The sequence below is a fragment of the Acomys russatus genome, chromosome 14 (genome assembly GCF_903995435.1).
Source record: "Acomys russatus chromosome 14, mAcoRus1.1, whole genome shotgun sequence".
Taxonomy (NCBI): domain Eukaryota; kingdom Metazoa; phylum Chordata; class Mammalia; order Rodentia; family Muridae; genus Acomys; species Acomys russatus.
In genome coordinates this window covers 32448767-32570662 of record NC_067150.1, presented here as the reverse complement: position 1 = coordinate 32570662, position 121896 = coordinate 32448767, and the positions used below count along the sequence as shown (strand labels likewise).

Here is a 121896-nt window from a genome sequence, read left to right as displayed (position 1 = left end):
ATACCTGATCTTCCTCCCCTCCCTAAAGTGCTTAGCTTGTCAGCATGCATGAACATGCCTTGTTTATTGAACATTTTTTAAAGCAATCATTATTACACTGTTTTTGTTTAATACTAAGCTGAGATTGATCTCCATATAACGGCCACCAAATTACACATGCATTTCTAGCAGCATCCTGGATAGTAAAAGCCTTTTCTAAATGATGGAGCCAGTTGACAGTGGTCTAGGAATGAAACAGTCTGTGTATTACAGTTCCCCTTGAGGAAATGATGCTTCCCTCTCCCTTACTTTCTAAATGGTAAACCCTGAACCAGTTTGAGTAAGTCTGTGGTTGCTACACACACACACACACACACACACACACACACACTTGCCCTGGGCATTTGAAATAAAGCCACCAAAAGCACTGCTCACAATTAGCCATTTGGCTTTGTTCCGGCTTGTTTGTAAGAAGCCCTTGGAAGCTGGAAACGGAATCCGCTTTCAAGCAGCCATTTGATTTCCTCAATAAAACCTCATTCAATTACTCAGGCTGCTTATGAGCCCTAAATCAGATGTGTTTCTGCAGAGAGGAAAAACAATCATTTTTCCAATAGGCCTTCCTTGCTTGTACACTCAAAAGGCTGCATTCAGAAGCCTGCAGATAATATAACAAGGTTCTCTTGCTCGTTGACATTTTTGATAGACATCGCCATTATGATTTCAGTAGCCACAGAGTAACATAAATATAATTTTTAAGCAATGCTTTTGAGAGCCACAATTATAAATATCAACTAACTGCTCCTGCTAACAAGAGCCTTCCTGCTCCATGTTTCTATTTTTCAGGATGAGTACATATAAACCGGTCCCCAAGCTCTCCAGTCACTCTCCTGTCTATCACACCATCTTGAGGACCCAGGCTGCAAGCAGACCCTTTAAGAAGGAAGAATTAAACCTGATTTCGAGGGATTCCTTAGAATCAGATTCAGAAAGCCTTCCTCAAGAGAATCGGTTTCAGTCCGAAACTGAGGACCGAATCCAGCACAAAGACATGGAGCCTGACAGCTTAGGAGAGGACAGCCCTGACAGCCTCGGAGGGACAGAGGAGGTGGTGAACAGAAAAGCAGCCCACAGCGCCAACAAGGAAAACCTGGCATCCCAAAGTGGCGCTGGGAATCACAGGTAAGGAACTGGCCCATGAAAGGCAGTAGTGTTCAGTAGTTTCCGGTACCTTACTAGGTAAGAAAGGATATGTTGTCCTAATGAAGAGTGTGCAAGGCAGGTCTTCTCTGAGCGACTAGAGACAGTGTAGCTCCTTGATTTCACCACATTCTCCACTCTTCCTCCTCTCCTCTTCTTCCTCCTCCTCTTCTCTCCTCTTCCCCTCCCCCCTTACCCTCCCCTTCACCTTCTCCTCCTCCTCCATTTTGCTTTTGGGTTTTTCAAAATAGAGTTTCTCTGTGTAGCCCTGGATGTCCTGGACTCATTTTGTGACCAGGCTAGCCTCAAACTCACAGAGATCTGCCTGCCTCTGTCTCTGCCTCCCAAGTGCCAGGATTAAAGGTGTGTGCCACCATGCCTGGCCACCTCCTCTTCTTTAATTAAGCAATGCAGTCATTACTGACCAGGTAAAGGGGCCTCACGAACATGCCTTAAGAGCCAGGAGACACTCCGGAAGGTCATCGGGTATAAGCACCTGTCTTAGTAACTCTTTTTGTTGCTGTAACAAAGTACCTGAGAGAGGAGAAAAAATGATTTATTCCCCTGGTTCGGAGGGAGCATTCTGTAGTATGCAGAGGCTACAGGAGCTGAGGCATCTTGGTCTGTGCTGGAGGAAGCTCACAGCAGCAGCAGCAGGAAGCAGAGGCCAGGGGACCCTGAACCGGCCCAGCTTGTAAAGACCTGCTTCTCCTAGCTAGGCCACATTTGCCAAGGTTCTACAACCTCCCAGAATAGGGCCACTGGCTGTGGACCACAGGCCTATGGGGAGGGGGGTGGGGCACATTTCACACCTCAAAGAACTTGTCCAAGGAGTACAGTGAGGTCTCTGAGAGCCAACATTAGCATCCGGTCCTGAGTCTTTTCCTCCTTTCTCTCCTTCATTTCCCTGGAGATACAAGTTTAAAAAAAAACAAACAAAATCCAGTAAAAATTATCAATGCTGTCACTGAGAGGCTGGAGGCAGAAGAGGGTTTAGGATGGCTTTAACTAAAGAGACTGGTTGAGTCAACATGGGGTGGGGGGTTGTGGGGGGGCGAAATCATGATGAAGCAGTATTTCTGGAAGCTGGTGCCTTTATATCAGAGAGCGAATATTCCAAATTATGGACAATGAAGCAGCAAGCTAGCAATGATTATTACAACAATATCAACACTTTTTATTTATTTATTTATTTATTTGGTTTTTCGAGGCAGGGTTTCTCTATGTAGCCTTGCCAGTCCTAGACTCACTTTGTAGACCAGGCTGGCCTAGAATTCACAGTGATCCACCTGCCTCTGCCTCCTGAGTACTGGCATTAAAGGCGTGCGCCATCACGCCCGGCGAATACTGTAGTTTTTCAAAGGCTCTTTTCTTTTTTTTTTTTTTCCTTTTCTCAGTTCTTCACTATAATTCTGTAGAGAACGTGTTGTGGTTCCTATATTAAAGTTGGGGGAAATGAGGCTGACAGAGAAGAAATTCTTTGTCTGAGGCCACAGTGGTTTGAAGGCATGCTTTTCTTTTGTTATTACTGTCATGTTTCATGGTTTTTTGTTTTTGTTTGCTTGGTTGGTTTTTGGTATTATGGATCAAAGTCAGAGCCTTGGGCATCCTAGGCAAACACTCTACCACTGAGCCAGACATGGGCCTATAGCTTTTTAAACTATGAAAGATGTCTTTCCTATTAAAAAAAAAAACAAAAAACAAAAAAACCCAGAAGGGAGAGATGACATAACCCTTAATGCCATATTTATATTAGATTATTTTAAAGTTGCAGTCATAAATATCATCTAAGCATTTCCTTGTTGGGGCTAGAGAGGTGGCTCAACCGAGTCTGTATTGCTCATTCAGAGGACCCAAGTTCGGTTGCTGGCAACCACAACAGACGCTCAAGGGTGCCTGTAACTCATGCGCCAGGGGATCTGACACCTCTGGCCTCTGCAGGTACTTGCACTCAACTGTACATACCTATCCACAGATACACAGAGATAAACATGTTTAAAAGAAAAGAAAATTAGTTTCCTTGTGCCTTCTTCATATATGTCCCCATTTTCCTACTCAGAAGTGACTGAAACATATGGATGTGGTTGTGCGTCCTTTTTAATACCCTTTCCCTTGTTCATTTCTTTCACGGGTGCCTATAATTCGTGATTATATATGCATATATACATATATGCGCACAATACCTCCATTTTGGTTCCGTCAGCGTTACATTTTTTGCTTATCTTATCGGTAAGTTATATAGCGTGGAAGGACAGACAGCTTACCGACTTCCTACTAAGTTAATTCTCTCATTGCTGTGATCAGGCACATGACAAGAAGCACCTTAAAGAAGGAAGGGTTTACTTTTGGCTCACAGTTTCAAGGATACAGTCCCTCGCGGCAGGAAGGTCATGGCAGCAGGTGCATGAACCGCTGGTCTCATGGCAGGGAGGGGTGAGCCTACTGCGCAGCACAGTCTCCTTGTCTCTCCAGCGTCAGGGTCTCCTCACCTCACAGGTGTGCCCAGAGGCGTGCCTCCTACTTGATTCTAGTTCCCATCAACCATCATATCTACTGATGACTATATTTAGGTTGTTCCAACTCTTACTTCACACTTGTCTGTGTGTACCCTTCTGTGGCTTGTTGGGTATGTGAGTTCCTTTAGGATATGTAATGCACAGAAGTACAGAGTGTTAGGAGAAGGGACCTGGGCCCACAGTGCCTGTGGCTTCCCAGACTGCCCAATGGCCTAGACGTTTTAAACTTCTGCACTCTGAGAGGTTATAATGTCCTACTTTTTTGTAGATTTCAATTGCTTGTCCCTCATGACTTGTATGTTTTTAGCCAAAGGAAGTCAATTCAGACATACTCTCCAATGACTAGATGATTTCATTTAACAAAATACACTTTTTGTACTTGTAATTATGGACTTGCCTCATGCTACACAGTATGCCAGTGTCTACAGATGTTATGGTATGGTTATCTAACACCCTGGGCGCCCTGGTTGACTTATTTTTTTAAACAATGTTTTAACTGAAATACATACATACATATATGTATATATATATACACACACACAATCATATATACATATATATATGAAAGAATAGACAGAGTTTGGTGACAGATTAGCTACTGAGGTTGAGGGACAAAGGAAGCCACTAATGAAGTGTTTTGTTTTGGTTTTTTGTTGTTGTTTTGTTTTGTTTTTTGTTTTTGTTTGTTTGTTTTTTGGTTTGGTTTGGTTTGGTTTTTGGTTTTTTGAGACAGGGTCTCTCTGTGTAGCCTTGGCTGTCCTAGTCTTGTTTTGCAGACCAGGCTAGCCTTGAACTCACAGTGATCCACCTGCCTCTGCCTCTGGAGTGCTGGGATTAAAGGCGTGCGCCACCACGCCCGGTTCCACTAATGAAGTGTAATAAGTTACCATGTATAGAACTTCTCTCATGAACCTGCCATTGTACTACATACGTTATATATGTTACCTGCTTAATCCTATAGCAGCCATAGTAAGTGGACACTATAGTCAGCCCATCTTGATGGGTGCCATTTGTTTCTAGTGAGTCCTGGAGCAGAATGTTCATGCAGTCTGACTTGATGCTCTGATGTGGGAGATCTGTACCCTTCAAGATAGTAAATCGTAATAGTTTTACTTATAGAAATGAGGACATCGTTAAAAAAAAATAGTCTCTTTATTTTTTTTCATTAATCAATTTGTTTATTTACTTAACATCCTTCTAGGAAGTTCCCCTCCCCCCTTCACCCCCTCCTCCAGTCCCTCCCTCTCCCCTCCCCCCATGCCCCTCCCTTTCTTCTCAGAGAAGGGGAGAGAAGGAAGTCTTTTTTGTTTTGTTTTGTTTTTTTCATTTTCTTTGTCGGTGTGAGTGTTTTGCCTGTGTGTATGTATATACGCCCAAAGTGTGCCGCACCTACAGAGACTAGAAGAGGATATCAGATCCCCTGGAACTGGTGTTACAGATGGTTGTGAACTGCTATTATGTGCTGGTGCAACAGCAGCCAGTGCTTTTGACCACCGAGTCATTTCTCCAGCCCCCAAAAGTCTTCTGCATTGTACTGCTGTTGTTGTTGTTGTTGTTGTTTTGTTTTGTTTTTGTCTGACTTTTAAGATAAGGACACCAAGACAAGACTCCACCTCATTATCCCAGTGGTTCACTGTTTCCTCTTTGGGTACCATGCTTAGCAGGTACCAGACTTTAGCCTTGTTCGGACTGTCAAGAGATCATTAGATTACTATGCACTACGTCCCAAAATAAAGGATTGTTCTTCCAAAAGTCAAAGTTATCGCTAGGTTCTTCACCTTCTGGTTCAGAAGCCCTTAAATAACCCTGTGTCCCCCTGGTTGCCCTGCCGTGGTGACGTTTCATGCTAGACTGTAAACTGCAGGGCAGGGTTAGAATAGATGGCAACCTTAGTGCCCGGAGAGAAGGCAGCGTCCCCTTCACTGGGTGCGAAAAGGCCAGTTTCCGCACTACAGAGAAAAAACAAACTGAAGGATTTGTCCAAATAATGTCTCCAAAATGCGATTCAAGTATGGTTGGGTATCGATCTTTTCTCTGCCTCTGTGTATTAGTTACACAGTCTTTTCCTAGATGTGCTGCCGCTCAAAATCTAAGTGGTTATGAGCCACGCTCCAGGTACATTGATCCCAGGCTCTCCACATTAAATTGAAGCAGCCTTTCAGTTTTACAAGGTAGATGGCATTCTGGGGATTGTAGTTCAAAGAAAGAAAGAGAAATTAGTCCACACCTGGCCTTAAACCAAGACAAACCTTTCTTCTTGCTTTCATAAGCAATAGTTTTAAAAGCAGCCTGGCAAATCACTTAGCCCCACACTCGCGTTTTGATGTTACTAGAGCCTCCAGAAGTCAAAGCTACAGTTCGGTGTCTGTGGCTTAGAGAAAAACCCTTTACTTAATGGAAATTGCAGGAGCATTGACAGTGGTGAAGGAATCAAGAGTGGAGAGAGGGTCACCCCATGCGACAATCCTTAAGCCTCGTGACACCCGGCACTCAGGAAGACGCAGATCAATGCAAGGCCCAGAGCATCAGAAACAACGTCTTTGGTGCTGAAGCCTTCTGAAGAAGAGGAAAATCAGAAGGCAGCCATCCCGTACCTAGCACGTGTGCTAAATAAGGTCTTGTTTATAGGGATATTTCTGTAATTCTTTTTTATTTGTAGAGCCATTTGCTTCATATGTTATTTCCTTTATCTTAGTTGGAGCCTCCAGATAAGGTTAATCTAATTTAAAAAAAAAAAAAACTAGTTCTTATTATAGTGCTAGGAAGTGAGCTCAGGGTTTCACACATGCAGCGCCCACTCGTGTGAACCCTGCCCTGAGGCATTACCATTATTTTGCCAGTAAGAAACTGAGGCTTTAGGACGTATAAGAGCCCAGAGGTTGCTAGATGACCCAGCCCAAAGCTCTAACTGTGAACATCTGAATATGGAATCATGGGTCTAAAATGGCTTACCAGCAAGCCTGATGATGACCCGAGTTTGCTCTCCAAGACCCATATAGGAGAAGGAAAGAACTGACTCACACAAGCCATTCTCTGACCTCCACATGTGCACTGGGGTGTGCACCCATGCACACATAAAATGAATAAAGGAATGTCATGAAATGGAATGTGCAATTGTGAACTGGTCTGAAAGGACTCCACTTTACTAACTAGTGAAGAGTTGAAGATAGGGCTGTTGAGGTGGCTCAGCAGGTACAAGCACCTGCTACCAAGCCTGAGGGTCTGAGTTTGATTCCTCTGGACCCATGTGGTGGAAGGAAAGAACCAACTCCCGCACGTTGTCCTCTGACCTCATCACCTGCACTGACTATATGTGCTCACTCACACACACAAAAATAATAATAATAAAGAGAAATGCAAAGACTCAAGTAGAACAATCTCAGGGTAAAACTACCCTGAAGCCAGAGTAAACGTGTGTGTGGAAGTACACATCTTTATAAAGTAGTGCAGTTTTCCGAAGGATGCCGAGTCTTCAGAATAAGCAGAGAGTTGCTGTATTTCCCCTTGCTTGGTGAGGTCAAGGGACACAGTAGCCTTTATTCTTGAACATGTCTCCTGGGATACAGCCATGTTTCCACTAGAGTGCTCTGCGGCAGATTCTTCTCACATCCACCTGGAAACCACAGTACCAGTATGCGAAGGGGTTGGATCCCGTCTAAGGGTGCTCCATGAGCTAGGAATTAATGGGAGGCAAGCAGCATGGGGACGCATTACCAGTTCAGTCAAGCGCTCAAAAACTATTGGAAAGGGGTGGGCGACTGACTTAATAATAAGCACCTTTGTGTAAACAAGCACGGTGGGTAAAGAAAGCCTTTCCCCCAAATTTCCTCTTCCCCTAAATTTCTCCAGCTGTTTTCAAGAACACTTGGAAAATATTTAAGCTAAGGCTACACTAGCCTCCCTTATGAGTGAGGGTTGTGGATTTTCTTTTCAGCAGTAGGGAAAATAAGAAAAACATCCAAAAAACAAAAAAACAAAAAAATAAATAAATAAATAAAAACATCCAAGACTTTTTCTCATGTTCTAGGACTGTGAAGACCATTCCAGAAGGTTCTGGGCCTTAACTTTCATTCTTACTTATTTCTAATGGTACGCATCTACGTTGATTACTATTGTCTGTTAATAAGGAAACTTTCAATTTAAGGTCATTGATTGGCCAGCTTTTTTAAATACATTATCCTGTATATCATGGGCTTTAGGAGTCCTAAGCGATGTAGGAAATAGTAGAAAAAATCTTCTTTGTGGGAATGGTTATATCAAAGCAGTGCTTTTTGCTGTAGGTACTAACTGTCTCCACTTTACACTCAGTCACTTGCTCACTAACTATGTCTTAATTAAAGCCTGGTGTGCTCCTCAGAGCAGGCGTGGTACCGTCATGGCCCGTGGACTGTCATGGAGGAAGCAAGGAGTGTGTGTGAGCATGTGTGTCTATCAAAGGCCAGGCTCCTGCCAGAAATGCTAAAGCCATGAAGGCTCATGGGGGCTCTCTACTGTAGCCCCAGGAACTGCTAGTTCCTTCCTCTTTTACTCTAAAACTAGGGTATGTTTTTTGTGTTCAAGTAAGTACAGAGTCAGTTTTTTAAAACCTTAGAAAGTACAATTACTTACCCACAATCCTGTGAGTTTATCAAGAAGATTGTAACAAGTTACTGAAGAAATAATTTAATTTATGCCCTGTGCTTCATCTTTTTCACTTCCTGGCAAGTTGGAAGACATAGAAAACTTGGATAACTATATTTTTTTCAACATCCTTTCTTTTTAAAAAAAATTGACGAATTTGTGTGTGGGATCACAAATGTCAGGTGAAGTCATGGAAATCACAGGACAGCTTTTGGGAATTGGTTCTCTCCTTTTACGATGTGGATCAGGAGGAGCGAATGCCTTTATTTGTGGAGCCGTCTGGTCATTTGAGGCACGGTCTCACTGTTTAGCTTAGGCTGGTTTTGAATTCATGGAAGTCCTTCCTAAGTGTTGAGATTCCCACTGTGAGTCATCAAGCCCAGTTTAATACTTTTTTTAGTTTCAGTATTACAATCTTCTTAGTATAATTTTTTAGTGTATTGCATTTAAATTAGGTGATTTCCCAATAGTTACTAATATTGAGAAGTTTTACATAGTAAAAGCCCACCCTAACTCATAAAGGTCAGCCAGTTTTCCTGTCATACAAAAGAGAAATGAAGAGACTTGCTCAGGCTTACCCCATTGATCAGAGCCTGGTGGCAGAACCTGGTGTCTTAGTTACTTTCCTATTGCTGTGAAGAGACACTGTGACCAATGGACCTTATAACAGAAATCGTTTAATTGGCAACTTCCTTATAGTTTCAGAGGCTGAGTCCATGATCATCATGGCAGGAAGCATAGTAGCAGGGAAGCATGGCACTAGAGCAGTGGGGAGAGGAGGGAGGGAGAGGAAGGAAGAAGGAGAGAGAGGGAGGGAGGGAGAGGAGGAGAGAAAGAGAGGGAAAGAGAGGGAGAGAAAGAGAGAGAGGGAGAGAGAGAGGGAAGGAGAGAGAGAAGGGGAGAAGGGGAGAGAGAGAGGGAGGGAAAGGGAGAGAGGGAAAGGGAGGGAGGGAAAGGGAGGGAGGGAGGGAGAGGAGAGAAAGGGAGGGAAAGAGAGGCAGAGAAAGAGAGAGAGGGAGAGAGGTAGGGAGGGAGGGAGAGAGAGAAGGGGAGAGAGGGGGGAGGGAGAGAGAGAGGGAGAGAAGGAGAGAGAGGAGAGAGAGACTGGGTCTAGCATGAGATTTCGAAACCTCCCATCCCCAGTGATATGCCTCCTCCAACAAGGCTACATATTTGCTAACCCTTCCCAAAAGAGTTCCACAAACTAGGGACCAAGCATACAAATATATGAGCATACAGTAGCCATGCTTACTAAAACCACCACACAGGGGTAAGACCTGTCCATTGTTTTTCCCCACGATGTCTAATATAAATTCTAATACTATTACTCTCACATTTAAAATGTAAAATGTACACTGTCTAAAGGAGGTATAAGCACTCGAACATCTAAAAGTTGAGGTCTTAGGCTAGGAATGTGGCTCAGTCAGTAGAATGCTTGCCCAGCATACTCAAAGGCCTGGGTTCAATCCCAGCACTGCATAAACTGGGCATAGTGGTGTATACCTGTAATCCCAGCACTAAGCAGCGTGAGTTGGGAGGATCCAGAGTTCATTCTTAGCTGCATAAGAAGTTCAAGACAAAGCAAAGTCTCTACTCTTGACAATTCTTTTGGCGAATAGAAGGAACACCCAAACCTTCCGTAGAAAATGTCTGCAAGTCATGTCATAAAGTCTCACTGAGTGAGAGCAACTGTGGCTCCAGGTGCTACCTCATAATTACTAGAAATCTGGGGGAGCCCCACTTACTAATTAATATGAAGAGAGGGCCTGGAGAGATGGCTCAGTGATTAAGAACACTTGCTGCTCTTGCAGAGGACCTGGAATTTGAGTGCTAGGGTAGACATGGCATCTCATAATCCTCTGTAATGCCAGCTCCAGGGCCTTACGTCTGATGCTCTCTTCTGGCCTCCTCAGGCACTGCATGCAAGTGGTGGGTACATACACACACACATACAGGCAAAAGACCCATACACATAAAATAAAAATAAATAAATAAACAAAAATTATTTAAAACTTCCCTTTTGCATTAAGCGTAGAGGCTCAGAGAGCAGCTATAGGGCAAGAGAGCTTCAGAGAGAAAGGAAGAAACCCAAAGTACCAGAGAAAAAGTACTTACCCTTTGGCTAATATGTGAAAGAAAGAGATGAGGGGGTGGCATGGGGCAGGGTTGGGAATTACACCTTTCTGAGTCAGGGTTCAGAAATGTGGACAGACTTAATAAAGCCTCACGGCAGGCCTATAGTTACTGCACAGATTTCTAGGAAGGAAAGGTACATTATCTCACTAAGGTAATAATTGGATTTTTTTTTATCATGGCATTAGGGAATCCACCTTCTGAGGGGTGGTTCCTTAGCCAGATAACTGACAGACCCAATTGGATTGACTCTTATGTTTGGAGTAGCTTAAGGTTATACCCAGACCAGCAGTAGACGCCATTCTCCTGACCAGAAGGAGAAGGCCTTTCCTCAGTCAGAACCTTAATCAGAATACTGTAACAATACAATTCTTGTGACATTGTAGCCTTCGTTCTGGGTAACTGTCACCTCAGTAGAAGTGAGATGCTAAAATTTTACCTTGTGATCCTTAGAGAATTTACTTCTCTTTACTCACAGGTTGTCCTTGAATTGCAATTGGTCCTAGCAATAACTTGGGACAAATACCTGACTATAACAGTAACAAATCTGTTGTTGAAGCCCAGCGTAGTGACACACCCCTTTAATCCCAGCGCTTGGGAGGCAGAGGCAGGTGGCTCTCTATGAGTTCAAGGCCAGCCTGGTCTACATAATGAGTACCAGGACCAAAGCTACGGCTATGTGGAGAGATCCTGTCTCAAAAAGAAAACCAAAAATACAAACAAACAAGCCCAACAACAACAGAACACAAATCTGTTGTTGAAAAAAAAGAAGAAGAAAAAAGTGAGTTGAGTCGAAAGTGTCCAAATGATGTAATTGCTATAAACAGAGTTCACTAAATAACAATTAGCCCCCTTCATTTTAATGTTCTCTAGACAGGTTTTACCTTCAGTTCATTAAGACATTGTTTTTCTATTAAAATGTTTAATTATTTAAGTAAAATAAATGCCTCCATTAAATGAAAATTTATGGGTTACAAATAACCACCACAAAGAATGTCTGGAAGTGGAAACATTTTATTTCCTACCTCCAGAAGTGAACTTTTAATCTTTTGGATTTCTTGCATTTATTTCCTTAAAAGCCATTGATAAGAAGAGCAAGATGAGATAGGACTTAGGAGCCCTCAAAAACGATTGTCAGTTTTGAGGCTCCTTTAAAGAGCATCACAAACTCTACACTTAAACAGAAATTGAATTTGCTGCTCGTGTGCATAAAAGATTTAATGGCATATAAATTGGGAATAATTATTCTGTTTCAAAGGATTAAATGAAACCTAAATCAGTAATAATATGTGCAGTTTCAATCTAACTGCCTGCTTAACATAAAGTGGCAAATAAATAACAGCTAACTCACAGTGGGCTTTGCTTTTACTCCCCTCCTCAACTGGCAAAATGGCCAGTTATTGAATATTTTATTGTGAGTGCAGAGGATGTTAATTGAACTAGAAGCATGCTCTAATTTTAGTAATTTTTTGATTGAATACAAACTGAGTATGAGGCTCTTCATTAAATGGAGATTTGATTTTATTTGTTTGAAGTTATCACAGCACGGACTCAAACATGGTCCATTAAAGGCAGCAAATACCCCACTATACGCATGTGAGACACCCCCCCCCCACACACACACACACACACTCCCTCTCCTCTCTGCATCCATTTCTAACCCAGGCCGTTGAAGAGGAGCCCCGACATCTGTTGTCTGACAGGTAACAAAGGAGTTGTATTCTCATTGTCTGTGTGACCTTCCGATCGGATGAGGAGGAGAAGAGGTGCACGGTCTGTGTGCAGATGATTGCCCGTGAAAGAGCACTTCACACTCATTTTGTCCCCGTGTGTTGACCCAGACTGCAAAACACAATTGCGCTTCTTAGCACACGAGCTCGGTACAATGGGGTCCTTTAGTGTCATGTTCTGTTTCAACGACTCGATTCATTTCTCGGAAGCATTACAATTTTCCATGCACATGATTTTGGAAAGAAAAAAAAAAGCCTCCCATTAGCTTCAACATGTCTTCCATTTGGAATGGTGAAGGGAATATTTGGAGAGAGCCATTGCCAGAATAGATGGCACAGCATCCTTAAAGCGTTCATGGGCACCGTGGTTGCTTCGGGATGCTTTGTGTACAATACACCTTCCTTGGTGCTTCCCCTCTGACCACTGCTTCAGAAGCCTGTTTCTCGGCAGCTTATGATGATCTTCCAAGCTGCCATTTCTTTTTCTCTTTTTCCCTGGCTGTCCTGTAACTTACTCTGTAGACCAGGCTGGCCTCGAACTCAGAGCCCCATCTGCCTCTGCCTCCAAGTACTGGGATTAAAGGCATACACCATCACTGACCAACAAACTGCCATTTCTTAAAGAAATGGAATACGTTAGGGCCTTGACAGTACGCGTTTTCTGGAAGGTACAAAATAATTTAATTCACTTACTTGTATCTCCCTTATCCCTATTTAGTGGTTGTTAAACACATTGTGTCATGTGTATTCACTGATATTTCTTAATCCCATTTCCTAAATTATGCCTTAGACATTTCCCACAGAATCTAAGTCATGTGTAAAAACCAGATTTTGTTCCCCCCTTCTAATGAGTGTTATATCTTTCAGGCCACTAGGGTACCACTTAGAGCCTCATGCCCTAGAAATACCTTAACCCCTGGGGGGTGGGGGTGGGGAGAAGCATCTCTTGAGCTTCATCAGCAGGAAGCATAGTACACAACAACTGTGTTACGTCCTAGAGACTGAGTAAAGTAGGCAGTGAGCAAATCCTGGCAATAGAGCTACTGACACGCTCTCCTGGCTAGTGTTCACGCCATCCTTACTCTGTGCCAGGTGCAGACATTAAATAATCTGCCCATCACTCACAGAGTGATCGGTAGCACCAGAAATTAAGGGCAGGCAATTCTATTCTAGAGCTGTTGTCTCTGCACACTCAGCTGTAGCATCTGCCAGAACCAGCAAATGGATGCCTATTGGCCGTCACTGTTTGAGGCTAGTTAAATGCAGTGTGACCAGTCAGGGAGCTTTTTCTAATGTAACAGCACGGGGTAAGAATAGGTGAATGCATTCCCTTCAAATATCGACTGCCTCTTTCCATGACTGTGATGAAATGCTTGAAATAAACACCTTTAAAAGGAGGAAGAATCTCTCTGGGCTCACACTTCCGTGGGCACTTGATCCTGTTTATTCAGGCTTGTGGCAATATCAAGGCAGGAACGTCTGTGAGAGGAGGCCTGTTCACCCCATGGCAGCCCAGAAACACAGAGAGAGCAAAGCTCCAGTGGCCCAAAGGGCATGGCTTCCATCTATGAGGCCACATCTCTCACACATTCTACCACCTCTCGGTATTGTTACATGCTGGGGACCAAACCTACAACACATGGGCCTTCTGGGGCATTTAAAACCCAAACTATAGCAATTATCTATTTTTCTTAAATACCAGATGTTACTCAGACACACCAGTAACTGAGTTATCTCAGGCTAACAGGATGACAGGGTGGATTTTGAGATATTATTGAACAATTAAATGTAGATGGCTCTGGAACTGGAGTTACAGGCGGTTATGAACAGCCATGCAGATCTTATGAACCAAACCCCAGGTCCTCTGTAGGAGCAGCAAGTGCTCTTAACCACTGAGTCATCCCTCCAGCCCAGTGATGCCCAGTTGGGTCACCAAGAAGACTGTTCTAAATGTCTTCAAAAGGTCGCTCTGAAGCTTATTCCTTCAGCTGCTCTTAGTTGGTGCCCAGTCCTCTCTCCGAAATTAAGTGCTCATATAATCTAGCTAACTCCAAACGCTTGCACAGTTTATGAGGTCCTGGCATATCTGACCTCTGGTTAACCTTGAGCTCTGAGCCTCAGTTTTCCTCTTCCCAGTCTCCCTTATCTGCAGAGCATTTGTTCTTCGGAAGCAAAGCTGCTCTGTCCCCTCCACTCCTCTTTCCTGCTGTCCTCTCAGCCTGATGCATGTTTCCTTGGCCTTAGGTCATGGCCATGACTTCCTGTAACCACAACCAAGGTTGCTCCTGAATCCAGGTGGCCCTCTGGTCCCTGCCCAGAACAGGCATCACTACTCCATGGTGTTGATTGTTGCTTTTCTTTGTTTCCCTTCCAAGCTGAGACTCCAACTCTGTGCTTCTTAACCCTGTATCTCCCAGCTCAGTAAGTGCTCAGGAAACGCTTGTCCAAACAACTCTGAGCTACCAAGTAAACGAATAAAGTTATTCCTTCCAGTAAACTGTGGATATGGGAATACAGCCTTTGTTTGTTTGTTTTTAAAAGTTGTATCTACTTGAAGATAATAGCTGAGTTTTCTTCTCCATATAAACAACTGCAGCTAAACCTTAGGTCACTCAGTATAAGATAAACCCTAAAAGCATTCACTAATCTGCCCCAGGGCAAGAAGCATCTTCATATTAAGATTTTAATTATGTTGCTACTTTTTTAAAATAAATACCATCTGCTGTATTTATGTTGGAGTATTTATGGAGATCCAGTTATTTATTCTAGATGCATTTAACTTGTCTGCCCTTAAAGCGCTGCCCTATACTAAAACAGAGATTAGGGAAGGGAGGTGTACCGCAGCCCTTGCTGTCCATGACCTTAGTTAGGTTAGAAGACCACCATGGTGGAAAGTTAGCCAGCGCATGCGCAGAGCACTTTAAGATACATGGCTTTTTGCCAGTCTTTAGTCAGCCTCGAGAAATGGAGGAAATACAACATCTCCATTTGAGACAAACTGCCTCGAAGGTGAAAGGTGAAAGGCCCAGTGTCCAAATACCGAAGTTAGTAGGACAGACAGCCCACAGGAGAAACCTGCCCATCATGGCCCTGGAGACAGGCCATCTTGTGGTGTCTGTGTGGGAGACACAGTGATGGCCCATTTACTGACAGACAGACAGACCAATCTCTCTCCAGAGTTTTGTTGGGGAAAACCCCATCCAGGAAAGGGAAGAGCTGCCTCCACCCGAAAGTTTCCCACCCTCTTACGAGGGCTGAAAATTCACAATGACAATTTAGGAAAGCATATGAGGTTTTTGTTTTTGTTTTTTGTTTTTTGTTTGTTTGGTTTTTTTCTTTACAGTGAATCAAAGATATCTAGGTTCACGTTAAGAACGGTAAATTGGCGTCATAGGGACCATTAGTTTGTTTACCCAGCATAAAATTATGTCCTCTGTAAGCGGGAATATCAAATAGCATAAAAAGCTGGGTGATTTACATTTTCTTTTTGATTAGGAGATTGCATCCACTGTCCTCAGCACGGGGAAAATCTGTCCCATTTAGCTTTTGAAGATCAAAGAGGCCATTAAATATGCTGTATCGCCAGCTTTTTCCCTTTTCTTTTTTGGTTAAGACTGGGGCTACTTTATAAACTGAGGCTGTCGTGGCAGACCAAAGGACCTTATTTGGGGTCCAAGTTACTTCCATCAGGCAAGGCCATGTCCCTAACCTTAATTTAGTGAGACTGTTTTAGGACTTGAGGCCCACAGTGACCTATCTACTGAGGTTCCTGTGCATTGGCTGTGACAGCCAGGACTCGGAGCCACAGTCTGCTTCTAAGTCTTGCAGATTTTTCTGTAGAACATTTGATAAATATCCATAGATAAGAGGACTGGAACCCAAAATTCCTGGGGAAAAAATAAAAAATAAAAAAGGAAAAAGAGCCTCTCTGTGTAGATATTCAATTTGAAATAAAACCTGACTTTTCTCTCAAGAAGGAAAATTCAAGGTGACATTATATGCTTCTCTTCCTGGAGATGAATATTCAGATATGCATAGAACCAGCTGAGGTGTAAATTGTTAAGCTTTTCCTTTCTTTCTTTTCCTTCCCCGTCCCTCTCTCTTCCTCCTTCTCCTCTTCCTCCTCTTCTTCCTCCTCCTCTTCCTTCTTCTTTTAAGACAGTTTCATATAGTCCAGGCTGATCTCCATGCACCTGTCCTCAAGGATGACCTTACACGTCTGATCCTCCAGCCACACCCACCTCCCTGGTGCATCACCATGCCTAACTCTGGGGGATAACATACAGGGTCTCGTTCGTGTTCTTGCTTTTAGAATTTAGTTGGCAACCATTTTTACTACAGATTTCAGTGAGCTTGGGTAATTAGATCTTTTCTGTGGTTCTAATTTGAATCTTAGATGCACCCTCACCATCTATCAAGTGAAAGGGAAATTGGAGGCCCAGTCTGAGATCGAATTTGAATAAAATGGTGAAGTGAATTGAATGAGTGAGTTTGTGTGTGTGTGTGTGTGTGTGTGTGTGTGTGTGTGTAGTTTTTGGTCTGTCACAGTTGGAGACTGTCACTTTAGGGCAAACCCTATGGGAATTTACTTTTATTAAGGATTTCTCATTTCTTTTCTTTTCTTTTTTTTTTTTTTTTTTTTTGCTTTGGACAGCCAGCTTCAGATAGAAGACAAGTATTCAGACCTCCGATATGACCCCAATTGGAAGAATAAGAAAGATGAGGGGCAGCTATTGACTGTTGAGGCATTGCCAGGGTCTGCTGCTAGCTCTTCAGAAACCCTGCCTTTTGCTCCACTCTACCCTTCCAGGGAGCCATCCATGGGGCTCTCAAGGGGGGAAGGAAAAGAGAAGAGGAGTACTCAAAGCGAAGCTTCCTTACTTGGAAGCGAATTTCTAAGCCCAAGGTATGAGAATGGCATCCATCAAAACGACTCCTTTTCAGAACTAAGCGACAGTGACCAGGAGGAGAAATCCAGCGACCTGTCTCAATACCTAAAGAGTTCAAGCTCACACAACGAAGTTTTCCTGCCGGGATCACGTGGCCCTCGCAGAAGGAAGTCCAAGCAATATTTTGTGGAAAAAAACAAGCTGACTTTGGGATTACCTACCCCTAAGACAGATTCTTACCTTCAACTTCACAATAGAAAGAGAGGAGAGACTCGCCTCGAACAGGTGCGTAGTGGTTGTTTGCACTTCTCTCTCTGAAGCTGCCCTGGGGTTTGTGCGTGTTTGAAATGGCTGGACGTCTCTTCTTCCTGGACGAGGATGCTATGGTAGCCACTTGCCTGAGTAAAGCTTCTCCTCTTTCTTCACCTTCTTTTTCTTCCACCTTCTTTCATTTTATTTAGTCTGGGGTTGATGGGTGGGTGGGGGGTATGTGATTGTGTGTGAGGTCAGCTTGCAAGAGTCACTTCTTTTCTCCTACCTGTGGATCCTGAGGCTCAGGTCACCAGCCTTGGTGGTAAGTGCCTTCGCCTGCTGCGCCGCCTTGCTAGCACAGCTGCTTCTTGTAGGGTGAAGATTATAACTCCCTTAAGTTCTTAAGAGGAAAACAAAACCCACCTGTGGTTCACAGTGCTGTAACTGCTACGATTCAATTACTGTACCTAAAATGTCTCCACTCAAAGACCCATGAAGTTTTTTTTTTTTAATATTTACTTTATGTGCATGAGTGTTTTGCCTGCACGTATGTCTGTACACCACGTGTGTGCCTTGGAGTTTATTCCCGCTGTGTGTTCCAGTAGGTGAAACGCAGGCCTGAGCATTTGGTTCCCTGTGTGTCGGCTGTCTTTGTTCTCGCCTCACCATTGGTTGCAACCTCACTAAGTGGAGATAACACGGCACGTTCACCCCTAGAGCCACAGCTTGCCTTGAGAGTGATTCTGCACCCAGATTCTGTCCTGGGTGCTGGGTGCTGAGCTGGGGTGGCGTGAAGTGGTGTTGTGAGGCAGAGCACAACATGGAAGATTTTTCTTTTTAATTCTTCAAATGACTCCATAGCTCACCGGTTCCCATTGCACTGCCCCTCACTGTCCCATATAAGCAGTGTGAAGTGACTTCAGCTTAGACTCTCCGCTATGTAAAATTGGAAAATAGTAAATGCCCTTTTTTCCCCATCTGATCATTCTGAGGATAACTTATTTCCCAAATGATGGGCCTGTTGGAGACCAGGCCCAGCGGGACACACTTGTAGCCTCATCACTTGAGACACCAAGGCTGGAGGATGACAAACATGAAGCTAATCTGGACTATGGAACAGGAACACACAAACACATTCCCACACATACGTTACACACACACACACACACACACACACACTTCACACACACACATATATATACACACACATTCACATATACAAAACAACAGTGAGAAGAAATGCTATTATAACAAGTAAATCTAGCTTTATTTTATGGACAGAAATAAGAAGAACCCTCTCAGCTCTCTTCATGGTGAATATGCCATATATACAATGGACTCAAGTAAAAAGCTTGCCTGACTGGCAGTTCCATACCCCTACTGAAGAACACCTTGGAATTCACCACCTACAAGAGTGGAGTCCCTTTCAAGGATCCAGGAATATGTGACATTTGCAGCTAACAATAAAACACAGGAATGGGTACAGAATATTTAACTAATTACCAAGACAGCTAAATTTCATTAGTTCTCAACATTTTCTACTGTTTTAAATATAAACATATTTGTTGTTGTTGTTTCATAAAACTTATATGAAATTTCAGCGAGGCAGTGGTGGCACACGCTTTTAACGTCAGCACTCACGTGGCAGAGACAGACAAATCTCTGACTTTGAGGCCAGCCTGGTCTATAACGTGAGTTACAGGATATCCAGGGCTACACAGAAAAACCCTGTCTCAAAACAACATAAACAAACAAACCTTACATGAAATTTCAAATATCACTTGATTGTTCACTTAAATTCTAAATGAACTCAAGAGTGACAGTGTTTGTTGCTGGTCATCTCTCCCAGCCTAGGATAATACTTTCCATTACTGTTTCATTTCCTGTTTTGAGTAAGTGTCTTACTTTGTAGCTCATGCTGCCCCAGGCTAGCCTCAAACTCACAGCAATCATCCTGCCTCAGCCCCTTGAGTGCTGGGATTATATTCAGCTCTTGTCACTACTTTCAAAAGTGTTCCCAAAACACACTGCTCATGAAGAAGAGGAAATAGTGAGGCCAAAAGAAGGCATTATTTTTCCAGTATAAGAGGAAAAGGGTTCACCATGAACTTTGTTGCTGACCCCTTAACTGTTCATTTGCATAATAGTTACAAGTTACCTTGGCAAACAATCCTGGAGTGCTTTGGTTGTAGTGTTCTCACAGTCACAGGGGAAACTAAATTCACATTAGATATTCTGTCTTTGAGCTCTTGACTTACTGTTTGAAGGAGATGTTGACAGTGCTCACCCTCGCTCTGAGTTTAAATGTCTTAATGCTGGTTGCTTATAGCATCTGAAACTATTTCTTCACTGTTTCTCCAAGATGGATTTTTTTTCTTACTATTCTTATTCTTTTTTTAAAGGGTAGAAATGTGTTTGACTAACAGAGTGCCATAATGGTATGTGCCATTTGTTTTATTGAACACAGTAATACAAAAAAGTGAGTTCTTCCTAAATTGTTACATATAAACATGTGACAGCTCTCCCCCTTGAAGTCTGGTTTTTGTTTACTTGTTTATCTGTTTTTATCTTGTTTTGGGTTTTGAGACAGTTTCATGTAAGCCAGGCTGCCCTGAACTCTATATATAACTGAAGATAGCTTTGAACTTCTGATCCTATTTGTTTGGTTATATTTGTAATAAAAGTTAAAAAGCTGGTTCTTAAGTTCATAATAAGCAAGCATAATAAAGAAAGTTGTGGAAATTAAGAGTAAAGCTAGGTCTGGGAAGAGGGTGATGGCTCCGTGGGTAAAACCACTTGCTTCGCAAGCTTGAGGACCTGAGCTCCAATCCCAAGGACCCACATAAAAAGCCAGGCACACGTATGTGTTTCTGTGACCCCAGCATGTGAAGCAGTAAGAACAGACAGAACCCAAGAGCTCACAGCAGGCTATCCAGTCCAGACAAGACAACAAGTTCAAAGAGAGACCCTGTCTGAAGGCAATAAGGAAGGGAATAATATAGAAAAACCCCTCTAAGTCATGTCTTGACCTCTGCATGTGCCTACATTGGTACTCACACCCACAGACGACACAGCACACATGTGAGCAAGGAATGATGGAGTCTTACTGGATGCTGTATTACAAGGCTCCAAATCATTGGGTAACATTTAATTCATATATAGACAGAAAATATGAATGTGATAGGATGAGAAGTCTACAAATAGAGCCTAACTGTACATGATGTACTGTGTGGTCCAATAAGAAATGCTGCACTTTTCAAAAATCAGCCTGGACAACCCAAGAAAAATGGCAAACTGAATTCAGATGCTCATCATACAAAACAAATTCCAAATAGGTCAGATGTTAAATTATTAAACTCCAACCATCAAAACACTAGAAAAAACGTAGGAAGGTTCTCTTCAAACCCTGACATATTTAAAAGTCTAGAATCCCAAGAGATTACTAATTTGGTTTGTGTATATCAAAAACATCTACCAGAGAAAGCTGTAAACAATGTAAGATATGAGAAACAAACTAGGAAAAACATTTTTCCTAATTTATACCACCGGTAGAGCTCTATCTCTAATGCATAGAGATATCCATGTCAATAAGAGGGAGACTGAAGTCACCATAGAAACATACAGAGAAGCTCAGATAGAGTCACAGAGAAGTTAAAACAGGTGGCTACTGAGCGCTTTGTGAACACACTCAGCGTATCACTTTAAGAGAAGAGCCCGTTAATCCTACAGTGAAATTCACTTCTACCTATGATTAGTAAGCACTGGAACTGTTGATGAAAATGTTCAGTAATGCCAGGAACTGAAGAAATCAGTATAACCAGAATAAGGGATGATTTATGTCTACGTAACATACAATTGCACTCCCAGAGAAACTCGCACATAGTGTCTAAAAGCAGCCCCGTTGCTTGACTCCGCCCTGCGCTCGCTTCATGACCTTGTGCAAGCTCTTAAACCTCTCTGTGGCCCAGCTTTCTCATCTATAAAGGAGATAATAATAGTATTTTCCTCATAGGGTAGTTAAGAATATCCAATGAGTAGGCTGGCCTACAGAGAGGGCTTACATTAGAGGCTGACTCACAGTAAGGGCTGCAAATGAGTTTGTAATTAGCATTTTTATTTGGCCCAACATACTCCACTCCTAAGTATTTATCCTAAATAGATAAACGTGTTCAGTGTTTTAAAAAAAAATACCTATACAAAATCATTCATTTCTGCCTTGTTTGTGGTATCAAAAGATCAGAAGCCACCCAAATAGCCATCATTTTGGCGGGAGAAGTTAAGGAAGTTAGGGTATTATGCTATGACAGAGCATAATACTATGGCTGTTTAAGAAATGAAGACCCGCTCTAAAATGCTTTGGTCAATTTAACAGGATTTATCAGTAAGAGAAATTCAAGGAGTGAAACAGGCAGATATAAGAAGCAAAAACAAAACAAAACAGAAGGAATAAAAATACGTGTCAAGTTGGTGTGTCTCACACACACCTGTAATCTCTGCACATGGGGAAGATGAGGCAGGAAGATGACAGATTTTAGGTCTAGACTAGACTATGTAGTGAGACACTTTGGAACACTGCATAGGCGATTAATAGAAAGGAGTGGGAGGGAATTGGCATAGCTTTCCGTCTTGTGCCTTTTTATGCCTGTGGATTTCTCTTTTTCTTTCTCTTGCTATTTGTTTTGAGGCAGAGTCTCACAAGACAGCCTCGCTGTCCTGGAACTCACGTAGATCTGCCTGTCTCTGCCTTTGCAGTGCTGGAATTAAAAGTCACGCCCCACCACACCCTCTCTGTGTATTGTTTTTGAACCATATCTATATACTATAGTTATTGCTTTTTTAAAAACTAAACTGCAAAATAGCAACAAGTGAGAGTCAGTGTGGGCTGAGGGCTATCGATCCGTTGGTAAAGTTCCTGCCAGGCATCCACAAAATCCTGGGTTTGATCTGTGGCACCATATTGACCAGACATGGTAGCACACAATTGACATTGTAGCACAGAGATGACGGGGGCAAGAGTATCAGAAGTTCATGGTCTTTGTAAGCTGCATAGCAGCTGGAGGCCAGCCTGAGATACATTAAGATCCTATCTCAGAAAAGGGGCAGGGGTTGGGGAAGTGTAAGGCAAGAGTCACTTACAATATCTATTGTGGAATAACCCTGATTAAGTTCTCACCCTTTGGCCACAAACAGTCACCTAAGTTTATCACCCCCACACCCCTACACCCCCATCTCCCTACCCCTGCCCCCAGCCTGAATATGGTTCAAAATGCAATCTCTGGCCTAAACTTCAGTTTTCCCATCGTCTTTCCTGATGGTTTTTTTGTTTGTTTGTTTGTTTTTCATAGAACTATTGGTACACATGACCATATACTTTTTCATTTGTTTGGAGACAAGGTTTCTCTATTATGCAGTCCTGGCTGTCCCGGAACTTGTTCTATAGAGCAGGCTGGCCTTGAACTCAGAGCTCCTCTGACTCTGCCTCCCGAGCGCTGGGATTAAAGGCATGTGCCACTGCCGCCCAGGACACACACACATTTTCAATAAGGACTTAAGCACATGATGTGTGTGTGGTGCCAGGAAGGGATGTGAAAAGCAACACACACTAGAGGGCACCTGAGCATCATATTCAAGAGTCTGGAGTATTTGAAACTCATTAGCGTCTGAGTCAAATTTATGACCTACCATTAACAGAAATTGTGTTCTGAAACGAACTGCCCTTCTATCCTTGATTTCAATAGACTTTGGAGATGAAGGTGAAGCCTAGCCTGAGTTCAGAAGAGCTCTAAGTGCCTTGTCTGTGCGATTTGGCCCTTTCCTACTAATATCATGAAAAGAAATTACAGATATTTTACAATTGTAAATGCAGAAAGGTTATCGATTGTCTGTAGTCCTCAGCACCATGTAAAAATCATAAACCAGAAGCCGCTGTCCAGATCTGTGGACCAGCAGCAGCAGGCCAGCCAGTCAGCGAGTGTTTACTGAGCACTGACTATGCCCTAGGGTTCTCTTCTCTGTACCGAGGATGCAGCAGAAAATAAGGTATACAGAGCACCCATCATCCACGGCCTGCCTCCCATCCATGGGACAGACAGGACATAGGTAACATCTCACAGGAAACCAAACAAGCTGTATGTACTGAAGTAGCCTCTCCCATAGGAGCATCATTTGAGCTGAGCCCCGAAGGGATGAATCCAAAAAATAAACACATTAAAGATCTGCAAAGAGTGTTGACTAGCTCTGTGTCGGTAGCAGCACCCTTGCATGAGGAATAAGAAAATATGGAGCTGGGTGTGGAGGTGGAGGCAGACAGTGTTTGCTACGTTGTGGGTTCCTTTTTCTCTCTTCCATTCTATTCTACCCGTATTAATCCCTAACACTAGATAGGAGAGAAGAGGAAAAGAGGTGAAGTTATCATTAGACTGGGGGTGTAGAGTTCCCTGGGGCAAATTTGATCTTCACAGTCGATACCTGATTTCTTCTTGTTGTTTCTTTGCACATGACTACTTGACAACAACTGACAACATCCAACCACCAACCAGCCAGCAACAGCAACAACCCCACCTCTTGGGGACCTAGCATCTATATACCCTCTGAAAAGTTCCCAGGATTCCAAATGTCACACACTCAGAAACAATTGGCAGCTGGCAAAATCACACACCCCTGCTAGAGCATGAGGCAAATCATAGTCACCTGTTGTGAGGCAGCCTCTTATCCCCACACAAACAAAAACATATTCCCAAAGCAATTCCATGTTTTTTAAAGAAACTAAAATTACAAGATTCTCATTACAGGGTAGGGGAGATAAAACTGAAATAAAACCTTGCTTGGGATGTCAGAGGATCGAGGGCTGTATCCTGGCTCTCAGCAGAGGACTTGCCAAGTGTTTGAGCAAGCAACTCCTTGAAATCTTATCTTGCTTATCTATGAGGTCAACTTCTGTATTGGAATACTATCTGAATATTTTATACAAAGCTCCTAATATATGGCAGATCTGCAGTATAGGGAAAATAATAGGACTGGGGAGTTAGCTCAATCAGCAAGCACGAGGGCCTGAGTTTGATCCCCAGAACTCCTGGGAGGGTGGGGAGGCTTGTTAAAAGTAGTGTGTGCTGAGAAGGGGAAGATAGGCGGGCCCCTGGAGCTCACTGGCCAGCCAGCTTAGTCTAACTGGTGACCTTCAAGGCCAGTGAGAGACCCTGTCTTAAAAAAAAAAAAAAAAAGAAAAGAAAAGGAAAGAAAGCAGCTGGGCAGTAGTGGCATACACCTTTAACCCCTAACCCCAGCAAGATTATGGAGGCAGAGACAGGCAGATCTCTGAGTTCAAGGCCAGCCTGGTCTACAGAGCGAGTTCCAGGATAGCCAGGGCTACACAGAGAAACCCTGTCTCAAAACAAAAACAAAACAAACAAACAAAAAGCAAAAAGCAAAAAGAAGGGGATGGAGAAGAGGATGCCTGAGAAAGTACACATCCAAGGTTATCCTCTGGCCTCCACATTCAGACCTGCACAAACACATGCACAAATATATATATATATATATGTGTGTGTGTGTGTGTGTGTGTGTGTGTGTCTACATATATATGTGTGTATATATATATGTATGCATGTATATATATGTATATATGTATGTATACATGTATGTGTGGACATGTGTACACAGTCTTTTCACTATATTCACTATAGGAAAAGAAAGGAAAGCATTAAGGGATTGGCTCTCCTCCTAAATGGTCCTTTCTTATCTCGTGGCAGTGCCCAGAAGTAGAGATAGGATCTCAGGTGACATAAGGACACAACACAGTAGGACCTACCTGGTGTGCTTGAGTATGACATGAGGTCTACTGTATATAATGTGCCATCTGTGGTGTGGCTACTCAAAGCCTATCTACAAAAGGAATCCCTTTTAGTCAGAAGTTGTGCCATTGGTGGTGGTGGTGGTGTGACAAAACACTTGAGAGAAAACAGCTTGGAAGAAGAAAGGTTTATAGGAAACCAAAGTTTCTGTCCATTACAGTGAAGAGGGTGTGGCAGAGCAGAGAAGCTCTCTTTACACTGGCCGGGAAGTGGGGTCTGTCATCTCCCCCACTTATCCCATCTAGACCGCCAACCCATGGGACCCAGACACACACACTCAAGGCAAGTCTGGCACCCTCCATTGATCCTCTCTGGAAATGCTGTCTCCTGAACATGCCCAGTCAAATTCTGCCCGCGGATGACAGAACCCTCCCATTTTTACGGTTACTTATTAATTCACTTATTTATTTATTTATTTATTTATTTATTTATTTATTTGTGCACGCCACTGCATCATGTGGAGGTCAGAGGTCAACTTGCGGCACGTGATTCTCTCCTTTCACCATATGGTTCCCTGGAATCAAACTCAAGTTGTTGGGCGTGGCCACAAGCACCTCTACCACAAAGTCATCTTACTAGCCTTTGAATGCTGCAATCTTATATCCACCCAGTTGGCACTTTTCTTTAGTAATTGCTTTGAACCACTGGCCTTTGGATTTAAGATAAGGAACTTATGAATAGCTTTGGGTTGTGTACACAGTATTTATTGCTTTGATTTTATATTATAATTTTATATCATAATCCTTTCAACGTTTCTCCTCCTCAAATGTGACCTCCCTAGAGGCCTGCCTGGCTACAGCTCTGACTATCTTCCTGTTATCTTTCTGTTGACTTGTGTATTTGTTTGAGGTCTCGCTGGCTGGCCTTGAGTTTGTAGAACTCCACCTGCCTCTGCCTCCTAGTGCTGGGATGTTAAGGTGTTTATCGCCACTACTGGCTACTATTATTTTGCAGATAAAATGCAAACTCTGAGGGTATGAAAAGCCCTTGCCAACCGGGCCCCTCCCGCCCTTTGGTCTCTTTGTTTACCTCCTCCCTACTTGCAGCTAGTACTCCAGCTATCATCTGGGCTCACAGTTCCCAAACCAACATGTGTTCTGGACCCCTACTTGTCCCCTGTTCACAGACTGCTCTTTCCTGGCTTCTATTCCTTTATGGTCTCATCTCAGAGGTCTCTGCCCTGTCAAGACACCTAAACATCCTCCCTCCATCTTCCTTCCTCACACCTGAACAACTGTCACAGAGCCCAGAGTGCATCTCTCTATCTCTCTCTCTCTCTCTCTCTCTCTCTCTCTCTCTCTCTCTCTCTCTCTCTCTCCCTCCCTCCCTCCCTCCCTCCCTCTCCCGGTGTGTGTGTGTGTGTGTGTGTGTGTGTGTGTGTGTGTGTGTGTGTTTTCATAACTGTGAGAGCTCCTCAAGGGCATGGACCAATCAGCCCTGACACACATAACTAAATAGTACCAAAGAAATTAATTTTAAAATACTCTTTCTTTGTCCAAAATTTGGGAGAAATGTGGGGAGGGAAGGAGAGAATGTAGGTAATTATTGAGTTTAGCCATGTGATTTGAAGTCAAAAAAAGTGTGGCTTGGGGTCTTTTATTTCTGCCACATGTTTTTCTGTTCTGTGTGGTTTTGTGTATGGGTAGAGGTACATGTGTGTCATGGAGCATATATACGCAGAGGTCAAAGGACAACTTTTGAGAGTCAATTCTCTCTTCCGGGGATAGAACACAGGTCATGTGGCTTAGTGGTAAGTACCTCTGCCTGTTGAGCTACCCTGCTGGCCTGGACCCTTTTACTTTTAGAGCCATTATTTGCCTTCGGCAAACACAGAAGCATGCGGAGCCTCATTTTCCTGGCTAAAGTGAGGTTACAAAGGTCTGTTTTCTAGGACTGGGGAGGTAGCTCAGTTATCAGTGTGCTCACTAGAATGTACATCACCCTGGTTCTGATTTCCCAAGGCTGCATAAACCCAGCGCGGTGGTACACACTGTCATTTGGGAAGCTGAAGTTCAAGGCCATCCTCTGACACCCTGAGCTCTCATGTCCAGCCTGGGCTACATGAGACTCTGTCTCAATGAAACAAATGTTTACTTTCTACAGCGGAGTCAGGATTGTTGGGATGTTCAAATGGCATTCTTTCTATATGTGGAAGCTTTTAATGTCACATAAGCCCGATATGACGTATTTATTATTAATGCTTAGATGAATTTACACTTTCCTATTGATAAGACCGTTATCTAGGTACTAAATTGCTCTCCTTTTCTGTGGCTTTGAATTAAGAAAAGCTTTGAGTTGTCTGTTAGCTTTAGCTTTATCTTATTTAAATTATGATCATCTTTTTATACCTTTATTTAGTTAAAAACATAGACTCCTCTCTCATAGACTGTTTCAGTTCAATGCTGCTTTTGATATCCGGCTCCACAGCACTTACAGAAATTCTTCTTCTTCCCAGCAGGGACTCCAGGGCTGTTCATTGATTGATAGATTTTCTTATTTTGTCCTATACCAACACAAGAGCACTTACTTATGACTACGTAATTCCAATTGAACTTTATAGTTTTTTTTCAATATGAGACATTTCTGAGGCATCCTTCTGGTGGGCACTGCTCAGCACTGTAGAGTGACACTTCATTAAACCCACGTGACTGAAGAGCGATCCACACAGAAGAAAACTTCACACATAGCTTTCGTGTGCCTGTCTGAAAACTGGAAATTTAACACAATTAATCATTTTCAAGGATGAGTCACTTCTAAGTTCTCAAAGACGTACTTTAGATAATTCTGTGATGTCTTACCTGGGGCATATTGCATTAATTTGAATCAAAGTCAGAAGCAATGTGAATGACACTTTTGTCACTTGTATTATATGACCCAGGCTGCTGTGAACCTGTGGTCATGTCATGCTACTATTTGCATGCCTCCTCCTGAGATCTCATGGAGGACAGGGAAGGAGACATGTCAACAAACCAGAGCTTACTAGAAACTGCTCTACAGACCAAGAGTCTCTAATCTCGAACCCCAAACCTAAAATGCTTCCAAATCCAAAACTCTTGAGCCACCAGAAAATTCTACACCTGGTCTCTTATGGTAAGAAGAGGAAACAAAGAAAAAAGAAAAGAAGTGTGGGGTGGTTGGATACTGAGACCTATTGAGTATGTAGGTAAGGTGGGCAATAGACATAACACATTAGCAATAAGGAAGAGATGACGCAGAACAGATATGGAAAGCTTTGCCAAGAGGCTAAGGAAATCACAATTTAAACTAGGTTGCATGGCAATATCTCTCTGAAGATAGGGGGGCCATGAGAAAACATGCCACACAAATATTTGGGGGAAGATCGTTCATGGGGAGGGGATAACAATGAGAAGTTGAGGGGCTGAAGGCCCAATGGATCTGGGGCCCAGTAAGCAAGAGTGGGATGGAAGAGGAAGCCCTACTTCCCAAACCATTTTGTTGGCAGTTGACTGCCTGGATTTAATATAAACCACAAACCTGCCTGGTTAATTAAGTAGATTTAACTGTCCCTCAATATCCATGGGGGTGCCTTTCTCAGACACTAGAACCTGATGAGTTCAAGTCCCTCTATTAAATGGTGTGGTATTTGTGTGAACATCCTTGTGTGTACTGACTGACAGCTCTTGCTTATGTCAATTCACAACTTAAAAAAATTTAATGGCTATTATGCTATATTATTCTGGGAGTGATGGGGTTGGGGATTGAGTCTGCACATGCTCAGTACTGGTGTGTGTGTGTGTGTGTGTGTGTGTGTGTGTGTGTGTGTGTGTGTGTGTTTAACAAAACAAAACAAAAACAAAAAAACGTGGTCAGTTGGGTATCTGTTTGGTTTTGTTTGTTGTTTGGTCTTGGTTTTGTTTTGTTTTGTTTTTCCCCTTGGTGGTACTGGGGATTGAACTCAGTGCCTCATGCATGCTAGAGAGGTACTCTATAACCCAGGCCCTGGCTGAACCCATGGATATGGAACCTGTGTAAACAGAGAACTAATTAAATCCATTCTGATGAAGATAGGAGAGCTCAGGGGACAACATGGGTCAAACTCATCATCTAGTTGTATTTGTTGGCCATCTGTATGCCAGGCAAATTCAGAGCCACTAGGAAATACAAATGCACAGTGTCCTGATCTGTACAACATGGAAGGCCAGCCCCAGGCCCTCTGTTCTGCCATCATGGAACTTCAGTAAAGAAAGGTGTGATGACAAGATATGTCAGGTTGACACAAACTGGAGTCATCTGAAAGGAGGTAATCTCAATTGAGAAAAAAAAATTGCCTCCAGAAGATCCAGCTGTAAGGCATTTTCTTAATGATACATGGGGGAGGGCCCAGCCCATTGTGGGTGGGGCCACCAGTCCTGTGTTCTATAAGGAAACAGGCTGAGCAAGCCAGTAAGCAACACCCCTCGATGGCCTCACTTCCTTCAATGGTGTGGAAGTGTAAGCTGAACAATGGTGTGGAAGTGTAAGCTGAATAAACCCTTTCCTCCCCAAGTTGTTTTTGGTCATGGTGCTTTCTCACAGCAATGATAACCCCAACTAAAGCAGAGGAGAAAGAAACACAAGCCACAGGGTACTGCTTGTTAGGAAAGAGAAAATACAAAGTGTGTCTATGGTTGCTTCATTTGGCAATCAAGGAAGACTTCATGGAGGAAGTTACATTTGCACCAAGGCCGATGCTGTGAATAGGAGGCCTGTAATCCCAGCTACTGCAGAAGCTGAGGCAGAGGATGGTGAGTTAGGAGCCAGCCTGGGTAACTTCATGAGATGATGTCTTAGAAGAAAAAAAAAAAAACTAGAGGGTAAGAATCTAGCTTGCCTAGCATTAACAAATCCCTAGGTGTTCTCCTCATTAAAATAAATATAGACAACAAAGTGAAGGGTAGTGTGCAAGCAAAGAATAGCCTTCACACAGACCCAGAGATGATGGTCCACATGACCACCAGTGGGACTGCAAAGAGTCAGGAAAGGAGCAGGGATTCAAGCCGGAAGAAGTGGCTGGGAACCCAAGATACAGGCCTTGCACATTTGTAAATATCGAGGGCAATGGAAAAGTAAGAAAGTGTTTTCAAGTAGGAGACAATGATCACTTTGGGGGTCTTAACAGCTCCAGAACCTGCTATTGAAAAGGAACATTACAAAATATACATATGAATATATACATACATACATACATACATACATACATACATACATACATACATACATACACACATACATACATACTGCGGTGTTGGTTGCCAGACAGAGGCAGGTTAGAGATCAGCCTGGTCTACATAGTGAGTTCCTCGACAGCCAGCCTGGTCTACTGAGCAAGTTCCAGAAAAGCCAGGGCCACACAGAGAAACCCTGTAGCGTTCTATAGGGATGGAGACAGGCTGGCAACAGAGTCCAAATATTGCACACGCTTTGTCTCTAAGCAGCTGAAAAACACAAAACCCCTTGATAATTTAAGCAGCAGCGCTAAGTGTCAGCGAAGCCACTGCACAGTAGCAGAATCTGAATCCGTCTCTTTTGCTAACCATGGAAACGTGAGCAGGTGTAAAAACAAACCAGGGCAAATATATGAGGAATATGACAGGCGTAAGTGCTTCTGAGCACTCCTTAGCCAGACAATAAAGAAACCCTCACTGGAGACAGTGATTATGCCCAAAGGGGGAGTGTAAGTAGCTGACATATCACAATCAGGGTGACATTCAAAGAACAAAACACCTGACTCTGGCCTGGCAAGATGGCTCAGCAGGTAAAGGTGACTGCAGCCAAGCCTGACCACCTGAGTTTGGTGCCCAGGGCCTATGTGATGAAAGGAAAGAACAAAGTCCTCAAGTTGTTCTCTGACCTCCGCATGTGAACCATGGTGGCATGCACATGCCAATGTGTATGCATACACACACATAAACATGCAACAGATACAATGGTTCTTTAATCTGACACTTTGGCTTACTTAATTCGGGCCTGTAGCTAGTTGCCAGCACATCACCACTAGGGACCAGCCCATCAAAGCCCTTTCAACTAATTCCCCACAGCAGATAACACACAGACAGTAGAGAAGGCACCATATAAAGGCAAACATGGGCAACAGCCCATGGTGATCACAGGCTGGTATTAGTGTGTTTATGAAGCACATGTCAGCATGTGTCATGCAGATCTCCTGTATCCCACAGCTCGGCTCTGGGCGAAGCCTCGGCTGTACTCCCTGCATCGCAGGCTGATTCTCTACAAACCTGGTGCGTTTCCTTTGAGAGAGAAATCGCGGCCCAGTCTAGCTCAGCTGTCCTCAATCTGAGTTGCTTTCCTCCCCACAAACCCTCACTTCAAAGCAAGGAACATAATGTACAATTTTTTAATGGCTCTAGACCCAAGCACTCAGACTCTCTGCTCTGCGCCTTACCTCAGTGTAAACACCTAATCAAGATTGCCTGCGTTTCAACAATAGCAGCCAAATGCAATTTGAGAACCACAAGCCTTTGAAGTTCTCCCTGCAAAGGCCGGTTTTCTAGTCTGGGATAATGACATGCCATGATTGCTGTCTTTGTTGTATCTTTTCAGAACAGAAGCAATTATAGGCCCCAATTTAACAGAATAGACATTACACAGCTTACGATGCTCAAAATGCAATTTCATTTGATCATTTTCTCGATTTGATTGGTATTAATAGAATGGTTCACAAAAAAAAAAAAAAAAAAAAAAGGAAAGAAAGAAAGAAAGAGGAAAAAAAAATAAGCTGGCAGAGGTTGTGTCCCATTCCACTTTCAAAGAGCTAATGTAGAAGTATGTTTTACCTGCCCAGCAAGCTCACTGGGGTGATGCGGGCAAGATTCACCAGAACAGTGTGCACAGAAACTGTGTCCTTCGCTCCCTGGCAAAGGAAGCAGCCAACTCTCTATTAGCAATATGTGAAGTTTTTGACAGAACTATGTAAGCATGGTTGTCGATGGGAAATTAATGTCACCAATGATAAACCCCATTACCCAAAGCACTGCCTATATTTCTCTTTGCATTTGCAAAAGCTGAAGAATCTACACCCCGCTGGTCAACTCTCCCCTGTCCCCTCCAGAGGACATTTTAAGCCTCCTTGAGATTAAAAGAGTATCCTGGCCTCACTCAGTCACCTAGTTAGAATTTTTTCCTCCCTTGGCCTTTGTTTCTCATCCCCGACAGACTTGATTTTTCTTTTAAACAAGTCGTGTTTCTGTCTAACATCATGGTAATAAGAGATAGAAGGTAGCCAGGCATGGGCACCCGTGCCTGGAATCCCGGAGCTCGGGAGCTTGAGGCAGCAGGATGAAGGCCGGTCTGGACTGCTACATAGCAACATCTTGTCTCAAAAATTAAAACAACAACAACAACGGGAACCTTTGCGTTATGCCACTGCTGTGAAAGCTATTATTTTGTGATTCAGGGTGCTTCTGGGAGCAGTTGTGTGAGGGGGAGCCCTGATGTAAAGTTGGGGAGTAGTTCTTGGCCTTCGTTGAGCATTCTAAACTTTGGACTATTTCATGATGTGAGGTCTTCCACTTGCCAAGGTTATTCATTCAAAAGCAGATGATCCTTTTCATTTAGAAATCAGCCAGCCATTATTTAATAGCACATTTTTCCCTCCCCTATTTTAGGAAAAAAAAAATCAAGCAATTGTTTTTTAGCTTTCTTTTCACTTTCAGATCAACTTTTAAAATTGTTGTTGTTGTTGTTGTTGTTGTTGTTGTACATGTGTGTGATGAGTGAGTATGGTCACATGCATACAACAGCACACATGTGGAGACCAAAAGAGAACTTTGCAAGGTCAGTGCTCACCTAGAACCTTTACGTATAAGGCTGCTAGGTGTTCACAGCAAGCACTTTATCCTCTCAGCCAGCGTTCTCACCCTGTGGGCTGGGATCCCCTTTGGCAATCCTCTATCTCCAAAAATATTTACACTACAATTCATAACAGTAGTAAAAGTATAGTTACAAAGTAGCAACAAAATAATTTTATGGTTGGGGTCACCACAATATGAGGAACTGTATTAAAGGGTCACAGGATTAGGAAAGTTGAGGACCATTGCCTCTAAGCCATCTCACTAGCCCCAGTTCAACGTTTTAAAAATAAATTTATTTATTCACTTTACATTCCAGTTGTAGCCACCTCCCTCCTCTCCTAGTTCCACCCTCCCTCTCCTATTCCTCAGAAAAAGGGGAGCCCCCCAACCCACCAACCCCAGCTCATCAAGTCACATCAGGACTGAATTCATCCTCTTCCCCTGTGGCCTGGTAAGGCAGGCCCTTCAGGGGGAAGTGATCAAAAAGCAGGCAACAGAGTCCATGTCAGAGACAGCTCCCACTATCCTTACTAGGGGACCCACGTGAGGCCTGAGCTGCCCATCAGCTACATCTATGTAGAAGACCTAGATCCAGCCCATGAATGGTCCTTCGTTGGTGCTTCAGTCTCTGCAAGCCTGTCTGGGGCCTGGTTAGTTGGCTCTGTTGGTCTTCTCAAGGATCTCTTGTCACCTCTGGGTCCTTTTATCCTTCCTCCCACTTTTCCACAAGACGCCTTATGCTTCACTCAATATTTGGTTCTGAGTCTCAGCACCAAGGTCAACTTTCAATCATTTAAACTTGTGTGTGTGTGTGTGTGTGTGTGTGTGTGTGTTTAGTAACTGTGCTCCTTATTTCATGGAGTTACTAGGGATAGATGAGGTTACACTCAAAGTAAAGGAAACACAATGTTATCTTTTTGGAGCTATGGATGCCATACTGGGTTGAGTTGTCTTCACTGTCAAATATCTACTTAGCACATAATAGTCAACAAATACACTTCCCGGTCATTACTGACTGAACAATAGACTCCACTGGTAAACACCAGCAGAGAGAGACCCTTGAACTCAAGCCAGTCAGATCCAGCCCCCATGACCCCGCATTCTTGCACCTGGCCACCGCACAGGCCACAATCCACCATAGGAAATTTAACAAGATAAGTGCAAAGCCCTAGAGCTACATTTAAAAAATGAATTGCATCCATTCAGGAGGGAAGAGACTTGGCATTTCATAGGTAGAAAAGCAGACCTTAGCCACCAGAGCCCAACTGGAGCAGTGTGTCACAGTGGGAACGGATGAGGAATCTTGAGACAGAAACGTTAAGAATGTGTAAGAGAGACTTCTAAGTCGGTTGGCGCCAGATCTGCTGTCTGAGAAGCAGGGTCACCTGGTCTGTGTTACACCAAAGAGCAGAGGGACAGACAATACAAAAAAAAGAGAGATTTCTGACTTCAGGACTACTCAGTGCTAGATTCCCTGCTCATCAGGCGGGAAGGATTCCCTTTTGTCCTTAACCTTCAAACGTAGCCTCTTACTGACAAGTGGACACCGCCTGCCAGGAGACGCAGGCAGACTACATGATGTCTGTTAGAGTCGATGTGGGTGTCCTACGGTTTGAAATGTCTTGTTTCTAGGCTCTCTTCCTGCCATGAGATGTGAGAGCTCTAAGTTTGCTTTCTGCCAGATGTTCTACTGGGTTCTGTGTAACTTAGACACATGGGTATTTTTTCTTTTTTCTTTTCTTTTCTTTTGGGGGGTTTGTTTTTTGTTTTTGTTTTTGTTTTTTGAGACAGGGTTTCTCTGTGTAGCCTCCTTTGAAATTGTTTGTCTTGTATTTTGTTTTATCACAGTAATAAAAGGTTGACTGACATAAGTGCCTGAGAACTGAATCGAAGAACCCTTGCGATAAAGCAAACATAAAGCCTCTCTTTGCAGGGCCTCTCTCTAGAGGACACAGACTGGAGCCCCCTGACTATAGGGCTGAAACAAACCACTTAGGATTCAGCATACGCCACTTACTGCCCTATGTGTTTTACGCTCTTAGGTTTCCGGCCCCATCAGAGCCACCGGCAACACGGCTATCGAGAATGACAAAGAAGTCGAACACACTTCTATGGATCCTGAGGACAAATGGCATCAGAGAGCAGAGCAGCTCAAGGTCACCTACTAGATTGTGTGTTAAGTGTGCTTCAAGTGGTACTGCTGGGTAGAAGTAATGTTTGTCACCGAGTTCTTGTCATTTAAGGATGATTTTATGCCTAGGATACTTACCTATGCTGAAGACTGCCTTCTGCCCAGGAGAGCCAAGGCTTGCCTGCCCGCTCCCCCAGCAACCCTAACTGCTTTTGAAACGTCCCCTGTCCCAGAACGCCATCATTCTACATGCCAAATAAAACAGACAGACAAAACCTCTCACAGAAGGAAGGGATGGGGCATGCACAGAGGAAAAATAAGATTTCCTTTAGGAGTCAATAGCTGCCCGGTAGACTCAGGTGGCACTGTCCCTGAAGCTGGATGGGATCCCTCAGAGCCACACCACGCCTTGTTTGCAAAATGTGCAAGCTTACCAACTGGTATCCTAGCACGATGGCATCCTTCTTGTCCCTGGGCACTCATAAGTGTAGTTGGGGGATGGGTAAATTGTCCCGCTATTTCTAGAAGAAATAAAAGAATCAGTAGTAGCTGATCTTTCCTTCAGTCAGTGCATGGAATTATATGGAGTCATTCTTGGAACAGGCTCCATCCCTGTTTAAGAAAGAACGAGCATAGTGACATGCCTGTAATCCCAGCACTCCAGCACTCAGAGGCAGAAGGATCTCTGAGTCTGAGGTCAACCTGGCATACATAGCAAATTCCAGGCCAGCCAATGCTACACAGTGAAGCCTTGTTTCAAAGCCAGTGGGGTGGTAAGCCTTTTGAAATCACCAAGCCCAAGGAGGCTGTTTGACACCACCAATTGAAGTCATATACGAAGCAACTGTAAAGTTGAAAACATTAAAGTCCCTCCAAGCATTGGAGAACTCAGAAAATCAGACACCCTAAACTCTCTCTTGTCTTCAGCAGGTCTCCAGGCTGCTGATAGAACTGAAGTAACTGAATAAATCAATAGTCACTCACCCAGAGCTTCCTGAAAGCTGATGTCAGGAGACCACACAAAGAGTTGAAAATATGGAGACTGAAGTGTCTCCAGGCAGTGGGGTATGGAGTTCAGGATCCACTAAGTCAATCTAATAGAGAGCCCTGCTCCATCGTTTTTGTGTCTGATTCTTGTGCCTACTTAAGATCTTTACTTCCTGCTTAGGCCTTCTTCATGGACCTTACCTCAGACTGTATTGTCCTGCTGCATGATCTGTGCTCTCCTATGGGTACTCACAGGTTTTGGAGGTCCCATTTCATTGATATGCCCAAACTGAAGGCACCAGTTGCACAGAGGCCATGCAGAACACTTTCAGGTATTCTAAGGGTGAAGTAAGATCTCCCCAGACTCAAAACAAAAGCAGCAGTGATAGTAGCATCAAACGGCACATGGGGCCCTTCACTAATCACCATCAAGTCTCTGTGACCATCCCCTTTCCCCATCTTTCCAAAGAGCCGGCCGTGCCTTTGGTCTGCTCAACACCAGCAGTAGACCTGTATTGTTTCTGTTTATCTGACCTGAGGTCTTCCTCGTTGACAATGAGGGACTTCATTAATAATTCATGCTGGATGTTTCTCTTTTCTTAAGATTTATTTATTTATTTTATGTATATGAGTGTTCTGTCTGCATGTATACCTGCATACCAGAAGGGGGCATTATAGATGGCTATGAGCCACCATGTGGTTGCTGAGAATCGAACTCAGGACCTCTGGAAGAGCAACCAGTGCTCTTAACTGCTGACCATCTCTCCAGCCTGTTTGTTTGTTTGTTTGTCTGTTTGTTTGTTTGTTTCAAGATGGTTTCTCTGTGTAGCTTTGTATCTCCTGGAACTCACTCTGTAGACCAGGCTGGCTTCGAACTCAGAGATCTGCCTGCCTCTGCCTCTTGAATGCTGGGATTAAAGGTATGTGCCACTGCATGTTTCATATTAATATTGGAGAAAAAGAAGAAAAAATAAATAATACTATTAGATAGGAGCTGGAGAGACTGCTCAGTGGTTAAGAGCCCTGGCTGCTCTTTCAGAGGACCTGGGTTCAATTCCCAGCACCCACATGGTAGCTCACAACCATCTGTAATTCCAGTCCCAGGGATCCAACATCCTCTTCTGGCCTCCAGACAGCAGATACACACACACACACACACACACACACACACACACACACACACACACACACACACACTACACAGACATAAATGTAGACAAAACTCACATATGCATAAAATAATATTAGACAAAATTGTTGGGGTTCTCCCTGGCCCCTGGGAATCATAGCTATTGGTCCCCAGAGGACAAAGGGAGCAGAGGCATGGGATGGGAGTAGGGGTGGATGACTCTGAGGGCCAGCAGTGAACTTCTGCTGCAATCAACTTTATTCCAGGGGTGAAGGGAGTATATAGAACTTTGAGGGAGAGGTGAGGAAATCCAGGGTGGCCAAAGGTCATTGGCTGAGAGGCGAGGGTACTGAGATGCCTCATTTTCACTGGGTGGCATTCAAGGAATCCTAGGTGTTTACTGAACAGATTCTACAGGCAGGACAGGAAGGGAGTAACTTCCCTGTCTATATGACATTCCTCAAGTAGAGGGTGTGGTGTCTGGGATCCCCTCCAGGAATAGAAGAGGGCAAAGGGACTCTGTCATTTTGCACCAAGCTCAAGGCTTCCTGGTAATGTCAGACTTCAACCTTAGCAGCAAGGTTTCCAAAAAAAATGGAACCTAAGCTCACCAGAAAGTTCTCTGGACCAAAGATCATCTTAAAGCCCAGGAAAGAGCTCTCAGGACCCCAGGGCCCAGTCAGGGCAGCTAAGAGCACCAGTGGCCTTTATGTTAGAAGAGATGAGGGTAAGAGTATGCATTCTGCTCTCTGCTTCTAACACGCGAGCAGGAGAGCCACAAGAAGGAAGCAGCCAGCCAGGGCCTTCCACAGGGCTAGAGTGATGGCACAGTATGGCTGGACACTGATGACTAAAGATGGGTCTCCCTAAAACCCTCTCGTCTGAGCCTTAGGCATCGAGATTTCCCAGCGCTGACACTCCACATGTAACACAAAAACCTACTGCCATTAAGCCGTTAGTCTTAGTGCATGAAGGGTATACCAATTGCCAGCGTGGGTAACAAAAGAATCCTAGTGAGAACGGAATGAAATCGCGGATTTCCGCGCTGATGGAGATTAAATAGCCTGAGAATGGCTTTGTATATTAACTTCAGGGAGCTCAGGTCTCACCACCTAAAGCGTGGCACCTGATGCCTCAATTGTAGGGTAATAAATCTCCAGCCAGCCACAGATCTCAAGTAGGCTACTTGGAAGGTGAGAGAAATCATATCAAGTCGGTAAATGTCTTCCTTTCTGCGTACTGAAATGCCATCTCTAGGCACTTATGTCTATGTGAATAGAGGGTTTAACACTCGAGACAATTCAAGTTTGGTAAAAGGATGAGTCTTTGGCCTTTGTTGACAAAGCACCCAATGAGGAGGGCTGCTGTGATCTGAATCGTCAGGAACAAAGGTGACAACATGGCTAGAACCAAGCTGTAACCAGGTCTTCAGATTTTTTTTGGGGGGGGGGGGAGGATGTTGGTTTGGAATAAAGAGAGAAAACTGGGGAAACATGAGTCAGGTAACAGCAGAAAGTCTCTAGTTAGTCCTTTATTCCCCCCCCCCCCCAGAGAGTGAAAGGCTAAACACATGCTGAAAAGGATGCCGTGATTGGTCAGTATGAATTAGAGGTTATAGACCATAGCAAACAGAGGCTTGTTTGACCTTTACTAACATGATGACAGCGTGCAAAGAGCCACCACTTTTCAGAAACACACCTGTCAGATTATAAAATAATGTCTGGGCCAACAAGATGGCTCAGCAAGCAAAGGCGTTTTCCATCCAAGCCTGACCGCATGAGCTCTATCCCTGTGACCCACATGATGGAAGGTAAAAACCAATGCCTGCACATACACACAAATAAATAAATGTAATTTTAAAAATGGAGGTAACAAAGTTGGGGCCACTATAATAAAGAATCTCTTTGAGGCCACATATTGGTAGAGTCTTTTTACCCACGCTTTCCCATGCAACTTGATAAGCATTGTTCTTACCTGGATGCATAAGAGAGGGGTTTATTTGCTTTTTTTGTCAGTATTTTTTAAGGTGGGAGAACACTTCAGGTGAAAACCAAAAGTTTTTAAGAGCCAGTGAGAGCCTGGCCAATCCTCAAATGGCGCAAACTCCAAAGAAAACATGCTACACTTAAAATAGAAGTCATTCTTTACAAATACATACTTACATATCTAATATTACAAATGATACTGTATATTACTGGTGTTAACTTAACACTCTTGTCCTTAGCATCCTAATGTGGCTTTATTAGAAGTGGGGAACATGACTATTATTTGGGAACATGCAGAGGCTCATGTTGTCAGCCTTGCAGAGTGTATCAGGGAAGTGAAATAAAACCTAAAACTGCATCCTCATGCTGTGATCTTTCTTCCCAAGCGACTAAAACAAATCTGAACAAGAAAAAGCATGCCTTGCCCAGTTTGAGTGTTGGCCTCCAATGAGCTACCTAATGGCTGCATTTTTTTTTTTTTTCAATTAACCTTGCATAGATGTGGGTCATGACGGGCTCCTTTTTACATGGGAGTCCTGAAAGGGACAAAAATGTTACAGTTATATAACACGTCGATGCACGTGGCCATCTTACTGTTTCAATAAGCAGTTAATCATTTCTTGCCAAGGCCTCCTCACCCCGCTCATTATCCACAAAGTAATGAGTGCTCTACTCTCGGCAAATACTCTTAAATGGCTGCACAGCACAATATAGTTACACAGGGTATCTATTGTACCAGGAGCACGTTTTGTTGCTAGCAGACTTGGAAAAGCATGAAGAACGTTCTGAGATTGAGGTCCCTTCCCCCAGATGTTTGATTGCCTAAGTGCAGGCTATATTAAGCAACAGAAAGCAAACCAACTGTTGTGGCTTCACGGACATCCTATCACAGCTCTGGCTCTCTCACAGTCCTCTGAATAAGATCTAATTTGTTTCACCTGGTGGAGAGGTCATTTCTATCAGCTGACCTGTGTGAGTACACAGAGCTGATGGTCAGAACTGGGTCTTATATTGAACTTGTACCTGGTTGGCACAGGCAAGCCTCGGGTGACTTCTGGGTGGGATTTTGGAAATACTCATTTAGTTAACATAGGCCTGCGCCTATTGGCGCAGATGTATAGTCTTTCTGTGCATCTCTTTGGAGGAAAAGCTCCTCCCCATCCAATTCTCCATTAGATGACACTGCCCATATAGCTTGCCAGTCAGAGAGTTAACACAGGGGCTGTTTTAAGCTCTCAAGATCTCTCTTGTCTCACAATCTAACATTTCTTCAGCTCCTCACCTTCCAATCACCTGCAATTAGGGGAGAACTTTCTGTACTCTCCTCTCCATAGTCTCATTTCTATAAGTTTTAGTACCCACCCCCTGTTTTAAACAAGAATTAATTGCAAATTTATGAAAAGTACTCATCTTTTGACTTTTGCCTTAACTATAATATCTTTTTTAGAATTACCAAGAACATTTGTCACAGCATGAAGACACAAAGTCAGGCAACGTCCCAAGAGGTCAGTCCTCCAATGCAGCCAACGGCCAGCAAACTTCCAGAAAAGCAGCCAAAGCCAGAGCTCGGAAACACAGGAGACACCAAAGTGGCCTGAAGTCTCATGGGACCAAAGAGCTTGCTGTTAGTCAAAAAAATCAGAATAACCCTTTTCAACAACCTCAAAACCAAAGGCAGCCTAGGGATGCCTCGGCAAAGTATGAGCTGCCTGCTCATATGAACGTTTCCAACACCAATTTACAGGACTCCAGAGCACTCACCCACAATCCCAAAGCCACCTCTGACACATTCATTCTACCCAAGCATGCTTTTGACAGAGCATTGTATAAAAACCCTGTCTCAGGAATGAACACTAATAAAAAAAGAGGACACAGACATAAAGACGAGAAAATATTTTTCTATCAGCAGCAACCCATTTACATGCTTTCTGATATGGATCTGCGTGACTTTAATGAACTTTCTTACAGACACATGTCCCTGAGCCAGAAAGGCTCTCAGTCTAATTATGACACAAATAAACACAGGTCAATGAAGACCAAGAAGCAATCCAAACAGCCGCAGGTGGAGACAAAATACAAGAACATAGAGATGCTCTGGTGAGAACGCTCTCTAAATTTTTCAAAATTTTTATTAATGTGCATGTGGTAGTATGTATATATATGCAAGTGAATACACAGAGAGAGAGAGAGAGAGAGAGAGAGAGAGAGAGAGAGAGAGAGAGAGAGACAGAGACAGAGACAGAGACAGAGACAGAGACACAGAGAGAGAGAGAGACAGAGAGAGCGCATTGTGGAGCATGTGTGGAGGTCAGAGGACAGGGTGAGGAATCTGGGGTTGTCTAAGGGTTATTAGGGCTTGCATAAGTGCTTTTACCACAGAGCTATCACACCTCCCTGGAATTTCCTTGTCTTGAGTGGTTTTCTGGAGGAGAAACAAGAGGCTTGTAGAGAAAGGGGACAGGGGACTCGATGGGTGGGTGACACTAGAAGAAAAGGCTAAGTAACCCCTCCCCTGCCTCCGATTCCTGCCTGACTTTTCCTGTCTTCCCTCTCTTCCTGGGTCTCCTCCACTGTGTCCATGCTAGGGAGACTCAAAGTTGGAGGAAGAGGAGGGCAGAGGGACCCAGCCAAAGTTAATCACGATGCTTAGAAAGATTTGAGTAATGACTGGAGAAAAGGTTATCTCCAGCCTGGAGTGGCATTCCCTAGAGAGCCATGTGGGCACAGAAATACCATCACTTACAAAAATGACCTGAAAATTCAGTGATTAAAAAATGTTTAGGGAGATTGTGATATTTAGTCCCCTGTGACCATTAACAGATATGCCTCCGAGGAAATGCTCCTGTAATGGGGCACAGGGTTACACCCAAGAGCTGTGAACTCTACAGTCCTAAAGTGCACATGGAAAGAAAGTCCACCTACATAGTAAGATCCTGCCATAAATGAATGGATGGATGGAGTAATTAATTAGCCAATTAATTAAAACCTAAATTTTAAAAAATATTAAAAGAAATCGTAAAAAAAAAAAAAAAAGAAAAAAGAAATCGTGGCTATCTCAGGCCAGAGAAATCAAGGTTGTTTTTTATTCCTTCTTTAGAGTTAGAATTGTTCAGTTCCCCTACAGTGTAGATCCATCACTTCTATAAACAATAAAAAGAAAGTTGTTTTTAAGTCATTTCAGGAGACCATTCCTAATGCTAGCATGTTTTCCTAACACTTGACCTATGTATAGTTGTGTGTGCCCCTGTCATCTCACTCACAGGAGGCTGATGATGGAAGATAATGAGTTCAAGGACAGCCTAGGCTGCAAAGTGATAACCTGACTGAAAACCACAAGCATGTCACGCAAGCCTAGTGACTAGAGTTCGATCCCTAACCATTATCCTCTGACCTCCACATGTGCCTTGTAACCTGTGTATGAATGTCATCATTCACATGAACATATATTCACACAACATGCACACACACGTGTAGGCACACACGCATGGACACACAACCACATGCATATACACAATAATAAACATAAACACTTTTTAGTTTTTACTAGAAAGATATAGAAAATTCTTCCTGCTACTATTTTCCTTTACAAAGAGCTTTCATTATAAATGAGCTTGTCACTGAAGTATGTTTCATCAATCCTATAATGTAATGAAATATATTCTCAGGATTTTTACTGTGATGCCATCCTTCAGTGCCTAAGATCAACCCAACTTGTCACATTGGTCTTTTGTTTGTTGTTTCATGATGCCGTTGACGGAACCAAGAGCCTTGCACATTTTAGGCAGGGACTCTACCACATGCTGTATCCTCCAGCCCATCATACTGGATTTTTAATAGATTGCTCGATTTATTTGCTTAGAATTTAATGACATTCATATGCATGAAGGAAGATAAGGCTTTCCTGTTGCCTACTGGCCTTGTCCAGATGTGTTGTCAATATGCTCTCAAACTAGGTGTAGTGACACAGGTCTGCAGTCCTAGCACAGACAGAAGAATGAGCAGTTCAGTTACATTTGAGCTCCTGGTCAGACCGGGTGGTATGAGGAGGGGCACCCTGTGAGTGAATACGTTCAAGACTGGGCTCTTGTTCACTCTTTTATATCCCCAGAGATATATGTGTTGTAAGCACACATTCATGAAAGTTCGTTGAATTTTTCCCATGAAACTGTGCAGATCAAAGTTGTTTTGTCTTTTCTGCTATTACTTTTTCTCCCTTTGGGTGGTTACGGGCACAGAGTTGCTATGCAGCTGCAGCTAGAGCCAAATAGTCAGTGTGTTTCCCAGGCTGTCCCCAAACTCATGGCAATCCTCCTGGCTCAGCTTCCCAAGTGGTGGGATTGCAGACACTCACCGGCCATACGTGGCTAACATGTCTTAACAATTTTCTCATGTCAGGAAAGACCTGCTGCACATCTGGCCTGAGAACACTGTGGTTTCTCTCTAGACTGGATTTCCTTTTTTGAAATCTCACATTTTCCTTATTTTGTTGAACTCATCCTCTTGTGCTTTTCTTTAAATGAGACATGTAGTGCTATGGCGCAGGGCAGGCTTCTCTCAGCCTGTGGTGTCTTACATGCACCTTCTCCATGACAAGTCTCATCCTACCAGAAGGATGCCCCTTAGCTCCATTATGTAGCTTCCCTGTGCCTTTCCCTGCCCGCCCCCCCCTTCTCTTCTGCTCTTTGCACTCTCACTCTAGTACATTCTGTCCACTGCCTGGAAGCCAAGCGTTCTGAGACCTGGCACCACTGGTAGACTTTCATTCTGCCCCTGTCTCTGAATGACAGCTGGCAAAATATCACAGAATTCTAGGTTAACCATTTACCCTCAGAATCATCTTCTTGTTTGCACTGTGAGGGTTGTAAACCATGAAGCCACCTCATTCCAGATCCATCTCACAGGGCTGTTGATTTTTTTTTCTCCAGAAGCTGTAAGATCACTGTTTTTATAGATTTGTGCCAGTTCCTTTGAAGCTGGAGACTTGCCTCTTCCCATTCTGGGAAAAACATATGAGAGTCTCATGGGTCACCTCTTCCCGTCACCTCCATCTTCTCTGTCTGTGCTCTCTAGTAGAGTGCCTTATTTATTGAGACATATCCTTCTAGGATTGTTCTTAGATTCTCTGGGTGCTGTGTCAGCTGACTTCTACCCTTCCCACCGCTCTCGTGCTTTTGAGGTGCACCTTGCCTCTCTGGCTGTCTTCTGATACATCTCTTACGGGGAAGCAGCATCATTCCTTCTTTACATCCTACGTTGTCAGTGAAGGAAATGGCAAATTTTTGAAAATTTTGAACATAGTAAATTTTCTTTGTTTCTCTTTCCTCCTGGTTTTCGTTGGTTCTAGTGGGGGGGAGGGGTTGGGAATTTTTGTTTGTTCTCTCTCTCTCTCTCTACCTATCTATCTCTATATCTATATCTATCTATCTATCTATCTATCTATCTATCTATCTCTGCATCTGTTTTGCATCTGCATTAAGGCTGGTCTCACATTTGACAATCTGAAAATTTGTATTGGGAGCTAGCTGAGTGACAGAGCTATTGATATTGAATTTCTGTGAGGTGGTCAGTCTGGGCCATTTGATGGAAGGGTTCTCCTGCCAGTCCTGAGTCTTTTTCTTAGGTAGCCCAAATAATTTTTGTCCCTGATACTTTACAAGTATGACAGTATTTTTCTGTCTTCAGAAATGCACACCTCAAAGATATGGAGCTCCAGAAAGGACAGTTGCCTCCCAATATGGAGAAGAAAATCCCAAGATTTGCTTCCTGGCTTTTTGGGCTGGGCATGTAGTCCACCACCAAGTGAGCCACATTCCCAGCCTGCCTGTATTAAAAGTCAAATTCTTTACCAAAAAGCCTGAAAGAGAGAGAGGGAAAGAGGGGGGGGGCAGGCCATATCTCCAGCTGATCCCTCCATTTTGTTTTCATCCCTGGAGAGTCCCAGGGATGTATTTAAAGAACACATATTTAATTTAATACATTTAATTTAACACATTTCTAGCTGTTGTATAATGGGAAGGTCTTTGGTTTCCAAAATGGTGTTTTGGCTTCTGTTGCTGGTTTTTTGTTTTGTTTTGTTTTGTTTTGTTTTGTTTTGGGGGGGGGGTTGGTTTGGTTGTTTGCTTATTATCCTATGCTTCCTGCATTAACTGAAGGTCCTTAGCTTTCCTGTTAGGGGCTGGAGAGATGGCTCAGCAGGTAAGAGTAGAATACTGTTTCAGAGAACCTGAGTTCGCTTCCTAGCATTCATGTAAGATGCCTGTAACTCCAGGTGTAGGGACACCCTCTTGGGGACTCCAAGGGCACCTGCACACACGTATACACACATAGACACATAAACAAATGAAATATTTTTGAAAAAGAGTTAGAATGCCCCAAAGAAAAAGAGGGGGATTTGAAGACAAGAAATCGATGTAGTCATGACAAGACAAATGGTTCCTAAAGACTTCTACACAGAAAGCGGGGTGATGGGTTCAAGTAAAAACAAAATAAAACGCCTGTGTTTTCTCCAAAGGAAATTCCACTCTTCCTCAGACATAAAGCCCGTTAGTGCCTCTCCAGATTCCCGGCTCGCCCAGATCATGGAGCAGCACCAGCAAGCCTTGGTGCAGCTAGCAGAGGTGCAGCCCAGCGAGGGCTCCTTGTCCAGCGTTACACTCCCGCCTATCCTGTCCAGCGTAGAGAGTGAATCTCAGCTCAACTCAGAGAGAAGCTACAGCCGGCAGATGAAGATGACCCGTAGTAATTCAGAAGGCTACCTGCTTCAGCTGGAAAGAGGAAAGCAACCCAGGAAACGAAGTGGCACGAAGGTGATAAAAGCATGGTGGTCCAGCCAAGTCGGTTTTTTTGTTGTTGTTTGTTTGTGCTGTTTTGTTTTGTTTTGATGACATGGATGGGCCTGGAAGAGGGCTTGTCATCACTTAGCCTCTTGCACAGTAAGGTGATCTAGGAACCAAGAACCGATTGTCCCTTCTAGCCCTTGCTACTTCCTGATTTTTCCCTCCCTGCCTTTCCAGAAGTTTCTGTAGCCAACGATGCCTACGCCCACTTTCTTTTCAGGTCATCTCAGGGAAGAGTTGGTCCTGCAGACAAGTAATAATGATCTTGCTTTTATCATCATTTTACTCATCCCTTTTCCTCATCCCAACCCCCGTCCTAAGCTGAGTCTCACATATCTGAAAAGAGAGAGTCAGGCTGAGTGAGTGAAAGCCATGTTGACAGAGGTTCTATAAGAAGGCAGGCTGAGTAAGCTGTGAGAAGCAAGCCTGTGAGCAGCACCTCCAGACTCCCAGTCATGCTAGCAGATGGGCTGGACCAAGGACCCACTTCCTCCCAAGCCTGCAGCTGGGAACCCAGTTGACAAGCTGCTGTTTTCAGCAACAGGAATGTTCTCTTCCGAGAGGCTCTGTGTGTCTAGTCTCTCGCTATCTACCACTATTCCTCAGCACCTACAATTCCTCTTGGAGCACATCTCATTTCAGCATCCATTAAAAAAAAAAAAAGAAATCCAGGCCAGTCTGTTGACTTAGCTGCTCTCCAGAATGGCAACTAGTTTTTTTGTCGCTGTTGCTATTTTAAAGATTTATTTATTATATTATGTATACGGTGTTCTGCCTTCATGTAACACCTACAGGTCAGAAGAGGGCACCAGATCTCACAATAGATGATTGTGAGCCATCAGGTGGTTGCTGGAAATTGAATTCCTGACCTTGGAAAGAGCAGGCAGTGCTCTTAACCTCTGAGCCATCTCTCCAGCCCCTGGCAGCTGTTTTTGTTTGTTTGTTTGTTTGTTTTGTTTTGTTTTTTAATGAATTCTTTTTTGTTTTGTTTTGTTTTTCAAGACAGAGTTTCTCTATGTAGCCTTGGCTGTCCTGGACTCACTTTGTAGACCAGGCTGGCCTTGAACTCACAGAGATCCTCCTGCCTCTGCCTCCCAAGTGCTGGGATTAAGGGCATGCGCCACCACCGCCCAGCTTTTAATGAATTCTTTATCTAGAGTTTGGGTCAAAAAGTGATGAGCACTTTTGTGCAATTCAATCTCTTCATTTGTGTTAAAAGCAACTTTTTTAAATTCTCAGAAAGATCACTTTCTTCTAGGGTGAAATAATGTATTTTTGTTTTTCATTGCTATAATAAAGTACCTGAGGCAGGTTATTTTATGAAGACATTTGCTTAGCTCATGGTTCTGAGGTGTGGAAAGTACGCCTATTAGCTTGACACTGGAAAACCCACTTTCTCTGTAAATAAGGAGACTTGAGATTCAGGAATCACAGGTTGCTTCTTTTCCCAGAGAGGCATCATTACATGGCTGTTGGGTTCTAAAGTACTGCTTGTACCACTTTCAAGTGTTTCTCAAATAAATCAAGATTTATAGACCAGACTGGGAGGCGGGCATCATACGTATTATTTCCATGAAGACATTTGTGCCATCAGCCTTTGCAACCAACACTTTCTGACAGCATGGAGACTGCCTGCTCACTCCAGAGCTTATAGATCACCAAGGCCTAAGAATTAAACAAACACAGCCTCTTGGAAAAGAACATTCCTGTTGTTGAAAACAACAGCTTTTGAACTGGGTTGGGAGTAAGTGGGCAGATTCAGACACCCAAAGTCCTTGGTCCATCCCATCTCTTAGCGCCTCTGTGATTCTGGAGGAGTGTTGCTCACTGGCTTGCTCCTCACAGCTTGCTCAGCTGCTTTGTTATAGAACCCAGGACCACCTGCCTAGGATTGGTCTCACTCACAATGGTCTGAGCCCTTTCTCATCAATCACTAATTAAGAAAACTCCCTACAGTCTTGCCTACAGCCCCATCTTAATAGAGGCATTTTCTCAATTGAGGAGTTACTGACTTCCCAGTTCCTGATTCCTCATAGGGAACAATCAGAATTATTGTGGTGTGGTCTGATAGTTAATGAAATAATATGCTAAACCCTCAGCTTCTTCCCTATCAAAGATTATACAAAATTAATTGTCATTTCCCTTTCCTTCCTCTTTGCAAATTGAATTCATGTTGTGCTGAGAAGCGATAGAGAAAAATGCCCTGGTAAAAGTGTGTCTCACTGGGACTCTAAGGCCATGGAAAGATGGGAAGAGCAGAGACAATTTCCTGCTCCTGGTCATGCCTCCCCGATTTCTGTGAGGGTGGCTGCAACCCACACACACATCCATTTGCTCAGCCCAGTCCCTTCAGTCTGCATGTGGCAAGCACACAGGAGCCCTCTTTGTCCTCTAAGCCCTTCCAGAAGCTGAAGTGACTTAGAACTGAGTGATTTGTATAGGACAGCAGGTAGCCCAGGCACCAGACAGAGGGAGTCATTATCCACGTCACGCCCATTTGCTGGCCATGTCAAATCTCTTGGTTTCCAAGGGAATCATCCTGATCACAGTCAAAAGGGGGCCTGGAGCCCCCTTCTTCTTCTGGCAGTGCTGTTGGGAACAATTTCAAAATACTGGGCATTGTCCTTGTAATTAAATCCAGGCTCAAGACTAACAAATTAACACAGAACAAGGGATTCCAAACTATCAAAATAGACTTCTGCTGTCTCCAGCCACCACTAAATAGGTCCTCGGTGAAGAGTTCCCTAGCAGATGAGGGTTGAAGCTCTGTAATTAACTGGTGTTTGTTGTCATAGGCAATCTGGGGCTTGCTGCTTGGCTGCCCCTAAGAAGAGCTTTATTTGGATTAAGTTTAGTGACCACAGAGCACACATCCTTTGCTCAATGCTGCCCGGCATCCATTGTTTTTATCTTGTTTTCAGTAACTTTCAGTCTTTTCTGGAGAACAGGTCTGCCGCGAGCGCCCCACCCCCAGCAGGATGTACAATTGAGACCTGAAGCAAGTCCTCACAGAGCAGTCAAGGTCATTTTAATGCAGGCGTTCCCTTGGAGTACACAGGGACAGTCACACACCTTACTTGACAGGATCATGAGTGATTACTACAAACCTCAGCCTCAAGAAAGTCCCACGCAGCCACTGCTTGAGGGGCCGAGGCCAACAGACGTCAGCGAGTATGTGGCTTGTCTTGTTTGTTTGTTTTCAGCTGTTTTTGTTTGTTTGATTGGTTGATTTGTGAACTTTTTTTTTTTTTCTGAGACAGGGTTTCTCTGTGTAGCCTTGGCTGTCCTGGACTTGCTTTGTAGATCAGGCTGGCCTCCAACTCACAGACTCACAGAGATCTGCCTGCCTCTGCCTCCCAGAGTGCTGGGATTAAAGGTGTGTGCCACCACACCTGGTAGTTTGGGAAAAATTTTAAAGACAGGTTCTCATTCACTTTCTAACCCAAGTTGACCTCTAACTCATGGTAGTCCTCCTGTGTCAACCTAGCATGTGCTAGCAGGTGGAAGCCACCAAGCCAGAGTTCATGTGAACTTTACACAAAGACAAGGGGTGAATGTGTTTACAGATTTGTCTAGAATAGGCCTCTTTTTTAAAATTTATTTATTAATTCATTCAGATTACATCTCAATTGTTATCCCCTCCCTTCTATTATCCCATTCCTCTCTCCCTCCCACTTTCATTCTAGTCCCCTCCCTTATGACTGTGACTGAGGAGGACCTCCTCCCCCTGTATATGATCATAGGGTATAAAGTCTCTTCTTGGTAGCCTGCTATCCTTCCCCTGAGAGCCACTGGGCCTCCCCATCAAGAGGCATCAGAGTTCCTGTGAAAGTTAGTCAGCACTCTTCACTCATCTGTAGAGAATGTCCTATTCCTTGGCTAGATCTGGGTAGGGCTTCAATGTTTACCGCACGTATTGTCCTTGGTTGGTGCCACAGTTTGTGCAGAACCCCTGGGCCCAGATCTGCCCATCATTGTGTAGAACAAGCCTCTTTAGTCTAATGCTAATCCCTGTATTCACAGACTTAACAGAACTGTTGGTGTTGAGTTCTTATAATGATCAGTGTCATCAGCACCATCATTATCACCATTGTCACCACATCATTATTTTGGCAAGAAGAAGTAACTGAAAGTAACACCTGTGAATTGCTTGGCTGCAAAAGAATAGTGAAGAAACAGAGAGTAGCTTAGCTGCCTGGAACTAAAGGTGTGGGGACTAGGTGAGGCAAGTGAGGGTTAATGGGTACTAGAGGTTTTGTTGTTGTAGTTGTTTGTTTTCAGAATGATGAAAACATTGTACAATCAGACCGGGCAATGCTTACACCATTCGGTGATGATCCTAAAAACCACTGAGTGGAACAGCTTTAAATGAGTGAATTTTGTGCTATAAGAATTACATCTCAGCAATGCTGTTAAGACTTTAGATGGAGAGAGATCAAACAGAGTTACAGCGTGGAGCTCTTCCTGATTACTTGCGCCAAACTTAAGCAGATCCAAGATTCTCATCACCAGTCACCCGGAACAAACTCCCCTAGAAGCCAACCTCATCCCCTGAGAAATGCCTCTGTGCGGTGGGCAGCTCATGCTGTAAAGGGATCAGCAGCCATGGGGATGGCCCATTTGGGCCACATGCTTTCCCTTCGTGTCTATATGGAATGCTAGGCCCTTGGGCCTTCTTTTTTTTTTTTTTTAAACACTAACCTTGATGCTTACTGAAGTTGCTATGGAGAAGCAATGGCTGAAGATGAACACACAATTATCCACGTTTTCTGGCGCGTCCTTTGTGAGTTGGTAGCATGATTAAAAGTTAAGCTGCGCCAGGGTAAGGATGAGATTTCTGCCCGCTGATCATTTCTTTCTCATCATCTTTGGACAAATTGGATTTATGGCCTGAATATGAGTGGTGATTTGTGGTTTGTTTTTTTTTTAATCTTTTTTGTCATCTTTTACTTTGGCAAATAGATCATAATTTAGTGATTTTGAAACAGTGACACAGATGGTACATGTGAGAAGACTGACTTTGTAGTCATAAGCATAGGTTATCTGAGTTGACTCAACTATTAAAAATAACTGAAGTTTGGTTTTGGGGTTTTTTTTGGGTTTTGTTGTTGTTGTTGTTTTGTTTCTTGGGGTTTTTTTTGTTTTGTTTTGTTTTGTTTTGTTTTGTTTTGTTTTTGAGGCGGGGTTTCCCTAAGTAGCTTGGCTGTCCTGGACTTGATTTGTAGACTAGGCTGGCCTTGAACTTACAGTGAGCTGCCTGCCTCTGAGTCCTCGAGTGCTGGTATTACAGGCATGTACCACCATGCCTGCCTGGAAATAACTGAAGTTTTTAAAGTGTGATAATAATTTACCTTGTAACCAAGGTTTGAAAGAAAGAACTATTTTAATCATCACAGTAGTAGCAGAAATGCTAGTTGGTGGCCTTAAATGTTCATTAGATCTTTTTTTGTTGTTTGTTTTTTGAGACAGGGTTTCTCTGTGTGGCCCTGGCTGTACTGGAAGTGACTCTGTACACCAGGTTGGTCTTGAACTCACAGAGATCCACCTGCCTCTGCCTCCCAAGTGCTGGCATTAAAGGCGTATGCCACCACTGCTGAGCATTCTTTAGATCTTGATAGTCATACTCCCATCAATTTATTTCAAAGAAATGGGATGGAGAGATGGCTCAGAGGTTAAGAGCACTGTCTGCTCTTCCAGAGGTCCTGAGTTCAATTCCCAGCAACCATGTGGTGGCTCACAACCATTTATAAAGAGATCTGTGCCCTCTTCTGGTGTTCAGGTATACAGGCAGGCCAACACTGTATATGTAATATATAAATAAGTAAATAAATAAGTAAATAAATAAATAAAAAGAAAGAAAGAAAGTAACATAAAATGTTTACCTCAGCATACCTCCAATGATCAACATTTATAGAAATGCTTAAATTATTTAATAATACTAAATGATAGAATATTTGCCTAAAATTCACTTTTTGAAATCCACTTGGTGTCAGGTAAGTAACGCGTAATACCAAAATGGTTAGTGAAAAAATTAAAATAATGTGTAGTGATGAATACTTTTATAAAAATGTATGAAGAAGGGCCAGCAAGGTGGCTCAGTAGGTAAAGGGGTTTGTCCCACAGGCGTAATGATATGAATGTGTGTATGTGCCTGTGCACATACACAAGCACACATAAATTAATGCTGTTAACTAAAAAAACAAACTTTCATATTAAAAACAACAAGTGTATACACAAGCCAAAGATATCAGCATGTGCTTGTAATCCCAGCACTTGGGCTGAAAAACTGCTAGTTCAAGAGTAGCTGGAGTTACAGAGCCAGACCCAGCGCCCCACACCCCCTCAAAAGAAAAAGAAAGAAAGATATGAATGAACATATAACGGACAGGAAGCAGACATGAACAGACGTGGTGCTTTTATGTTGGTAATGACTGTTTTTCTAAAGATTTATAATTTTGGAACGTCCTTCAATATGCAGTAACTCCCCCTGTCTATTTTAATGTTAGTTTTAATAACTTTAGACCAAAGCTTCCTTAAAATAGAATCTTACCCTCCCTTTGCTTTTTGGACTTAGAGGCACTGAGGGAGTTTTGATCATAAACGGTTAACACTGTAATGGGGCCAGTTCTGTTTACAGAGCCTTTAATCCTTGGAGTGCAGAAGTGTCACACATTATTTTGGTCCTCTGAATAGTGACACTGAAGCCCTGGTGTATTGGAAATATTGCCTTCCACAGCAATTTCAAAACCATAGCTTCATTCTTCCTTCATACAGTTAACCCAGAGGTAGGCAGTTGCCAGCACTAGGGTCTCCACAGCTCCAAACATTAGAACCAAGACTTGTGTGAATCTCCTGTTTCCCCCTTGTCTGAAGAAGTGCTGTTCCAGCTCCAGGAATCCCACCGACTTGGGGGGTGGAGAGGAGAAAAGAAATAAAAACAAAAGGGGAGGGGCTTGCCAACCTGAATAAAAGCCTTCAAAAATATGAGTGCTGCCCAGAAAACTCAATTATAGCTCACGGGCCAGAGTTCCGAGCTGGGGATATTGGGGGAAAGAGTGGGTTCATATCCATGGGTTCAGGAAACAGAAATAGAAACCGTGTCAGGATGGTTGGTACAATGTGTGCAGTTCATTCTTAGAATCCTATAAGAAGCAGTCCTAACTGATTTGATAAAAATGTGTCCATTCATCTGATAATCATGGCCAAGCTGTATATCAGAAACGCAGCCCATCAGGATGGCGTGGTGGCTCAGTGGTTAAGAGCACTTGCTACTCTTACAGAGGACCCAGGTTTGGTTCTCAACACCCACACGGTAGCTCACCATCTTACGTAGCTCCAGCTCCGGGAGATCCAACTCCCTTTTTCTGACTTCTTCTAGGTGCCCTTCAAATTTTCCAAAAATGCACTAACAGAACAAAGCGAACTTCTCAGTGGGTCTTGTCAAGACTTAAATGCTTCCTTTTGAGTATGGGTCAAAGTTGATCTTTACCCTTAAAATAATCTGTTGTTCCAACAAGGAACTGTAAAATTTTCTAGTTGCAGTTTCATTGTTTGTCCTCTGAGGTGTCTCTGAAAGACAATGTTCACCTTACCAGACAGGAACTTTCGGAAGCAGTGTATTGACTACTATTTGATTTTGCGAACTGCTCGAGACTAGACATCACAGTAACAGCTGCAGAGGGAGAGCTGTATTGTATACACTTTGCTTGAAAATGTTAACCACCCCATGCTCATTTAATAAATTCCTCTACAACATAATAAAAAATGTTAACCAAAGGGGCTGGAGAGATGGCTCAGTGGTTAAAAGCACTGGCTGTTCTTCCAGAGGTCCTGACTTCAATTCCCAGCACCCACATGGTGGCTCAGAACCATCAGTAATGGAATCGGATTCCCTCTTCTGATGTACATGAAAACAGAACACCCATACACATAAAGTAAATAAATCTTTTTTTAAAATGTTAACCAAGGAGCAAATTATTACCTTGAAATTGCTTATTATTTCAGAATTTCAGTTTCATTTCTCTCAGAAGTGATAAAGTCAAAACACACTAGCTAACCAACTACAAACACCAAATAGACTATGACCAGTAACTACCATGAAAACAGCACCATTACCAAGAAGTGAGCTCATCCTCCCTCCTTCACCGGGGCTTCTGGGCTTCATCGTCCCTCCTTCCTATACCCCATGACTTCCTGGAAGGGACACTGGTCCCTCAAAGGAACCGTTTTTGTGCTTGTATTTTCAGAGTTCCAAGCTGAAAGGTTATCAGAAAAGAGACGTGAAGCTTGGAGGCCTGGGACCTGACTTTGAGTCCGTCAGAGACAAAGTAAGTGACATGTCGCATTTTCAGCCTTGGCTATGTCTATCCATCCTTAGCAATGTGGGGTAAAGATGCCCCCAGCACCAAATGCCAGTGCAAACCCCAGAGGACAGCCCTCAAAATCAGCCGTGCTGACATAATAGAGTCCCAGATACTCCTGCTGCAAAATAAAGAACCGTTCTTAGCCTGTGTTATTTTATGCACTGCCCTTCAGTTAGATTTGAAAGCCTCCCCCGAGAGGAGTGGGGCACATGAGTGTGGAAAGGGATGCACGTGCTGTGTGGTCGTTGGTCTCCCTGATAGAGTTGTCTTGATAACTTTGAAGTGGCTACAGAGAAGACACTTAGGATCCGAGTTCCCCAACCCCTAGGAAGTGCATCCACTTTATTCTCTTTCCTCGAGTGAAAGGAGATCTTCATTTAATGTGTTTGAACTGCAGTTGCACTCAGGCATAAAAAGAGTATAGTTCAAAGTTGGAAGCAAAAATGAAAATAAATTGCGTAAATGCAACAAAGAAGCGGCTGAATAGGATTTAGCCACTGCTAAGAGGACACTGGGAGTCGCCACGGCTGCACTCACACTGGACTCTCCTGGGGAAACATTAACCAGTTCGCTGCTGCCACGTCACCCAGCTCACCCTCCTGAGCTGCCCACCTCCAGACAACCAATGTCACTGCAAGAACTAGTGGTGGTTAGCTCACTATGCTCCATTTCTTTGAGCAGATGCAAAAGCTAATGCAGCAAAAAGAATATGCAAAGCAAGTCAAGGAATACAACATGAAGACTCTCGCCCTGTCCAAACCGCAGACAGCAAAATCTGAAACTAAGTCAGTGATTTCTCGGCAGAAGGTAAGGCGATCTCACCAGGGCATTTATTGCTTCAGTCAGAATTAAAGGGACAAATTTGGTCACCTCCTCACCACAAGAGATATGTTTGGAACATAGGAGACATGTTTAGCAACAGCCATTCCTGCATTTACATGTTATCCACAAATACTAGTATAAACACACTCACACACGCATAGGTCAGTAGGTTGTCTTAATTTTGTCACGCATAGAAATAACATGGTGGCTTCTCAGCAGGAACTTGCAGTCCATCCTAACTGTAGGTTTTATTCTCGATCATTAAATAATCTTCAAGGGAACTAACATCCTTTTGCTGTTCAGGTGAAATAAACAAACAAACCATAAATCAGTCCCTCATAATTTAAGTTCATTTCCCTATGCTTTTCCTCTGGTGAAAGGAAAAAAAGATTTTAAAAACATTCAGAATCACCGTCCTCTCGGATGCTATCTAGCAAAGAGTCAGACTGAATGAAATACGTACTGCCTTGATTGATTTGTTTTGTCCTACACAGCCTTAGGAATTCCTCACAGGAGGAACATGTGACCCTTTGGTGCCTTAGGAACAAGTACTGCGCGTTCTCTTTCACCAACCATCATATTAATTCTTCCTCAGATTGACGACTTCATCTTCCTCACTGAATGCCCATGGCATCATTTCTTTCTTTTACCAACCAATTACATTTTCATGAAGAAGTTTATGATGACAAATCTACTGAAAATTCCCATAGCTTTCTCTTACATATGTTCAGAATGGGAACATTTTTATGTTTTGGATTTTGTTTCCCCTTTCTGATACTTTGAAAATACTATTCACTCTCATTTCCTCTGTCAATAAATTCTTACTAAAATACAAAGTTTAAGCTGAGTGGTGGTGGCGCACACCTTTAATCCCAGCACTCAGGAGGCAGAGGCAGGCAGATGTTTGTGAGTTCAAGACCAGCTTGGTCTACATAGCAAGTTCCAGGCCAGCCAGAGCTACACAGAGAAACCCCCATCTCAAAACAAAACAAAACAAAAACAGATAAAACTCAGGGCTAGAGAGGTGGCTCATGATTAAAAGCATTCACTGTATTTACAGAGGACCCTGGTTTAGTCCCCAGCACCCATGTGATGGCTTTCAACCCTCTGTAACTTCAGTTGTGGAGGATCCAGTGCCCTCTTCTGACATCTGAGAGCACCAGGCATGTATATGGTACCCAGACACACTTGCAAGCAAAGAGCTCATACATTATAAATAAATCTAACCAAAAGAGCTTAAAAATGCAAAGCCAGTTTAATGCCCTCTCCCCTTGCTCCTCCCCATCTCTTTGCCCACCCTAACCAAACCCAGATTAATGTGCATCTAAGGCAAAGGCTCTATCATTAACCACATCCTGGTCTCGTTTTGCCATAACTTAACCTTTAAAGCTTGGCGTAAAATTTTTAAAAGCATACATTTTTCTTAGTATCTGCTTTCTATAGATGCAGTTAAAATTTACCCAGATTTTCTTTCAAAGGATAAGGGGATGTAATGAACAAAGTTCTGTTTTCATCAGCTACACATGATGCCTTCAGTCCCTGGTGGCAAGTCCTATCTGGGCTTGTTTAATTCTATTAGAAATTTGGTTTTAACAAGACTCTCAGAAAGCTGTCAGATTAAACACATGCGAAATCTGTTTCTGAACACTTAGAAGGATCTTTGTCACAGTAAAAATCATTCGAATAACACAGCAGCTGTCCACATCCCTCTCCACCTCCTTTTTGCTCCATAGCATGTTGTTTTAGTGACTTATTTCCTTTAAACTACCCATTCTAATGTGCTGTCTGCATTCTCTATTCGATGGCCATTTCTGCCCATGTTATAGCAACTGTGTCCATCTATATCATAACCCTCCCCTAAGACTAACTTGCCACTTCAAATGATGTGGTTTTTTTTCTTTTTATGCCCTTAGGCTTTGGAATATGCTAAGACCATCCCCAAACCCAAACCACCAAATCTGACTGACGAAGCCACAAAGAAAAGTAAAAATGTGAGGAACAGTGAAAAAGAAGGAAGCTTGCCAGACATCTCCCTGCTGGAGATCCTGCAGAGCAGACACGAGAGGGAGAAGCAGGCCGTGGCCGCTTTCAAAGTCCTTCATATTGTCTAGACAGCGGTTAGTGGGGATCAAAAATGCCATGAAAGGGACCCAGAGAAACAACTAAACAGTTCCATCTACACTGAGTGGTGACCTGGCACTGTTGCCTACCTGCCTGCCTGCCTGCCTGCCTGCTGCCCTTAATGTAGGGCCCAGTCAGCACTGGTGACATGTTTAACCTTCTGGAGAGAAAAATACATAGAATTATTTATTTTTCAAATCTGTTAGAATTTGGGCTGGTACAAAGCTAGAAAAATAAAGCCTTTGATTTTATATTGGATCTTCTGATTTGTTAAACCTCCTCTGCCCTTCTTCCACATAATGAAAATTTACAAGTATCTCCAAATAAATTTGTCTGCGTGTGTTTCTCTAACCCCCTGAGAGAGTGTGTGCATTCCTCAGTTTTCCTAAAATGAGTTTGGCTGACCCAGTCATGGAGGCGACATGTTCAAAATAACACTCTTCAAGTTTCAAAAGAGTCTCACATAAAAGTTATTATATGTAAAGTTGAAAATTTGAAGCTGCATCTAGTTGTGCATACTGAAATAGGAAAAAAAAAAAACCAAACCAAAAACCTAATTTCACTCTAACAGAGCACTAAAACTCAGGCATTCGTCACACAATCCACATGCCTAGGGAAACCCACCTCAGATCACTCTGTGGTCAAAACCACTGACTCCACATCTGTAAATTTACTGAGCATCTCCAAATATTATCGACTGTGTGCACTTCAGAGTTTACTATGAGGACAAATATTCATACTGACTTTTAGTTTTCTCTTTTGAAACATTACCAAGATTCTCAGTCTTGAAATTACTTCAGAGCCAAGAATGGTCATGTAAGTTTGTAATTTCAGCTCTTGGGTAGTTGAGGCGGAGGAGGGGCATTTCCAAGGTCAAGGCTAGCCAGATGTGTAGTGATAAATAGTAATAGTCTGCCTCAAAACAACAACAACAATTTTGCTAAAGGATTTGCATTTTACCTCCTTGCTGGACATGGCATCCTTTGATGAGTATGTCCAGAAATGGGTCATTTTAACAACCTAGAGCAAATGTGTGCATGTGGCATAAGGATTAGCTTTAGATATTCCCTTTTGTGCCAGACACTGGTGGTGCACACTTTTAATCCCAGCACTTGGGAGGCAGAGGCATGCTGATCTCTTAGATCTAAGACAGCCAAGCCTACACAAAGAAACTCTGTCTCAACAGCCTAAAATGAACACACACACAAAAAAAAAAAGAAATTCACTTTCAAGCCGTGTGTGCTACGTGAGTCATGATAGGTACAAAAGCTCCCTGCTTGAACCGTCCTCTTAGAGCTGGAATCAGAGCTGATGGTCAAGAAATCCATTTGCTTGTGGACAGGGGGTGCTGTTATGAATGTGAAACCCTCCCATCCCCTCCACGTTCACCTTCAGGAGCCAATGCTCAGCTGCAGCAGGTGAAGTGAGTTGGCCGACTGGAAACATCATTTCACAGGGTCCTCCAGAGCCAGGCTTTACCATCCAGCACATAAGACTCTAGGACGTTGGTTTCAAGCTGTGGTCATGACCTTCTAGGGTTTCATATCAGATCTCCTGCCTATCACATATTTACATTATGAGTCACAACAGCAGCAAAATTACAGTTATGAAGGAGAACCAAAATAATTTTATGGCTGGGGGTCACCACACCGTGAGGAGCTGTATTAAAGGGTCCAAGCCATAGGAAGGTTGAAAACCACTGCCCTACGACTTCAGAATTCCTTATTCAGAGCCAAATGGCATCTAAAATACTTCAGCTAAAGAAATGAAATAGTTTCTCAAGGTTTGGGCCTGAAGTCAAAGAATGAATCCAATGGGTCTTCCTGTGGTCTCACACCACCTCACAGTGCTGACGTTCAGTGGAACATCATTAAGCTACCGTGGTCCAGACACAGAGAGGAGGAGTCAGTACAGCAAAGGACAAACGCTCTGTATCTCCTTCTTTACATTGCACAATATTGACTTCACAAACTTGAGTGATTAATTTTATATCATTTGTCTCAGAAACAACCAAAGGGGGGGAAAAAAAAGCCTGCCTGTTGGGAGGCAGCCATGTGCACTACCATATCAACATGGCATCAAAATCTTGTATTAGAACACATGGAGGGCTCGCGAGAGGCTGGGTGAGTAAAAGTACCTGACACACAAGTCTGGCAGCCTGAAGTCAAGCAACCCCTGGAGCCCACAGCGGAAGGAGAGAGAACTGATTCCTGAATGTTGTCCTCGACCACATGCATATTGTCACACACACACACACACACACACACACACACACACGCACACGCACACGCACACGCACACTAAACAGACAGACTGAAAATACCACAACCTAGGAAACCCTTCAGTTTTCACAAAATTGGTTACTAGAATGAAAAAACAGAAACAATCAAAGAAGCAAAGAAGCCAGGAAGAAAGGAAGGAGGGAGGGAAGGAAGGAAGCAAGCAAGGTCAAGGAAGAAGTTCAGAATTGAGTGATACGAGGAATGTGGCAGGGGGGATGGGGAGGAGGGTGCATTTGACCAGATGTTATATGAGCCATTGAAAGGCATAGGATAATTCTGCCTGGTCTCTGTGGGCGGGTCCAGATAAAGGCCCTTTAAGCCATAATTGTCCTTATTACAGCCTTCCTTTTACAGTGCTTTTTCCATCTTAAGTTTCAACAAGAGCATCCTCTTACAGGGAGCCTGTTTTTTTTTTTTTTTTTTTTTTTTAATACAAGTAGCTGAATTTAATGACAGCTGTCTTCTTGATATTGTTTTGTGTAGTAAGGAGTCTCTTGGGACTTATCCAGAAACCAAGTCAAGAAAAGGCAATATTGAGGAACAAAATGAAAGGTAAGCCTAGCAAAGGCAATGATGCCTAATGGGTCCAATTGGGGCTTATTATTGGTTAATGAATCATTGTCAAAACATCACAGCAAGCACGAGCGAGCACAGTCCCATCTTCAGTGAGAAAATGACTCTTCATCCCAACAGTTATTAACTGGGAGTTGTTTGAAAACACGTCCAGTAATTATAACAACACTGGAGCTAATTGAGAACTTTGAGTTGACAGCAAACAGCCTACAATAGCAGACTCGGTCAACTCAGACGGGGTTTCTTTTCTAATTACTTATTGAAAAATAGCAGGGAAGGAAATTGAATTTGGGTGTTAGTCTGCAGATACCAAGTTTGGCTAATTCTCCCTAAGTTGTTATTGGTATACACATACATAATCATGACGTTTATATCATGGGATGTATTATTGTGGCATTAGAAGTAGCCTTTGAAAATGAGAATTTCTTAAGCAAAAAAATTACAACTGCCGTTCTTATTATGGTCTCTTTAGTATTACTACTACCTATTGTAGTGACCCATAAATAACATGCATTTCAGCCAACTCTCAGGTATTCACGGCCACAAGAACTCTCATCCCTAAGGCTCAGTATGGTTTCATAGTTTCTGTTCCCAGTGGGTGGAAACAGACAGAGGTATACAAATGCTCCATATACCTCTCATTATTTTCCCAGGAAGGGAAGGATTGAAAACTGTAGCAACAAAGTGAATTCTCTGCTTTAGGACAGATTTTGTTGTTCCATGTTGCTCACTCTACACCAGTGATTGTAAGAAATGGTCTATGATGTCAAAGAAAACAATACTATTTCTATACTATAAAGGGAAAATTAAGGTGAAACATGCACTCTTTAAAAGTTACATTTAGAGAAAAAAGTTACATTTAAGGGCAGGGGAGATGGCTCAGTCCTAACGTGAGGGTCTGAGCTTGGATCCCCAGTACCCACACATCTGTAACCTTAGCACTGTTGGGTGGCAGAGCCCAGGAGTTCTATGGACAGCCAGTCCAGCAGAGTCAACAAGCTCATGGCCAATGAGAAACCAGAGAACTGAGGAAGAGACCCAACTTCTACCCTTGACCTACACACACACACACACCACACACACACACACACACACACATGCAAGCAAGTTATGTTTATCTTATATGATTTTTTTAAGTAACAAGAACCCATTCAACATGATTGAAAGCCAGCAATATTCAGACCTGTCCCCGTACCCACCACTTCTACACTAAGGTCCATTTCTACTCAGTGGCTTCCTTAAGCAACAGCCTACATTCTCCTCATAAAGGGACCAAGAAAACATAAATACCAATTTCTCAAGCAAATGGCTTTTAATGGAAGATTTTTTCATCTATTCATCTCACTCCCTAAATCACACCACAGTTTGAAACATCACAAATTTCACTGTTGATGACTTAATTTTGTTCAGTTAAATAACTGGAAAGCCGGGACTTCCCAAAATATTATTTTAAAAATACGTTATAAGACTCAGTAAGATGTAAGATAAATTGGCTTTCTTTTCAGCTCTCTAACTAGCAACACAGTGCTCTCTATAAAATATGAAGAGAGGAAAAGAAAAATTTGGTGGACAGGTTTATGTCTCTTGTTGCCTCTCCATTACCTTTTTATTTCCCCCTTGGAAACCTGGGTCACAAAAGTAATTAATTTTCAATAAGCTGGATAAGTGATCTTTGCTGTTACATCGCTCTAACAGGTTGAGAGGATGACAGCAATGGGAGAATTCTAGGCAAATTATTTAGTAAGGTGATGGCCTGCCTCCTAAGACATCACACACACTCTTTTACTGACATGCCAGTTCATGAGACCCACCCCATGGAAGAGAGCCAAAACAAGAAAAAAGAAAGAAAAGAAATGTCAGTCAGTAGAGGCCCACTTTCATCTCGGGACTGCTAACCTGCCTTTCAGTTGATGCTTTGTTGTTGCAGCCCCCAGCTCCATGTGAATTTGTGTATCTACATCCACACTCACATGCAAGAGAACAAGATACTAGGTGTGCTTTTCAGTTGGTTTTTTCACCTTATTGCCTTGAGACAGGGTCTCTCACTGAACCAGAAACTAAACTGCTTAGCTGGCGAGATCTCAAGAGCTGCCTGTTTCCACTCCCTAATGCTGAGGTCACAGGCATAGATAGCCATGCCTGGCTTCTTCTTCTTCTTTTTTTTTTTTTTTAATGTGGGTATGGGGGATTTGAACTCAGGCCTTCATGGCTGCAGAGCAAGAGCTCTTGTCTGCTTTGCCATCTCCCCAGCCCTGGGCCCCAAGTTTGCACCAACACTGTGAATGTGATGGGTACAAAAATAAAAATAAAAGAAAAAGAAAAAAAAAAGAAAGAAAACCCTGTCAAAAAAAATTAATCTTTTGAAAAAATGTCTACATAGAGAAAATCAGAGAACACTCTGAACAAACTCAGTGAAGAGTTCAGCAATGAATAATTTGGGCTCCAATTTTTCCCCTCATGGCAAATTCTCTCCCCATTTAATATTTCACTATAGTCTTTCACATCCGAGCGGTGGTCAAAATTAGTTTTGTGAAGCCTGGCTGGCCCTGCCTCCTACTCCCATTCTGTCACCTGCGGTGAGGTCCACTCCTGTTTTCCCTGCACCCACACAATGGTGACACTTTGAAGTGGTGCAGATGAGGTCCCTAAATTTGTTGTCCCTACTTAAAATTGATAATCTCCTATGTTACAAACCTCAAGCACCTATTTTTAATGAAAGCTTTAGATGAATATCAAAGAACTATTTAGCCGTGTCTAATATTTTAATTAGATTATAGTCTCAATTTAACCCATTAAATCTCCTTTGATGATCCCCATATTTAGTGTTTAGCCTCAGATGCACGAGCTAATGAATACTGGACCTTTTGATTTAATGAGAATTTCGGTTCCTCCAGCCTGCACCTCTTTTTGTGTGTGTGTGTGTGTACCTTTTATTTTGCTGGCTATAGAATTCAGTTAATTGAAGGGGGTCTCTCACCATCACACATTAAGGAGTATAAATTAGCATCCCCATTCTGCCTGAAAAATGCAGGCGGACAGTTCTGCTTTGATCTGGGGAATGAGCTGAAGAAGCCATCGGCCCCCTGAAAATGAGCTGATGGCCTTGTTATCAGAGCCCGATACAGATGCGTCCGTGTGTCACAAAACACTTAATGTCTTAATTGGTCACCTTCCAGTTCTGCCTACCTCATTCATCTCCTTCTCCTGAGAGCCTGCATATGTGCAAGTCGGTCTGTCAGTCAGTCAGTCTGTCTGTCTGTGTCTCTGTCTGTTTTTCTCGTTCCCCCACCGCCAACTAGGCTACATACCTACATTTTAAATTAACCCCAATTCTAGGAAAAGGCAATCCAGCCACTCCTCAGAATCCAAGGGGAATCTGACCCAAGACTCCCCACAGATACGAAAACTCTGACTGTTGAAGCTCCTTGATTGAAATGGCATGGTGTTTGTGTGTAACTTCTGCGTCTCTTCCCTGGTACTTCAAATGAGGTTATTTGTGACAGCTAGCATAGCACAATGCACACGCTATGGAGGTGGCTGTCAGGCTGCATTGTTTAGGGAATGGTGACAAGAGAACAGAGGCTGCACGTGTTCCAGCAGAAAACAAATCTTTTCAGTAGCTGGTTGGATCCACAGCTGCAGACTTCACCATCTAAATGCAGAGAACCAACTTCAGTGAAATCCCTCCCTTGAAGGGTTTTTTTTTTTTCCTTTAAGCCACATCTACTTATTTTGTGTGTACATATGTGTACGAGCCTGTTCTTTCCTTTTGCCATGTGAGTCCTGGGTTTGGAACTTAGTTTATCAGGATTGGTCACAAGAGCCCTTGCCCACTGAGTTATGTCACTGGCCCACTCCTTGTGATTTCTACAAACATCTGGAGCTATTCAGATCCTTCCACAGACATAATTTTTAGGCTCTGTGCTCCCAACCTCACAACTCCCATGGGTGCATATCTCTTACTCTGGCTCCAGAAGGGCTAGTCTGTGTTTCCTTCCTCTTACACAAAAGAGGCAATAGGCTGGATAAAATTATGGGCTAAAATACTTTGGTGCCTGTATATACTTGTCCTTGATGACAAATTTATCCCTCATCTTAATTTTGTCCTTTATCTTGGCCATCTAGCAGACTGTCAAAAATCACCTTGGTGTGCCTAGCTAGCCTGTCCCCACCCTGTTATCTGGCTGTGAAGTCTTTCCCCACATCCCCAGCTCTAAATCTATTCTAGTGATAAAGCAATTCCCCATATCTCAACAAATTCATTTCATTCCCAAGAGATAAAGATAAAGGATCAATTCAATTCCAACAGTGGGACAAACAAAGACCAAAAAAATAATATCAATCAACTTTTGGGTAAGTATGGTAGACTGAAAACACACACACAATCCACCTGGTTTGTGGGTGTCCTTTCCCAGCAACACAGTTGGTCTGATCCTTTTCCAGGTAGCTCAGCTGGTCTTCCTTTCTTATGGGCAGCTCGTCTGATTCTCTTCTCTTTGCTTCCTCCAGGCTGCTCAGGCTGAGCCTCGTCAAAACACAGCTTGTCCGAGAGTCATTCTTAGCTGTCTTTACAATCTATATACATGTTTGGAAAGGAAGGAGTTTAGAGACTCTGGTCAGTTTCAGGGACTTCCTGAAGCTGGCTTCCAGAAAGGATACAGGGAAACAGCATAGCCACAGTCGAGAATGAAGGTAGGTTTGGATTAACAGCAATTGGCAGCTGAACCAGTGGCGTTTGCATTCTGAACTACTCAGAAGTAGTCATGAATTATTTCTCCTTAGAAACACTAATTAACAACCGGGCGGTAGTGGCCCACGCCTTTAATCCCAGCACTCGGGAGGCAGAAGCAGGCGGACCGCTGTGAGTTCTACGAAGTGAATCCAGAACAGCCAAGGCTACAGAGAGAAACCCTGTCTCAGAAAACCAAAGAAAGAAAAAAAGAAACACTAGTGACGATGAGATTGGAATAAAGATTTGCTTTAGACAGGGATGATTTCAATACTTCTACCCATCAGGCACCAGTTCTTAGAAAACAAAACAAATTTCTTTCCCAAAGCAAGGGGTGTAGCTCCATGGTAGAGCTCTTAACTGATGTTTGGTCCTTAGTTCCAGGCACAGAACAAAACCCAAACAAGAGAATGTACACAAGAAAGAAGATAGTATGAGAAAGAACAGAATGAAATGAAAGGAATTCCCAGAGTGACAGAGAAGAGACGACGGAGTCTGAAAACAGAGCAGACGCCATCAGAAGGGTCTGTGAGAGAGATTTTTCAGGGAAATGAATGTTAGAAGTATGTGAGTATCTCAAGAGTAGGAGACAGATAGAAGAGTTTAGAAGTGAGTCGCAAGTACGTTGAGAGTTTTTAGCACAATGAGATAATTCCGTCAAAGGAAAATAAGCCCTACAGGAAAGTCACTGGCTAGCTGGCATAGCTGGATATCGCATATGTACATCATCAAAAGGATGTAACTCACATCACATTACTGAGAAGAGAAATGGAGAGAGTACACATGTGCGACAGAAGCAGGGAAGAAAAAAACTATTTCCATCTTTTCAGGCATAAAGCTCTAGGAAGCTCTTAAACCAGAAATACTAAAAACCAACAATTTAGTGAAATCTCCTAGAATCACTCAGACATGCCAAAATCATTGGCCCAAGATGGAAGAGTGTAAGTTGTCTCTGTAGTTTAAAAAAAAAAAAAAAGGGAAGGGGTTGGTCAGTGGTGAGATGGCTCAGTGGGGTAAAGATGCCTGCTTATGACCTGTGTTCAACCCTGAGAACCCACATGACAGAAAGAAAAGGACAACCCTCACAAGTTATCCTTTCACATCCACACACATGCTATGGTACACACACATACTCTCTCTCTCTCTCTCTCTCTCTCTCTCTCTCTCTCTCTCTCTCTCTCTCATGTTCATGCACACAAATATGTTCGTTTGTTTTTGATCTTAGTTTATAAATTCCCATTTGAAGTCCCAAGCCAAGCACCAAAGTGGCAAAGTAGAGGGGTAGCTGAGTAGCCAGGGATGTATCTCAGTTAGTGGAAAGCATGCCTAGTGTGCACGAAGCCTCTGGCTCAGTCTCCAGGACTACATAAACTGGGTGTGGCGGTGCCTACCGGAAACCCCAGCACTGCATAAACTGGGTGTGGAGGTAGAGGTAGGAAGATCACAAGTTTATCCTCAGCTGTGCAACAAGTTTATGATCAGCCTGAGCTACATAAAACCCTATCTCCAAGAAAAATACTATGGGACTGGAGAGACTACTCAGTGGCTAAGAGTGCATACTGCTCTTACAGAGGACCTGAGTTGTTTCCCAGCATCATGTTGGATGGGTCATAATCACCTGTAATTCTAGCTCCAGAAGATCTCACATCCTCTTCTGGACTCTGCAGACACCTGCACTTATACATGCACATAACCACTCATATGCACACCACTTTAAAATAACAAAAACAAATCAAAGAAGATAAAATATTAGCAGGCTAACCTTTGGCTTGCACTAGAGTAAATTATTAGTAAGGACGCTACATTATCTTATGGATGATAATGTGGACTCTACAGAGACAATGAATAATGGAAATTTAGTTGTTCCTCCGAGGAATATACTAATCAATATTTTAACTAATTTTAAAACTAATTCTTCTTTTAAAATTCACAATGTGTGTGTGTTTGTGTTCTTTTCATTTAAAATGTACTATTTTTATATATGGGAGGGTAGCTCAAGCCATGGCAGATATATGGAGGACAGAGGCTAACTTTGTGGAATTGTTTCCCCTCCTCCCACCTTTACGTGGTTTCTCGGGATGGAACTCAGGTCTTCAGGCTGGCATGGTGCACACTTTACATGCAGAGATATCTCAGTAGGCCCAACAAACTGCTCTTGTCATTTCCTCCATCCATCCACATTTTTTTTTTCCAGACAGAGTTTCATGTCTCCCAGTCTGGGCCCTTCCTCACTACATCAAACCAAAGATGAACTTAAATTTCTTTCTGATCTTTGCCTTCACCTCCTGACTGATAGGATCACAGATAGGGACCATTTACACCCACTTTTCTTTCTACTTTTGGAAGGAGTTGTTTTTGTTTTTGGGTTTTTTTTTTTTTTTTTTTGTTTTTTTTTTTTTTTTTTTTTTTTTTTTTTGGTTTTTTTGTGTTCCTAGGAGACAGCTTAAAGACTCAGCTAGAAACCTAGATGCTGGCTTTCCCTTGGTAGGTTGGAGACTGGAGGCAATTCTTTTGTCACTTAAGGTCCTTATGAATTTGAACCTCCCTCTCCATATGCCCTATGGTCTTCAGGCTTGCGTGGTACACGCCTTAGCAAACCAGACAGAAAAAGTCCAGGGGCAGAATGGGGAAGGGATAGGTAGAAGAGAAAGGGTATGATGTCAACAAACCATTCATAGTGAAGCCTTCTGAGCCATGTCTCTCTCTCGGGGAATACAAATCCTCTCTGCGAACAAAAAGGAGCCCCACCCACAGCTCCTATGAGACATGTGAAGCCCTTTGCAATGAAGTGGTGAAGTTTAGATGTCTGCTTAAGCCTGTAAAGCATATGACTGAGTGAAATCCTATGTAGTCGATGTCAGGGACTTCCTAACTGATAAGTTCTGAGCCATGTTGTCGTCTGTTATGTCCTCCTAGCTGAGACCTCACAGTAGATCCTTTCAAAGCTCTTCTCTCTCTCTGTTCACCATTCTTGACTCATTTATGGGCCACATCCAGCCAATGCCTATGTTGCCAACTCCAACTGTAACTCTCCAAGACCACCAAGAAAGCACAAGACAAAGAGAGACGGGTACCTACAAATGAGGCCATGGAGGCTATGTTATCTTGTGCACCCTCTAGAAACTCTGAGAGGTAGGAGGGAAGGGAAAACAACCCAAGACACAAGTGCCCCCAGGCATGGGATACAAGCTTGTAATCCTAGCACTTGAGAGGCTGACATAGGAAGAACATGAGCTCAAGGCCAGCCTGAGCTACATAGTGAGACTTGAACAACAAATAATATACACTGGAGAGAAATCTGAGAGCCATTTTGACTTTTTCTCTCACTCATAAACAGCTACTAGAATTTTCTCTGACCAACTAGACTATCAACTTTACTCTTCTTTCAAGCTGTATGACCCCGAGCATGTCTCCCTCTCTGTCTGGGATGGCTGACTTGTCTGTCTTAGCTGAGATGTTCAGAAGAGAAAGGTGTAAATGCGAGGCCTCTTGAGGAGGATCTATCTCATCCTATTAGATGCAGGAGATTTTCTGAAACACCTCAGTAAGCAGTTGCCCCACCTTGCCTTGAATGAAAAGACTGTAAAGGAATCAGGACCTCCAAGGAAAATTTATTCCAGGTTCAGATTGCTCTTGGCCAGAAAAGTTGCTAAAATTTGACCTATGTTTTTTGTTTGTTTGTGTTTAGGGTTTTATTATTTTATTTTTACTTTTACATATACTTTTGTATTATTACACATATATACAATAACCTAAATGTAGCAAGAATGGTATACACAATTATATAAATGTAACATTCATAGTGTTTTGCCTATTTCCATTTGGTAGCCTTGAAGAAAACATCTTTCCTATCTTGGTTAGTTTACAATTGTAAAGGTAAATCAGTATCTATATTATCTCGTTTCTATTCATTTAAAACATCTATCTAGACATAAAAACAACTAAACCCCTAAACAACTAAGCTTAATTGTAAAATTAAACTATTTGGTCTTCAACCCCAACAGAGACTTGAGAAGGAATAAAATTAATTATCTGAGTAAACCGGAAGTGCAATATAGGCGCTTCCAAAATGAGAAAATGACAGAGACAGTTCAGTGCCTGAACAGTCACCCAAAACTCTCTGTAACATTGGAACATTCTCTTCAGCCTTCTAACCCAATATATCTGGCAGATATATTGGTGAAGCAGGAACTATTGAAGACTTGCTTACCCCAGGCTCATAACCAAAAATGTAAAAGTTTGTTTGTTTTTTCGAGCCAGAGTTTCTCTGTGTAGCCTTAGCAACCTAAGATGTTAATAGACAATTGCCAGATACAACTTCTTTTTCATTCTTACATACAAATTTGCTACAAAAATTCTCTCCTCGGCCAGGTATGGTGGCACACACCTGTAATCCTAGCACTTAGAGAGGCAGAGGCAGATGGATTGCTGTGAGTTTGAAGCCAGCCTGGTCTACAAAGTGAGTCCAGGATAGCCAAAACTACACAGAGAAACTCCGTCTCAAATTACCAGAAAACAAAAAACTCTCTTCAACGTGCAACAATGCTCATAGATCTGCTGTCACTTATAACAACTTGACTGTCCTGTGGCATATTACTGAAACCAGTTTCTAATCTTAATCCTGCCCCCTTCATCTTTGTGGTCATCTGAGAATTTACCTCTTTCAGTATTAAGGGCTTAGAACTTACTAGATGTGTCTTCTAATACTGGCAACTTCTCCCTGAGAGTAACATTGTTCTTCACTTAGTAAAATACCACTTTATTTTCATTTACTTTCTAGGATGAAATATTGGAACTTAATGAATTAAAATATGTACTTGCCTCCTCTTCTGTTTTTCTTAAGTACTCTAATTGCTGTGGATCTATTTATTTAAATTAGGATGCACAAACTGAAGTCTTCAGGAAATGGCAGACCATATAAATAATGTGAAGCCCGTAATTCCCTTCCTGCAGAGAGAAGATATGATGTCAGAGCTTAGTGATTAAGTACCACAGAAGGGCTGGAGAGATGGCTCAGAGGTTAAGAGCACTGGCTGTTCTTCTGAAGGTCCTGAGTTCAATTCCCAGGAACCACGTGGTGGCTCACAACCATCTAGAATGAGATCTGGTGCCCTCTTCTGGTTTGCTGGCTCACATGCAGACAGAATACTGTATAAATAATAAGTAGAATCTGAAGGAGGAGGAGGAGGAGGAGGAGGAGGAGGAGGAGGAGGAGGAGGAAGAAGAAGAAGAAGAAGAAGAAGAAGAAGAAGAAGAAGAAGAAGAAGAAGAAGAAGAAGAAGAAGAAGAAGGAGGAGGAGGAGGAGGAGGAGGAGGAGAACCACATAAATGCTGGAGAAGGAGTTCAGTGGTGGTACACTGCCTAAAATGCATGAGGCTCTGGGTTCAATTCCCAGGAGGAGGTATCTAGCCCAACTTTGCATAGATAGAGAAGTCTAGGAGGCTGGAGAGATGGCTTAGCAAGCAAGAGCACTGACTACTCTCCAGAGGACCCATATGGCAGCTCACAACTGTTTGAACTTTTGTTCCAGAGGATTCTACACCCTCACATAGACATACATGCAGTCAAGTCACCAATGTACATAAAACACAAATAAGTTAATTAATAAAGAGAGAGATAAGCCCACACCAAAAGTGCTCTGGACTTGCCTTGTAACCTCTGCTCAAGTCGTTCCTAATGAGAACGTGCTTAGTGGCTTGTGGACTTACTCTAGTGTTGCAAAATTTTTCGTTCCTAAAGTCAGCTTCATTTTTAGCTTGGCAGAGTAGATCTGCCCTATCAGTGCAGTTACTACAGCTAGCCTCCCTCTCCCTTCCTCCCCAAAGCTCTCCTCTGACAAGCGAAATGGCTAACAGTCCTGTATTTGTGTTCCTCATAGCAATAAGCATCCAGGCTTCTGCATGTTTAGTACATTTCAGCTTGTCAGTATTCTCTTTGAACTGTGATGGCAAGGACACATAAAATAAACATATAAGTGTCTCAATTAATTCATCATTTTGTAGATTGAGCCAAATTCAGGAAGGCCCTGGGAGTCACGGATTCAACTGAATGTGTTTATTGCATGATTCCCTGGGCTCCAGGAAGCCCTGCTTCGTGTGCTTCTCCATATTGCTACCCGTCAGAAAGCAAATCCTCTTTAAGTGGTGTCATACATTCGAGTTAAGCATCTCTTAGTGTGACAAAATATTACCAGAAGTCTTATCAGAAGCTCTGAAACCAAGTCCTTCAAAAGCAGCCTTGGGGTGGGGGGGGGGGGGGATGGGGGAAGAGGGTCCCATGTGGGATGAGATAAGAAATGATTTGCCTTCCTTGGCTACTCAAAGATGTTTGTTTCTTCAAAATCAGGTGTATGTGTCTTTCTATAATATAATGAACATAGTTTTGTAGGATCTTTACTAACAAGTGGAACTGAGTTGAGACAAAAGCCTAGAGCATTCCGAGAAAATGCGTTTTCAGCCTATTGAGGATCTGATCAATTTCAAAGGTCAAAAGCAAAAATTGCTGCCACGTTACATTCAATTGAGACTAAATTGTGTCTGTCTTTTAATATCATCACTGACCTGGAAGAAAGGGAGAATAGGGAGGAGGGGAGGAGAGGTTAGAACTTTGCTAGCATTTTATTTACCACAATTCCGGGACTGGGGAGGGGTTGGGAAGAGAACTGTGCCTCAGTCATATTCTTGGCTCTGCATTCAGAGTTTCCCCTTCCCAGCTTTTCCAGTGAAGACCAGGGTGAGTGGGAGGAACACCTTCCCTAGCAAACACAGTTCCTAAGTCAGACACCAGTTCCTGGGGCTTCAGACTCACTGGGCCCCAGTCAGGAAGACCTATTCTTAAGCCAGAAGCTTCTGTTTCTTCAAGGCAAAAGCTCCTGAAATGCCCCCACTCCACTCTCCCTAGCATCTTCTGAAAGGAGAAGAGGTTTTTTTTGTTTTTGTTTTTGTTTTGTTTTGTTTTTTGTTTTAATGCCCAGTGCTTTTAACTTTGTGTTCATCCTCTAATTTTAAAAAACTCTTACGACACCGCATTTCCCTTAAGGGGGGTCAGGTAGGGTTTTGGTTGCTTTCTTGGGCTACAGATGTTTATTTGCATAGGGAGTTGGTTATAAGTTATTATTGGTCTTATTCAGAGAGAAAACGAGGTTGGACTCAGGGATGTCTCTCTTTTCCTTTATCTTTCTTTCTTAGGTATGGAGATAGGGTTTGAAAAGAAAGAAGGAGGAATATAGAAATATATAGGGATGATAGCACAAAAAAGTAGATTATGGACTCTACTCCTCAACTTAAGGCCTTAATTGTTACTCACAAGGTTATTTTGAATTCATTGGTATAGAATTTTGTATATTGATGCAAAATAAGTTTAACTTTGATATATTGAAATGCAATTCAAATTTAAGATTATCCTTCACATTACACACACATACACACGTGTGTGTATGTGTGTGTGTGTTATATAGTGAGGTATTGTACTGATACAACTCAACCTTAATATAAGGTTTACTTCTAATACATTGAAAGTATTATTGCAAGCTGGGATAATTAAGTAACACAAGTTAATTGTTAGTGGATCAAATCATGATCATGTCAATTACTAGCTATTTTTATCACAAGAATATACATCCTAGGTTTAACAGACTGGCATGATTCTATAGAAAGATAAGGTAAAATAGATATGGTCTTCAAAAACCTCAGGGACCTACAGAATATGGCATTTAAGGGTGTTTTTATTATTTTAAAGATTCTTTGACAATAAGTCAGGTTAACTCCTGGCAACACCCAGCCTACCTCAAAGAAGATGATGAGCATCAAAGAACCTCCTTATGGAGATGGCTTCAAATGTGACAAACCAGCCAGTGGGGAAAATGTCCTCATTTCTGTCACAGACAGAATTCTGCCTAAAAATTGGCAAGCTTGGATGCAGGCAGAGTCGGTGGCCAAACTCTGCCAAGACAGGGTAAGCAAGTCCTCAATAGTACCTGCCTCACAAATATGTCTCTCAGATATACTGGGTCAGAAGGCTGAAGATGATGCTCCATTGTTATAGAAAATTTGGGTAACTGTTCAGGCAGCAAACTGTCTCTGTCATTTTTTCATTTTGGAAGCTGCTAACTTGCACTTCCTGTTTATTCAGGTAATTATTTTTTTATTCCATCTCAAGTCTCTGATGGAGTTGAAGAACAGATAGTTTAGTTTCACAATCCAGCTTAGTAGTTTAGGGATTAAGATGCTTTTAGGTCTAGATTGATGTTTTAAGCTGAATGAGATGAGGTATGATAGATATTGATTAACATTCAGAATTTTAGACTCACCAAGATAGGAAAGATGTGTTCTCCAAGGTTATCAAATAGCCAAAACACTATAAATGCAGCATTTATATAATTCCTGGCTGTTTCCTGGTTCTTCTTGTTTTATCTAGTTTATTGTATATATGTGTAATAATGTAAATGTATATATAAAAAATTATCTTCCTCTCCCTCTATTTTTACTCACTTAAAGAGTCTCTCCAAACCTGTTGGCAGTTATCTGTAGGACTAGAACAATTTGAGCTTTTTCCCTTAACTTTTGGCTCCATCCTCTTATGTGAGAGTATCTTTCTCTTATTAGTAAGTCACACCCTTTTAAACCAAGTGTGTGTTGTTGTTGTTGTTGTTGTTGTAAACATTTTCTGTAAACTAGTTCCTTTAAAAGGCTTTGTGAGGCTGGAGGTATGGTTTGAAAGTAGAGGGCTCACCTGGAGAGACTCTGGGTTTGAAAACCCACTGTCATTATCTGAACAGAAGAGGAGAAATCTGAGCCTGGGTTTACATCATTAGCCACACCTACACAAACTAAAGAAATAAGGGTAGTGTTCTTACAAAGTCAGTAAACAAACAAAGAGAAGGAGACAGAGTCAAAAGAGGTCCATCTGTATCCACCTTTGGCTGTTAGCTAGCCCAGATGTTATGGATGCATTAATCAGCTTTATCAAGCCTCAATCTCCTGATCTGTGGCTCACAGCTCCCGTAACTATTACAGAGCAGACACTCAAAGTCTGCTCTGTTTTTTAAAAGTACACAATACTTCTGTTTTTAACTTGGCGGTCTTGCCTGAATGATGCAAACTGGACGGCTCTCCTCTGGCCACCGCTTGCTTTAAGCATCTCTACATTTGCTACGTTCTTAGACTTCAGAACTTTAACCTTGAGGAACCTTGAGAATTCATGCCCTCGTTGGGGGGGGGGGAGAAAGAAAAGATTAAATGCAACCTAAACTCACACCATTGCAGTCTTTGTAATTATTTATCTCTGCTCCTGGGGCGGGGGGGGGGGCGGGGGGGCGGGGGGGGGGCAGGGGGAGGGCGGGGAGGGGAGGGGAGAATGCATCCACTTAATTCACCCAGGCTTCCCCAGCTCGCTCGTCTAAAAACAACTAGTAGTCAGATCGGAAGCCGAAGTCTCCTCCCCCACCACTGTTAAGTCCTCTAAGTGTCCCCCACATAGTTCATTAGTATAGTTTTACATTCCAGGGGCTGGAGAGATGGCTTACCACAGGCCCCGGTCCCTTCAGCATGACAAAACACCGTTTGCGCTGACATGCTTCAGGTGCATGAGATTCATTAATCTCCATTAATCAAACGATTGAAAACAGAAAAATTAAGGTCAGGGAGACGGAATCTGTTAAGGTCATTAGCCAAGTTCATTGGAATAAGAAACTGTCCGGGACTAGGGAGATGGTGTGCTAAAAGCGGGACAACAAACGCGACAACAAACGATTCCCGGAAACCCACGCTCCTTCCCATTTTTTTGCCCCACAAGTCCTTTATTATCTAAAGAGACTGCAGATCTAGTAAGAGAATAGAAGACCTTCCACGGGCTAAGGAGAGGAGTGGCGCGGCGAGTGACAGCTTCGAAGGTCCCCAACAGGCGCCCGCAACCCGCAACCCCGTTAGCCTTAACTCGGAAGGTGGTGAGTGAGTTCGTTGCGAGCCTAAACCTTGCTGAAACACTGCACGAAGTGAGCGCGTCCACAAACAACCCGAGAACAGTCACTTAGAAAATCTCTGTAGCCGTTGGAACATGAAAGGGTTGCGGGACAAGAGTGCAACAAGTTCAGGAAGCAGAAATTTGCTGTGTATTTTCTCTGCCCCCGGTTCTGTGGGGAGGGGGGTTGTGGGAGCACCCCCAAGCCACCAACGCTGCAAGCGCAGGGAACAACGAGCGCACCGTTGACCACTGGGACACCAGAGGATGGAAGCGCAGTCCGTAGAAGGGGTTCACCTAAGGATTTGAGTTAAAGGTGTGGGGTCCGGGTAGGTGTGTGAGCAGACGCAGCGAACACCCAAAACGACTCTGTCAGGATATCGGATGTTTAAAGAAGCCGGTGTGACTGTGCCTGGATCTGTCATGGCCCCAGACACCTGGTCCCTTTATCTGTGGTCAACTAAACTGCTTAAGGGAGAGCGACCGTCAGAGTGGAGAAGCCGCGGGTACAGAGTGTCAGAGCTGGCGGACAAGGGAATGAGAAACGAGGACGGAGGGGTTCTGCATTGACAGGGCGCGGGGGAATGGGGGGTGGCGCTCCGTCGAATTGTACAGCCGCGAGTCCCGGTGCCAGTTTGGGTAGAGACACAGAGCAGGCCCCGGGCGCCGAAGACGCGGGGCGCGGGACCCAGCAAGCACACTAGAGATTCCCGACAGGGACCCGATGGGGACCGGGAGGTGGCATGAGGGTGAGTCACCAGCGGCTGCCGGTTGATAAATGAACTGTCAGTGTGTCTGTCTTTTCCTCCAGCTCGGCCGCTGGAACAGAGTCTATAGTCTCCACAAGTCTTTCCTCCCGGGAAGGACCGCATCTGGCTCCGCGGCCTCCTCGCCGGGGGGTCTCCCTTCTCAGGCTGGCCACTCAGAGCACGTGCGGCCCTGAGCTGAGCTCGCCTTCGTCCCCTATGTCCACCTCGTCCTCGGGCTCTGTAAGTACGAAGGCGCCGGCCGGCAGGCTCAACCGAGCTTCGGCCGCAGCCTCCGGGGCACGGGGGCTGCCCTCGGGGCTCTCAGGTCCATCTGCGGCTTTGGGTTCGTCTTGACTTTTCCTCAGCTGCTTTTTATGTTTCATCCGCCGGTTCTGGAACCACGTTTTCACCTGATTCCGGGGAGACAAACAAAATCATGTCATTCCCTAGACAAATGGTGACTGAAGTAAGATCTGGGCGATTGGTTGAAGATTTGGGGTGGGGGGGTTACGGGGGGGGGGAGAACCTCCTGTCTGCTGAATTGAATTCGGTCCTAAGACCGTGGTCGGCCTCGTGCTTTGGGTAAGTCACAAATTATCCTTTTAGGATGAATTCTAAGAAAGATTTCCCCCAGAATAGTGATGAAAAGCGATGGTTTGGAGAGTAAGTAATGAGTATTACACTGTTTAGGATCTTGTGATGGATGGATTGGAAAACAAGAATAGAATAAAGTGAGTGGTTTTCTTTGGAGAGAATATTAGTCTCCGCCCTGAATGGCTAATGATTTCGCAGCAAGCGCTTGAGAAGAAATAAAGGAAAGGGTTGAGGCAGGAAGTGGATGAATAGGACAAAAGACAAAAAAAGAGAGAGAGAGAGAGAGAGAGAGAGAGAGGTTTACACTATGGTGTGTGCGAGCCCTGGGGTACCTATGAAGACTTGCTGATGTGAGTGATACTGATTGAAATAAGTACATGGGGTAGGTAGGGGGCCAGTAAGGAGGGGTAAAAGGAGCACAGAGTGTAAACTGGCTATCTACACCAGGAGGCTGCGGAGGAAGAATATTCTGGGCCAACCTGGGTTACACGGTGAAGCTCTCTTCAAAACAAAACAAACTGTTAAAGCTTCTCCACAAACAAGAGCCCCCTCTAACTCAGCTTGTCAGACCCTTGGATAAAAGGGCAGAGGAGGGATAGAAAGAATCATTAACTTGGAGGAGACAGCGCAGTCTTTCAAAGTGATTCCCACCCACCCACCCACCCAACCCCCCCAGTAGAACCCGATAAATAAATCTAAAGTGAAAATTGGGTATAAATTCTGTCGGATCTTGGGGAAAGCCTGGAAGGCGAGGAGAAAGGGTCATTTTTACTTGGTGGTTCTGGAACTGTTTGGAGCTGAGGGATGAAGAGCAGGACGCAGAATCCGGGGCCTCCTCCCGACTCCTGCCCACCTGAGTCTCCGAGAGGCTGAGGGCAGTGGCCAGCTCCACACGCTCTGGCGTCGACAGGTAGCGCTGGATTTCAAACCTTTTCTCCAGGCCGGAGAGCTGCGAGTCAGAAAACACCGTGCGAGCTTTGCGGCGGCGGCAGTGCTTCCCTGGCAGCTCTGCGTGCTGTGGGTGCGGGAACAGCGCTGGGACAGGCACCCCTACAGAGACAAGAGCAGTCTGATGGACAGAACCCGCATCCGCAGGAAACAACTGGAGGTTGTTCAACTACCTGTTCCACTCCACTCCGGTGCCCAGCGTTCCCAAACACCTGTCTCCTACTTGCCCCAAACCTCCTGGAGCCCACTTCCCCAATAACTCTAGGACAGCGGGGAGGGAGACCGCAAAATAGTGCTTGGAGGTCTTTTCCTAGAAGGCAGAAATACAAATAATAAACAGCAGCAAATGAAACAAAAAAGAAATAGAGCAAAGATCCAAAGGGCTTTTCCCCCCTAAAATCATCTTCCTAGGGAGGCTTCCGCAGAGACTAAGCTCGTGTAGCTATCTGTTGGGCCTTGCAAAGTTTTCTTGCAAATCCGAAGATACTGGAGCTGTCCATCTGCATCCCTCCGAGGTCCTACCAACACCGAGTGCTGTCGCCTTTCCCTTCTGAACTCTGAAAACTACCTTTCTCGGGTCGCCCTCACCCTTTCAGCAACCAACAAAATAACGCAAAAAAAAAAAAAAAAAAAACCAACAACAACAACAACAAGACGCTTATCCCAAGAAACTGTGGCTCAAGCCTCTGACATTTCCTTGTCAGTAGCTGGGTTGTCCGGGAGACCCAGCTCCCTCCCTAGTCCGGTCCTAAATCCTTTTCCTCCAACTCCAAGGCCTACGGATGATTCAGGCGGATCAGGCGAGCCAAAGCTCCTTTTTCTGGAGCTCAGGAGAAGGTGCTTCCATTTGGCCACTCTCTCAGCCTTACTCAGTGTTTTAGGCGCCCCAAGTATACAGGCCTCAGACACCAGTATCTGCCAATCCCCAGGAAAGAAAAATGAAAATCCGAGCTGTTTCAGCACTGCCAATTTTAGCCAACACCAGTCCTGGGAGAAAAGTTCGTCCTTCGCTGTAAGGCGAAGCCATGAAGCAATGCTAACCTCAAAGGGAGCCTTAAAATCTCCTATCCTAAACGACTTAGAGTGTATTTTACTGCTATACACTTTCAGTATTTTTTTTCCAGTTCCTATGTTTCACACATCACTGCCTTGCCTCAGCTCCCACCAGAACCAGTTTACTACCGTGCTCAGCATCTGGACTAGAAGAATTTTTCTATATGGCTGGAATTAAAATGCTCAGGAAGAAAGTATGCATGTAGCCTGAGAGAATCACAAACAAGCCAACAAAACCCAGATATTTCGCAGCATTTCTAGGCCCAGTCTTACTTTACCAATCCCTGCTCCTCGCCAAACAGTAAATTTGAAATACTTCAGCACCCGGTTCCAGAGACTCCAGCAACTGGACCAGAAGAAGGAAGCCAAGAAGATGGACTATAAATTAAACAATGACCATTGGAAAGGAAGATGGTTTAAGAACCGCAGCTCTTTTCGGTCTGTCTACATCTTCCTGCCAGTCTTTCCCCCACCCCCCAGACTACTTCCAAGCCCTCCCTCACTTCTATGTCTCCTGCAGAGTCGGCAAATATTCCTGACCCAGCCTAGCCTAAGAGAGCTGGCCAGGTGAATGAAGCCTTTTCATTTTCTGCACTGAAAAGTTCAGTGATATTTCCCTGGGACAAGATGATTGAGACCCTCCTTCTGAGATGGAGGAAGTTAAAAAGTGGGGTTTAGAGAAGAACCAAAGTCGCCTGGAAAAGCAGGAGTAAGCCGAAGCTCTGCCCACCAGGAACACCATCACACCCATCCACGCCAGCTGCTCTGCCCCAACGCAATTCCTATTCTGTTTTTTAAAAGTGCGAAGTGACCACAAATTGTTCTCCTCCGTTGGTGTGCCTCCAGGGAGCTCTCAGGCAGGTCCCTATCCTACTCCTACAGACGGAGGGAGGCCACCAGGTGTGGTCTCCAAAGCTCTAGGGGCTGTGAAAACAAACAAACAAACAAAACCACTCTCTTTCCCTACTTTTAGAGGCCTCTGTCACTTACCTGAGGTGGTCAGGAAATAAGGATGGTGGTGATCCCCTTTATGCAGAGGGTGATGGGCGTGAGGGGTGAGGAGGGTGGGTGTGGGCATAAGGGGGTAGCCGTAGTCTAGCAAAGGCACCCTTGAGGCCAGAGAGCTGGCAAAGTGGTCAGGGGCCACCTCCCTCAGCGGCTTGGGCTTGTGTAGCAGAATGTCCTCGATGAAAAACGACGTGGGCCTCTGAGAAGACGCCGGGTGGAGAGGAGAGGTGAAGTTGAGATTCATCTTGCGGAGCGCCTGACACAGGGCGAGAGCCTGGACAAAGTGTAGGAAGCAGAAAGCTTCGCGGCAAGGCCTAGTGAAGAGGCTGCACCTGCTTCTGTTCGCCCCAGGCGCGGATCTCCGCTGCTCCACGGACCTGAGCTATCCCCCCAGCGTTTGTCTTCCTGCCTCTCCAGCGCTTGGGTAGGTTGGTTCTGTGGGTTGGAGAATTGGCAGCTTGGAGAGGGGAGCCAGGAGAACCAATGGCAAAGCTGCGGAGGCTGAGGGGAGGGTGGGGTGGGCTCGGGGCGGGGCGGGGATCTGTCCGTGGTGCTGAATGCTCCTGTCCAAACAGGGAGCGCTGAGCCCAATGGGTTCGGTTCCTAGCAGGTTTCTCAGCCCCCAATTTATACCCCGCCCCTACAGGAACTGATTGCTGTGTTCTGTCTTTTTAAAAGATGGAAAATGAATTTTCGATGTTGTTTAACAACCTGTCTTTTAGAGAGATCACCAAAAGAGTCCCAATAGCATAGGAATAAAACACTCAAGCACTCTAGCTAGTCCCGTTGTCTTTTAAAGAGTTTCAGAAACGGGAAACAAAAGAAATGAAGAAATAAAGATACAGACTGGCTGCTATATCAAGTTGCTAGAGTTAGATTAAACTGAAAGTAGGTCTGTGTCTGTCACCCATATGACTTGGTCATTTTGAATGTGTCCACAGCCACTTTTACTGCCCCCCATGCTGCTCTTCACTTCAGTCATGTGGTTTTTCTGCTATTTCTGCTACACCACCAATTCCAGCCATAGTTTCCCCCATCACTGCATTAAACCATACCCCTTCTCTTTTTTCCCCTGCCTCTTTCCTTACTCTTCCTTCCAATTTTTTTTCCTGTTTGTCTTTTTCTAATCTGTCAATTTATTTCCCTGGAGTCAATTTGCTAAAATTAAGGTGATCATCTACAGCACAGCAGGAGTAATTTGGGCTCACATCTCTGAAAATTGCTCTAATTATTGATGTTAAACTCAGGGAAATTAAAAGAAGCCACTTCTCTTCCATCTCCCCATTTTTAAGCTCTAATTTGTTGATATCTAGTCGTCATCACAATTCCAATCACTACTGCTAATAGCAAAAGTGTTTTAACAGAGACTGAGTCCTCACAACCCATGTTATTAGATAATTAGAGGAGGTGCGGCAAAGTCAAGTGTTAATCCTCGGGTGCTGCAGTAGGATTTCCATCTGATCTAGCAGGTAGAACAAATTAATTACTAGAATCAATTAGGCCCCAAACTTCAGTGCTCCCGGAAGTAGGAGCGTCCTGAGCCACATGGACACACGGATAAGCAGATAGGGGAGGAAGCAGAGGAAGGAAGCACAGCCAGCCCAGAGACTACATGAAATCCGAGCTGGGCAAGCGGGCATATAAATGAAGTCAGAACTGCATCTCTTTGTCTGAGAGATGACTTGTATTTTAAAGTTTGTAATAGCAGGAAGAGAAGGCAGGAGAGGAGATGACCACCGAAAGGGAGACAGTAGACTTGACAGAAATTCCCTAACCATTCATCCTAGCCAGGCCTTCTGGCATTTATGAGACTGAGGGAGATGGAGGAAAATGTTGAAGGGGCCCTGGAGCAATGGTCCGTCCACCTCTACTCGCAGTCTGAACGTAGCAAATTAATATCAATCATACCTATGCAGCAAATGGCTATCAATTTATTCCATCTCCAAATACCAGGACAGCAGGCTATTGTGGGGAGGGTGCCTTACACCCAGACTTTAGTGAGTATCAGCAAATAGGTTCCCTGCCACTGTACAGATCCTCACCCAGCCTCCGGGGGGCGGCCTTTCAGCTTCCTTGGGTCAGGGACTACTAACTCGTACCTTAGAAACAGAAGAGACTGAATGTCACTTGGAGAACAGGGTTAGTAGAAACGTCCTTTGGTGTCAATCTTCGTGCAGTGACGCACTGAACTCTTACACACACGCGCGCGCGCGCGCGCGCGCACACACACACACACACACACACACACACACACACACACACACACACCTCAGAGTGCTTGAGGAATTGCAGCGTGGAAGAAGGGGGGTAGGCTGTCTTCTTGGTCCTTTGGTTTCAGACAGCCTTTATACCGTGAAATAGACGCAGTGTTCTCTGCTCAGCCTGAGGATTTCCCCAGGACAGTAGCAGGCGATGGGGAAAAGAGTGACAGCGACGAAGGCTCAGCCTAGAGCTGAGCTGCCCAAGGAGAGAGACTGGGAGGCGGTTTGTGTGTTTGTTTGTTTGTTTGTTTCCGAAATCTGGCCCTGGGCCCGTCCTGCCTTTGCTTCTTCAGGTCGCTATAGGAACCTAAGAAGTTAGAGATGAGAAAAGCAAGCGAGCTGCTGGGAAAGGAGCAGGACCTGGGAGCTGGCATCTTTCCTTTTCCTATTAGCGCCGTTAGCGAACCAGACTAGGAGGCTGGATGAATACAGCCACCAGGACCAAGGCAAACCCCTGGGGACTCTTAGGCACTCTCTGTGCCACTGTCACCCTTATCCATGACAGAAGAGAGACCCTTTCTCTTCCAGTCCCAGACACACTGTATCCAGGAACCCTGTGGTGCCTGAGCCCATTCACCAAAGGGAGGGAAGCCAAGATGCGGACCTTGGGCAGATGGTTGGTTCTCAAAAGGTTTCTGACACCCCCACCCCCACTCCCGCTCTGGCCTCAGGTTTCATGCTCGGCTAAGTCCCAGACTCCTGGGGAAACCCTGAGGTGCGGAATGCCGTCTGAAAGTTTCTCCCACGGGCCGGGCTCCTTGAGCGGAACCCCCGTGAACAGTCTAGAGTGACCAAAACCAGCTCCCGCCCAGTCCTACAGCCACTCTGAGGTGAATGCAGGGTGCATGGTGTCCATCCCCAGTTGGGGTCTCAGTCCTGGCTTGTTCTTCTAAGGTAAGGGGGTAGGTATTGCAAAGTGGGAAGCTCAATTACAGCCTTGCTGCCCTTTACCTTCCAACTCAACCTCTCTGAGACCCAGGACAGCCTGGGTAACCAAGTCGTGTTAGATTTTAGATAGCAGGTAAAGATTATAACCCGCAGGTAAGCAATTTTCCTTGCAAAAAAAAAAAAAAAAAAAAACCAGATGTGTTATTGCCTGCCTTAACCACGACCAGGACAGTGCTGGGCAATAACAGTATATGACCCACACAGATCAAAATTTCAAACAAGACCTTGCCTGGTGGGACCTGCCTTTAATCCAAGCACTAAGAAAACAAAGGCAGATGTTTATCAGTGTGTTTAAGACCAGTTTAGTCTATATAGCTGGTTTCAGGACAGCCACCAACACATACAGAACCCCATTCCCTCCCCCCTAAAAAAATTAAAACAAGGAAATATTTGTGTACTGCATTTAATCTCAATATACTCCAAATATAAATATTACTTACATCTTTTTTCATACTGAATTTTTGTTTGTTTTTTTTTTAGACAGGGACTCATGTAGTCTAGATTAGTCTTGAACTTAATATGCAGCCAAATATGACCTTGGACTCTTGATCCACCAAGGGCTGGGATTACAGGTATGCAAGGCTTCACACTAAATCTTTAAGAAGAAGTGTGTATTTACCACACATCTCAACTCACAGTAGCCGTGTTTCACATGCCCTGTAGCCACACTAAGTTCAAGGCAACTGCTTTTTACAGTTCCCCCTTAGTTCACCATCACAGTCTCTTTTTCAAATGTAGGTAGACACACAGAAAGAAAGGGGGGGAAAGCAGTTTCTGTAACCAACCTAACATATTCTCCAGGCTTGCCTTTCATTCACTGCTATGTTTAGCTACTGTGAGACGTCACCGAACAACTACTATATAAAAGGCTCCTTTCTCCAAGCCTTAGAAATTTCACAAATGCATCCATATTACATTTCTATTTTATTGCAATCTCATTCACTTGATTTAAAAAAAAAAAAAAAATCTGTCACCGAGGACCTGCAGGCTGCAGCTGTAAGATTGACACATAAATCTAGATCCTATATGGTGCCCAGAGTAAAATAATAACAATAATAACAATAATAATAAATATCAAACAAGCTTTTCTCTCCCTATTTGGATTCAACGACATTCTTGCCTGTTTTAGCTGGAGAATCATTAATTTAAAGAGAGAAAGACATGCTTTTCAGGGAATAGATAATTAAACAGCCCCTCTCTCTTTCATGTCAGCCTCAGCTAAAACTTCCATCTGAGAGGAGACTTGGCTTCCCAAAAAGATAGCCATATTGATGATCAAAGGAAGGACTGGTTCCATTAGCCAAGTTGCCCTCAAAATAAAGGATACGTGTATTTTCGAGGGATCTGAGTAACACACTTTACTCATAACAGTTTGTATTATATTGCTTGGCCGTTGCAGCCTCGCTTCTATCTGAGTACTTTATTTTAAGCACTGGCAAAGTGGATGACATGTCTACAAAAAGAACTGGAGTCGCTGGCTGCTTCTAGCAAATGCATCTTCAAAACAAATGCTTTTGCACGGGAAATTAGGATGTGAGCCCTCATGAGAAACACATTCAAAGATGTGATATTGAAAAACCTGGCATTTCTAATGTGACAAAGAGTAAATCCACCCAGTTTGCTCACTGGGGCTGAGGCAGTCTGTAGGACTAAAATCTTCCATCTCTCTCCTGAAGTCCTCTATGCTGCCTTTTGCAATCTCAAGTTAAATGCTTCATGGTCTGCTAAAAAAGAGGGGCTTGGAAAGGAGAATTCAAGTTCCAATGCAAGAGAGCTGATGTCATTTTTTAACTCTCAGAAAGATACACAATAAATGAGAATGGCATTTAGTCTCTTACTAGCATCGCTACATTTCTCCATCAGATCCTGAAAGAGTAACCAAATATACTACAGGGGTGGGGGACATTAATGAACTTAAAAAAAAAAAAAGTGTTGGTGTATGCCTTTAATCCCATAGGATGCAGAGGCAGGCAGATCTCTATGAGTTCAAGGCCAGCCTGGTCTACAGAGTGGGTTCAAGAACAGCCAAGGCTACACAGAAAAACCATCTTGAAAAAGAAAAAAAAACCTAAACAATAAACAAATAGCCTTTTATTTATGTTAGCCATGACGGTGCATTTGGGAGGTGCTTACTGGAGTAGCGGGAACTTTGAAGGCCAGCTTCAGCTAGGTAGTGAGCTTGAGACCAGCCTGGTCTTGATGAGACCCTGTCTCAAAAACTATAACTGAGTTCTGCAACCGAGACAAACTTGTTTTTTTAAAAGATTCCATTATTTTTAATTGTAGATGGGTCAGTATGTGGGTAGATCTGTGAGTACCCATGGGTTCCAGGGGTATCAGATCCTCCTGGGCTAGACTTACAGGCAGTTGTGAGTTGTGCCATGTGGGTGCTGGGAACAGAACTCTGGCCCTCTACAAAAAGAGTCTGTGCTCTTAACACTGAGCCAACCCTGTAGTCATAAATTACACATGTACTTCTTATTTAGTTGGGTTTACATAATATTTAATTATGTGTGTGTTTATTTTTCACAAATTGTAAACTTCTGCTGTTATGAATTGTAAAACCCTTTCAAATTCTGTTATTAGGAGCAGAGATAAATTTGTGAACATTCCCCAAAAGAGATTCATGCCTGGAGGTAAATATTTAGTACATTTTTTGCTGTTGTTGCTTTATTTTGTTTTGTTTTGTTTTTTGAGACAAGGTTTCTCTGTGTAGCCCTGGCTGTCCTGGAACTCTCTTTATAGACCAGACTGGCCTCAAACTCACACAAATCTGCCTCTCCCTCCCAAGTGAAGGGATTAAAGGAGTGGGCCACCATGGCCAGCTTAGTAAATTATTTTTATAATTGCTTAGTTGTTATACACTGTTCATAAAGCCAAGCTGATTTTTTTTATTCCTTAAACTCTTGTTGATACTGGATAAAGAAAGGAAATACAGGTCTTGTCATTCTAAGGGGATAATACAGAATTTGTTTTCCAAAGACCACAAAGATATATAATCCTAGTAGGGAGCAGAAGAAAAAATATTGAAAAAGCATTGTTCAATAGAACTAAACATTGCCGGGGGTGATGACACACATCTTTAATCCCAGGAATCTGGAGGCAGAAGCAAGTGGATCTCTGTGGTTTTGTGACAGGCCTGGTCTACATAGTAAATTCCAAGGTAGCCAGGACTACTTAGAGAGAAGCTGTCTCAAAATCACTCAATCAATCAATCAATCAATCAATTAACCAACTAATCAATAGATAAATAAATACAGTTAAAACAAGGAAGGGCATTCTGTATGTAATGTTAAAACTTAGATGCCATTAAAAAAAAAAATAAGGCAGCCAGGCACAGTGGTGCATGCCCGTAATTTCACACTCGGGAGGCAGAGGCAGGGATCTTTGTGAGTTTCAGGCCAGCCTGGTCTGCAAAGTGAGTCCAGGACAGCCAATGCTACACAGGGAAACTCTGTCTCAAAAAACAAGCAAACAAACAAAAAATAAAACCAATAAATCAAGCTGTGTTAATTTTTTTTAATTCTACATAGCAAAAATAATCTTAAACAACATAGGAAAGGTAAGGCACAAACTGGAAGATAATATTTTTGATTCATCAGATACTAGGGTGATTTACTATGTGTAAGTTCTTATAAGTCATTAGGAATATACAGGGGTGTGTGTGTGTGTTGTGTTGTGTTGTGTTGTGTTGTTTTTGAAACAGGCATCCTTCTATGTATCCCAGGCTGGCCTTGAACTCACTCTGTAGCCAAGATTGGCCTCAGATTCTCAGGGCCCTGCCTCAGTTCCCTAAGTGCCACCACATCTAGCTCAAAAGCATAATGTTTTTAATTGTTTTTATTATGTATATATGTGTACATGTGAGTACAGGTATTTCAAAGGCTAGAACATGGCATCAGATCCCCTGTGAGCCTGCAAACATGAAAACTGAACTCTGGAACAGAGTTCCAGAACTCATGGGAGCAGGTCCTCTGGAAGGACAATATCTCTGCTGTCAATGAGTATAACTCCTCCCTCCTTTCTTTCTGTCTCTCTGTCTCTGTCTGTCTGTCTGTCTGTCTGTCTCTCTCTCTCTCTCTCTCTCTGTCTGAGACACACACACACAGACACACACATACACACACACTCCCCAAACCATCTGAAAAGAAGAAACATGAGCAATATTAGCCCGTGATACTGGCACACTCTTGTAACCCCAATATTCAAGAGACTGAGGCAGGTAGATTATGAATTTGAGGCTAACCTGAGCTACTTAGTAAGACTCTACCTCAAAAGAAAGAGAATTTTTTAAAATAAAATAATAAGAATATTCTTTCTCATGTGGAAGCTTAAAAAGTCCAATTTAAAGTAGAATAATGATCTGCGCTGACTGGAAGTTCTACTGCATGGAGAGGCTGAAGTTAAGTGATGTATACTCTACACACAGATATAGAAATATAATGCTTTTAATACGTACAACTCATATTGTCAACAAAACCCGAATTAGTCTCCAGAGAATTATGTTAAATGGGAAAATGTTTTAATTTTTTTAAAAAATGGCTATCAAATACAAATAGCCAAAACACTAAGAACGTACCATTTATATAATTCCTGGTTGTGTCATGGTTATTCTTGCTATAGGTAGTTTATTGTATATATGTAGAATAATATAAATGTATATGTAAAAAATATAAAATCAATTAAAAATTTTTAAAATAAAAAAATAATAAATAATAGTCAACTTGATAACATTGAGAAAAATCTTCATCTACCTTTAAAAAAAAAACAAACATATAGCCAGGCGGTGATGGCTCATGCCTTTAATCCCAGCACTTGGGAGGCAGAGGCAGGCAAACAACTGTGAGTTCGAGGCCAGCCTGGTCTGTCATGACCCCTCCAATGGAGTCTGTGTGACCAACGTTACTGCAGAACCCAAGGCTACGACCCCTACTCAAGGGAGAGCCTCCTGGAACAGGTCTGATGTTCCTGCCAGGAGTAACCAGTTGCAGTTTTTCTTCTTACTCATTGTTTTGGAACATTCGCCCTTTGTTTTTACTTTTCTTATCAGAACTTTTCAAATGTAACTGTGTTACTAGGAGACCCCTAACTTGGGACTGCAGCCAAGGGTCATACAGGCAATATTATCACCAAGTTCCATTCCACTTGTTAATAAAATAGCTAAGGATTAATCATAGTTTATATTATGACTTACAAATAAAGTGTTTGAGAAAGCTCCAGATAGTGACAGAAGAGCTAAAGAAAAAAAAAAAACTGTCTTGACTCATAGATGTTTGGCATAATGAGAGAACATTGACCTTTGATAAAGAGGGCACATGCACTGATACCAATGTAATGGCTTATGAATGATAATTCTAGATTGATGACAACATTATTGCTCTGCATCCTGTATTGTGAATCATATGAAAAAAGTGTAACTACGAAAAAACACACACACCCCCCCCCAATTTCAAAAATGTATAAAAACCTGGCTTGCTAGTCTGCAAAATACACTCAGATGCAAACACTGGCCCTGGTTTGTCTCTGTTTGTCACTTGCCTATGTTTGCCCACCGATGCTTCGAGAACTCTCGTTCCCAAGGACCTATACCCGACTGAAGTGGTCCATGACACTGGTCTACAAAGCGAGTCTAGGACAGCCAAGGATATACAGAGAAACCCTGTCTTGAAAAACAAAAACAAAAAAGAAGAAAAGGGGAAAAAAAAGTTTGTTAGCAAAGGTTTTCACAATGGCTGGGTGTGGTGACTCACACCTTTTAATCCCAGCACTTGGGAGGCAGAGGCAGGCAGATCACTGTGAGTTTGAGGCCGGCCTGGTCTACAAAGTGAGTCTGGGACAACCAAGGGTAACAAAGAGAGACCCTGTGTCAAAAAAACCAAAAGAAAGTTTTCACAATGGATGTGAAGGTATAATCCCAGCACTTGAAAGGTAGAGGCAAGAGGATCAGAAGTTCAAGGTCGGATCTCTGTGAATTCAAGGCTAGCCTGATCTACAAAGGGAGGGCAGGACAGCTAGGACTACAAGAGAAACCCTGTCTTGAAAAACCAACAAAAACAAAAAAACAAAAAACAAAACAAACAAACAAACGAAAATCAGAAGTTCAAGGTCATCTTCAGCTACATAGCATGTTCCAGGCCAACCTGGACTTCATAAACTGTCTTTTTAAAAAAAAGTCTTTTTCCTATTCCAACAATAGCTCTTTGGCTAATAGAAGGAGTTAATAGTATACAAAATATATCTGTTCTGTCGTCTCATTTGAATTCCACACTCATATTATTTTACAGATAATGAAACATAAGAGTCTCTTATAAATAGTTGTGCAATCAGCCGGGCAGTGGTGGTGCATGCTTTTAATCCCAGCACTTGGGAGGCAGAGGCAGGAGAATTGCTGTGAGTTCGAGGCCAGCCTGGTCTACAAAGCAAGTCCAGGACAGTCAAGGCTACCCACAGAGAGACCCTGTCTCAAAAAAGAAAAAGAAAAAATAGTTGTGCATTCAAGATCACAGTGGCTTGTTTATTTTTTAATGTATTTTTTTATTGTGTTTCCATGAAAATGTGCACAAAATATGTGTGGGGGATGGGTCACCCAAGCCAGAGGGAGCATGGTGAGGTCAGAGAACAATTTAATTGAATTTACTTTCTCCTTTCACATTTATGTGGGTCCCTGGGCTCCGGGGGTGGAACTCAGGTCTCCAAGCTGGCCAGACAAACAGACAAACCCTTTTTACTTGCTAAGCTGCCTCCCTAGCTATCACACTGCTTGGAGGCCAGAATTTGAACTCAGTTTGGTGTCAGAGTCTCTGATTCTGCTATTTATTACACTATCTTTTAAAAATAAACACCTAAAACAACAGCAGAGTCCGCTTGCTTCCGATCTCGGGTAGAGCCTGAAAGCTTGAACCTTGATTTAAGAGGCTGGTCTCCAAATTCTGTCCTTCTTTAGTTTTAAACATTCGTAACGTAATCTGTAGTAGCTAGAGCCTCAAGCACTGGAGAGGGTGTGTGGGAATGGTGTGTGTGTGTGTGTGTGTGTGTGTGTGTGTGTGTGTGTGTACACGCTTTTGTTAGGCTTCAAGATAATAAAGACAGTATTGACCAGTGCTCAACAAAGCAAGATTTGGAGTCAAACCTAATTAGGGCTTAGCTCTGTCAACATTATGCACTACCAGAATGACCCTGGGAATTTTCTTCTAAGCCCTCTCACCTTCATCCTACAGAATTGAAATGGTAATATTACCCACCTCAAAGGACAGTTCTGATAAGCAACCGAGGTCATCTACGTAAAGCATGTTGCTCGGTGCTCAGCCAGTGTGCCATAGGTGCACTGCTGCTGTTTCTGCTGAGTACGGGGGCCGGGGTAGTAGTGGCAACTCTGGCGATGGTGGGTTTTGCAGCTAATAAAAGCAAGCCTCGTTGGCCATGTTAGTGCTTGCCTAGAATCCCAACACTAGAGGCCTGAGGTGCGAGAAGAGTGAGTTCAAGGCCAGCCTAGGCTACATACCAGCAGCCTGTCTCAATAAAAAAGACACAAGGTAGAAAAATACATGAAATAAAGACATACGGGACAAATGTAAGGCTTAGCTCTGCTTCAGATTCACACACATGAACCTGAAACACACAAGACAAATAATCAAAATAATCACAGACTTCTCTGTGCACTTCATAAAGTGACGCAAATCCACTCGGTTCTGTGATTCAGATAGAATTTTTTTTAAAAAAAAATAGGAGATAGTGAACTGAACAGCCCTGTAATTTCTGCAGCAACTATCTGCAAATGTTTACTGAGAATACACCTCATAGAAGAGTGGGGATGTCTTTTCTTACAAGTACATATCCTGTCACCAGCAATGGACCAGGGCTATATAACCTTATATACTCTAAGTTAGCATTTTCCAGTCCGCTTTTGGGCCTTTCCAAAATCAACACAATGCTCCCCCCAGCTAGCTGTTGGGTTATTCGGCAGTTCCAGATCACAGGATAGTTTTGTGCTTCTTCCATCCTGGAGCACACTGCACAGCCTGCAGGCAGCTTATCAGGATGGGCATGGTCGCTCTCAGGCAGCCTGGCCACTCTGAGCCTCTGCTGGCCTCAGCCTCTTCTAGGAGGCTCAGGCCATCTGAGCCACTTCAGGGCAGGTCAGCTAGTGCCTCTCAACAGTCCTTACTGCTTCTATGTGCTTGGACAGGGAGGGGCCTAGTGTGTCAGTTTCAGGGACTTCCTTTTCTTTATGTCTCGAGCTGAAAGAGCTCTCCTGTGGGGTAAGAATGTCTCAGAGGAAACCGCTACATGGCTTATTGTAGGAAGTACTTGGTGGTATGAATATGTACAACTTTAAAAACTTTAAAAATTAGGAAATATGAAACCTGGTGAATACCAAGGACAATAGCTTCTGCCAGGCATCCGCTCTGTTCATACTTCCTCGCTAATCCAGGCTGAAAAGTAACACAATCCATCTCGTTTTACAGTTCAACAGTTAAGAGCTACTGCTCCATCAGAGGACAGAGCTTCAGACCTAGCACACACACACACACACACACACACACACACACACACAGAGAGAGAGAGAGAGAGAGAGAGAGAGAGAGAGAGAGAGAGAGAGAAATAAAACAATATTTTAAGAGATTTAGCTGTATCCCATTTCTATGCACACAGGAATTAGAAAAATAATTGGTGGAGTCACACATTCAATCGTGTTTCCCAATGTAGGTTCCTTCAGTTATTCAGTTAATAGCTAACCAACCACCCATTTGTACCAAAAAAAAAACAAAAAACAAAAACAAAAACAAAAACAAAAATTTTGCTTCACCATGTGTGGATGCCAGCTATGGCCATAGAAGGTTATACATACAAATATAACCTGGCCTCTGTTTTAAAATCTTTTTTTCTGTCTCTCCAGTCCCTTCTTCACAGGCCTAAAAGTTGATTCAAAATGTTAATCTATTTTATATGCACCAAAATAGGAAAGATGTTTTCTTCAAGGCTGTCAAATACAAACAGCCAAAACACTAAGAATGCAACATTTATATAATTCCTGATTGTGTCATGGTTCTTCTTGCTATAGGTAGTCTATTGTATATATGTGTAATAATGTAAATGTATATGTAAAAAATTTTTAAATATGAAACAAAACAAAAAATAACAAAAAATTAATCTAATTATATCAGCTCACTCTGAAAATTCTCTTAATTGCTGTGTACATGCAGTCAGAGTACTATATACATAATAAATAAATATTTTTTTAAAATAACAAATTTTTTAAATGATAACATTTGGTAATTGCCCATGCTCTAAACTCTAAGACACCTCATTATCTCTCATCTTTCATTTTTAAAATGATTTATATTTATTTACATGTGTATGTGTACCTTCATGAGTTTATGTGTATCATGTGCATGCAAGTGCCCATGAAAGCCAGAGGGTGTCAGATCTCCTGGAACTGGAGTTATGGGCAGTTGTGGGCTGCCTAATGTGGATGCTGGGAACTGAACCCATGTCCTCTGCAAGAGCAATAAACACTCGACTGCTGAGCCATCTCTCCAGCCCCATTCTCCCTCAGATCACTTACTATTTCTTAATAGAAGGCCTAACCTTCGGCTAACAGTTCAAGCCAAAGGTCAATCTTGGCATCCCTAAGCTTGAGAGAACCAGGTTCTGTGTACTCTGTAAGGGTGTTAATATACACTACACCTCTACCAGGAACATTTATCTTTCTATCTATCTCACTCTATCCATTCTGTTCTCAGCTAACATATCACTTCCTCCCAAAAAGTCATTTCATCTTAGAGCCCTTTCTTGATGCTACTGAGTGAGTTAGGTGTCCTATTTCTGGGCTACCACATACTTCTGGTTTATATTTTCATATATTGTGACTCCTCCGGTCTCCCCTTTTGTCTCCCTCTCTAGTCTGAAAAGTCCAAGTAAAGAAGATCAATTACACCGCAAGCACCAAGTCTGATAATCAGGGTTCAATGAATACAGAATAAGTCAATCAGTAAGTGAATAAATAGATGCATATATGAAACAATCAGCCTGGAAGTTATTACTTTGCTTAGGTAAAACAACAACAACAACAACAAAACAAAAACAAAAACCAGAGATGCTAATCTGAGGTAGCAATGAAATTTGGTGATGATGGACTGGCTTGCTCTCGGGTAACAAGATGAAAAGAGGGTGGTTGCTATGACAACCTTTAAGCTTATTAAATATCCCTGGTCTATAGTGCTCAGGAAAAAAATCAGATTCAAGTGGGATTAAGATCTACACTCTTGGAGCTGGAGAGATGACTCAGAAATTAAGAGCACTGGCTGCTTTTCCAGAGGACCTGAGTTTGATTCCCAGCACCCACATGGCAGCTCACAATCATCTTTAACTCTAGTCCCAGGGGACTCAGTGCCCTCTTCTGCTTTCTTCAGGCACTTACATTCACATGCATAGAAACACACACACACAGAGATAAATAAATTGTAGGCTCCAAGTTTTCCAAACCTACTTTATTTGGGGTTCTTTAAATGCTTATACCTCCCTTCCGACCCACCTGCCCTAGATAGGAGAGAAAGGAGATTTAGGGGAACAGGAGAAGTAGGCCTTGTTGAATTCAGTTCCTGGGAGCAATTCCCCTGGCATAGTCGGCAGGATTTCAACAGATTAGCAATTTCACCAAAGTTGCTGCTGGAACCTGGAACAGCAGCCATAGCTTGGAGCCTCCAAACCTTCACTGGAGCTGCCCTCTCTTGGAACAGAGCCTCGATCACTAAAACGGAGCCTTGAAGCCTTCAGTGGAGTGGAGGGAGCCTCGATCATTGGAGCAGTTCTCTCTCTTGAAGTGCAGCATTGAACAACCAAACAAAATCAAGACCCAAAAAGCCCCCTTGTCCTGTTTTGGGCATATATATATATATATTCTTTTTGTTTATTTGTTTTTGTTTGTTTGTTTTTTCGAGACAGGGTCTCTCTAGGTAGGCTTGGCTGTCCTGGACTTGCTTTGTAGACCAAGCTGGCCTCAAATTCACAGCGATCCACCTGCCTCTGCCTCCCCAGTGCTGGGATTAAAGGCAAGCCCCACCACGCCCGGCTTCAGACAGCAATTCTTAAATACGATGGAACTTCACTGTGCCTGAATTTAAGCAAACCTCAGGACAGTGGGTTAATAAGTATTATATTCTGGTGTGAGAAATGTTATTCAGTGACAGGCAGGGAGTACTTCTTGGAGGAGGTGGCAGAAGGGGATGAATCTTCATTAGCCAAGCTGCTTGGGGTGGGGTCGGAGGTGTCACTGAAGTCAAGGAAGTTGATCATTTAAAAACACACCGATCCAGGTCCTGAAGAGATGGCTCAGGGGTTAAGAGCACTGACTGCTCTTCCAGAGGTCCTGAGTTCAATTCCCAGCAACCACATGGTGGCTCACAACCATCCATAATGTGATCTGATACCTACTGTATACATAATAAATAAGTTAAAAAAAAAAAAAAAAAACACAGATCCACTCCTCAACCTCCACAGTGAGGGGCCCTGGGGAATCTAAGCCTCAGAGACTCCTAGTCACATTGCCTAATTTGCCGTTGGAAGTCCACCCACTGTTGGTGTAGTGAGAGCCTAGCGCCTGACCTCCTCGCTGTGCGGGGCTGTAAGCTCCTAGACCAATAATCAAAACTAATTACAAACACAAAAGGATGCTCATTTATAAAGAAATGACCCTGGTTACTTGTTGCACCAGCCAGAGGTCAACTGAGTCCAACCCAATTATTACTTTCCCCAGAGGTTGAAGTGACCTCTGCTAGGACCCCAGACGCCCAGCAGAAGGCTCTGCTTTCAGCGTGGTCTAAACCACCCAGAAGCCTTTGACAGCAGAGGGCCTGGTTTGATCTGAAGCTTAGTGATGGCGGGCTTCCCCCTAACCTTTAAGCACAAATTCAGCAAGCTCACATTAAAAAAAAAAAAAAAAAAAGCCGAATGGCTTATGTGGCCATTTATATGCTCTGACTAATGCGGCCCCTGATTTCCCTTCCAAATTAAATGCATTTCGCTTAGTACATTTTCAACAGACGTTGCTCATCTGCTGGATTAATGAGTTTGCTGTGAAAGCTACTTCGGTAGCAATTCGAAACAAAAGCGCCTTAACGCGACTGGGGCTCTGCGTCCCCAGTCCTCTCCATCTACGCCCCTTTTCCTTCTTCTCCCTCCCCAGGGCAAATGCATCGTTGTTTCCAGGATTGAGAAGCGGCAGTTGGGGGGGGCAGCGGGGGGGGGGTGAGGCTTCTCTTCTGTGTCACTACACTACATTAGGAATAAAACCTTCCACTTAAACACTTAAATGAAAACATCGAGAAACTAATTTACTATTTGCAATCACATGATTTAAGCCGGAGCTGCCTTAATTTCCTTCCATTTTGCTTCATATTCAATGTGCACGCTCGCTAGATTGGTCTATGAAAAGGCTGTCTCCGAATCGCAACACTTAAGACCTCTTTCATTTTCTTTTTGATTAAATAATTGAAATTCCTGTCAGGGCCTGCACTTTACTGCCGCACAGATTTGGTGTGTGAGGATAAAGACCCCCGCCCACCCCACCTCTTATTTATTTATTTATTTGCCAACTCGATCTTAAAAGCCAGTGGGCTTTAGCTCAGTGAGGGCTTGGGAAAATGGACGGAAGCTATCCACCCATTTCTCAGAAATCTCTCGTGCCCATTAAGTGATTGTTTGAGACAAATTAAGAAAAGCACGCCCTCTCATTTAGCCACTCTCATTCATCTGGAAGCTTCTACCTGCTGGAAGGGGTCCAGCTACTCCCAGCTACTCCACTGTCAATGCCAGCCATTAGGAAAACAAAACCGAAAACCCCGCAGCCATACGTGCATGTGCAGACACAAAACATACACTTATCAAGTAAGAAAAAAAAAAAAAAAGCTCCGTGTACCAAAGCAAATAAACAATCGAAGGTTGTTTACATTGCTTGCTGGATTGTGGGCCAGAAACCCTGAGCCCTGCCACAAAGGAGAACCTAAGCATCCCCTCTCCAGTAGGATCATCTGCAGAGGAGTGTGTGCACGTGTGTCTGTGTGTCTGTGTTGTGCATGTGTGTGTGTAAATGGGGGCAAGTGTGTGAAGTCAGAGGACAATGTCAAGTGTTGGCCCTCACTTTCCACTTTGCTTGACACACGTTGTTTATTTTGCCCCATGTACCAGACTAGTTAGCTGGCCTCAAAACTTCTAAAGTTCTCCTGCTCTTGGCTGCTGTCTCCCTACAAGAAACACTGGGGCTGGAGAGATGGCTCAGAGGTTAAGGGCACTGACTGCTCCTCCAGAGGTCCTGAGTTCAATTCCCAGCAACCACATGGTGGCTCATAACCATCTGTAATAGAATATGATTCCCTCTTCTGGTGTGCATGAAAACAGAGAATTTATATACATTAAATCTTGAAAGGAAAAAAAAAAAGAAAGAAACACTGGGCCAGGCCTGGTGGCCCACACCTTTAATCCCAGCACTCAGGAGGCAGAAGCAGGTGGATTGCTATGAGTTCAAGGCCAGCCTGGTCTACAAAGTGAGTACAGGACAGGCAAGGCTACACAGAAAAACCCTGTCTTGAAAAACCAAAACAAACAAAAAAGAAAAGAAAAGAAACACTGGGGTGACAGACACCTTTGTGATGCATCTGGCTTTTATGCAGTTTCCGGGAGTTCATGCTCAGGTACAGCAAGACCCTTTTCCCACAGAGCTATCTCCTCAGCCCAGATGACCTTTTTTTTTTTTTTAATGCAGTAGCAGCAGGTATGTATGCGGCTCTGCCCTTTGATGCTGGCTTCTGTGGTGCCTGCCTGTGCAGTCTCAGAATGACTGTCTGCATTTAAACACAAATGGCACATCCTAACTTATGAGTCTGGTCACCCAACATGCCAGGCTGTACACCCCGGCGTTCCCTAGCTATGTGTTTTGTGGTATGTTATCGCCCATAGACGCTCCGTCTCCTCTGTGAAATGGTGACATAAATAAATGCCTTCTCCTCCCCGCTCCCCCCCTCCCCAAAGGGTGGTTGGGAGCTTTAAATGAGACAACACACAGAAACAATCAGCGGAGCATCCGACATGGGGAAACTGTTGAATGGAAATCAAAACCCCACTGTGTGTGCACATCTTTACGTGTTCTCAACCCCTCGAGTCGTGTGCCCACAGAAGATGGGCTTTTCCACATTCTTCTCACTTAAAAAAAAAAAAAATGCAGAGGCCGGGTGTGTCTATGCACCGCATTTTTTGTTACCGGTTCATTTGCTGTTGGGCATCTAGGCTAATTCTGTTTCCTTAGATGAGAAAAGGGTGGCAATCAATATGAATGTGCAGGGAGAGTCTGGGTGTGTGCCAAGGCGTCAGCCTTAGCCTGTGGAAGCCCCCTAAAGCCCCTGCTTCTCCCACCTGCCTCCTGCTCTCTCCCTCCCTCGCACAGTAGAATCTCTCTCCATGTTTAAGACGTTCTCTTCCCTTGCCCAAGTCTGGTGGACAATTCAGAACATAAGAGACATTAGCCATGCCAACCTGTTATGCTCAGATTGCAGAAGTGCATGCTTTGTGCTGAGGATTTCAGGAAGGGTGGCTTTGAGAACCCCAACAGCTAGGGGAAAGGTGAACAGGGTCACTTTTTCTCAGCCTTTGGAGAGCATGCTTCTGGCTTCTTATATTATGAACAGCAATGACTCTAGCTTGCCCAGTGAATACACCTATGCGTGAAACGTAGGAGGAGCTGGGATTTGTTCTACAGCTGTTTCTGCCATTCATGGTGAGCTTTTCCTTGCTCCCCAACCCCCAAGCCCCCTCCAGGGGCCTTGCTTAGACTACTTTTTAAACTTAGCAGTGAGTCATTACCCACCTAGAGTTACAGATGGTTGTGAGCTGCCATGTGGGTGCTGGTAATCAAACTCTGGTCCTCTGGAAGCACAGGCAGTGCTCTTAACCACTGAGCCATCTCCGGCCCCTGGATTATTTTTTGTTGTGGAGGCCACTTTCAGTATATAAGAAGTTTGGGCAACATCTATGGCTTCTAACCTCTAGACGCCAAAAGCCCCCTGACACATGTGGACAGAGTCTCTGGAAGAGCGATGAGAATGTGCACAGTTCTTTGCAGTTGAGAACTTCCCACTCCAACGAGCACTTTACAAGCCAGGTTCACTCCCTCTGGGTTCAGATAACGTCTCATCAGAACCAGACAACTGCATCTCTATAAGCCTCTTGAAACAGGACCAGGAAAAATTTTAGACTGAGGGCACTGATGTGGAAGGTTTAGGAGGCTGGGCACACTCAAAGCACGTTTCCTGTTCATTCGTGAGAGAAAGTGCCTTGTCAATATGTCTACTCAATCAGTGCACCATGACCACGGACCATTCTATTAGCCAAAAAAAAGAATCTAACATCAAATGTGAATATTAATTTAAAAAAACACCTCTGTGATAAAGGAAAATAAAGATCACTAAAGGGCAGACATCAGCCACTTCAAGGGTAACGTGCTTTTGATGAGACATATTCAAGGGTTAACTGTCCAACCCTGAGGTGTGAACAGTATAGCATACCCTTCATATTTTAAATAGAGACAACCTCAACCAGGTATAGTAGTGCATGCTTTTAATCCCAGGACTCATGAGGTTGATCAGGAGGCTAAGCAATCTGAATCGGTCTGAGCTACGAGGCATGGTCCAAGTCAGCGTGGGCTGCATAGTGAGACCCTGTTTTAGAAATAAATACCTGGGTGTGGTGGTGCACAGCCATGATCCCAGCACTTGGGAGATAGAGGCAGGAGGATCAGGTAGGTGAGCAAAGTCATCTTCAGCTAGTTTGAGGCGAGCTTGAGCTACATAGAACCCTGACTCACTCAAAATAAACAAACAGATTAAAATTAAATTAAAAAAAGAAAAGAAAAAGAAAGGCAACCCAATAGCTTGAAGGACAGCCATTTAGGCATTCCAGATGTTGGTGCTGCTGTTATCATTTGAGCGGTGTTATTGATTCATTAAACCCCCAAGGCTGAAATCTACTACCTCCACATCAGACAGTTTGTTTCTGAGCGGCTGCGAGGAGAAGGCAAGTCCCTCCAAGGAGAGCCTGTGCTCAGACCATTCCTGCGTGCGATTTGCTGCCCGGTTTTAATGAAAACCAGCGTCCCCAGCCACTTTTCCCAAGTGACAGGCTGGTGCAGTACAGAAGTCAGCTCAGAGTCCATGTTGGGGGTGAGTTACATGACTGCCAACCAGAGTTTGTTCTTCGGGGAGCTTGTGTGTATAAGAATGCACAAGTTGCAATTAATTCCCAGCGAAGTCACTCCTCAAGTTAATTAGAAATGCAAAGTGTGAGTCTAAATATTATGAGATTATAAAATGGCTTAATAATGGGAACAATGAGATTGAAGCATATGCATTCTGGCCATGTAAATATTTCCTAACAGTGCCAATCTGATTACATTTGCCTAATCATGCCATTGATATGCAGCCATCAGCCTGCAAATAGAAAGGCTGAATTGCAGCAGATCACCCTTCTAATGCCATAATTATTAATCTTGGAGGGAAATGGAGTTGCTACAGGCTGATGCAGGCTGCTGGGCCCCTTCAAATTGAAATGGGGATAGCAAATCTGGGGAAGGAAGAGGAAGAGGATACACCAGCCCCAACAGCCCTACTCAACTTGCTGATCAGGAGTACTCAGACAATTAGAAAACTCGACAAATTAAAGTGACGAGAATGCTGGGGAAAGGCTGGGCGTCAATTCCCCAGCCCCAAGTGAAATGCACACATGTTGAGGAAAAGTAAAAGAGGGAAACTGTGTGTAGCACTGGTGTACCCAAGACTGAGAGTTCAGACGACAGATGGATGGAGATTGGGTGGAGCAGGGCAGATGCATCTTCCCTTTGCTTCTTCTATTTGGTGTGTTCCATTTCTTAAATGCACAAAGCCTCACTTCCTCCTTTCCAACTGAATCAGGGGCCACATTCCTTCCACTGTGAACTCACTAGCCTGTGAGCATCTTGGAGAGTACATCATGGGTGTGTGTGTGTGTGTGTGTGTGTGTGTGTGTGTGTGTGTGTGATAGCACATGTGTATAGGTCAAAGGACAACCTCGGCTGTCATTCTTCTCCTTCCACTTTGTCTGAGACAGGGTCCTTTGCTGTCTAACCCTGAGTGCACCAGGCCAAGTGGCCCACATGCTTCTGTGGATTCTCTTGTTTCCACCTCCCATCTTACTACCTCCATGTTTCATCTCAGCATATGAGTGTTGAGACTACAGGTGTGCGGTACTATGTCTTGTTTTACATATGGTCTGAGGAATCTGAACTCAGTTCCTCATGCTTACATAGCTAGTACCTGGAGGGTGGGGTGGGTCATCATGCCAGTCTCTTTCCCCACAGCGTTTAATGTGATGCTGTAAGTGATGGCTTGTAGATGCCACTGCTATGGACCAGCTACCACAGTACTAGGTACCATAGTGAGGGCACAGCTGTTAGACAAGATATGATGAAGACGTGGATTCAAGTTCTGAACTTTCACTGAGCTGTGTAACTGTGGACAAGCCATCTGAGCCCCGGGAGCCTCCATTCTCCCATTTATAATCCAGGGATTGTGATGTCTGCCTCATAGTTTTGTTGTAGAGAGATAGGGCAAAGAAGGTAAAGTCAATGTTAGTTACAGGCCATCTTGTTTCAAGAGGATGTGAAGCAACCAAAAAGCCCTTCATAAAATATCAAATGCTAGGCCAGGCATGGTGGCGCATGCCTTTAATCCTAGCACTCGGCGGGGGGGATGGGGTGGGGGGTGTGCAGAGGCAGGTGGATCTCTGAGTTTGAGGCCAGCCTGGTCTACAGAGGGAGTACCAGGAGAGCCAGGACTACACAGAGAAATCCTGTCTCAAAAAACAAAAACAAAATAAATAAATAAATAAATAAATAAATATCATATGCAAATATATATCAAATGCTATGTGATCATTTAAAATGCAAATTTCCACCCCTAAGTTTCCTGCTCCAAGCAATCTCTCTCTAGCCAAAGAAGTTGTTACCTGTAAACAAATGCTACAAGAGTTTCCTGGTGGTGCACGCCTTTAATCCCAGCACTTGGGAGGCAGAGGCAGGCGCATTGCTGTGAGTTCGAGGCCAGCCTGGACTACAAAGTGAATCCAGGATAGTCAAGGCTACACAGAGAAACCCTGTCTCGAAAAACCAAAAAAATAAAAAATAAAAAGAGTTTCTGAAGATTCTTTATTTCCAAAACTTCTTGTCAGTAGGACGCATAGAATTATATTAAACCTAGACATACCTTTTCCGCATACTTTTAAAGAAATTGAGAAGATTATTTTGTTTCTTTAGACCTCAAAGTTTTGTAAAGCAAGGGTGAGTGTAAAGATTGAAATGACAGGGCTGGGCATGGTGGCGCACGCCTTTAATGCCAGCACTTGGGAGGCAGAGGCAGGTGGATTGCTGTGAGTTGAAGGCCAGCCTGGTCTACAAAGCGAGTCCCGGACAGTCAAGGCTACACAGAGAAACCCTGTCTCCAAAAACCAAAAAAAAAAAAAAAAAAAAAAAGATTGAAATGACATAAGTAGAACATTTGCCTGACTCTCAGCCCTTTCTATAAGCAACTTGTCGCTGCTATTATTACTTTATATCTTATGCTATAGTTAATATCCTATTAGAATTGATGCTGTTATTTGAAATTATTAATTAGTTGTTATTATTCATTGTCAGGTTTGGTTTTATCCTGAGCCCCCAGGCAGAAGGTGTACCACACATTACGGGAGGCTGCACTGCTCACTTGGAATCTCCCTCTCTCATTTGCTTATTTCCCTTGTCTGACCCCTGTGTACTTTTGAATGAGTAACCATGGACTGTAAGAAACGGAAGAATTTCAGTGTGATGTGTGGATTTGAACCTATGCCATTTGCAGGTTGCTCATTCAGGAAGGTGTCGCTCTCTGATAGTAATGCTCAGATGAGTGGCTGCTGCAATAGGAAAGGACTGTCCTCTCAGCTCTCATTCAAGGCAAGAGTCTCAAAGCCAGGGAGGCCTGCAAGGCTCTGGGGTGGGAGGTCTGGTGAGATTTACTTAGAATTCTAGGCTTGAGCTCAGGCCTTTTCCTCTAATGGCAGACATTAATCTGCCTTTGGCATCCCAGCCATTACTCATCCCGAGTCTTTGAGGCAGAGCTCCCAAAAGGCAGCTTCTTTTCGCTAGGCTCCTCCTCTGTAGCTACGCCCACTCAACATCATCAGGCCCCTGTTTCTCTGGGGCATGTCTACGCTCCCAGCAGATGACTGTCAGACTACAGAGAAGAAGACTTGGGGGATTATTGTCAAGAGGTTTTACACAGCATCAGTGGCTAGATTGAACCTTTGCTCTGATGCAGCAGTTGGCTTAGCTCTCTAAGTACAGTCAAGGGGCAGCAGGAGTGAGATGCAGTCAGGTGATGCTTGGTACCCATGAGAAATCAGTTCCTGAATGACCTGCACACACATCTAAGGATACTCAGGCCCAGTTCATAGAATGATGTATGGTCTACCTGCATGCTGCTTGCTTGCTCATTTTGAAGCAGGTTTTCATTCTATAGACAAAGGTGGCCTGAAATTCACTATAAAGCCTAAGGCTGGCCTTTAACTTACAATCTTTCTGTCTCCCAAGTGCTAGGATGGCAGGCATGTGCCACCAAGAAATTATCTCTAGATTGCTTACAATGACTAACATAATGTAAATGCTAAGCAAGTGGGTACATTGTATTGTATTGCTGAAAGCAAGGTCACAAGATGTGAAACCAGAAAGGGGACCATGAGATGGGGAAAGGTGTTGAGGAAGAAAGGCAGAAATAGAACATGTGATATGAAAGAAGAGAAGAAGCCACTGGAAATAGAAAGGTACAAGGAGGCAAGTGGGGGGAAGAGGAGGGTGAGAAGCAAGACAACCAAATTATGCTTGAAACCGCCATGATGATCCCTAACATCTTATATGCTAATTAGAATTGCTTTTTTTTTTTTTTTTTTTTTTTTGCTCTTTATGTAAGACAGGGTTTGAGGATGGCTCAGCAAGTAAAGGCACTTGGCACAATCCTGACCATCAGAGTTGGATCCCTGAGAAATGCAAGGAGAGATCCAACTCCCACAAGTTGTCCTCAGACCTCCACTTGTTTACCAGGGCATGTGTGTTCCCCCACAACAGAGTGATATACACAGTGGGGAGGGAAAGAAGGAGAGACGGAGAGAGGAGGAAGGTAGGGGGGATGAAAAATTTAAATAGTGGTATAGGGGAAAAAAACTCAAACACACACACACACACACACACACACACACACACACACACACACAAAACAACTCAATCACATTTAGTGTTTAGTACAGAGACATTTTTTTCAAGGATTTTTCAACCTGACAATTGAGATGCAGTGCAAGGGTAATATGCTTACTCAGCATGCATACGATCATGGGATTCTTAGCCAACAAAATGGTACTTGCTGTGCCAATCTGATAAACAGACTTCACCCCCTGAATCCCGTGGTAGAAGAAGAGAACCAACTACTACACACACACACACACACACACACACACACACACACACACACACTCAAGAGAGAAGTAAGACCGTAGGTTCCATCCTAAGCACTGTCAAAAAAAAAATTAAATATATTCAGTCTTTACTCAGTCGAATCTGTGGACACAGGACCTGCCTGTACAGCACAGCGGTTATGAGTGCAGAGGCAGAAGCAGAAGGTCAGGGCCTAAATCTTGGCTTCCCTTCTGTCTGTTACCTTGGGCAAGTCCTTAGCCTTTTAGATCCACCATTCCCCCTTGTTTTGAATGTAACTAAATAGAACTAATTACAGCCCCTAGCTTGAGCCATTGTGGTGACCAGGTTAGCCCATATAAATCATTTACCATATGCACTCATGTAAAAATTATTTTTGTCACATGCATATCAGTGTCTCAGATAAGTGGATGTGGTCTCTACACATCCTTTCCCTATTCCATTGGCAGCTCATCCCCCATAGCCTTCCTCACAAAGGAAAGACTCTCTGGGGCTCTGGTGAGCAAATGAAAACAGGTTGGACTCAATTAGGACAAGATCCCAAGAACAGATGCTGCTTGTATGCAGAGGAGGGGATAAAAGAATTGGTACCCGAGGCTTGGGACCTGCTTGTAGGAGATGCAAATTGGTTTCTTGCTGATAATTTCTTACCCTTAAATGAACAAGAAAGAGGGTATCCTTGAGGCTCATATGCTTTACAGGCTAATGCATTTCTCTGTCCAGAGAGAGGTCGCAATTGACTTTGTTTCTCTCTCCATAAGAAACATAGTCTCATTTGTCCCAGGCAAAGATTTTAATCCCCGGCAGATCTTTATAGATCTAGAGGTTACCTTCAAAATTGCATGAGGGCGCTGCCTTTTGCACACTCTGGGGATAGCCAAAGACTTGGGAAATCGGGGTGGATTTGACATATTCTTGTGGGACAGGGGTGAAACTGAACAAAGACCCTGACCCAGTGTGAAGAATCAGCCCCAACAACAGACAAGGTCTCTGTAAGAATCCCTCCACCTTGGAACTCTTTCTGTCCCCGATATCTTGGCCTCTGTCCTTGAGAAGAGTTTTTGTCTTGAGTATAACATCAGACACTTATTACATGCCAGGGAAATGCCTTCGCATTTTCCCATTCGTGTGGCACGTTGGCTGGGTGACCACGGAAACAGGCACGGAGCTAGAATGAAGTCAGAGATGTGTCCAAACGTCGAAAATCTCAAACTTGAGACTGAAAAATCTCATCCTAGGACCAGCAGGAGTAAGGACCCCCTCCCTCCCTGTTCCGTGCCTGCAGGATTCACCAAGTTACCACGTATCCTAGTATCTGGAATGGCTCTCCAAACGAATGTGATACCCCAATACCTTAAGCACCAACCAATAGGTAAACCCACCCCGGAAATCCCTTCCCACTTTCCGAGGGTCCTACAGCGCTTGTTCACGCTGGAATAGAGACACAAACTGTTTCACTGAACATCAGCTAAGAGTTGCTGTTTTGTTGGGATAGTTCTGACGCTAGAGGGCTGTAACATTAAAATCCTTGGAGAAGTTCTCCCCGCATCCCACCCCCCCCCCACCCACCACCGCCACTCCCACCTGGACCTGGATTCCGTAGACCCCACCCCTTCTGGACTCAGCTTTGTCCTTCCCAGCCCAGTGTTCAGGTGGTGCCCTGATTCACCAAGGGAGGAAGCAGACTGAGGAAGCACACCCGTTAACACCTTTAATCCTCACAGAAGTTCTATCAGATACTATCCTTGCCCTATAAGGAAACTGAAAGGTGGAGGTCATCTGTAGACTGAACTGAAAAGCCTGACAGAGCCTTTACACCTTTGCTCTTCCTGCACAATATAAATATAACACAATATACACTGAATGTACTGTATTGAATTAAGGGCACAAACAGCTGATGCTGTGAACATAATGCTGAGTGCTCTATAAATATTAGCCAAAGAGCTGACTGCCAACAAGATGACTTTAAAGCTGTGACCTGGGGTTGGCCGCATGGCTCAGTGGATAAAAGCACCAGCAGCCAAGCCTGATGACCTGGGTTCCAATCCCCAGGAGCCACATGATGGAAGGAGAGAATTGAGTCCCTCCATTTGTTCTCTCACCTCCACAGGCACACAGTGACAGGTATGCACACACATACACACATAGTAAATAAAACAAAAGTTAAAAAGTAAGTGAAGCTCTGTCAGGTGGGTGACAGCGACTGTCACCCACCTGGAGGTAACACCAGGGAGAGGGAGGAAACTCCCAGGGGGCTACATTACCTACTTGGCGCTGCCAATGAACTCTTAAGATGTAGCATATGTCATTTGGGCAGCTTAGGAACACAGGGCCTCGTGCGTGTGGGACAACTCTTCTACACTGAACTGCATCCCCAGCCACTCCCTTCCACTCTTACTGTCACTTTCTTTTGCCCCCTCTATTCAAAGGCTGATTACTTCCTTTTCCTTCCGCCCGCCCCTTCTTTTTACAGTTTTGGGTGTGTAGGTGTGGTATACGTGCGTGCTTGTGTGTACACAGGTGCACTTACCCCAGCATCTATGGAAGCCAAAGACTAATGGCTAATTGTTTCACTATTCACCATTTGCACTAGGCTGGCTTGGAGGCTTTGAACTTTTACAAACCTACTTTATTTGGGGGTTCTTTAATGCCTATATCTCCCTTCCAACCCACCTACCCTAGATAGGAGAGAAAAGAGACTAACGCAGACAGGAGAAGTAGACCTTTGTAAACTCAGCTCCTTGCTTTGATTCCACTCTTTCTTGTCAGGATTCCAGCAGAACCGTTAAACAGCAAAACTGAAATTCAGCAAAAGTGACCACAACCACAGCAGCTGGAAACCTCAAACCTTGAATCGTTCTCTTAAGCTTTTTTCCCTAGGAGCATCTCAAAGTGGAGCAATGAACAGCCAAACGATAGAAAGCCAAAAAGCCAAGCCTCAGCCTGGAGAGATGGCTCAGAGGTTAAGAGTGCTGACTGCTCTGCCAAAGGTCCTGAGTTTGAATTCCCAACAAACACATGGTGGCTCACAAACATCTATAATGTGATCTGATACCCTCTTTTGGCCTGCAGATGTACATGTAGACCACTGTATACATAATAAATAAATATATAAATAAATAAATATTTTTTTTAAAGCCAAGCCTCTGCTTTTGGATATATATATATACATATATATATATATATATATATATATATATATACATATATATATATGTATATATATATATATATATAAACTAGGATGTGTGTGTGTGTGTGTGTGTGTGTGTGTGTGTATCACACTAGGATGTTTATCAGCTGACAAAGACCATGCCCCCTCAAGAGGCAGTTCCTCTTCCAGTGGACAAGCACCACGGATCCTCTCACAAGTCTGTTTCCAGCAGACAGACACCACACACTCTCACACAAGTCTGTTCACATCCCACACTTGGGATCAGCCACCACACCGGCTGGCCACTGAGTACTAGGGGTCTGCCTATGTCTGCTCTGAGAACACAGGTGCATGCCAATGCATCCAGCTTCCGTGTGGGGACCGAGGATCCAAGCTCAGCTTCTCATGTTTCTGTGGCAAACTCCCTGGGCCATCTCTCCAGGCACCGCTTTTTTTTTTTTTTTAAGGTTTATTTATTTATGAATATGTGAGTACTGTTAGGATTCTGCTACAGTCTACCTACCTGTGATGTCACTGCTTACCTGCCACGGGGGTGTGGCCCTGCCCTGGACCATATAAAAGACACCCTCCACTCTCTCTCTACCTCTCTATCTCTACTTCTCTGCCTCTCTCTCTACCTCCATCTTACTTTACCTCTCTCTCTCTCTCTCTCTCTCTCTCTCTCTCTCTCTCTCTCTCTCTCTCCCTCTCGGGTACCCCTTCCCCCTTTCCATCTCCTCCCATGCTCATCTAATAAACTCTGTATAACATAACATAATATCTGCCTGATACCTTATATTCTATCATTCGTCTTAATCTTGAATTTTTATATATAACAAGTGTTCTATTTGCATCAATGTTAGCAAGATAGAAGAAGAAAGCCCATGCCATTATATATGGCTGTGAGCCACTGTGTGGATGCTGGGAATTGAGCTAAGAACCTCTGCAAGAGTAACCAGTGCTTTTAACCACTGAGCCATCTCCCCAGTCTGTCCCGCCCCCCCCCACCCCCCCCCCCCCCCCACACACATATACACTTCCTTCTTAACGTAGGAATTAATACAATTGGTATCATCCCTCAGAACTCCAAACTCCCCTACCTGTTATTGCTATATTAATATTCCCAGGGAACAATTTTAGTCGAGCAAAAGCCTGGCACTCCAGGTGCCTTCCTAAATCCTTAGCTCCTTTCCCTGGCCTCCCAAATGCTACAACAGCCCACCGCCTTGTTTTTACTTTCTCCCACTAATGGGTGAACCAGCCTTTGCTCCATCTCAGACACAATTTTGCATATTCACATCTTATCTCAGAGTTTGTTAACATGTAGTCCCAGGCTCTGGCATCTGTATGAGAAGAGAATAGGAGAAGACTCTTTTTTTTTTTTAATTACTATATTTTTTGGCAATTTCATACACTTACAAATGTACTATAGTCATATTCACTCCCATCATCCCCTCTTCTCTCCTCCAGATCCACTTCTTCTCACATATTCTTTCTCCTACTTTCATGCTCTTTTGTTTGTTTTTCCTTTAGGTCTTGTGCAGGTAGCCACAGCTGCTATGTGTTCATGATAGCAATGGCCAACTCATAATCTAGTGTGGCACACTTATTACCATCTTTTTGCCCTTTCTTCTTCCTTGATGTTCCCCCAAGCCCTGGAGAAGTGATGCAGATGTCCTAATTAGGATTAAGCACTCAGAGTCACTCAGACTCTGAGTTGATTGTTGCCTTCAGACCTAGGCTGAGCGCCACACTAGTCTGTGGATATAAACATAAGTATTTTGAAGGCAGTTTGGCTATAAATCACACCAGGAATTATAAGTCCAACCTTAGGACATGTGACCTTCTGGGCCATAAGTTTTTGTTTGTTTGTTTGTTTGTTTTTTTAATCAGATTTACAGCACTCTCATGGAGTTCGCCTCAGATTCTAACAGAAAGTGGCTGATTACTCCCAAACAGTCTTGTCATTAACCAATGGCAACATCTTGCTTCCCAGTCAGTTGGTTTTTGTTTGGTTGGTTGGTTTTTGTTTGTTTGTTTGTTTGTTTGTTTGTTTGTTTTTGAGACAGGATTTCTCGTTTATGTAGCCCTGGCTGGTCTTGGAACTTGCTATGTAATCTAGGCTGGTCTCAGACTCACAGAGATCCACATGACTCTGCCTCGAGAGTACCAGAATTAAAGCAGAGGTGGGCTCAGTAGAGGTGGTCCATTTGATGGATTCAGTATGTTTGCTGAGCATCTACTAACTGTCATACATCATAGGAAGCACAATGAACAAAACATGAAGCTGCCATCCAGCAGAGAAAGACGTGGCTCAAATATTTGAAAAGCACCTGTTTGTATCTACCACATAGTTGCCATAATCCCTTTTCTTTATAATATCTCAAAATGCCTAATAACAGAAGTCACTCTATTTTCTACCCAAGGTAATATTAAGCAGAGATGTCAAGTTTCTTCCATTTCAAATAAAAGCTTAAAAAGTTTTTTTTGAATGAGGGCCAGTATCTTGTCAGCTAATGTCACTCACAGGCTCACAGTGTGATGCCATAGTCATAGCTGCTACTAAAGGCTTACTAAGTGGATAAATAAGGGCATAGTTCCTTGGTAACTTTGTGTATGCACAAGTTTCAGGCTTGGTGCTCAATATTACAAGACAGAAAGATTGATACACTTTACATGTATAGATGTGTAGGTACGTATGTTGGGGTATTTTGCTGTTTTTTATTTGTTTTGTTTTGGGTTTTGGCAGGGCTAGTGTCTTAGTTAGAGTTTCTATTGCTGCAACTAAACACCATGACCAAAAAAGCAAGTTTGGAAGGAAAGGGTTTATTCGTCTTATATTTTCACACCATAGTCCATCACTAAAAGAAGCCAGGACAGGAACTCAAGCAGGGCAGAATCCCGGAGTCAGGAGCTGATGCAGAGGCCATGGAGGGTTGCTGTTTACTGGCTAACTTCCACTGGTTTGCTCAGCCTGCTTTCTTGTAGAACCCAGGACCACCAGGCCAGGAATGACACCACCCACTTTGTACTGGGCACTCTCCCATTGCACTGGGCCCTCTCCCATTATACTGGGCTCTCTCCCATTGCACTAGGCCCTCTCCCATTATACTGGGCCCTCCCCCACTGTACTGGGCCCTCTCCCATTATACTGGGCCCTCTCCCATTATACTGGGCCCTCCCCCACTGTACTGGGCCCTCTCCCATTATACTGGGCCCTCTCCCATTATACTGGGCCCTCTCCCATTATACTGGGCCCTCTCCCATTGATCACTAATTGAGAAAACGTCTTACAGCTGGATCTCATGGAGGCATTTCCTCAACTGAGGTTCCTTTCTCTCTGATGACTCTAGATAGTGTCAAGTTGACACATAAAACCAGCCAGTACAACTGGCTTGGCTTTCATAGGCAACATCTTTCAAATGCGAAGCTACTAAAAAAGAACCATGTAGGTCACCCAGGCACAGATCCTGGAAATCCCTTCTTGGCCACCTTCTTTTGATGACGTCTTCTCTCAAGACTCGGGCCAAATCCCTCTGTGTCTGTAGCTTCGTGTCTCCAGGATGGACACAATGACAAAGGTCATTGCACCTCTTTTCCAGACAAACACTTTTTATAATAATCACTGTATAAGTTAGATTTATGTCACTGTAACCTTAAAGTTATTTTTATAAAACTGTATTTCTCGGTTTCTCTCCTCACCTGGCTATCACACAAACAATTAAGACTCCATTACATTATTTAAACGAGTTTCACAGCACAAGAACGAGGCAGTTATTACTCTAGTTTTAACCCTTTAAACTCCTTTGGCCTCCTCCCAGCTTACATCCAAGAGATACTTGCGCTTAGTAGCTTTTTACGTTCCCACCCTCTTTCTCCTGGTCTTTCCTGGATATCTCCCATACTCAATCCCCTAGCTGAATCTTCTACTTCCTTCTCTAGCTCCTCCCCCTTAGCTGGCAGGAAGTCCCATCCTATTCTCTCCCTTGCTCAGCAACTGGCTACAAGCTGCTTTATTGGCATATCAGGGGACAATTCGGTAGCAGTGTTTACACAACATTTGAGACAGGAGACTGTTAAAACAAGGATTGCAACCAGATATGGGGGCTACAGAAATCAGCATTTGAATCATGCAAAAACCTTATGTGTTATTCACTGTATAATACACTGTAACAAAATATCTTTATTTTTTAAAAAAAGAAATGTTTACTTTGGCCAATTTTCAGGGTGTGGTTGATTAGCTCTTTGTTTTGGATCTATTCCCAGGCTTATGTAACCTGAAATAGGTGATGGGACAGAGCTTTTCACCACATGAAGGCTGTCAGGCAAAGAGAAAGTAGTAAGGCCAGTGTGGAGTTTGAATGAAAATGGCCCCCACAGATTCAGAGAGTGGCATTATCGGAGGTGTGGCTTTGTTGGAGTATGTGTGACCATGTTGGAAGAACTGTGTCACCAGACTAGGCTTTGAGGCTTCAGAAGCCCAAGCCAGGCCCAGTGTTACTCTCTCTTCCTGCTGCCTGCTGATCTGGATGTAGAACTCTCAGCTACCTCTGCAGCACCATGTCTGCCTGTGCACCACCATGCTCCCCAGCATGATCATGGAGTAAACCTCTGGCACTGTAAGCCAGCACCAAGTGAATGTTTTCCTTTATAAAAGTCACCATGGTCATCAGGGTGGTGGCACAGCCTTTAATCCCAGCACTCAGGAGGCAGAAGCAGGCAGATCCCTGTGAGTTCAAGGCCAGCCTGGTCTACAGATTGAGTTTCAGGACAGCCAAAGCTGTCTCTAAAAACAAACAAACAAACAAACAAACAAACAAAAGAGTTGCCGTGGTCATGGTATCTCTTTTACAGCAATAAAAATAAGCAGGATCCTGATGTCCTTCCAATAGCCTGTCCCCAGCTCCCCTCCTTCCTCCTACTGAACTCTACCTTCTAAAGGTTCCACAATTTCCCAATAGTTCTACAGGCTGGTGATTGCACCTTTAGTGTATGAGCCTTTGGGGAACATTTAAGATCCAAAGCTTTAGAACGTGATCTTGTAGCATACGCCACACTTGGGACCTTGAGGCAAGAAGATTGACACAAGTTCAAAGCCAGCTTGGGCTAGCTAGTATTAAATTCCTATCTCAAGGAAAGAAAAGAAGAAAGAAAGAAACAAACAAACAAAGGAAGAAAGCCAGAACTATAGAATCAAAAGTTTCTAAAAGGGGTTGAAGAGATAGCTCTTGGTTAAGAGCACTGTCTGCTCTTCCATAGGTCCTGAGTTCAATTCCCGACACCACATGGTGACTCACAACCAACTATAATGTGATCTGATGCCCTCGTCTGTCCTGCAGGTGTACATGCAAGTAAAGGACTCATACATAAAATAAAAAAAATTTTTTTTTCATTTCTAAAGACTCAAATATTGGCTGGGAAGATGGCTCAGTGACACTTGCTGCACAATCAGGAGGACTTGAATCTGAATCCCCAGCACATATGTAAAAATCTGGGTGTGGACACTTTCACTCATGATCCCAACACTAGAAGGTGCAGAGACAGGAGAATTGCTGGGACTTGCTCTTTGCCAGCTTAGCTGCCTCTATGAGTTTCCACACACTCATAGGAGGCATGCTTTTGCATTCACATGCACATGCACACAAAAACAAAAATAAAATTAAAAAAAAACTTTTTAAATGCCATTTATCATCCACTACAGCTGGGAGTGTGGATGTATGGCAGGCACTACTGGCCTGCTCACGGTACTGTCACATTGAGACTTGATACAGATACTCCATACTGCGGGCATTGTAGAGACTACATATATGAACGCTGTATATGCTTCTGCTGGCTCTTGCTACATGGAAAGTATTTATAAGTATAAATATTAAGATTACTGGCATGGCCACCATAGCTCCACCCCATTGCTGAGGCTTTTGTCTATTTGTTAGTCAGTGTAGACAGAATCTATGTGCCCCGTGACAAGAAGCGTGGCAGCAGCCTGAAATCTCAGAACATGTGACCTGGTTCACGGAAGCTCATGCCTCTGGGAGACAGATGCTACCAGCCCTGTTTGCTCAGCACAAGCAGCTCCCAGAGATCATCCTGCTTACTAGCGGGTGGCTGAGTCGGGATAAGAAGACGTATCCTCTCCTTGGGATGAGGCTATGGTCCCCAGAGAAAGGGTTTTGATTAGAAACAGGAAGCATGGAAGCATCTCTGTGGTGGAAGGGAGCAGAGTAACAGAAGTAAGCCCCCCTCCTGCTGTACCTTGCTTCCTTACAGACAGCCTCCAGAGAGAGTCTGGAAGAGCCTGGAAGGGAAGGTCCCCAGAGAGAGGTCTTGTTTGTTTGTCTGTAGTGCTGAGGGTTGGTCCCAGGGCCTTCAGCACATGCCAGGAAAGTGCTGCTAAGCTACAGTCCCAGCGCACCTTTTATTACAAGGCAGCAGTTTACTAAGTTGTTCAGACTGGCCTTGAACTTGTGATTGTCCTCTCAGCCCCCACAGCTGCTGGGAGTCCAGGCCACTAGGCCCAGCCAGGAAGGTCGTGTCTGCAGGGCTCCCTTTCTTTGGTTATTGGCTCCCTGAACTCTTCCTGCCAATCCTTGTTTAACTGGAGGAAATTAACTTTCTTTTCTTTTTTTGCACATCTGTATGTGTGTAATGCTCATGCATTTGAGTTTGCACACTCAGGAAGGCCAGGAGGTGACTCCAGGACCTCTCTCCACTTAATCTCTGCTGAACCTGGAGCTTGGTGACCGTACAAGCCAGTTTGTTCATGGCACCACCTGTCTCTGCTTCCCAAGAACTGGGGTTACAGACAGGCCAGCACATGCACCCTGCTTTCCCATGGCTGTCCTCACACTGGGACATCAAGCATTTTATCCCCTAAGCCATTTCCCCAGCCCCTAAGTTCCTTTTTCTCAAGTGTCTGAGTGCATTTGTCACTGGGGTCCTTTAATTTCAGGTCTACAGTCTCCTTTTTAACAGCTAATGAGTCCTTGGCTGATTAGAGGTTTACAGTCACCTATAATTAGGCCTATTTAGTGCTTTTGAATAGGATACTTTTAACCCATTTCTGCCTCTTCCCATCATTAGGGGCTTCTGCCCAGGTGCACACACACACACACACAGGAAGCTGGCACTGCTGAGGACAGAGGGGAAGGGCAGGTCAAAGTCACTAATGTATGAGCATATATATGGGTACATGCATGCATATATACATACACATATATTCACACAAAGGACTGCCTGCAGGTGCACACATAGGAAGCAGGTATAGGTGAAGAAAAGGGTAAGAGTGGATCAAAGGCAAACATGCACATAGGTGTGCACACACATGTACATGAATACACACATTCACATGTGGCACTGCACACTTCTGGGATCCAGGCCCAGGGTGCCTTCGAGCCCAATTAAAATGCCTTGCCTTTGTATGTACGTTACACGGTTGTAAGGAAAGCATTTGGCTGTATGTATATTCACAAGCACAACAGTCTACCCTTATCCATAGTTTCAGTTACCTGCAGCTATCCAGAGCCCCCCCCCGAAAAAAATGGTAAATTGAACTTTTCATAAGTAAGCAACACAATTCATAAGTTTCAAGTCGTCAGGTAATGAAATACCATGCGCAGCTGCCCCATCCCACAAGGGATATGACGTTTCTCTATCCGCTGTAGTAGCACTGTTTATGTTGCCTGTCCATGAGTTACTTGGCAGTCACGTTGGTCATCAGCTCAGCTTTGGCAGTACCAGCTTGTGTCCAAGTGTCTCTTATTTTCCTTAATAATAATTCCTACCAAAGGGGATGCTGACAGTTTTATTATGGTATGTTGATATAGTTGTTGTACTTTACCTTAGCTTTAGTTTTAATCTCTTACTGTCGTTAATTTATACATTAAACTGTGCTATAGGCACGTATATTTTGGGAAAGCCTAGTTTGCAAGAGACTCAGAACTATCCATATCCAAGCATCCACTAGGGTTTGAGGAGCCCAGCATCTCATAGGAGGAGATGACTATACTCGTGAAAAAAGAAGTGTAAGTAACGTCTGAGTGTGTGAGAGAAGGGAGTGGAAAGGATACATTTGGCAAACTATCTTTTTCCAAAGAAAGAATTTGGTTGTTTTTTTTAATTTTTGTTTTTGCTGTTTTGGTTTTTGTTTTGTTGTTGTTTCACTTTGTTTTGGTTGGTTGGTTGGTTGGTTTGATTTGGTTTGGTTTTTTTTTTTTTTTTTTTTTTTTTCGAGACAGGGTTTCTCTATGTAACCTTGGCATCCTGGAACTCACTCTGTGGTCCAGGCTGGCCTCAAGGTTCCCCTCTCATGGCTGTCCATAGCCACCCAGTTGTCCTCTCAAGGGGTGAATTTATTGCCAGAGTCTTTGCATGCCTAGAGCACATACACTATAAATGGTTTTACAATACATGTTCTATTCATTGTTTTAAAGCTTGATTTTTAAAAAAATCATCATCTGTGTGTGTGTGTGTGTGTGTGTGAGAGAGAGAGAGAGAGAGAGAGAGAGAGAGAGAGAGAGAGAGAGAGAGAGAGAGAGAGAGAGAGAGAGAGCGCTGTATGTGTGTATGAGCAGACATTAAGCTCAGGTCATCAGGCTCGCCAGGCAAGCATTTCTCATCACTGAGCCATCTCTCTGGCCCTGGAGTGTGTTTAGTTTTTCACCTAAAAATATTGTGGGAGACTGAAGAGATGGGTCTCGGGTTGAGAGCACTGGCTCCTCTTTCAGAGGGCTTCAGTTCTGTTTCTAGCACCCACAGGGTAGTTCACAGCCACCAGTAGTGCCAGTCCAGAGGATCTGGTCCCCTCTGCTGGCCTCCACAGGAACTGCATGCATGTGGTGTACAAGTGTAAATGCAGGCAAGAAAAGCGGGCTGTGGAGGTGGATTTCTATGAGCTAGTTCCCTGTAGCCAGGAAGCCCGCGAGCCAGCAATCCTCCTTCAATCGCGGCCTCTCAAGTTTCAAGTCTTGAGTTTTGCCTTGACTATCTCTCACGATGGGGCATAAGCTGTGAGGTAGACCCAAACCCTTCTCTCTCAAATTGCTTTTGGTCATGGCGTTTATCACCGCAGCACAAAGTAAAGTAGGACAGTTGTCTTAGCTATATTTATTTATTTGTTTGTTTATTTGTTTATTGACGTTGCTGTGATAAAATACTCTAAATGCAATTTCATGACCGAAGGAGTTCGTTTTGGCTCGCAGTCCTGAAGCCAGGGAGGGAGTGCAGTTTCTGCCGAACCCCAGTCTCGCTGTCTTGTGGGAGCTTCCTTTGCAGAGCTCTAATAGAACACGAAACCTGGGTATACAGCGCGTGAAGACTTGGAATCCCCACCACGCTGTCCGCAAACTCGAGTGTCTATTTCTCTGTGAGGAGAATTTACGGAAAGGAAAACAGAACACTCTACGGTTTCTAGACAGAGGTCAGAGGCTAAATACTTCCGTTGTGATTTTGCTACTTGATGACCTAGACGGTAGAAAACTTTTTTTTTTTTTTTTTTTTTTTTTTTTTTGGTTTTTCGAGACAGGGTTTCTCTGTGTAGCCTTGGCTGTCCTGGACTCACTTTGTAGACCAGGTTGGCCTCGAACTCACAGCGATCCACCTGCCTCTGCCTCCCGAGTGCTGGGATTAAAGGCGTGCGCCACCACGCCCGGCTGGTAGGAAACTTCTTAATGAAATTAAAACAGGAAACTAGAACACTTTCTTGTCTCTGGACACAATGACTCTGAACACAACTTAACTCAAAGCAGCTGAATTTTCAACTGAGGCGCCAGTAGACTCTGGAGCGCCACCTGGTGGCCTCCTCCTGCAAATGGAAACGAACAGGAATAAATGTGTTTGAGAGGTGTGGTTCCCAGCTGACATAGAAACCCCCATCCACCTACACATCCTACCCAACCCCCAAAGACGGAAAAACAACAACAACAACAAAAATACACACACACACAACCCAGGCACCTGAGTTATAAAGACTAAAGTGGGTCCTGATTGGTTGGCTATGTGTGCCTGTATATATATACATATGTATGTATATATATATATATATATCTTCTGGATTTGGGCTAAAAGAGAGGAGCGTTCAGTGCAGTTGGGCTAGGCTGAAGTCCAGGACTTCCAAAAATGTGGGCAAATTTCTTTGCAGATCAGTAAAGAAATCGGTGATGAAGAAACAGAACTTATGTTAAGGGGCAAGGCCAGAGTAAGATGAGAGTTCCATCCCCCAACTCCCTAACCCCCGCCCCGACTCTCTTAGGCTCCAGGCACTAGTCTGGTGTTATTTCCTCAAAGCTGCTGAGTGTTAGACAAATAGAAACAGTTATTATGTACAATGGTTTTCTTTGTTTTATTTTTCAGTTTTTACTAATTTTGAGAATTTCATACATGTATACAATGGGTTTTAAACATACCTATTCCTCCTCTCCTCCCCAACTCCTCCCTGACTGCCCCCCAAAATACCTCTCTTCAGGATTCATGTCCTGTTTTTTAACCTAGTACATGCAGTGAGTGTAGTTGCCTGTGTGTAGGCTGTAGGGCTAGACACTGGAGCTTGGGCAACCCAACAGAGCTATACTCCTGAAGAAAACTGACCCTCCTTTTTCAAGCTACCTTCTACAAATTGCTCCTCAGCTAAGGGTGGAGCTTTGTAGCCTCTCCTGCTTAACGGTTTTGGATGTGTACCGTAGTGAGAATTTTGGGGTTCTTTAAAACCACAGGCATGCTATATGAATGTGTTTTTGTTTCAATAGCAGGTGTGGAATATGGGGTTGCTTTAGATTGTCCACAGCAGCTGGCTGTGTCTTTTCTCATGCCAGCGGAAGATAGTTTATGTTCGGAATTCTGGGGACTCTGAAGAAGAGGGTATAAAAGCTAGAGTCCCAAGAGGGCCTCGGGGCAGGCTGCTGCTCCTCCTGCTGCTGTTGCTGTTGGCTGGTTTCTGCTTAGAGATATCCTAATGACAAAGATCAAACTCGACACACCCAATCTACCAATATCAACACTCCTTTCCACTCTGACCTTCTTTCTCTCCTACCTAATGTTTGGGGTTTGGAAGGGATACAGCGGGTGTAGGGAGAGGAAAAAGAACCCAATAAAGTAGCCAAAAGACCGGCTACAGTATATTTTTTTTGGTTTTGGTTTTTGGGTTTAGTTTTGGGGTTTGGTTTGTTTTTTTTTTACCCCCCATCTTTCGAGACACAATTTCTCTGTGTAGCCTTGACTGTCCTGGACTTGCTTTATAGATCAGGCTGGCCTCAAACTCACAGCAATCTGCTTGCCTCTGCCTCCCAAGTGCTGGGATTAAAGGTGAGTACCACCACGCCTGGCTTAAATGAAATGTTTTTAAATGAATAAAAATAAAGAAGAGAAAATAACTCTTTTTTACTATAACATGATCGATAAACAGAATATATACTATACACTACTTTAGCAGGTAAGGAGAAAGATAGAAAGCCAAGCCATCCTTGCCTATAGAGCCAGTTGGAAGCCATCCTGGGCGACGTGGAACCCTGCTCAATACTCCCTTCCTCCTAAAATATCAAGAATCACATAGCCTTCACTAGAGAACTCTTAGCATACCAAGTCAGGGGTCACTATTACAGCTCTTGTTAGACATCTCCGTACCTTAATTACCTGACTTCTTCTTTAAGGCTGTAAATTCTAGGACTATCAAGTAGGCTCCATGCTTACAACACAATGAATAAGCCAGACAGAATCCTTACCTTCAACAAACTGAAAGTCTGGTAGAGACAACTGAAGAACCAATTACAGTATATCTAAGTGCAATTGTGGTCGCTGGACAAAGAAGGTACTTAGCAAAATGCTCTTGATCTAGTTTCATTTCTGTTGCTGTGATGAAAGCAAAAGTAAAGCAAACTAGATAGAACACAACTTGAGGAATAAGAGATTTATGCTCCATCTCTTTGTAGGAAGTCACAAGAGTAGGACCATGAGACAGTTGGACACATCACACGTACAGTGAAGAGTGGAGAGGGGATGGGTGCAAGGAGGAGGGGTTTGTTTTGTTTTGTTTTGTTTGCCTGTTTGCCTGTGCTCAGCTCTCCACTCGTGATAGTTAAGGACTTCCTGCCATGGGAATGATGTCATCCACTGTGGGTCTTTTGACATCAATTAACTTAATTACGACAATCCCCACAGACATGCCTACAGACCAAGCCGATGTAGATAATCTGTCATTGGGATTCTCTTCCCAGGCAATGCTACATTGTCAGCTGACAGTTAAAGTTATCATCACAGTTTCAAGGCAGGCACACAAAAGCAAAGACCCACCGGTGACTCCTATCCATAATTCCAGAACTCTGGAGCTGAAGTCAGGAGGATCAAGAATTCAAGGTCCCCAGGCAAAGTGGTTCATACCTTTAATCCCCCGGCACCTGGCACTCAGAGAAAAGTGGATCTCTGTGAATTGGAGAGCAGCCTGATCCTCATAAGGAGATCCAGGTTAGCCAGGACTACAGCGTGGGACCCTGTCAAAGAGGGGTAGGGGTGGGGGGCTAATCCTTAGCGACTTAGTAAATTTGAGGCCAGGCTGGGATTTACGAAAATGACAAAAAAAAAAAAAAAAAAGGCTGGAGAAGTGGCACAACAATTAAGAACACTGGTTGTTCTTTCAGAAGACCGGAGTTCAATTCCCAGCACTCACATGGTGATTCACAACCATCTATAATTACATTTCCAGGGGATCCTACACCCTCTCTGGCTTTGAAGGGCACATTCAAAATGTACATTTGTTCACTTGTGCAAAACAATCATATACAGAAAATAAAATAAATAAATATTTTTGTAGATAATGAAAAAAACCCAGCTGTGCATAGTGGTGTACTTAAGAGGCTGAAGCAGGGGGGATCAAATAGGACTGAAGAGATGGCTCAGTTGTTAAGAGCACTGATTACTCTTGAAAAGAATCTGAGTTCAGTTTCCGTGGTTCTCAACCATCCATAACTCCAATTTCCAGGGCACAGATGTCCTCTTTTGGCATCTGCAGGCACAATTCACATACACGGTACACATATACATATAACGTTCATAAACATAGACAATTCCAAAAATTAAAAAGCAAACAAAAAACAACTAAATGCTAAAAAGAAAAGGCAGGAGAAAGAGAAGGAGGGTGAGATTCGAGGTCAGTAAAGGCTGACGGAGTTCCCCTGGGAGCCAAGGGAATCAGCTTGAGGCTTTTGTGGTGACCAGAAGAAGAGACAGTGGCCACCTATACAAAGGGGCATGGACAAATTTAAAAGCTGTTGAGAAAATTGAATCTATTTGCTCTTCACTGAGTTAAAGCTGTGAGAGGAGAAATGTTCTGAGCTGCTTTCAGATATAATATACACACATGCAACTGATCAATTCAGCGCCTTTAGGATACACAGGTCTGTGCGCTCATCACCCTGATAGTTTTAGTCTTTTGTCACCCCAAAATAAAACATCATAGTCATTGCAATCATCCCCGACCTAAGGGACTACCCATCTACTGTCTGTCAGTTTGGATATGCCTATTGTGGACACTGGATATGAAAAGAACCCTAGCCTGCTGTGGTGGCACACACCTTTGATCCCAGCACTCCGGAGGCAGAGGCAGGTGGATTGATGTGAGTTCAAGGTCAGCCTGGTCTACAAAGTGAGTCCAGAACAGCCAAGGCTACACAATTAAACCCTGTCTGGCGGTGGGGTGGGGGGAGAAAGAATCCTACCATATAATCTGACTGGTTTCTTTCAGTTACCATAATGTTTCCAAGATCCATCTACATTGTAGCATATGTATATGGAGCCACTACTTTATTCTCTCTCTCTCTCTCTTTCTCTCTCTCTCTCTCTCTTTCTCTGTTTTGTTTTTGTTTTTTTGAGACAGGGTTTCTCTGTGTAGCCTTGGCTGTCCTGGACTTACTCTGTAGACCAGGCTGACTTCAAACTCACAGACATTCGCCTGCCTCTACCTTACTTTACTGAGCCATCTCACCCGCCCAGGAAGAGTACACCTAATTTTCTAAAAGATTTTAATTTTATTTTATGTGTATGGGTGTTTTCCCATTAATGTATGTGTGTGCACATTGTTCATGCCTTCTGATGGGTCATGAACCATCATTCAGGTGCTGGGAATTGAACCTGAGTCCTCTGCGAGAACATGTGCTCTTAACTGCTGAGCCATCACTCCATGTATAATTTCTCAGGCACCACGATCTGCTTTCCAAAGTGACTCCTAACAACTATACTAATTTTCATTTCTATCACACAGTATGAGAGAAAGAGAGAGAGAGAGAGAGAGAGAGAGAGAGAGAGAGAGAGAGAGATTGGTGTTTTTATGTATTTGTTTGTTTATTTATTTATGTTTTTTGTTTTGTTTGTTTGTATGTTTGTTTGTTGAGACAAGATTTCTCTGGGTAGTCTTGACTGTTCTAGAACTCATTCTGTAGACCAGGCTGGCCTTGAATTCATAGAGATTCTCCTTTCTCTGCCTCCCAAGTGCTGGGATTAAAGGCCTGGGCCACCACTGCCTACGGTTTCAATCTCTTTAACACCCTTGCTAATACTTACTATGTGTTACTATTGTAGCCAGCTGTAACATACTTTCTCTTTGACATCCTGTGTATACAACTGTGGTTTCTTCTGAATAACTCTAACAGAACGGCCGACTGAAATATCTCAAAGGGCTTGAAAGATTTATCTTAGCCTTGGTTTTCAAAGGGTTCAATACAAAGGTACTTGACCCATGTGGTTGGACAGAGCACCTTGGTAAAAGCACGTAGTGCTGGGTCTACTTCACCTCGAGGAGCACAGGAAGGAAGGAGAGAGAGAGGGAGAGGCTGAAGACAGAGGCTAAAGCAAGATGCCAGCAGAGGCCTGCCCACTCTTCTTAGGTCCCCATATTCTAAAGTTCTCAAAACAGCTCCACCAGCTGGGGACCATCGCAGGAAGGAACAGAAACAGCTCTTATCAAACGATAACAGTCGAAAGTTACACCTTGTTCTTAGTCAACTCTAGATTTCTCAAAGGTTTACAAAGCACTTCATAATTTCAGGGCCTTTTATTGCCAGTTTCAACATCACAGGAATATAATTTACAGAATTACCCTCCCATGTTTGCCCAAAGTTTGTATTCTGACACCGAGTTTGTTCACAATTCTTCAGTCAAGACAGACCCACGTTGCTTCCTCCTACAGCAAGAATGAGGCTCTAAGCAGGACTAGCAGCGAGTTTAAGCATTTATGTCAGAAATATACTGGCCTAGAATAACTATCTCCCAGTTCCCCATCAGCAAAAAAAAAAAAAAAAAAAAAACAACCAAAAACAAACAAACAGAGAAACCAGCATGGTCACTTCTGGGGCAGCCCTTACGAGAGTCCTCCAACATTGAACATGAACAACAGCTGCCCTTGAAACCAACACCAAGGGAAAACTGTATGCATTATTTACTCGGTTTTACCCATCACCCAAGCTGCCATTTCCTGAAGCCCAACTCAGGTTGTTAAATGGGCCAGTTCTGATTACTTTCAGGCATATGGGCCCAGGGCTGATTTTCTTAGCTTGTTCTCTGAACAATAAAGTGGGGGGGGGGGGGTGAACCATCAGGCTTTCTTCACCTGCTCAGAGATGCAGCCCCACCATCCCCATCTCCCTAAAAGCTTTCTGCAGCCCACTAAAAACACCCAATGTTGACAGATGCAGGCTATCAATACAGAGACTCAAGATCCCAGGGTGAGAAGTGGCCAGAGGTGAAGTCTTGATAAACAGCTCAAATTGGCT

At 43.6% G+C, this 121896-nt stretch overlaps 2 protein-coding genes across 2 annotated transcripts; one reads left to right on the top strand and one right to left on the bottom strand.

The window, feature by feature from the left end:
• Positions 1–826: 826 nt before the first annotated feature.
• Positions 827–57362, top strand: Jhy (junctional cadherin complex regulator). The gene is made up of 8 exons (XM_051156235.1): positions 827–1161; positions 16833–17352; positions 35023–35136; positions 40660–41309; positions 45724–46018; positions 54295–54375; positions 55093–55218; positions 57147–57362. The coding sequence occupies exons 1-8, from the start codon at positions 827–829 to the stop codon at positions 57342–57344; spliced, it is 2319 nt and encodes a 772-aa protein (XP_051012192.1). The 3' UTR covers positions 57345–57362.
• Positions 57363–75818: 18456 nt separating this feature from the next.
• Bsx (brain specific homeobox) lies at positions 75819–79492 on the bottom strand. Its single transcript, XM_051155832.1, has 3 exons — positions 79231–79492; positions 77093–77289; positions 75819–76055 (listed from the first exon to the last, which is right to left on the bottom strand). Exons 1-3 carry the CDS (start codon positions 79490–79492, stop codon positions 75819–75821), a joined length of 696 nt encoding a protein of 231 aa, XP_051011789.1.
• Positions 79493–121896: the final 42404 nt, after the last annotated feature.

What these genes read in the sequence shown, in the direction of transcription:
- Jhy (XM_051156235.1), top strand. Translation starts at nt 827, where the DNA reads ATGAGTACATATAAACCGGTCCCCAAGCTCTCCAGTCACTCTCCTGTC. An exon ending in GAGAGACTCGCCTCGAACAG is followed by an intron (nt 17,353 to 35,022) that starts GTGCGTAGTGGT and finishes TTACGCTCTTAG; the next exon opens with GTTTCCGGCCCCATCAGAGC. An exon ending in CAGTGATTTCTCGGCAGAAG is followed by an intron (nt 55,219 to 57,146) that starts GTAAGGCGATCT and finishes TTATGCCCTTAG; the next exon opens with GCTTTGGAATATGCTAAGAC.
- Bsx (XM_051155832.1), bottom strand. Translation starts at nt 79,492, where the DNA reads ATGAATCTCAACTTCACCTCTCCTCTCCACCCGGCGTCTTCTCAGAGG. An exon ending in TTATTTCCTGACCACCTCAG is followed by an intron (nt 77,290 to 79,230) that starts GTAAGTGACAGA and finishes TTGTCTCTGTAG; the next exon opens with GGGTGCCTGTCCCAGCGCTG. An exon ending in TCAGCCTCTCGGAGACTCAG is followed by an intron (nt 76,056 to 77,092) that starts GTGGGCAGGAGT and finishes CCCCGGAATCAG; the next exon opens with GTGAAAACGTGGTTCCAGAA.